The sequence below is a fragment of the Misgurnus anguillicaudatus genome, chromosome 12 (assembly GCF_027580225.2).
Source record: "Misgurnus anguillicaudatus chromosome 12, ASM2758022v2, whole genome shotgun sequence".
NCBI lineage: Eukaryota > Metazoa > Chordata > Actinopteri > Cypriniformes > Cobitidae > Misgurnus > Misgurnus anguillicaudatus.
Genome location: NC_073348.2, coordinates 39,417,565 through 39,561,743, shown reverse-complemented (window position 1 = coordinate 39,561,743; position 144,179 = coordinate 39,417,565). Strand labels below are relative to the sequence as shown.

Below are 144,179 nucleotides of genomic sequence, written 5' to 3'. Positions count from 1 at the left end.
TTTCACAACAAAGTTCAACCAGTGATTACAGAAGTAAGGCCAAGTGTTAAACTAAACCAATTACTCTAGTAAAAGACATTCTGAGATCGCCAGTCCGTGGCTGTTTTCAGAGCGCCGGCCGTTTCCGTATGCCAGTTTTGTACAGACGAGCATGTCTGCGGTTATATTAGCCTGATGTGAAATTAGTATACATTATGTGTCATATCCCCCATTGCCTCTGTAAATTGGATTCTGTTGAATGGTGGCACACGGCCGCACTGTTGCCTCCCTTCCCTCTCATTTCATCGACTCTTTGCAGCCATTTGCCCGGGATGAAAGTGATATGCGGCAAATTTGTGTATAATATATTATAATGACACGGCTAGAGGTGCTCCCATGACTTCCAACGGCGCCCCCTGGAAATAAGCTAATACGAAATTCTGCTTGTCTGTGTAAAATAAAAGAACTTAAAGATTGTGCCCGCAGAAAGACAGAATTGACTTACTGTGTACTCCGAACACAAAGAAAGGTCACAGAGATTATCAAGGGTGACGAAACACGCGTGCTGAAACGTGCAATGGTGTGCGCAAAAACGTTCGGTTGCGGTTCTCTGACCAGGATGAATCTGACATGATGCTACTATCGCTTGTTGCTCACAAACGTACTGAATGCAGACACAAATGCGCACACATGACATTTCAAGACGTTTTTAGAGTATTCATTTAATTAATTAAACTAACATGCTCAACTAGATTCTCATTAAACTGTTGCTCCACCACGACAGTAGTCAAGTGCAAGTTTTTGAGAATGACGTTTGCCGTCTCTGTTTAAACTACGAAAATGTCAAATCTGTGTAAACTACGTGATTCTGTTATAAATGACATCATGCACATGTTTCAATTCACTTATGTGTGTGTACTGTATACCCAAAACAACAATGGCGGCCTTCAAGAAAAGTTTTTTTATTGTTGCGGGGGAAAATCTTTGATCTTGCGGCACATTTTCTTAAAAAATGCGATGTAATATGCAAGATATTTATGCAATCTTATGCAATAAAATGTTATGCAATAAAATAGCGTGAACTTGCAAAAACTGCGGTCGTGTAATTACGTGACTTTGTAACGTTCCCATGGCAACATTGGGCATTGTGTGCATTTACTTCACACTTGGCGCTTGTGTGAAGTAAATGCAACATTTTTCAACTTTTTTCTAAATTTGCGGACTTTGGCTGATTATGCATTGAATCATGCAATCGCATAATCACGTTTTCTGGAGGGACGGATTAATGCTTCTCCAGTAAAATGTACAACATTTTGCCCATTTATATCAGTGTCACTTGTAATAATACCTTTATTTCATTGTGCGTCTAAACAAAACTGCTCACTGTTTTTGATTGTTTGTATTTATTGCTTAGTAGACAAATGCATACAGTATGTGCGCAGATGTGTAGTGTTTCTTTACAAAGTAACATCGCCATCTACTGAATCTGTCATAAATATGACGTCATGCGCATGTGCTAATTCACTTACAGTACAGGCCAAAAGTTTGGACACACTTGACTAAAATGTTAACTATGATCTTAAAAATCATTTAAGCATTTAAGGTGTGGTTAAATGCTTCAAATTACTTTTGTAGACAAAAATATACCTGTGCCAAACAGATACATTTTTGTTATTAGAAAACTTAAATTTGATTTTAAAATATTATTGTTAAAATAGATGACTTTGAAGAAAAAGCAGTCAATAAGACCCCAGATTAAATATTATCTCTTTCTATACTCTTTAAAATTCATCCTAAATCGAAAATTTAAGAAGCTTCTTAAAAAAATGACATGCATATGGTTCAACAACTTCTAGGCAAAGGGTGACTGCACTTCAAATAATAAAATATAACAGAGTTTTGATTTATTTTGGATGCTTTTAGTCACCAACATCATTTCCAAAGTTGCATTTGTGTTATGCTATAGTTTGGATGAGTTTATTATTATTATGTTATATGGAATAATGTATAAATAAAGAACGAGTGAGTGTGTCCAAACTTTTGGCCTGTACTGTATGTGCGAGTATAACCAAAACAAAATGGCGGCCTACAGGAGTCTATTAACCAGTCCTTGTGAGAAAATGCGAAGTTTTTTGTGATTTTTGCAGGCAAAAATCCTTGATCTTGCGCCACGTTTTCTTAAAAAATGCAACATTTTTCTACTTTTTTCTAAGATATATTTTATGACTTTTTGCTACGAAAATGCAGGGATTATGAAATGGGAAAATCTGCAATTTATGCTGTGAAAGTCCAGTCCCCGCATTAATTTGCGAACTTTGGCTGGTTATGCATTTTAAATCATGCGATCGCATAATCAAATTTTTCTGGAGGGTCTGATTAACGCTTCTCTAGTAAAATTTACAACATTTTGCCAATTTATATCAGTGTCACTTGTAATAATACATTTATTTCATTGTGCGTCTAAACAAAACTGCTCACTGTTTTTGTGTTCTTGATTGTTTGTATTTATTGCTTTGTAGACAAATGCGTATGTGTGCAGATGTGTAGTGTTTCTTTACAAAGTGACATCGCCATCTACTGGCCTAGTATGCATAATACTATTAAGGTTTTGCAGATCCGTGTAAACTCTGATCTTTTTGACATCTTTTTGTCATTTGTGTGTCAAATTTTTCAAAAATGCCAAGGAAAAACTCTGTTTTTACTACATCATTGTCGTGTAAACGTAGCTTTAATTTTTGGCTGTACTCGTTCTCTAAAGCTTCAAGTGACATGATTTAATCTCACCTCTGATCAATCACGCTTTTGCTTTTGTACCGATAACCATCTCAGCCAATGAGAGTGACGGATTACCTCTCCAATCTTTTTTTAACTGGCACTTGATCTTGGTCACATGGGTAACTGCATCTCTTCTGGCTGTAGACTGCTTAAGTATTCTGAATCAGAGCTGGACCTTTCATCATGCGCACGTGCACTGACGTTTCACTATCGGGATGTGGTGTGCATGCATGCGGTCTGTTTCACCATGCATATTTATTGAGAAAAAACGCACTTTATCAGCATTTGTGCCTTGGTTTCCATGGCAACAGTATAATGGATTCGCTCTAATTCAATCCCAGAAGCGATACCGATGCACACACGAGGAAGAAACCCCCCGGTGCCTGCATTCTTTTGAAGTTGGGGGTCGCGAGTCAAACGCTGTGATAACGGAAAACATGAGGGGCGCAAAAATATTCACAGTAAGTCATCATCACGGCCCTTTGCCGTTCACTGTTCCACGCCTTCTCATCTCAGTCCCGCCCCCCTCCTCCCCAAACGCTCGAGCTGACATTCACAACACAGGACCCCATTGGATTTCACTCCCGCTTTTAGATGTGCGCTTTATTGCTGTGTTCTCCTTGAAATAGAAAGGGAATTATAGCCAGGGTCAGAAGCGTTTCAGGGTAATAAAGTGCTGCCAAACTAAGAGAGTGATTCCAAAGTGACGCTCCCATGAATTCCAGGTATGTGAAGCACTTCAGTAAATGAAAAGGCTGCATGACACAATACACAATCGTGGGTTGACGATGAGAGCCTCTTCGGTCCGTCTCCTTGGTGACCCTGAGTGGAGATCTCAATGAGGTCTGGTGTCTGAAACCCAGAGATGTCCAATTTTCTGACCGTGCCTGTGCAGATGGAAAGAACACAGCGGTTTCCCAACAATTTTCTTTGAAATGATTGTAATCATTTTGGTTAATAGTAAACGGAAGGCGAAATGATGAGAGAATTGGACCAGTTTACACAAATATGCTGACTAATGTTTCATGACTCATAAATCATTTCACATTAACATATTATTATTTTGTATTATATCAAAATCTACTAATACAAAAGCTGTATCTGTTAACAGAGTTAATGCACAATGAACTAACATGAACAATTGCATTGGCATTAACTAACATTAACAAGAACCATATTGTTAGTTCATGTTAGATAATGCATTTACTAATGTTAACAAACACAACCTTATTGTAAAATGTCACTGTTCTTTCTTTAAAATAACTAAACGAGACTCTTAAAAATGCATCTTCAAATAAAATGTCTCCATGCAATGCCTAGCCCAGCCTGTGGCCTCATTGGTGATTCTCGCGAAGTTAGACTTATGAGGTGTCATGAAACATTTTGATAAAAAAAGTAAATGCTATCAAAATAAGAAGCATGCAGTTACAAATATCTCTTCATGTACTATTTTGCACATGATTTCAAATGACATCATACAAACCAATTTTGTTGTTTTTCCACATTTAAGAGGAAAATGTTCATTACCGCAACCTGTCCATGATTTGGGTTCTTTGACATGGAAATATTTATAATTAAAAAATCTAAAAAATTAAAGCTTCAGTGCATGTTATACTATAAACATTTACAGTAAAGAAACATGTGGTATTTGGTGATCATTGTTAAATGTAGTGACAATAATAAGGAATATAAATGTGTCCAAGACCAATTTTCTCATCCTCCGCAACAATTTTCAATCATTGTTTAAGCCCTCAAGGAACTAACATTTTCAAAAAAAAAATAGTTGGAAGGGACATAATTGACACTCAAGATGGCTACCAGGTAAGCAGTTCTTATTTTTTAGTTCTCATTACCGAAACATGAGTTTGTAAATGCATATATTTAATGTAATATCATGTTGCGGTAATGATCATTTTTGAAAATGATAATCTAAAAAATGTAAATAATTTTATAGGAAATATTTTTTAAACCCTCTAAAAATAATGGTTATAGTAAGTTCTGACCTTTGTGCCAAAAAAATTGGCTTCAATGGCTTTTTAAAAAATCTGATGAAACCTTCTAAATCTGGATTTCGTGAGAATCACCCTCATTTATAAAATGCTACGTACTAGGAACCATCTTACATCTTACGATCATGTATCAAAAATGCGTATGTGTGATTCATAAAATGAATGTATGCACTAAAACTGCGCATACCCCTGTCTTCAAGATATACAAATGATCTAAAAATCGCAAATGATCTTAAACTTGTGCGCAGCTTTAAACAACGCCTAATTAATGTCATAAACATATTAAAGAGCGCTTATCAATATTTAAACCTTTTTCTAGCAGCAAGAATGGCTTACATTTCAAAAACCTGCAGCAATCGGATAAGCAAAAGTGCGTACGTTTGCTCCGACCCTGACGTGGCGCATAAGCACTTTTCCACGTCAAAGACAGTTTTTATAAATATGGACTTTGCCGTGGATTTTTGTCTATGCACACTTAACGATCAAATCTGTGCATACGCAAGCTTTATAAATGAGGCCCCTGATCTCACGAAAATTTGTACGTATTTTAAGAGTTGGCTAATTCGTATGAATTCGTACGAAGTGAATCGTACAAAAACATACGATTATTATAAAAAACAATAACAAAACCCCACCCCTTATCACAACGTGACGGGCAAAAGCAAATCGTACAAAAATGTATGAATGTGGTCGTATAAATGATTGCGAATAGCCAAATATGTACGAATTGCCGCTGCACAGCCAGCTAGAATGCTGAGATACTTCAGATCACGAATACATTATAGATATCGAATGCTTGGGTTTTTACCTTCATGCTTTTCAACACAAGATTCAGTCTTTGACCCCTTCATCTAGAAATCTGTCACTTCAGTCGATCCGATCCCCCGTGCACCTGCTGTGATCCGCCTGCATCTCACCCTTCACCCAAAGAAACATCAGTCTCACCTCAGACCACAGCATCACAGTCTCCATTTCTCTCGTTCCATCTTCAGCTCGTCTTCGCACCCCCACAGATTGCTTCCTCTCTTCACCTGACGGTTTGACATGAGAAAGCCTGAGATCTTCTGTTCACCTGCAGGCCAAAGAAATCCTGCCGCAACCTTTCAGCATCACCATCTGCCGTGTGTCTTTCATACTATAGTGTTGTGTTAGCAAACACCTTCAGATGCCGTGGAGGAACGTAATGACAAACAGGGTCAAAGGAGACGCCAGTTAGTGCTGCCTGTGAAGTCCTCTTGGGAAATTTGTCTTTAGGAGCTCAGCTGTAATTATGATGGGATTTTGGTTGGGTGATTTCTTTTTTATCTTTATTGGCAAATACAGTGAGCTTTTGAGCTCTTTCGAAACAAAATTAGGAGCGAATTGCACATTTGTGACCCTGGACCACAAAACCAGTCATAAGTCGCACGGGTATATTTGTAGCAAAAGCCAACAACAATACATTGTATGGGTCAAAATTATAGATTTTTCTTGTGTGCCAAAAATTATTAGGATATTAAGTAAAGATCATGTTCCATCAAGATATTTTGTAAATGTCCTACCAAAAATATATCAAAAAAATTATTTATTAGTAATATGTGTTGCTAAGGACTTCAATTATATTGCCAATTCCTCAATATTTGTATTTCCAAATTGTTAGTTCTCAGCCAAATATTGTCATATCTTAACAATATCCCAACCATACATCAATGAAAAGCTTATTTAAACATTTACCCTAAGAGGCGTGTACACCAAAGCATTTAAACGCGGTTAAAAACGCCAGGCGGATGCCGACTGTTGGTGCCTGCCAGTTTTTTTTCAGCTGAGCGCTTTGGTTTCTATGATACTTCTGCTTTGTTTATCAGTCGCTGAATAATGCACCAGTTGGTTGCTGTGATATTTGTCCCGCCCCTCCTCCACCGTGAATGGACGGCCGAGTGAGAAGTGATATTGACGATCTGGATAGGGTGGCCATTCGTGCCAAACATGTTTTCGGGTTCGTTCTCCGGAAGTCGCGTTGCTTGACCGCATACGTCATCGAGGTTCTCACATTTCAGTTAAAATACATTAGAAAATTAAGATTTATTTCTTTTAAAACATACAATCATTGTAGTTTCATTCTTACCTTGAAATGTAACGGTTCCTTTTCTGAAATGAAACCCGAAATATTAAACCTTGATGACGTATGCGGTCGAGCAACGCGACTTCCGGAGAACGAACCCGAAAACATGTTCGGGAGTGTCCGGCGGAACTGGCACGAATGGCCACCCTAGATCGGGAGTGCGTTTCCCAAATCCATAGTTGCTAATTTCCCATTACCAACCAACTAAGTTGCTAGCAGGTTAGCAACTATGGTTTTGGGAAATGGACCCCTGAGCGTTTCACCCAAAGTTGAAAATTTTTCCACTCTCAGTAGGTATGCAGCGCTGAAAAACCACAGAGCGCAAAACCCGCCAGCTTTTCGAAAAGTGCGGTGCTTTCATTTGAAACAATAAAAAATACAACCTTGGTATGGTCACATTTGGTTTCCAAAATGATTTTTTCACTATGTTTGAATACAGATTTCTTACTGATTATGAAACAATATATAGCTTTTTTTTTATAATTATTTGTACACGAGTTTATCAGTGCAGGTCACAAAAACATGAGTAATTTTTCCCCAATATTTTACTTTATATTTATGACAATATTATCATTTCACACAGGTGTCACCGCAGACATATCTAGATAAACACACATTTTTTAAATCAGTAGGCGTCAGATTATTTTGTTTACATTTAGTCAATTCAATTCAATTCAATTCAATTCAATTAAATTCAATTGAAGTTATTTACCACACTGCAAAAAATGATTTTCAAGAAAAAAAATCTTAGTATTTTTGTCTTGTTTTCAGTACAAATATAAAAAAATCTTAAATTAAGATGCATTTTCTTGATGAGCAAAATTAAGTCTAGTTTTTAGACAAAATGTATCAAATTTGTGGATCAAACAAGCAAAAACATCTGCCAATGGGGTTAGCAAAACATCTTGAAATTTTTTCTTAAACACTAAATTCAAGAGAAATTCAAGGAAAATTTGCTTGCCCCATTGGCAGATTTTTTTTGCTTGTTTTGTGCACAAAATCGCTTGGGTTTGATATTTTTGGTCTAAAATGTTGAGATATTTTTACTGAAAATAAGACAACAATACTAAGAAAAAATTTCTTGAAAATCATTTTTTGCAGTGCAGATGCTTTATCCAAAGTGACATATACAGTAAATTCAACGTATACATCGCATCATCAGTATTTGTGTTCCCAGGGAATCAAACCCATGATTTTAGGGACACAAACGCAATGCTCTAACACTTGAGCTACTAAACGTTACTGTTTAACATAAAGGTGACATAGAATGATTGAACGGAGTATTTATCCTTGTTCTGTGATGTGACATGTAGACAAAAAAAAATTCGTTTGGGTCTGTAATGCCTTAGAAGCTTCCTAAAAACCTCTCTCAGATAGCTCTATTAGGGTGGGGGTTTTAAACAAGTGGTTTTGCACCTATTTGGCTCCCCCTACTGGCTTAACTTGCAATCTCATTACTGATTGGCTGACTTTGCTGCCACTCAAAACATGTAGCCAATTATTTAAAAAAGTGGAAGGGCAGTTAGATGCCTGTGATGTCATAAGCATCAGTTTTTCAGATTGGGCTGTTTTCTGGCTGACATTTCTAAAAGAGGAATTTCTATGAGACTGAGATGTTTAGCATGTTTTGCATGTTTGTGAATGTCGGTAGACTACCATTATTCAACAAAGACAAGGTAAAAATGTTTTTTATTCTCTGTCCCATTTAAATTATTTGTAAAGTAATTTGATGCTTAACATATTCATTTTTAACCCTGTGTGTAAATGACACTGCATGTATTTCAATATTAATGTGCTGTCACTGAAAATTATGAGAAACATATAAACTAGATAATGCTTGACAGGAAAATGTCTCTTATCAACAGCACACAAAAACATACAAAGTAAATATATGACAAGCAATCACGATCACAAATGATTAAAATAAATCTTAGATGTTCATTGAAACATTTTCAATGATTCATCTGTGCATGATATTCAATAAACAATCATAATCTTAAATCAAAATATAAGAATGCTTCTGCCGACATCATTGAAGATGTATAGGCTACAGGATAACGTTGAGAGCTCTTTGTGTGTCGTTCTGGCTGAAGTGCATTACAAATTCACAGCACTTTAAAGTTTCCTACGAGTAATTCTGTCACGTTATTACATTTGTGCGTGTAAAATACCATCATTTTGATCTGTATGCTGCCAAAGACAAAGAGAGAGACAACAGAAAGGATCTGTAGCGTAGAACAATGGTCCATTATAGAGCGGCAGAAAATGATCACCTCTGTGTTCAGGCGATGGTGCACCTGTCACACCAGCAGCTGACGGCTCCATCAGAGCCACTGAAACCTCGACTCAGCCCGGCCTTCATCTGGATGTGTGTGTGTGTGTGTGTGTGTGTGTGTGTGAGAGAGAGAGAGAGAGAGAGAGAGAAAGAGAGAGAGAGAGCTAACATCCCTACTTATTATCTGAGATGATGTTTGGTTCATAAGAGCTCCACCCATTCTCATTCTCTACATGCCTTCACTTTAAAACTCACACGCTCATTTATTATAAACTCTAGCAGGTGTCTGCTGTGGAAATGTTGTGTTTATAAGCACAGATTGAGTCAGAAGTGTTGGGAATAGTAATTCTCTCTCAGAGGAACAGGATGAGCAAAAGATGACAGACACTCGAAATACAAAGATGTGACAAGCGATAGAGTTTGACCACATAACACAGAAAACAGACAGGAAGTGTATGTGTGGTGCGAACACATTTGTGTGTGTGTAGTTTATGAGATCTCATTTGTGAAGCTTTTAATGATAATGAATGCAGATCACAAATAGAGGACACCTGCATGTGTGCCATATAGCACCAACATGCTTGCCAATTTGCATGTAAAACAAATCATTAAATAAAACAACTCTCTAATGTTTACATTTTTGTGATTTTTTTATCCATCTGCAAGATGTTGTTTTTCGTGTTAAAACATCTCAGGGAAACGTTAGGCTGACATTCAACAGAAGAACTTTTTTATTGTTTAGTTTTGTAATATTTACATTTATGTACACTGCAAAAAATTATTTAAGAAAAAAATTCTAAGAATTTTTGTCTTGTTTTCAGTAAAAATATCTGAAAACGTAGAAAAACGACCGTAAAAACGACCCGAGAAAATTAGTCTAGTTTTTAGACCAAAATGATCAAATTTAAGTGATTTTGTGCATAGAACAAAAAATGTGGTAAGCTAATTTTTCTTGAATTTTTCTTGAATTTAGTGTTTAAGAAAAATTTTCAAGTTTTTTTTCTTACCCCAATGGTAGATTTTTTGCTTGTTTTATGCACAAAATCACTTAAATTTGATATTTTTGGTGTAAAAACTAGACTTATTTTCTTGGGTCGTTTTGCTCATCAAGATAAACATCTTAATCTAAGAATTTTTTGATATTTTTACTGAAAACAAGACAAAAATACTACGTTTTTTTTTTCTTGAAAATCATTTTTTGCAGTGTATTTGGAGGAGCTTTTATTTATAGCAACGTACATCACTATTTGCTTTATTAATATGTGTGCTCCCTGGAAATCGAACCCATAACCTTTGGAGTGCTAATGCAGTTCTTCACCAAAACGAAAACAATTAGTTCCTGCAATTTTAAGATAGCCGTCATTTTACTGTCTAGACCCAATATAGTCTTTCCTATGAGTAAGTCACTTCTAGCCAAAATAAGCTTAAATTTGTCACATGTCGTTTTTGCTTAAATAACTCGTGATATGCGAGCAAAGTCAATTACTAGATGTTTTTATTTTATTTCATTAATTTTTGAGCTATGACGTCCATTTAATTTTCACTGACAGCCCAAATTTTGCCTCGTTTCAGTCTAGACGTCTTGGTTGTGTTTGGACCAGCCTGATCTCACAAGAATTCGTACATATTTTACAAGTTGTCGAATTCGTATGAATTCATATAAAGTTAATCTTGCAAAAAACGTACGATTCTCATTAAAAAACAATAAAGAAACCAAACCCCTAGCCCTGCATCTAACCCCAATGTCACAGGGGGCAAAGCAAATCGTATAAAAACTTATGAATGTGGTCGTATGAAGTAATACGAATTTGATTTCTAGTGAGATAGCGGTGGTTTGGACGGCTGTTTGATGTCTGTTAACCGCAGAATTGCTCGCTGGGATCAGATAAGAAATTCATCTGAAGACCATTTTACAATTGTGTGCATTTAAAAGCTTAATACTCAATATCGTCATATATATTTAAGTCCCAATGTACATTATAGGTCATCACAGTCAGAATCTGCAAAAACCATCACCGTCCAGCCGCAGTTCACAAAACAGCAAGAGCTTTGAAATCTCATTTCATCTCAGCGGTTTAATGTGACCACACTGCCTGATGAGTAAAAAAAAGCACATACACACACACACCAGAAATCTCCATATTTCATTTAATTAATCTCAGGGTAACCCAAAACCTCAAGCAGATGTTCAGCTAATTTCCAGTAATTACTTCTTTCTTTATATCTGCGTAGTGTTTTCGCTAGTCTAAACATGCTTTGTTAATGAAGCTTTGTGTGAGCCGCTGCGCTGGTTATGTGTATTAAATGGACAGTTAGGTCCTAATAGTCTGCTTAACATCAGGGGTCACGTCATAAAATTACAGTGAAAAGTCGTCAAACAACACACTGACTGTGATTTTAATCAGGAAGTTTGAGCTCCTGCAGGGACGCGGATTGAACGATCGGAAAGTTCGAAATCTAAAAAATCAATTGTGCATTCAATAATATGAAAATATTAACTCGAGCACCAGATGAGATTTGGAAAATATTCAACAATTTAAAAAAATGTCTTTTTCTATGACATTGCTGTGACGAACACTTTAAGCATCGAGTGCATGGACAATATCTTGCAGTCAGCAGTTAGAAGAGATACCTGCAGAGCAAATGCAATTTTGCTCCACAAATATGAATATATTCAGTTGAATGGCACAGACAGAAGTAAACTCTACTGTATCTTTGAGTATGAACGTTTGTTATCTCTACACCGATGCAATGCAAGAATGCAACAGATCCCAAACATTCAGTGCAGGCCCTCATTTCAACATTGTTCAGATTCTCACATCAATAGAGACGTTACAAGTGTGTGCCTGTGTTTGCGTATTCCTCTGTGTTGTGTTTGTGTGCGTTTGTCAGCGTGTTGTCAACCGGGAGCCCACGCTGCATGTTGACTACAACACGCACGCACACACATACCCGTGAGCACACACACCTGCTCGACTGGCTGTCAGTGAACAGGTGGAGCATAACAGAAGGTGCTTATTGTCTCAGTGTCTCACACCTCACCACAGATACCCGAGCAGAAGCAAACCGCAAAATATTCAGCAGAGATAAAACACAAAGCAAATGCAAAGACAAGCGAAAGCTTTAGGTCCAACTGAGTTAACCGTGCAGCTCAGCCTCGTGCTGTCATTACGCAACATCCTGCATGTGTGTGTCTGTGTGTTAGATTAATCTAATGAGGGCTGACAACAATAGAAACAAAATGGCTTCCTGCAAATAAGACACAATGTGTCCATAGGAAGTACAGCTTGTGTGTGTTTCTGCTTTGTGTTATGCTTACCTGGTTGTGCGTTTTCTTTATATCTGGTGTTGTGGAGCTGAGAAACAAAAAAGACAAACCTTATCATCTGTGTATGAGTTATACAAAGGCTGTTTTTGACATAGTCCCCTATACCCCAAGTCAGCAGCAGTTAAGGGCTCATTATACTTTTGCGTAAGGCCTAGGGCCAGTGTAGGCTACGCGTCGGTTTTCATTCATACTTCTTAGTCGTTCAATATGCAATAACACATGCAGACCACTAGTAGGCAGTATCCGCGCATGTAACCCACATTAGCAGAGCAACAGCTCAAGAAGCCCAGTAAACCCACCAATGAAAAAGAAACTTGTATATGTTATTTGAGAAGACAAATTAAATATCTTTGTCGTAAGCGGAAAGTCATATGAGGAAATGTGACGCAGATTTTTTTTTACCTGAATCACAGCACTTACGCGCTGTTACATTTTGGGAGAGGTACACGCCAGGCTATGCCATAGGCTGCTACGACATAGGCTACTGCATAGGGTTTGCATCTCTGCGTAGGCTACGACATAGGCTACTACGTAGGGTTTGCATCTCTGCGTAGGCTATGCCATAGGCTACTGTGTAGGGTTTGCATCTCTGCGTAGGCTATGCCATAGGCTACTGTGTAGGGTTTGCATCTCTGCGTAGGCTATGCCATAGGCTACTGCGTAGGGTTTGCATTTCTGTATAGGCTATGACATAGGCTACTGCGTAGGGTTTGGATCTCTGCGTAGGCTATGACATAGGCTACTGCGTAGATTTTGCATCTCTGCGTAGGCTACGACATAGGCTACTGCGTAGGGTTTGCATCTCTGCGTAGGCTACGACATAGGCTACTGCGTAGGGTTTGCATTTCTGTATAGGCTATGACATAGGCTACTGCGTAGGGTTTGGATCTCTGCGTAGGCTACGACATAGGCTACTGTGTAGATTTTGCATCTCTGCGTAGGCTACGACATAGGCTACTGCGTAGGGTTTGCATCTCTGCGTAGGCTATGCCATAGGCTACTGCGTAGGGTTTGCATTTCTGTATAGGCTATGACATAGGCTACTGCGTAGGGTTTGGATCTCTGCGTAGGCTACGACATAGGCTTCTGCGTAGGGTTTGCATCTCTGCGTAGGCTACGACATAGGCTACTGCGTAGGGTTTGCATCTCTGCGTAGGCTACGACATAGGCTACTGCGTAGGTTTTGCATCTCTGCGTAGGCTATGCCATAGACTACTGCGTAGGGTTTGCATCTCTTCGTAGGCTATGCCATAGGCTACTGCGTAGGGTTTGCATCTCTGTGTAGGCTATGCCATAGGCTACTGCGTAGGGTTTGCATCTCTGCATAGGCTATGCCATAGACTACTGGGTAGGGTTTCCATCTTTGTGTAGGCTATACATCTCTGCGTAGGCTATGCCATAGGCTACTGCGTAGGGTTTGCATCTCTGCGTAGGCTATGCCATAGGCTACTGCGTAGGGTTTGCATCTCTGTGTAGGCTATGCCATAGGCTACTGCGTAGGGTTTGCATCTCTGCGTAGGCTACGACATAGGCTACTGCGTAGATTTTGCATCTCTGCGTAGGCTACGACATAGGCTACTGCGTAGGGTTTGCATCTCTGCGTAGGCTACGACATAGGCTACTGCGTAGGTTTTGCATCTCTGTGTAGGCTATGCCATAGACTACTGCATAGGGTTTGCATCTCTGCGTAGGCTATGCCATAGGCTACTGCGTAGGGTTTCCATCTCTGCGTAGGCTATGCCATAGGCTACTGCATCGGGTTTGCATCTCTGCGTAGGCTATGAGATAGGCTACTGCATAGGGTTTGCATCTCTGCGTAGGCTATGCCATAGGCTACTGCGTAGGGTTTGCATCTCTGCATAGGCTATGCCATACAATTAACTCAAAAGTATAAAGCCCGCTGAAGTTGTGAGTGTCCATCAGTTTTTTTACCCTCCTTATTGTGATGCATCATGGGATTGAGTGCACTCTTTAAGTTCCTTTAGGGACACTCGGCGGCCACTGAACGGAATATTGAAATTTTCCTCATGCCCATAAAAACCTGTTCTGTCGAGGTATTTCAGAATTTCACTGATCTAGGACATTAATTATATCTCCTTTAAATACAATAAAAAGTAATGGAGGCCCTCTGGTAAAATGCTCCCAAATTCACAATGCCTAAATGAAGTTATCAGTTTTATTAATGGGCTCGATTCTTCTTCATCTATTATGAATCTTACAAGAGATCTATTTTACTGAGTGGTCAGAACCGGCCGACGTTATCGGGGGCAATTTTGAAATTAAATCTCTCTTTTGGGCGAAAACGGGAGCGGAGGAATGATGCTTTAATCAGGAACGTCACGAGGAACCGGGGCTTGGTAGGTACCTTAATAGATGGGCTCCATTTATCACCTGAAAGCGTCTATGTAAAGAAGAGTGCCGGGGACTGACGGTATTAATTACTATTCAATTATAAAACCCTGGGCCATAAATAAAAATTAAAGAGGATATTCATGAGGCATTTATAGAAATCCACCAGGGATGTGAAAGATCTGAGAAGAATAAATCAGAGAGAGTCTCTGCGGAGATCCAGAGAGCGGCTTTACTGAAGAGAAACTACAGGTAAACATTGTAGGAGAAGAGAAGTTGAGACTTTTTTTTAGAAATTTTTGAAAGTTTAAAGGTGTGATAATGATGTATTAAGGTTAAAATATTTATTTAAGAAACATTTAAACAAAAAAGATTGGTAAAGTAAAATAAAATCTAAAACTTTTGTTTAAATGTAGCTTAAATAAATTGATTGCAACCACTTACCTTAAAAAAATTGAGTAAATTCAATGAATCATTTTTTTTTTAGTATATATTTATATAATATATACACACAAATGTACATTTGAACTACTAATCAGTTAAGCATTGCAATGACAAATTAAAGGGCTTTTTTGTATAAATCACATGTTCTCTTGTTGACATTTAAGAAACTTTTAAGAAACATTTAAGAAACTTACTGAAACTTTCTGTTTCAATACTGAAGAGTTTCTTTGAAATGACAGCTTGTATGGAAATTCATGCACATTTTTCTAAGAATGTCAAAACAGTCAATGCTAATGTCAAACATCCACCATAAGCAGTATTCATACAATCACATTAGATGGATTGAATTTTATATTTATTTTAGAAGTCCATTATTAACTCATTTGCATAATCAGATCATCATTAAGCTCAATCTCTAATATATTTTATTTCGCTGTGTTAAGATTGAATTATTTGAATATTACCAATACTGCATTAAACATGTTTATTCAAATTCTTTAATGATTTAATGGTGATGTTGCACTTGACAATAATAGATTAAACATTGATCCATATTATAACTCAACTCAAATTGTATTACAGGGACGGAATGAAAGTAGATTAATTGTCCATCATTATTTCTTCTTTCTTCAGCAGTGACATTTACAAACTTTACAAACAGACATTGATGTGCGTGACATTTTTGCTCGTCTTTATAGTTGAGACGTATGACGTCACATGCCGTCCAGAAACAGTGTCTTGAAATCTCGGTGGCTGTTGCTTTAGATGAAAGTGTGAGTCGAGGCTTTCATCTCTCGAGAAAAGGTCACAAACACCCCAGTGCGATGTATCACATGCTGATAGATGTTTTGGATATAAGAAGACCTTGTTTAAATCTCTAGGTTAACGTTCCATCTGTGGTGAGATGATCTTTGAAGGCCAGAGGAAGAGGATGAGACTCACAGGCTTCAAAAACCAGCAGGCCTTAAAGTTTCTCCATCGCCCAGGGGAAACTCTGCTTCTTTATTGGAGAGAAAAAAAGTCAAATTTGCCAGGCACACAGAAATCCTCCTCACGGGGAACTTGAGGAGACAGATTTTAGATAGCAGGGTCAATAGTTAAGTTAATGAACTTAAAGGGCACCTTAGATTCTTTCACTGCTGTGATCCTTTATTTAACAAAAACTGTCTTTCTTTAAGTCATCTTGACAGCTTATCACCCACAACCACGTCTAGACTGAATCAGCAGATGTATGCACATTTTAGAAAGAAAATCTGTGAATTTAAACAATATATATATATATATTCAGATTTTATTTCAAACAGACTTAAATATCTAGTTACATTGCAAATGCTGATGCTATACCAACACAATCACATGGTAATTTGTACACTGTAAAAAAACTTTGCAGCCTTACATTTTTTGTTGAATCAACTCAGATTTACAAGTCATGTTAACTTACTGTTATTTCTCTTGACAAGAGATGAGTTGCTACAACTTATAAAATGAAGTTGACTGTAAAAAAAGATGGACGACGCCCGTTCGCTCTCTTCCATTGGTGAAAAGTGAAGCCGTTAAAAATGCGTTTTTATAGCATAAAACAAACTTATTTTAAAAACAAACACTTGAATTTACATTAGCGCGATAAAAACTACTGTAAATGACAGAAACCAGCCTCGGAAAAAAGATAATTGAAGTGTAATTAAATTGTTTAGATTGTCTCAAGGCCCATTGAATAACATGAGGGAGGCGGGGTTTATGACCTATACTGGGACCAGTCACTGGGGGGCGATCGAGACGTTTTGGCTTTACTTTTCAGGGCTTGTGCGGCAGGCTTGGTCAAGATAAATAATAAATTGAAATTAGTTGTAAATCTGAGATTGTTTTTTTTTTCAGTGTACGTATTTTATAATATGATATTACACAGCTCATTGGAATGCTTGATTCTGATTGGCCGGTCGTGTCATTTACAGTAATTGACATTTTTGTTATTTCCAGATAACAATTGCTCAAAATTAATAACACATGGTGACCCAGATGCTGTAAATTATTTTGACAGGTACAATTACACAAAAATTAAATATAAATGTCTTTTATTAACATATGTGACATTATTTACAAATTATTAAACCAAATAGTGTGTTTGTGACATTCCCATACGAAAAGAAAAAAAATTCTCTGGCCAAAAATATGTTTAGAAAATATGCTAAATACATTTTGTAGAAAGTAAAGCTTAAGTATATTTTTAAATTTAAAAATTTATTTAGTTTTAACCTTCATATATTAATATATATTTAAAAATGTATTTCAGGGGCAACAAATACATTTCTAATTTTACAACTCATGGCAACAAATATATTTTTTTTTGGCCAAAATATAAAAGTTTATATAAAATGTATAAGTCTGTATAAAATATAAATTTATAAGTATATTTTTTGCAGTTGAAAATATATTTTATTTTAATCTTTTCAAAGAGTTTATTTGTTATATATTTACAGGTTTGTTATATATTTACAAGTTTTTCTTCCAATGCAACATGAATATAAATGCTTTAAAACATATTTATTTTTTAACTATATTTCAGAATATACGTAAAATGTTCCAAAAAAAATATGTCCTGAAATATATTTTTAAATAGGTTTACAAAAATTTATTTTTCATCAATATATTTTTTGGCCATTTTTTAAATAGATTATAAAGCAAGGAAATATATTCACGTTATTCAACATGACAGGTTTAAAAAGGTTAAAAATAAAAATATTTAAACTTCAAAAATATACTTTATAAAATTAGCTTTTTTAAGCATATATTTAAAATGCTTTGGCCAAGAATACATCTCTTGCAATAAGGATTGTAAAATTAGAAATGTATTTGCTTGCCTTTAAAATATATTTAGTTTTAACCTTCAAATTTTAAAATATATTTAGCATATATTTAAAACATAATTTTAGCCAGATAATTTTTTTTTTCATATGGGGGTTACTTAATTCATACAACCACATTTGTTAGTTTTTGTATGATTTGCTTCATACGAATTCATACCAACTCATAATATTTGTATGAATTTCTGTGGGATCAGGCTGGCTATGCATTTACATTTATGCATTTGGCAGAAGCTTTGCATTCAACCTATAAATTTAAGAAGTATTTGCATTTCCAGGGATCAAACCATTGACCTTTGCAATGCTAACATAGCGCTCTACAAACGGGGCTACAAGATGGAAATTAAGCCTTTCAGATTTTTTGTTATATCTACTGGATAGTCATTGTTTAGATAGTGGATAGTTTGTGTGTGCCATCTGAAACTAAATCGGTTAATTCACCTGACAGCAGCTTCAGTGTGCATACAGTAAATCTATAGTACCAGCATGACTGTGTGTGACAGTAAGCTTGATGCATGAATTCACAGAGTATTTCTGATGCTCTCGAGGGAAGCATGTGGATTATGGGGTCCTATCTATCAAGGACCCCCTTGCTCAGGTGTGCTTGCACAGTCTGGGCTCTCCTAAGTCGCTATATGGTTAATTTAATCTCGAGGTTTATTTGGCCATGCCATGATGAGACATTAGAAAGAGTACCTCACCAAATTATACTGACACACACAAAGATGAACTTATTAATATGTAAAATGTGTTAATGTGATTTAGGTGAAACCCTGAGGGTTTTAATGAAAGCGTATAATATCACCGGTCACTAAAAACCGCTATTAAAGAGACAAATCCATATAATATCTAGTATAAATGAATGAATCTTTATTTAAACCTTATAACCCAATATACATACAGCATATCAATTTATCTCCCGGGGGTTATATTCAAATCAGTAGTGAACAATTATGTCATTATGAGATTAAGCTAGAAAAAAACATGCTGTTTTGTTTATTTCTGCACATGGAGGATTTTACAGAGACAGCAAAACGAATAAATGAGTGTTAAACATCTGCTGTAGGCCAATGGGATTTCAGCACATGACTGCAAATCTCTGAACACAGAAATGCTTTTCTTTTGACAGTGTGGTTAATCATAAGTAAATATTATCTTCTTCAGTAGATTACACACATGTACAAGTTTGATGATATTACGCTGTGTGTGTTGTGCAGGTAAAGTCCAAACACTGCAGACCATTGATAAATGTGGTGGAGTCTGTATTCTCCAACCCAAGCATTATTTAATCGAATAGCCATCGGATTTGGGTAAGAAACAGATTACAGAGAACTGATGCTGATCTACACAGAAGTGCATGAAAGGTTAACTCATGCATAAGTGAAAAGATGTCAAATCTTGAGAATGTGAAAGTTCAGAAGGTTGCTTTCAAAGCTCTCGTATGGAAATACTTTTTCCGAAAGAGCAAACAATGGCAACTGGGTAAAATGTGAAGCTTATTGAATGGTCAGTAATGGTCCCTCATAATGGCCACTGGCATTTATGAGTGAATTTGAAGCGCTACAGTACAGTTAAAATAGTTTTTGCTAAAAGACAAGCAAGGCCAAGTCTAGGGGGGTGGTTAGGGGGCTTTGCCCCCCCCAGACATTCCCTATGCCCCCCAAAAATGTCCAGCAAGCCATAAAGTATGCAAATGTGATTGTAACCATAGTCGCAGAAAAAATTGCAAAAGAAACCTAAACAAGAAGAAAATGTGTCAAAAAGCCAGTTTGTCAAGGACATACATATAGATTTGACTTTATTTACAAGAAAATTTTAGATTAACTAAACCATTTGGTTTGCCTATATTTTACCCAATAATGGGTTGAAACAAACAGCCCAACATTTTTTTAGTGTATGAATCCTGTTTCGCTGCCCAACCAAAATTTCCACCCAAGTCCAGCAATCCTAATACCGGGCCTGTTGCTAAAAATTTTATTATCGTATCTCAAGAAAAAATTATATCTAAAACACTCTGGGCGAGGAAATTCATCATTATAATCTAGTGATGATCAAACTAACGTTTTATTTTTTACATTTATTTTTTGACCATAAATATTATATATTTACATGTACTACATACATACACAAAAAAGCTGGGATATTTTCAACCCAGCGTTGGATCAGAAAGGCATGACTCCAGCCATTGGGTTAAATTATCACAGAAATGTTTATATTTGACCTAATAATGGGCTAAAACAACCCATCATAGGTCAAATTACAACCCAACAGCATGGGTTTGTCCCTTTGCCGCCCAGCGCTGGGTTGCAAATAACCCAGCATTTTAAGGGTGTAATAGTAACATGTTATTTTAAAAGTTTAAATATTTTCTAAATTACAAAAAATGTAAGTATATGTACATTAGACATAGCAAATAAATAATAAATTGTGAATCTACACTGCAAAAAATATTTTCAAGAAAAAATGTTCTCAGTATTTTTGTCCTGTTTCCAGCAAAAATACCCAAAAATTCACAAATTAAGATGCTTTTTCTTGATGAGCAAAACGACCCAAGAAAATAAGTCTAGTTTTTAGACAAAACATATCAAATTTTAGTGATTTTGTGCATAAAACAAGCAAAAAAAATCTGCCAATTTTTTCTTGAATTTAGTGTTTGAGAAAAATTCTTAAGATTTTTTTGCTTACTCCATTGGCAGATTTTTTGGCTTGTTTTATGTACAAAATCACTTAAATTTGATATTTTTGGTCTAAAAGTTTTGCTCATCAAGAAAAAGCATCTTAATTTAAGAATTTTAAGATATTCTTACTGAAAACAAGTACTAAGAAAGTTTTTTTCTTGAAATGCATTTTTTGCAGTGTATCCATGATATTGCCATTTTGAACATAATAGCCAATACATATGAACTGTGAACCCTATGTAATAATTCAGATATATGTACTATTTAATATTATCATGATATTATCACATATTTTAGCATTATTAAACAGAAGAGAGTGTTTTAAAGTCAGACTTCGTAACTAAATCCAGAAATCATCACTAAAATAATTTTTGCTGTTGTTGTTTTGTTGCACTTAAGGGATGACATCTTCAAGGGCCTGGCTTTTGGAAAAGCTATAAAAAACAAACTTGTTTGAAAGTAAGTAAGGACACAGAAAAACATTAATTGTACAGAATTCCCACAAAGACATGTTTGAAACATTTCAATTATACAAAGCAAAAATGAAGAAACACCTGGAACATTGCTTGGCACCTGGGACACGCTAACAAATTACCACATCCGCTCAAACGGAGGTGAAATTACACAAAATAATACGATTTCTAATATGACTTTAACAACATGAATCTGATCTAAAAAATATCTTGCTTTTTTCCAACACATCATGACATACAGATGAGGGGATGTAAATGAAATATTTCAGGAATATTTTGAAAGCGGATCAGGAGGTTGTGTTGTTTATGCCAGCAGCCGTTCATTGTTTTAAGGATTTGACTTCCTGTTTCGGCTGAGAAAGGTCTCGTCCAGACGCCCGGGCCTACGGTCACTGTAGGGTGTTTGGGGTCTGGCTGTCGTGTGATAAGGATCAAAGTTGACCACTGCTCAGAACTAAACATCTGCGTTAACAACACATGTCAACAGAACACATTTACAACCAACTCTTCCTGCCGTAGAGGAAGTGAACAGCACGCTGCTGCCGTAGCGACAGATATCAGATATCCTTTTCAATTTTTAGAGGACCGCTATAGAAGAGTTTTAAGAGAAAATGACATTTGATGAATGGGTCATCAGCAACGAAAGGTTTATGAGTAAATCATTTCCTGTTTTATAGCTGATATATCATTTAGTTACAAAAGAACCCTCTCAAGATCCCTTATGACATTATTACCGGGGTCAAGGATTTACTGTAGTCAGGGGTGAAAGAAAATGTGCAGTATATATAACCAGTGATAACATATCCCACAATGCAATGTGCGTACCTTCATCTTTATACAATTTTATTCAAAAATTGAAAATAATTTGACTTATGAGCTGTCATGAAACATTTTGATTAAAAAAGGTAAATGCTATCAAAATAAGAAGCATACAGTTACAAACATCTCTTCATGTACTATGATTTCAAATGACATCATACAAACCAATTTTGTTGTTTTTTCCACATTTAAGGGGAAAATTTTCATTACTGCAACGTGTCCATGACTGGATTTGGGTTCTTTGACATGGAAATATTTATAATTAAAAAAAATCAAAAAAATTAAAAGCTTCAGTGCATGTTATACTATAAACATTTACAGTAAAGAAACATGTGCTATTTGGTGATCATTGGTAAATAATAAGGAATATAAATGTGTTCAAGAAAAATTTTCTCATCCTCCGCAACAATTTTCAAATGTTTAAGCCGTCAAGGAACTAACATTTTCAAAAAAAATGTTGTAAGGGACATAATTGACTGTGACACTCAAGATGGCTACCAGGTAAGCAGTTCTCATTTTTTCGCTTCAGATAAAAGTACAAATTTTGTTTGTCATAGTACCTAGACAACTTTTTAGTTCTCATTACCGAAACATGAATTGTAAATGCAAATATTTAATGTAATATAGTGTTGCGGTAATTATATGTTTTGATTATATCTAAAAAATGTAAATAATTCTATAAGAAATAAAACCTCTAAAAATAATGGTTATAGTAAGTTCAGACCTTAATCTTATATGTGCAAAAAAATGAATTGGTTTCAAGGGCTTTTTAAAAAAAATCTGATGCTGGACACCTTCTAAATCTGGATTTCCTGAGAATCACCAACTAGTTACTGTTTTAGATACCATTCTGTAAGGGATAACGTATAGGCAGCTGGTTGTTGTTGCAAAAATAAGCTCAAACATGTCTTGTATAACACTGAAGGGATTTTGATTTTGAATTTGAAAATATTTTTGCTCATTGAATACAGAACTTCTCTGAGGAAAACAGGTTTCTTTTCGGTTTTCACGAATAAGCAAGACACACACTATTTTGTTTAATCATTTGTAAATGTATTGTTATATTAAGAGACATATTTATATTTAATTTTTGTGTAATGTTAAACTGTACCTGTTAAAATGACGTTCGAGTTACTGCGTTATTCGTTTTAAATGGATGTTATTTCGGAAAAAAACTAACATTCCTGCGCATTCGCGACTGGCCAATCAGAATCAAGCAATCCAACGAGCCGTATAAAAATATATAAGGTATAAAAGCCTGTTGGCATATATCTTCCACACTTTGTAGTATAAAGCCAAAGCAGCAATTCGTTTGAAACCATCTCTGTTTGAAACAATATTACAGGTTGCGTTACATACTTATCTTTATATGCATGCATTAAAAAAACTGACATTTCCTGTGAAATACAATCAGACAGCTCAGATTATAAATCATTATAATAAGTTGTTAAGGCGTGGTGAATCATGGTAAAGTAAGGAGACAGTTTTTTCGTAACTAATCCTTTGCAGAATTAAATGTTTGCTTTACATCATGTACTGTGTATAATAATTATGTATATATAAATACACACACATGCATGAATATATTATAGAATTATTTACATATTTATATATAATGTATTTTCTTATATCTTAAAATTATACATGCGTGTGTATTTATATATACATAATTATTATTATACACAATACACACACACATATATAATGTAAACAAAAACTTTTATTAGTTGCGATTAATCGTTATGCAGCCCTATTTTCCAGATTGATTATTTATGTACTTGCTCAGTTTAAAGTCTGATTGCTTTTTCTCTTTCTATTCATTGGATAATTTTCGACAGGGTCGCATGCGGTGTCTTTGGTTAGTGGCATGTCATGCCAGGCCCGATAAAGTCACAAAGCTCGAATTTGTTACCATCTTCACTCAAGAACTTGGAAACCTCACCCGAAACCCGCGGCCTCCTGTTCAGCCCAGCTTTGGCAGGAACATTCACAGGCCTGAAAATGCTTCATGGGAATTATGACTATGAGCCTATTACAGTTTGTTCTTCCAAATGTACCGGGGGTCTGACGGTCTGGACCGAATACTCCATCTTGGATTGACGGTGCATCTGTGCTCTCAGAAGCCGAGTGTGAAGGGAGAACATTGGTCAGCAGGTCTTCATCCCATCTGTCCATTATGCTGATAAAGAGAGGCAAGAAAAACAAAGCAAACACAAACGAGAATCTCTATGCATAATCACAGCTTAATAAGAAAATAAATGCATGACAATAAATGCAGTTTCATGGTGCGAAGGACCTCATCAGCTCGAAGAGTTTGAATTGTACCCCAAGTCTCCCTCACTTTTCAATGCTCTTGGATGTTTACCATAAAAAAAAAAGAGTGTGTGAGAGGATCTGTTGTGTTTTATTAGTGCGGTCAACCTTATCTTTATAAACCAAATGTGAAGTCGAGTGTCAATCTTTCGCTGCAGTCAGTTCATACAGTTCCTGTTTAGACAAGGTGGGTCGAGTCTTTGTGGAGCTGACATCTGGAATTTACCAAACTGTAAATCCTAAAGCTAATCTAACACAACAGACGAAAAGTTGCTAGAAAAACAATCATGATTTAAGACTCATAACAGCTTCTCATAATGTAGATCTCTTTTACAAAAGATAGCAAGTTTCTGGTCACAAACATTGTTCAAAAATATTTAAATGAATGATTAATTCCAAATAATAATAATAAGAATAAATGTAAAATGCAAACCATGCAACATCATTGCAATAAAGAAAGCAAGAGAAATGTTGAATAAAATTGCATTATTTTTACTTAATATTTGTGTACCATGTAGGGCTGTCAAAAGATTATTCGCGATTAATTGCATTCAAAATAAAAGTTTGTTTTTGCATAATATATATAGAAATCATTTTGTATATATAAATACACACACATGCAAGTATTTAATAAACATTTACATGTATATTTATGTTTATTTATATTTTTATATATTTTATATAATATATTAAATTAAAAAATAAACATAATAACACTCTTAAATGTATACATAAATAAATAAATAAATAAATAAATAAATAAATAAATATATTTATATTTATAAAATAATTGCACACAATGCACATGCAAATATATTATGCTAGCAAACCTTTATTTTGTATGTGATTAATCGCGATTAATCGTTTGACAACTCTAGTACCATGTACTGTATGTGCTGTGTATTTTTATATTGGAGAGATCTTAGACAGTTGACACAACAAGCAGCAAATTTAATGTGTATATCCTAAATGTGACCTTGTTTGAGCAAAGTCATTTTTTGTGATTTAATGTTTTCTAAATAAAATCATCCTATTTAATATCAAGAATATGCAGTGAATAGTTTTTATAGACAGTCACAAATTTGATCAAACATTTAAAATGTGTATCGTGTCGTGCACAGAAACAACGCAATGAGTTTCTTCCTCTCAAAAAACTAATTTTAATTAAAACAAAAATGTTGAATCATTAACAAGTTTATAAAACAGTGATTTAGTTACATAAATAAATTGATATCGGTGTATCAAATCTTAAATTCAACTTCATGAGCATGTCGACACGGGTGAAGTACAATCGTTTACCTTTCATAATAAATAAAACGAAGAAAAATTATAATTCAGTTTCTAAACAAACGAAAAGTAAAAGAGCTACAGACATACCTCTATGGAAGGAAGGAAGGAAGGGGACACTCGACAACGTTTTTGCACCAAAAAATAAAATAAAAAATGAAAATAAAAAACTGCTTTTTAAAGCACAGAATACAGAAGCGTTCAGCTAAAAATTAAAGACAGCAAAGTTGTAATAACCAAAGTCGGTTGGCTTTCATTTTAATGAACAAGTTTGGTAGTTAGAACTCCAGTTTGGTTATTTTAAAGCGTTAAGACAAGGCAAGAAAGAAGGCCGTTTCGTTGAGAAAACCTACAGGAACAACAAAACGTGAAGAAAAAAACAAAAGGGATTACAAAACGTTTCAACAGTCAGACCTGCACAGCAACTTTCTGTCCTGCACAAAGTTAAGATGTCAGCAGATAGGCGTGTACATGTTATTGTGCATAAAAATGAAGCGTCGTCGTGACTCGATTATTGTGGAAAGAAACAAGAGCATCGTCAGGCCAATCACTCCGCATGTCTGCCATAACATCCATACTGTTGAGTCGAAATTTTTCGAGGCACGTCGGCCTGCGTTTCTTGCATTCCCAATTCTTAATGCTAAGGCTTGCCGCTCGGCCGGGCGTCCGTCCGAACCCGATCGTCCGGCGCAGACGCCCAGCGCGCAGATTCACTGCCCGATTCCAGCCCCGACAGCGCTGGCTATGTTCAGAATAGCACACTACTGTACTAGTCATACTATTGCTGCAGTATATACTACGTATACCGATTCTCTGTATGCATAGAATAACATATGCAAGCAGATATCCAATAATGCAAGTTTACTTTATTTCTGAAATGTTTAGCGTGGTTAATGCCTACTTGTAATTGAAGTAAGTAAGTAGTATACAGTATATACTGCGCAGTAAGCAGTACACGATTCGGAACAGAGCCCGAGGCCCGCGTTTAGTCCCTCTGATATGTTTTGTTTTAAACCAAGGTACTGCAGCTTCAAGTATTTTGCATTACATAGAATATTCTTTATAAATTAGTTAACGTATACATTTTTTCAATATTCAGACATATACTATCATATATACAGTACAATAAAATGCTCTCATTCTTTTGCGTTCATGATCATTTTCTCTTTTTTTCAGTTTTTTTTTGTTTCGTTTTCAAATAGAAATCCCTGAGAATGTATGTCGACAGTCGCCAAGTTTCCACAAGCGCAAGCACAATGGGTTTATAAGCGTGAGCGTGTGACATGCTTTCGGACGAAACAGCACTGCAAAGATGCGCGATTAGCCTGCTAAACGGAAAAAATACGAAGAAAAGTCCCGAATGGTTTGCCGTCTTCCTAACACTTCTTTTAGTACACTGTTGGTTCAGAGAGGAGTAAAGCTGAAGCCATATGAGGTACTCGTCACTTAGGATGGAGGTGTTGTTTGGTTTAAAGCCATATTTCTTCACTTTGAGGCTGTGAATGTTAAAACAGAGAGAGAGAGAGAGAGATAATCGGAGTGCTGTGTGGACCTTCGCCACTGGACAACATATACTCAGTGTGTAAACCGAAACACGTTCGTTTCGCTCTTAACGTTCCCACGCTTTCATACAAATAAAAGGGAAACACACAAACTTCCACAACATGACAACGTTCCATTTTTTTCCATTTTTTATAAGTCTATACACATAATACCGGTGTGGTTCGTATTGTTTTTGATGTCGCCGTTCTTCCGACGAGAGCGCTAGCCGAAGCGCTCTCGGACTAGCATCATGAGTTTCTTTTTGCCTTTGTAGATCTGTTTCAGGTTGTCTATGAACTGCGTGAACTGAATGTGTCCGTCGTGCGCCATGAGAAAAGTCTCTCGGGCTTTGCTGAGGAACTCGATGAACTCGCTGTAGTGCCGCGGACTGATGTGCGTTAGCCGCGAGTGCGTCGTGTTGATGTAGGCCCCGATCGTGGCGTCCAAGAGCTGTCTTAGCGGGGCCTTGTCTAATGACATCAGTTTCCCAGAATTCCTGCGGCTGTGCAGCGCCACCATGCCGGGCGTGGTCAGCGTGCAGCGTCGCAAAATGTCCGACAGCACGGTGGCGCATTTGACGCTTTTCACGACTAAGGGGATGATGGACGCCAGCTCGGTTTTACCCAGCGAGTGGCTGAGCGCGCACGCCCACAGCACGTCGTTGATGGCCGGGTGCGTGTCCTGGTTGTAGCTCAGGTTCAAGTGGGCCATGGCGAGAGTCGCCAGTTTGTAAGCGCGCATGGGGTAGCCGCGGTGCTCCATGTAACGCGCGATGGTGAAGAGCTGCGTGTAGCTCATGCCCGTGGTGGCCGCGTCCAGCACGATTTGGTAGGCCGTCTCGAAGGCGATGTGGTCCTTCTCGCAGAGCGTCAGGGCCGACAGGGCGCAGTTCTGGGGGTCCTTCATGGCGCACTGCAGGGCTAACGTCCGCGCGCTGCTGGCCAGGTTCTCCTGCTGATGGCAGTCCAGGTGAAGCCGTACGATGGTGCTGTTGGACATGACGGTGGTGGCCACGATGCTGGTGGCCTCGGTGGGCGTGAAAAGCGTGAACCAGCTTTGCATGATGCTGTCCAAGGCGTAGACCCCTGCGGACACAAGACGTTATTAGACTTCCAGAAAGTCAACAAGACATTCAAATTGTTCGTGCATGCAATACTTATACAACATTGGTGATATCTTAATGCTTCTGAGTAATGGTGCGTTCACACCAGACGCAAAAGAGGCAGCAAGCACGAGTGATTTACATGTTATCTCAATGCAAAGATGCGAATAGGCATCCTGCGGCGTGGGAAGAGTGGCAAATTGAGCGCCAATGCGTGATTCGTGCGAGTTGCATTGGCGGATGTTATGTCAATGCAAAGACGCAAATAGGCATCCTGCAGCGCGGTAAGCGCGGTGAATTGAGGCTATGTTTACATTAATGTGTTTATCCTTTAAAACGCGTTACTTTATGCCTTTCATTTACACTACACCACCATTTTCCACCCTCATAAACGGATTTGTTTGCAAACGCTGCAGATCCGGTTTTAGTTTGAGAACTCAGACGTTGCGCCGAGTGTAAATGAATGTAGACGGAGTCTTATTTAAACGAACAGCTGATGTTAACGTGACAGCGCATCATTTTCAAAGTAAAAATTATTTTTATTCAGGTAAATGGAGATTTGCAAGTTTTGCCAAAAATAGTAAACATCTACCAACTAGCTATTATAAACGCTACATCGGATTGTTTTAACGTGTATCCTTATAGATAATGTCTTTTTTATCTTATATTTGAGTATTATTGGGTTTGAATATTGTTGTAATGTTGTTTATGTTTTGTTTAAATTTAGTTAGTTTATTACGAAAGATAGACTGTAATTGGGAGAATTGTAATAGGTCAGACATTATTTTCGAGTTTAATTTTCTACTTTAAAATGAATTTCGTTTCATATAATTTGTCTCTTAATTTTAATCGATGTTTTGTTGATAAGTTTTGTGAATATAAATTAATAAATCAACGTCATATTAATATTTAATGCTCGTTTAGCCGATTGCGCTTTTTGCTTTTTCTGTGTTGCTAGCGGAGGACGTGCACGGACCTCTCACACTTTTAAAAATTAACGTCGTATTAATTTGTATTGATTAATTGCACACTGAACAGCAACAGGTAAGGGAAGATAAGTTATTTGGTGTTTACCTCTTGCTATGTTTGATTGAAGTTTGCATTTGCTGAAATTTATTTTTGCTTCAAGTTTAGTAATGCTCATTTCAATGCTTCCTTTTTAAATCATAAACACCTTTCTGTTTGGTTTATAACATCAACATTAACCTATTAATCAGATTAATATGTTGTAGGGGGGAGCTTGAACAATATAAGGCTTTCCCAAACACATTTTTTTAGGTTCAAAAATAGTGTCTGTTTTAGTTGCTTGCAAAAATCGGAGTTGAAAAATCGGAACATTGGAGGATTTTCGTGCTGCGTTAACCAATCAGGAGCTTGCTCTATCAGTGATGTGATTACAGGAAGCGAGCGGAGGCAGAAAAACAAAACAACAATGGTAGACAATTATCATCACTATACGAGACACGTTCGTACTTTTACAGGAATTAAAAGGATCTTGGAAGAAAGTGAGTGAGGAGGTCGAACAATCTGGTAAGTTTACTCTTTTTGAGCTATACAAGTCCATCCCATGACGCGAATTCAGGCGCGAACGTCTCAAAATTACTAGTATTTCACACACGACTTTCACAAGCTAATGAAGCGAGTAAACTCAAAATTTTCAAGCGCGGTTTTGCCACCTTTTACATGTCTGGTGTGAACACACAGTTACAAAGACTACTAACAGCTGAATGGCTCAAACTCACCGACTTCTGTGGCACACGTGACCAACCATCGCACCATCTCTCGTCTCCGCCAGTTCAACGTCGACAGCGTCATACGCATTACCTGTGATGCATACATACCAAAAACGTTATAAAATCCTAGACGTGGGCATAAAACACTAAATATGTGGACAGATGGTGGATACCTGAAGACCCAGCTCCAGAGAGACCTTCAGCAGTGTGATGTCTGGTAAGCTGTCCATGAGGGTTGCTATCTTAAAGGCATCCTGCGCCAATTTGAAGATATGAGAGGAGGAGTGAATGTTCTTCTGGATGGACTCTAATACTGTCTCTAACCTTCGTGCATCACCTAGAAAAGAAAAAAAATGATGCAAAATAATGTTATTACAGAGACAATATAAATAAATAACCACATGCAAGATTTCTCCTTTATTTATTTCTGAAAATTCTGAAAATTTTTTGCAATGCATTCTTCTTCGCTAGTAGGCAAATCCATAACTTTGTAAATATTTCATAAGATATAAACAGATTCACAAACGTGATGGAAATTTGATGTGACTGCCCATTATTTTAAACACAGCAAACATTCACTAGTGACCTTGGGAAAGCGCTCCAAATCCGTTTTCCCTCCCGACTACAGAGATCCATCACACACAGCATAATGAGACCGTGAGTCAGCATCTGAGATGCTGAGAAACCAAAAGTAAAAACACTGAATTCTGGGATGAGATTTCTCCTCATCAGACGAAGATCTGTTTTGAGAAATCAACCGATTTCAACCCTACACTGCGGTGTGATCAGATCTTAAAAATAGCTCTGCAAATTTGCGACTTCTCCCAGCTTGTTGTTTCTCCAAACCGAAGAGACGACTCCCGATTTGATTTTATGGCCTGGGGTTTGTTGTGCGCCCCGTGGAACCAGTTTGCTAGCGGAAATGCGGTACACAGGCTGCCATTAAGCAAACAGCGCTGTTGTCAGAGTAATTGCAGCCTGCGTTTGATTGATGGACACGCAGGAGAATGCGATGGTCTAACCTTTGGCGGCAGTGAGCATGGTCGACGCCAGCTCGCACTGCTGGGACTCGATGTGGCTGAGGGTGAACCAGCGCGGGTAGCGATTGGGGACGACTGACACTATATGGTGAGGGCGAGACATGTCGCCAGAAGGAGCTGTGGATTCCAACACTGGTAACCTGAAAGAGAAAAGAGATTGATGTATTTAGCCAAACAAAGAGCAATGTGATTAATCACAACTTTAGCAGAAATACACTACATGGGCAAAACCACTTGGACACTTTCCAATAAACACGTTTATCTATACCAGAATTAACAAATATTAAGGGTCACCTGATATGTCAGTGAAGTTTCAGATCCAAATACCCTATAGATCATTTTTTACAATATGGATCATCACCAAATCTGGGGCACCACTGACATCCACTGTAGGAAAATATAGCCAGATCTGTTTTCTTAGAAACATTTTATAACACAAAGTATTTCCATTTCTGTTCAGCAGAACAAAGAAATACAGAATTTAGAGTGAATAAATGATGACAGATTTTTAATTTTTGGGTGAACTATGCCCCCAATTTTCAACATGTAATATTAGTCTCAGATGTCCCCAAAATTTGTGTGTGAAGTTTCCGACCCAAATACACTAATACATATTTTATTACAATCTTGGACATCATTGACTTACATTGTAGAAAAAAATAAAACTGTGGAAGTCAATGGTGCCCCAGATCTGTTTTCTTAGAAACATTTTATAACACAAAGTATCTTTATTTCTGTTCAGCAAAACATAGAAATACAGGATTGAGAGTGAGTAAATGATGACAGAATTTCATTTTTGGTTGCACTATCCCTTTAATAGTCACCTAATATGGCAATTTTTCAACATGTTATATTAGTATCAGATGTCCCCAGCATGTGTCTGAAGTTTCAGATCCAAATACCCTATCGATCATTTATTACGATATAGATCAACACCCAATCTGGGGCATCATTGACTTACATCGTAGGAAAAACTATTACTGTAGAAGTCAATGGTGCCCCAGATCTGTTTAGTTAGAAACATTTTTAAAAATGTCTTATACAATTGAAGATGTAATTGAGTATATTGTCTTCAGCAGAACAAAGAATAACAGGATTGAGAGTGAGTAAATGATGACAGATTTTCATTTTTGGGTGAACTATTTCTTTTATAGTCACTTAATATGGCAATTTTCAACATGTAATATTAGTCTCAGATGTCCCCAGAATGTGTATGTGAAGTTTCCAACCCACATACCCTAATACATGATTTATTACAATATAGATCATCACCCAATCTGGGGCACCACTGACTTCCATTGTAGGAAAAAATAATACTGTGGAAGTCAATGGTGCCCCAGATCTGTTTTCTTAGAAACATTTTATAAGGCAAAGTATCTTAATTTCTGTTCAGCAGAACAAAGAAATATAGGATTGAGGGAGTAAATGATGACAGAATAAAATTTTTGGGTGAACTATCCCTTTAAAAGTCACCTAATTTTCCAATTTATCAACATGTAATATTAGTCTCAGATGTCCACAGAATGTGTCTGAAGTTTTAGATCCAAATACCCTATAATAATTTATTACAATATGGATCATCACCCAATCTGGGGCACCATTGACTTCCATTGTAGGAAAAAAATACTGTGAAAGTCAGCGGTGCCCCAGATCTGTTTTTTTTAGAAACATTTTCATTTTTATCATCTTCAATTGTATTTGTGTTCAGCAGAACAATGAAATACAGGAGTGAGAGTGAGTAAATTATGACAGATTTAACTAAGCCTTTAATAGTCACCTAATATGGCAATTTTCAACATGTAATATTAGTCTTAGATGTCCCCAGCATGTGCCTGAAGTTTCAGATTCAAATACCCTATAGTTCATTTATTACAATATGGATCATCACACAATCTGAAGCACCATTGACTTCCATCATAGGAAAATATAATACGGTGGAAGTCAAGGGTGCCCCAAATCTCTTTTCTTAGAATCATTTTATAACACAAAGTATCTTCATTTCTGTTCAGCAGAACAAAGAAATACAAGATTTAGAGTTAGTAAATGATGACAGATTTTTTATTTTATTTTAGGGTGAACTATCCCTTTAATAGTCACCTAATATGCCAATTTTCAACATGTAATATTAGTTTCAGATGTCCCCTGCATGTGATGAAATGAAAATTCTGTCATTGTTTACTCATCCTCATGTTGTTGTAGACCTGTATGCATTTCTTTTTTCTGATGAATACACAAGAAGATATTTTGAGAAATGATGGTAAACACACAGCATATAGTGTCCATTGACTTCTATAGAAGGAATAAAAAATATGATGGAATTCAACCTAATAGTCACCTAATATGGCAATTTTTCAACATGTAATATTAGTCTCAGATATCCCCAGAAGTTTCTGACCCAAATACCCTAATACATAATTTATTACAATATAGATCATCACACAATCTGGGGCACCATTGACTTCCGTTGTAGGAAAAATAATACTGTGGAAGTCAATGGTGCCCCAGATCTGTTTTGTTAGAAACATTGTTCAAAATACTTCTCAATTGTATATTCATCTTCAATTATATTTGTGTTCAGCAGAACAAGGAATAACAGGTTTGAGAGTAAGTAAATGATGACAGATTTTTCATTTTAGGGTCCCTTTAAAAGTCACCTAATATGGAAATTTTTCAACATGTAATATTAGTCTCAGATGTCCCCAAGAATATGTCTTAAGTTTTAGATCCAAATACCCTATAAATAATTTATTACAATATAGATCATCACACAATCTGGGGCACCATTGACTTCTGTTGTAGGAAAAATAATACTGTGGAAGTCAATGGTGCCCCAGATCTGTTTTGTTAGAAACATTTTATAACACAAAATATATTTATTTCTCTTCAGCAGAACAAAAATACAGGACTGAGAGTGAGTAAATCATGACAGAATTTTCATTTTTGGGTGAACTATCCTTTTAATAGTCACCTAATATGGCAATTTTTAACATGTAATATTAGTCTCCCGATGTCCCCAGCATGTGCCTGAAGTTTCAGATCTGAATATCCTATAGATCATTTATTACGATATAGAAAGATCAACACCCAATCTGGGGCCCCATTGACTTCCATTGTAGAAAAAACTAATACTGTGGAAGTCAATGGTGCCCCAGATCTGTTTTGTTAGAAACATTTTATAACACAAAAAATCTTCATAGCAAATGAAGAAATGCAGGATTGAGGGTGAATAAATGATAACAACATTTTTGGGTGAACTGTCCCTTTGAGATTTGTGCTCATGGAAATGATTGTTCATTACAATGGGACGTCCCAATACTTTTATCTGTATAGTGTGTACTTCTAGTTAAAAATATAAATGTTTACTTATAGCTAAAATAATACTGCGCAGGTTTTGTTGTAGCATCTCTTTCAGACACCATTACTTGATTTGAATAACGAATAATGGTCCTCAAAAAACAAATCCAGGTCAAAACAATTTGTTAGCATCCCACTGAATTAGGTCTCCTTTTCTAATTGAATTAAGTGAATGAGTTCTCATGTGCACATGCACGAATGCAGAAAATGTCTCAAATTTGTAAATTACCCATTACTTGTCCAAAAACTTTCTGTACTGTAGACAACACAGCTTTTTAATAATGCGCAACTAACAATACTCTATCCAATCATGTCAGAACAATATCTGAAGATCCGTTCAGACAGGATCTCATCTTTGCCTTCAGTGTGGTGTGAATATGCCGGACCATCACGTCCTGGCATGGAAGTAATTACTAACCCATCTAGGAAGGGAATTGTATTATGAGGAGATCAGCTCAGGTCTGATGCTGTGCCACGGAGAGCAGTTATTTGGAGACCACGGCTTTTTATAGAGAAAGTCAATACTGAGTCTGAATCTTCTGCCGCGGCTAAATTTAGGAGGATCTGCTTTTGATGCCACTGAGCTGCGAAACCCGCTGAAGATAATCCAATCAAAATATCATAATGCATGGTGAGGGGATTTCGTCGGTTGGTTAAAAAAAGAAAATGAATGAAACACCCGAGAAGAGATCTGTGATCGGTGTCGATAATCTGAACCAGATGCGACAATAAAACCACAAGATATAAATGGGCGTCTCTTACTGTACACGTACACGAAAAAGCCCGTGTGTGTGTGCGCGCTGACAAAGAAATTCATTAAAATATTCAAAATACATATTAAAGAGATTTGTGGGGGTGCATGAGGGGTAAAGCGTTACCTCGACAGCCCGAATTAGACTCAACGACACGTATTTATTATTCACACTTTTTCAAAAACTCATTTTCAGCGGCCATGAATTATTTAGCAGTTTTCCAAGCAAAAGGCGCCTTTTGATTAAACCGTGCCCCAGATAACCTCGCGCCCTACACATACACACAGTGGAGATTTAACTGTGCGCTCTCAGGATGAGTAAAGTCGGTAAAACCCAAACAGAAAGCTGTGGGCGAGTCGGTTACTGTAGGTGGAGGAGACGGTTTGGAAACTCACCGCATTGCTCTCAGTGCAATTTTGTACGCCAGCTCGGCATCGTGAGGTAGGAGGCATGTGAAGAGATACTTGGCGAATGTGTGCATGGGAACGCTCTCTCGGTAAATGAGCTCCCCCAAACCGCTGTACGGCCCACCTGGAAAGAGAATAAACACACACACATGAGCAAACAGTCAACAACAGTTGTGAAAACACACATGATGTACATTACAACTAAATACTGAGACATAATATGATTCATTTCCACTCAAAACACAAGACAGGTCGTAGTGTTTCATGGGTGAGAGGTGCATTGTGGGTAATCTGATCAGTTTACAGACTCCCATCATCTCCAAACCTGATAAAAACCACACGTCCACTTTCAAGTGCACAACACTCTCTTCACACAGCAGGGCGCAACACAGATAGCTAAACATATCAGCTAAACGCATCCGCTCCCTTTCAAAACATAGAAAATAGGCCCTATATAGGCAGCAGACAGTGACATATAACCTCATTAGTGAATGTTTTAGCTTTACATCATACAAACACGTTCATAACTTCAGAAACACACAAGTCTTGATGTGAACATTTACATTTATTCATTTAGCTTTCAGGGAGCATTTAACATTTGGTCTTAGCACATCAATAAGCTGTCGACACACAAATAAACAAATGTACAATTCATGCACTTTTATTGTATGAAACTATTGTAGTATAAGTATTGATTTTAAACGTTAAGTAAAAAAATCAGATTTTTTATATTATTATTGCAGTTTTTAAATATTTGCCCATATTAGTTTGGGTTAATATGTATTTTTATGTTCATAGTGCCATGCTGTTAGCTTCGCAACACACTGACGCAAATGTAAAATAATCTATCGTATGAATAAGTACTGATTTTAAGCGTCAAGTAAAAAATATGTAAAAAAAACAATTATACAATTTTTAACATTTCTTTCAATATTGAATGATAAAATAACCAAATATTTGTCCATATTAATTTGGGGAACTAAGTATTTGTGTGTAAATATGTATGTGTGTAGTGTCACGCTGTTAGCTTCGTAACACACTGACGCAAATGTAAAAGTACTTATTCATACGATAGATTGTGATTTTAAGCTTCAAGTAAAAAATCTGTAAAAATTATTATAAAATTATATAAAAAACTATAAAATTTTTAGAAAACAATTGCAGTTTTTAAATATTGGACGACAAAATAAAACAAATATTTGCCCATATTAGTTTGGTGAGCTTTGTATTTTTATGTTTGTAATATCACGCTGCAGTTCGCTTCGTAACACACTGACGCAAATGTAAAACAATCTATCGTATGAATAAGTACTGATTTTAAGCGTCAAGTAAACAGTTATATTTTTTACAGTTCTTTCAATATTAAATAATAAAATAACCAAATATTTGTCCAGATTAATTTGGGGAACTATGTATTTTTATGTGTTGCCACGTTGTTAGCTTCGTAACACACTGACGCAAATGTAAAACAAACTATCGTATGAAGAAGTACTGATTTTATGCGTCAAGTAAAAAATATGTAAAAAAAAAACGATTATACAATTTTTAAAATTTCTTTCAATATTGAATGATAAAATAACCAAATATTTGTCCATATTAATTTGGGGAACTAAGTATTTGTGTGTAAATATGTATGTGTGTAGTGTCACGCTGTTAGCTTCGTAACACACTGACGCAAATGTAAAACAATCTATCGTATGAATAAGTACTGATTTTAAGCGTCAAGTAAACAGTTTGTAAAAAAAAGTATATTTTTTTACATTTCTTTCAATATTAAATAATAAAATAACCAAATATTTGCCCATATTAATTTGGGGATCTATATATTTTTATGTGTGTAGTGCCACGTTGTTAGCTTCGAAACACACTGACGCAAATGTAAACTTACTTTTTCATACGATAGATTGTGATTTTAAGCGTCAAGTAAAAAATCTGTAAAAAAATGTAAATATTGAACGAAAAAATAAACAAAATGTTTGCCCATATTAGTTTAGTGAGCAATGTATTTGTATGTTTATAGTACCACGCTGCAGCTCGCTTTGTAACACACTGACGCAAATGTAAAACAATCCATTATAGCATAAATAAGTACAGATTTTAAGCGTCAAGTAAAAATATCTGTAAAAAAATAAATGCTATTATTAATTTTTTTTAAATTTCTTTCAATATTGAACGATAAAATAAACCAAATATTTGCCCATATTAATTTAGGGAGCTATGTATTTTTATGTATGTAGTACCACGCTGTTGGCTTCGTAACACACTGACGCAAATGTAAAAGTAGATTGTGATTTAAAGCGTCAAGCAAAAAAATCTGTCAAAAAATAAATGAAATAATTATTTTTTTAATTTATTTCAATATTGAACGATAAAATAAACCAAATATTTGCCCATATTAATTAAGGGAGCTATGTATTTTTATGTGTGTAGTGCCACACTGTTGGCTTCGTAACACACTGACGCAAATGTAAAAGTAGATTGTGATTTAAAGCGTCAAGCAAAAAAAATCTGTAAAAAAATAAATGAAATTATTATTTTTTAAATTTATTTCAATATTAAACGATAAAATAAACCAAATATTTGCCCATATTAATTTAGGGAGCTATGTATTTTTATGTTTGTAGTACCACGCTGCAGTTCGCTTCGTAACACACTGACGCAAATGTAAAACAATCTATTATAGCATAAATAAGTACTGATTTTAAGCATCAAGTAAAGAAAATCTGAATTTTTATACAATTATTGCAGTTTTTAAATATTGGACGAAAAATAAACCTATATTTGCCCATATTAATTTAGGGAGCTATGTATTTTTATGTTTGTAGTACCATGCTGCAGTTCGCTTCGTAACACACTGATGCAAATGTGAAACAATCCATTATAGCATAAATAAGTACAGATTTTAAGCGTCAAATAAAAAAAATCCAATTATTATTATTTTTTTAATTTCTTTCAATATTGACTGATAAAATAACCAAATATTTGCCCAAATTAGTTTGGTGAGCTCGGTTTTTTTTATGTTTATAGTACCGCGCTGTTAGCTTCGCAACACACTGACGCAAACATAAGTGAAACCTCTCGCTCTATTTGTGTAGCACTATCTATATACAACTTTCCAAAACAGTCGGGTTCTATTTTAGTTACATTCCTGTATTAGACAGCTTCCTATATAGTTAGGAAACAGCATTTAATATTTACATTAAGCACTTCACAGACAATTTTAAGAGACATTACAAAAATAAATAAAACAACAAAGCAATTTATCTTAAGGAGGCAAAAAGTAAGTGCTATACAAAGTTACATGCACACATGCACAACAGCTGGCCATGTTAACTCTATTACAGCTCACGCTGGATGTCTCTGTGTTAAAAAAGCTGTCGCTGTGTTGATGGATCCTCACATTTGGCCCAAACTCCCCCAAACCCTGCAGCCAATAGCATGCGTGCCTTTCTGTTTCACGCCTGTTGGCAAACACCGAGCGGAAGGATCCACACAGCAGGGTCGGTTTATCAGTTCTCTTCAATCTTACAAAAACAACAGCATTCATAGCCGGCCCCGTTTGCAAACAGTTTCGGTTTTCCCTCAACACCAACAAACAGCTTCGTCCACCACTGTGATGTTTAACACATTCTGAACTAGGGCCGTCGTGACGCCGGATAATTAACGGATGAAAGAAAACCTGCAAGGGCAATATTATCGCAATATATATCGGAATGGTAAATAATAATACTAATCGGTCAAATGTATCTTTTGTAAATTTTACTCCGCCATTGCGGCTCTTAAGGACAAACTGAATTATTTACGATATTGCTGTATATAGCGGTTTTCGTTGACACGGTTATTGGCGGTACCGTATATTGTCACAACCTTATTCTGAACACAGCTGAGCAAAACGTAAACTAGCAAACAACAAACAAACTGTGTTTACATCTCCTTAAGAACATTCCAAGAACAAGAAATTCAATTTTTAGTATTTATTTATCTTGAACACTGCTGTTTGCTTAAAAAAAGATTTGTTTTTAAACATGCTTTAGAAACTCAGCTAGACATTTCGCTGACGCAGGAAGACCCAAACGCACCCATTACAGAATCATTAACTAAACCCAAACTATTTCCTCAGGCTACTGCACCTCTTAGCCTCAAGTTAATGAAAAACCAAAGCCGCTAAACCACGAAATTGTTGTCCTACCCAGTCTGTAAATCTATGAAAGCACCCAGACTTACCCTCTAACAGGAAGACGGCTTGTTTACGGAAGATCTTGACCAGGGTATCGTCCAAGTCCACTTCCTGAAGCTTGGCGATCAGGTGCTCCTCGTTGCGACACACCTTCTCCTGGGCGTACAGTCCGTCGGGCATGATCCTCTGCTGACCCAAACCCATCAGGGCCGTCTCCACCGCCAGGGCCAGATACGACTCGCCCTCTTCCAGGAATCGGCGTGTGGACGGAAACAAGTGCAGTTCGCTGTGTCTGCTGGAGCTCATTGGACCGGCTGAGAAGAAGAGTCAAGAAACTAAAGTCACAATCAGGAGAAAGCGACATTGGACCACTATAGCAAGACCCAACGGGTTTTCGACAGGTCTTGCTTTATAATGAGCCAACTCTGCCTGGTCTAATGAAGCCAAAGCATGCTCAATTAAACCTGTGACTGACTGAGGTAATGCACTGTACCATAAACTGGAAAATTATTTGCTTCATGTATATCTATGAGATGTCTGAAACACTGAACAGACCCTCAATGCTGGATATGAGGTAGCAGCTATTAAAAAAAGAGAAAGAGACAGACAGAAAGTGAGACAGGCTGAGCATCTGATCTTAAAACTACATGATGGGCGAATTTTCAATAAAAATTTTCCCAAACCCAATTCAGCATTAAATAGTTTATAAGTTGTTGATCTCAGCACATTTTCATATTTTTATTTTGACACTTTCAACTAGGCCTGTAACGATTAATTTCTCGTTTTCTCAATAAATTAATTAATTTGAATGAATTATGGTGAAATCCCGGCACATCCCAAAGACATGGGGCGCTCGCGTGCAGAATCTCACATTGTGCCACAGAAGTAGTAGCATTACAAACGCTATTCCAGAAAATGTCTAGAAAATATTCATATCGCCGTTCTTCAAATTGTTTCAGGTATTTTCATGATAATAAAGAATATTTTGAATGATTTTGTTTAACAAATGTTGCTTTTTTAGATGCACGTTATAAACGACTCTGACTCGTAATGATTTTAGATTGATAGGGACTTCTTACTGACCAAACGCCATAGTACACGCACAAGCTGCGCATGAAACACAAAATCGCAGCCTTGCGATTCAGAATCGATTTTTAGACGGGTCTTTTTAATGGGACACGCGATTTATCGTATCAATTCACGTAATATCCATCTGCGCATTTTTGCCAAACACACATTTTCGTTTCTGCCTATATGCCGTGTTGGGGAAAGTTACTTTTAAAAGTAATGCATTACAATATTAAGTTACTCCCCAAAAACCTAACAAATTGCGTTACTTTAAAGTTACGTTTAAGTTACGTCTAAGTAACTTTTAAGTAACTTTTTCTTACTTGGCTAAGGCTTGATCTCTTTCAGGCCTTGCAGGTGTTTATTATTACTCGGAAGTTCTGCATTCAGAAATTGCATATTTCAATCACATAAATGTCAAGCTGACATCTCCGTTTCCAACTCAAACTGTTCTCGCTCAGGTGTGTGTAATTTAGTACATTATTTTTTTTAAATTGAATTCGTTATACTGAAAAGTAACTCGCATCACTTTTAAAAAAAAGTAACTTAAATATTAAGTTTTACATTTATGAAGTAATGCGTTACTTTACTCATTACTTCAGAAAAGTAATATTTTTACCTAATGCACGTTACTAGTAATGCATTACCCCCAACACTGTCTGTTGCCACGTCAGATTGCAATGGAACAACAAAATGGTGCAAAAAAAGACAGATGCAAATAATTACCGTACTTTCCGGACTAAAAGCCAAACCAGAGTATAAGCCGCATCATTCAAAAATGCGTCATTAAGACGAAATAACATATATAAAAGTCACAGTGGACTATACGTCAAGTTTATTTAGAAAATTATTTCACAAAATCCAAGCCGAAGAACAGACATTTAATCTGGAAAGGCAAGTTTTTCAATTAAACAGCGGACAGAACACCAGGCTGAATAGATGTCTGTACGTAAAAGTAATATTATCGGTTATTTAAACAATAAACCATAGCATACAGAACTTACCTGGAAGGTTAAATAGGCTAAATTAACCGAACACGCAAACTAGCGTAAAGTTCGCATACTCGTCATTTCACATCACTGAATCCATTGAATTACATAAATACGGAAGCAGCATATGGCGGACTCTCGCGGCTGTAGACGGTAATGTTGTCTCTTGCCTCATAAATGTCAAAATTAATTCATACTGACTTACAAGGCGCACCTGATTATAAGACGCAGCACCAGCCAAGTTATGAAAAAAAATACAGTAATGTTTACTCCAGACGCATGCAATGTTTACTCTTGATTTTTTTACTTTCTAATGAATCAATTCCGACGTAAAAAGTCAAATCTAATGCAGATAAAAGTTGTGCATACTTAAACACTGAGGCCCGGTTTCACACATATAACACATCTAAGCTATATTTTTATAAACGTGCGGTACATTCTCCACGCTCAGAATGTCCCAGACAACAATACTTTACCAATTCATAAAAGATTAATTACTTTCTGGCCAATTGAAATTTCAGTATGGAGGTAAGGGTTAAAATCGTGATTTTCAGTAAGTTTACACTGCACTGTAAATGTTTATTAGTATAGTTTGTTGTTTGCTTAATGCATCTGATGGAGCGTTTGGACCCAGAAGTTGACGTCAGACTTAACAAGCGAATGGGACTGATATATTTTATCAATTGTAAGAAAATTCAAACATGCATTTTATTCTGGAACCAGGCTTAAAGGTGCCAGAGAATGCATTGTAATAATCTGTGAACCGATAGAAGGTTTGTGGCTTTATTAAGTGCAAAAATGTCCATTTACAACCGTAAGATTTACTTTTAGAATTAAATTATCTATTATTACCTTATTTGAAAGAGTAATTAATAATAATGTTGAACTCTGTTCTGATTGGCTGTTTCTCAGAGCAGCTCCTTCAGTAGCTCTGTGTGTGTGTAAACAGATCTTATGTTTGAGTCTATATCAGATTTTGAGGAATAATCAATTGTTTGGAGATTGTTAATGGACGTTTCTGAGTGTTTTTTCAGTATGGACCTGCAAAACGTAACTGTAACGTCAATAATAACATCAAAACTTCAGCCTAAACGCTAGCATATAGCATTAACTAGCATATAGCACTAATTCAGCAGTCATACATTAGTTTTAAGCATTGTAACAACATTGTACTTAATTTAATGTCACAGTTGGTGTTATGTTGAGATTGGTCTGTTTTCCAGCCGTCTTTTGCATGCATGAGATTTACATAAGGAGGAGGAAACAATCGTGTTTGAGGCTCTTTTTATTCATCTATGCCTATGTAAATACAGTTTTCCTTTAAGCCTTGTCTGTAAATGTGAATGTAGTATTATAAGAGCTGAGTCGATGACCCGTCAGGCTTCTTAAACTGAGATTTAAGCATGCAAACATGGGCCGCAGTTTGCCAGCAAAATTACATATGCTTTGCATAAGAGCCTACAGACATGCTAAAATGAAAACCGGTTTTCTAAAAAGACTTTTCAGCAAATCCCTCACTTCTAATAAAACACAACACATTTATGCATTAAGCAGACACTTTTATCCAAAACAACTTGCAGTGAACTGAAGAAAAGATCAATTTTTATCAATATGCGCGTTTCTTGGGATTTGAACCCACCATGTTTGCGCTGCTAACACAATGCTCTATTAATTGATGCAACGCATGCAAAAATCAGTAAAATTACAGTAAATCCACAGCGTTTTTGGTTACACCTCAATGCCACCAATAGCAATGAAAAGCAACCATGTTTTAATAAATCCTCTTTTTAATTTTTAACATCAAAACCAAGAGCAAAGAGGTTAAAGTCTAAGGTTTTACACTTATTTTTCTTCCCCATGTCTTCCCAAATTGTCCTATTTATCCTCACCTAATAAACCCCACGTCTAGTATAAAGTGAAGGACGTAAGTGAAGGTGTAATTTAAGCAGAGGTGATTTAAACTGGACAAACGCTTTTACTCCATACCAGAAAACACAAATAGGACAGGTTTGGCATTGGGTTTGACATGCACTAACATATTGGAGACGTATACAGGCCACAGAAACAATCAAGCAATAACCAGAATATTGAAAATCTATCAAACGAACCCACATGAACCCTACACAATACTGTGGCAAAGGGATTTCGCACATATATACTTCTTATATAACCGGGTGTGCTTGCCCGTCTCCTTTCCTGTGCCAATCAGAACGGGGCCGAGCCCAAAGGCAACAATACTGTATAATTGCAGCAGCGTGTTCTCTGATTGTGATACAGTCATCTCTCCAATCAAAGCTCATGAATAAGAGATGGGAACAGAGAAACATTAAAATTAAAAGTGCATTAAAAATGCAGCAGGGAAAAGTGAAGTTACGACTTTTAGGTTGAGATAAAAAGCCGCTCACTTTTAAGCTCACCATCTTTTTAATCTAAAGCAGCAGCAGCAGCATACGTGAGCTTCATTCCAGAGAGGATCGAGCACGTGCTGTCTAAAAAACACGCTTTAAACCTTTAATTTGCTGGAGAATGAATGTGGCACTGAGATGTTGAATTCGACAGTGATGTTGCACCTCATAAATAACCCACATCGTGCAGCGCTGCATCTCATGCGTTCGTACCTGAGAAATCCAGGAACCCTCCGTGTGATGCATCTTCATCTCCACGACCGGTTTCCATCAATGTGCTGAACAGAGTCCCGATGGGATCCAGCGGGTGACCCACCCATCCTTCTAGATTCGTGATGGACGTCACACCTTTATGAAGCAGGTCTGGAAAGTGAAAGAGACCTGAGCATACTGAGCACAACATACACTTTAGCTTTTCTAAACCTTGAAGATCTGCCTAGCTAAGCAACAGTCATAGACTCCCTAGTAGGCAGTAATTTAAGATTAATGTGTGCAATCCCAAAATGCATTGGGAAAATGTGTAGTGATGTTGATTCGAAATTTGCACCAGCAGTGACGGTACGCATGTTGCATCGAGTCATCGCAGTTTTTCATAAAAAGCCCCAGATCAGGACGTACAGCCGCCTCATTTGAATATTATGAATTATGCGTGGGCACTATCACCACATGCAGTCATTTGCATATAAATGCAATTGACCTGCGCCCTACTGGGCATGAGTGGACATTTAGCTTGAGTGAAGAGCGGAGCTGCATAAAACCGTTCCCCGGCCATTAGACACTGAATATGATACACAATATTCAAAGGATAATTGGTTGAACTGTTGTTTAATGTTTTTTGGCCTTTTTGCCACTTGTATTAATAAGAATGGAGAGAAGGGAAATGATGGAGGGAAACAGAATCTGGAAGGCACGTCTGCTGCGTAATACGATTCGGAAGTCGCTCATTTTCAACGAGAGTCGATGAACTCTGTCAACATGAGAACGAGACGCTGTTGCTGATGCAAGTCGAGTGTGTCAGTAGGTGGGTTTCCATCACACTGATTTTATGCACATATCGAAGAATCACATTAGAAACGAGTGATGTAAACAACAAATTTCGAATAAAATTCCCTTAATTCGCAGAAACGTTTTTACATTCGCTCAGGTGTTTCTTACGGAGCCCCTAAGGGGACATGGAGAAAAAATTTAATAAAAAGTTTAGTTTCGCGTGCGCACGTGAAACTATTGCGTGTGCACGTGATACTAAGCTTTAAAAAAAATTCTGCACATGAAAGTTTCACGTGAGCACATGAAACTAAACTTTAGATTTTTTTACTCCAATGTCACCTTTAGGGGCTCTGTAGTTTTTTGACTTATGCGATAAAGAGTAAATGCGAATAACGGAAAATGGAAACGTATTTACCCAATAAATTTTAACATAGCGAACATTAAACACATGTGTTTGATCGTGTAGCTGTATCAGTTGATGTTGTCTTTCCCATATATGGGGATCGACGTCATCGCATTGCCCTTGCTGCTAGTACCTGCATCAAAAACTCTGCATTCCTTCTTCTGTGCACAGCATTCAGTTTGTCAATTACAAGCTGCACTGCTAGTAAGTTTATAACTTGCCCAGTCGTAACTAAATGCAGCCATGTCTCTATTTTCTAAGCATGCTTGTTTTATTTACTGTTGGTTACTAGTTTACCAATACCACTTGGAAACGCACCTAATAACTGTTTTTTGCAAATTGTGAAAATATTGGCTTCACGTTTAGATAGTGATGAATCAAAATATTCACAATTTTATGAAATTTGTCTCTGCTCATATACAGGCACAGAACAACACTTCAGAGTGGAGAATTGTGCCAGAAATGGTCATCGTTCTAAGTAATTTTAATTCATGCTTTAATGGTCGCTCATCTTGTTCTTAATATGATGCATTACGCACTGCTGTGGTTAATAAACAAACACTTTCCTCTACAGAATGCTCATTTATAAACTGCTCTGCTGACCAAACAGAATGATGTTATATTTTATCAGTAAAACGACTGATTTGTGATCAGATATTAACCCTTGACCTGGAATGACATCAGTTAATTGGTTTAATTCCATTCAAATTCAGTTCAGATTTATTTGTATAGCCCTTTTCCCAATGCATATAATTTCAAAGGTGCAAAAGCATGCATGCACTTAGAGGGTTTTGCAGCGAAAGGTGGTCATATTTGTTAGATATACCATTTAAATGACTAAAGTGACATTTGTAAAAATAAGGCATTTTAATTACTGACTAATAACCTTTTCATTTCAGGAATATTCCACTTCATAAAAATCCTGATAATATAGACTGTTTCATCAGAAGCACATGCGGTGACGCAATAAGCGTCTGGTCCGAACTTTACTTCCGGTTTCTGTTTGTTTAATGGTCTGACTAGTTGCTGAAACTGAACTCTTAAACAAAAACCTCGTCGAAAATAACAAATGTTTGGATTCCTATGTAATCTACGTGTTGTTTATTTTACTTGTTATATGAATAAACTACTTTAAAAGGAATTTGTTGTTATTTATTCTTCGCAGAGTTCACCGGAAGTTACGTGCTGACCACGAAAGCCGCTTGTTTATGTTGTCACTGCTGAAACCCTCTATACTCACCAAGATGTTTATGTCTTTCTTTGTTTAGTAGAGAAGAAATTAAGTTTTTTTTTTTTTTTGAAGGAAAACATTACAGGATTTTTTCCATATAGTGGACTTTTGTGAACCTTAACAGTTATGGTTTCAATGCAGCTTCAAAGGGCTTTAAATGATCCCAACCGAGGCATAAGGGTCTTACCTAGCCGTGGCAATAGCCGTGTGATGCGCCAGCACGACCTTACGTATTACGTAATTACGTTGAGAGGTCACGCATTACATATGTGAAACGCACACTTGCGGACCATTTTAAACAATATACTGAAACAAAGACGTTAATTCATATAATTTAACATACAACAATGTCTGAACGCTCCTCTTTCTACACACTTGTAAACACTGGATCGTTAGTTCGCATACGTCATCCGTGACATTTCGACGTGATTACGTAATACGTAAGGTCACGCTGGTGCATCACAAGACTAGCGCAAGACGAGAAGATGTGGTTGAAAAATATTTTTTAAAATGATGATCGTTTCGCTAGATTAGACCCTTATGCCTCGATGGGGATCGTTTAGAGTCCTTTGTATTGTATTGAAACTGTAAACTGTTGAGGTCCAATAAAGTCCACTATATGGAGACAAATCCTGGAATTCCTAAAAAAAAAATTCTTCTCGATTGAACAAAGAAAGACATAAACAACGTGCATGGCATGGGGGTGCGTAAACTATCAGATTTTTTATAGAGTGAAGTAATCCTTTAATAAAAACGCTCATGTTAAAGAAAAAATGCGAGATGCACATGTCTATCTGAACTCTTCATATGCTTCATTTTATCATTTTGTAATCATTAATGAAGTATTATGACTATAGCGTACGCTTAGAGATTGGTGTTAGATATACATTATGGGTCGCTAAAAACCCAGTAATGTAATAATGATTGGTGTAGGGCATTTAAAAGGTAAAAGCTAAAGTGCGGCCAAATAGTACAGTGTTGTACTCGAGTGATAAAATCATTTGTGCATACAACCCGTTTGAACCTTCATATAATCTTTAAAAATGTTCGTAACTAAACAGTCAAGACTAAAACTAAGGTTCTTGTTTTACCTTTCTTGTGGTTTCGAAAGAGTTCCAGCTGTTTCTGCTGTTGCCTCCGTAGGGTGTTGACGATGGCGATGGCCAATCGCAGCGCCTCCCGCGGGTAACCGTGAGATCTCAGTGCATCCACCCTGGCGCAGGCCGTAGGTACGTGTTCTGTCACACAAACCCCAAAAAACCCTTGAATGAGCACAATAGTAACATTCACCCACATGCAAACTTGCATCTGGCCGAGCGGCACAAAAATGAAAAATTCCTTTCATTTTGTTAGAAACTCTTGTTCTCGTTCCATATAAAGCATCTATTCATACTTTTCACTTTAACTTGCTTTTCTGTTAAAGCCGTAGACCGCACAAAGAGGCGAGTCAAGCAAACGTCATTTTCCGCTCACCGTGCCACAGGGGCCAGCCGCGAGAGTCAAAGAGCGAATTTTCAGTGTTGTCATGGTAACAGTAGTTGGTGTAGAGGTCGTCGTTGATAATGTGCTGCAAGTGGCTGTCTTGCCAGTGGAGATCGCATGCCTCGATGGCTCGCGTGAAAACCGTCCGGTGGGGCCTGGCGCCCGAATCTGAGGGGGGAGAGAAGAGGAAATTGCTCTGTCATTCTCAATGCCAGCTTTGAGAGCGAGGCCCCCGAGGGCCCGTCAGTCTGGGGCGAAGCCGAAAAACCTTCGCAAATAAGTTGCAGATTAGTCCAGCGAGCTCAGCTGTCAGTCACGGATGTTGCAGATATGAGCGTGTCTGTTGCGAGATGGCTTGGGTGTGGAGGACTGAGCGATGTATAGCTAGAAAGAATATATCTGTGAAATCCAAGTCTCATAATCTAATAGAGATGAGGAGCATTTCAATCTTACTCAGTTAATATTCAAGATTATATTTTGCGCTTTACATTGCTGGGTTTTCACAGGCAGGGTCATCTTTTTTAAAATGTATTTACACATCTGTGCCAAGACTTTACGATCAATATATTGACCAAAAACCCATTGATGATAAGTTTACATTTATTTATTTAGTAGACGCTTCTATTCAAAGTAACTTACAAATGAGAGAGCATTTAACATTTTGTCAATTCAAGGTCGATTTAAAAGATATGATGCAAAATATACAATGCAGGAAAAACTAAGTAAACTAAATAAACTAAAGTCAATAAAAAAAATGTAGAATATACACTGCAAAAAATGTTTTCAAGAAAAAAATTCTTAGTATTTTTGTCTTGCTTTCAGTAAAAATATCTAAAAATTCTTAGATTAAGATGCTTTATCTTAATGAGCAAAAAGACCCAAGAAAATAAGTCTAGTTTTTAGACCAAAAATATCAAATTGTGCATAAAACAAGCAAAAAAAAATCTGCCAATCTGGTAAGCAAATTTTTCTTGAATTTTCCTTGAATTTAGTGTTTAAGAAAAATTGTAAAGATTTTTTTGCTTACCCCAATGGCAGATTTTTTGCTTGTTTTATGCACAAAATCACTTGAATTTGATATTGTTGGTCTGAAAACTGGACTTGTTTTCTTGGGTCATTTTGCTCATCAAGAAAATAAGATTTTTTTCTTAAAAATAATTTTTTGTAGTGTAGCAAAACAAAATGATAATGCAGAGCCCTAATGCAAACCAGAGAAAAGCTTTAACATTTAGGCTCATACACTGTTAAAATCTATACTTTGTAATGTTTCTTTGAATAAATGCATAAATGTAAATATGGGAAATCAATCCTATCACTACCCGAACACGTCTAACATCCAACAAATCTGCACCTTTCTGTCTACAGCCTATTACACCGATGCCTAAGGAAGAAAGTCATTTCTGAGCAATTACCCATCCAGAGCATGAATATTTATAACGAAATCAAAAATTTCTTCGGCCCTTTTCGCCCGACACAAAAAGCCTGACAAATCAAAAAGTTTCAATAGAGCCATTTCACCCGCTTCCTAACCCCACAGCCATTGCCCACAGTTATGATTTGCAGCAAGGACAAAAGCTGGTGAGGAAGTACTAAACCATTGTTATTATGGGCATTCCATTAGTCACACAAAGCCTAATAAAAGGGGCGCCGGGCGGCACGCTTGATTAAAAGACCCGTTTTCCACCCTCCCCGCCACGCGTGCACACGCTTACCTTGGTTCCCGTGCGCACCCTGAGGCAAGGCATTGGTTAAATTGGGCAGCTCGTTGCCGTGGTTACCATCCTCCAAGGGGCACACGTCCACACTGTTCCACTTCTTCAGCTGTCGGAGCCAAGCGGCCTTCTGTTCGGGCTTACAGTGGGGGTTTAGCACGATGCACATCCACAAGGCACCTGGGAGAGAAAGAGAGAGAGACGGCGTCAACACAAAGACGGGATTGGAGATAGACGGCGACGATGGAGAAATGCTTGGTTATATCATCATCATCTTCACACACAGACTAAGGAATATATTTGGGCATAAGCATAGCACTTGGGGACAAGTTCATTTTTTTATTTGATATTACAGTTTTTCCATTAAGTATAAATAATAAACGATAATGTATCTAGCTATGAAAATAATGATGATGTTCGCAGGGGCATCACTGTTAAAATCACTCGTAATCCATACTTTAAAATATTACATTGAGCGCATAACCATCTGGGCTAACACAAAAAAAAATTCGGCAGATGATAAACGTTCGGAGAGATAAATATTCAAAATATCAAAGAAAACCATACAGAGCAGTCGGACAATATGCTAAAACTATTGCACATTAGCAACTACAATTACATTTATACATTTGGTGTAAATTGAATGTGCATTATGCAAGGTATGTGTTTATTTTGCAGGGATGCTCCGATCAATGACGATCTCCACTAAAAATACGTGGCCGATCACTATTCTGAATCGGACAGCCGATCTTATTACAGCTATTTCATGTATTACGGCTTTGATCAGTAAGTCCTTATCGATCTAAAATCACTGTTAGTTTGAGTCGTTTATAACATGGATTTGAAAAAGCAACACTCGTCAAACATAATTATTAAATATATTCTTTATTATCATGAAAATACCTGAAAAGGTTTGAAGAACAGCAATATAAATATATCCGTAAGACATTTCCTGGAGCTGCGTGTCATCATAGCTGCGTGTGTATTGTTCTTCGTCTACAGCGCATTTTGAGTTTCTGCACGAGAGCGCCCCCTGGCTTTTGGATGTAGTGGCATTTCGCTGTAATTCATTGAGAAGCATAGCAAGCATTATCGGCCGATCGATCGGAGCATCCCTAGTTTTTTGTATGTGTAATACTACGTACACACCAAACGCGTAGCATCGCGTTGCTCGCTCTAGATTACTCGCGGGATTTAACTTAGTGTCAGGCGAATTTTTCGCTTGAGTTGAATATTTTAAAGCGAATGTTTTCGCGGCAAACGCGCCGGCCATTTCGAGTAATTCGCATTGCGCACCGACACGTCTAATCGCGTGTTTGCATTGACTCTTTATGTGATCTACTCGCGCAAATCGTTAAACTCGTGTTTGGTGTGTATCCCCCATAAGTGTTTCTTTCGGATCAAACACATACAGGAACAACAACATAGCAATGGTCTTGCAACCATCAACAATATCTCAGCATTGTGGCTGTGACGTAAAAAAGCTCAGGATGCATTTATTTTTATGCAAACAAATAACATTTACTTACATTTCGAAAGGTATAGCAAAGCCAGCAATATGACATTAATATTTAAAGGGCCTCCAAACTATCTATTGAGGTTAAAATCCTTGTCAACAAGGTTACAGAGATACAAAAAGGTTAGTAAACGTTTAAACAGCGGCTTCATTTCGTTTGACAAATAAAACGTATACATAGGTCAGCTGACTGCTCGACTCAACCCATTTACTGTTAACGCAGACAAATGAGTAATGTACCTTTACGACTAGGTCACTTCACAGGACTTCAGTTTAACTTATGTCATTTATGCTCTACTTTAAATTTGTAGTACTGTCTTACTAAGGTCTACAATTTCTACAAATCAACGTTATATTTTTGCTTATTAAAGTTGACGAGAAATGCACAAAACTGAAAGCAGTTAGTTTGATTGGGTAAACATGTTGTATAATGAGAAAAATCATATATGCTTAAAACGTGATATTGCATAGTGATGAATAAATGTTTTTCCAAAAGCTAGAGTCCAGGGTCCATCAACGCATAAATGTAATACAACAATAGTATCCCCAATACACAATGACCCCAATCCCCGATTTGAAAAAAAGAAACTCAGTTATCTGATATCCATCCAGAGACGAAAGCCAATTTGAAGCCAAAGAACCACAAAGTTAAGCAGAACGCTCTCATATACGGCTCTGGATCGATACTCATTCGGCCCTCACCGGGTAAAGTTGCTGGGCATTGCCGGCAACCCACGAGGTTCATTTCGCCTCTAATTCATCCCATTGGCTGCATTAGGCAGTGATGTATGAAGGCTGACGCGAGCACCGCGCCATACAGATTGTGTATGATGGTTTAATCACTCCCAGAGTGCTCCACAATGACACGCCGAGACTACCTGCGAGAGCCAGCTGAAAGGAGGAGCGGGCGAGGTGGAGGAGGGGCAAAGGAGCAGGAAAGAAACGAGACGGGAAGAGAAATGAAGAGAGGGAGAGAAACAAATGGATGATGGCAGGAGAGGAATTAGATAGCCACGGAGAAAAAGATGGGAATACAAAGGAGAGCGAGATGGAGAGAAAAGCGAAGGAGGAGAAATGGGATGCAAGAGGAGAGGATGTGAGGAAATGATCTGGAAAAATGAGGGAGGCTTCTGGAGGGGGTGGGGACGCGAGTTTCGCCTCTTTGTTTGGACTGTTGGAGGACAACATGAAATACGTGCACGCTGAAATATGCATGCTTAACAAAAATTCAATCAACCAAATTCTCGCTAGTATATTTAGTAAATACCTAGTTGGGAACAATTAGGTCGATAATCTTTCTTAAATTAAAATTGGAATTGATCCGTAATTTCTTACAATTCCAAGACGAAAGTCGACGAAAAAGAGGCGAGAAACCGACGCTGCTAACGCGCTACATGCTAATCAAGACGTTGCTTGCTATCTACCTTTCCATTGTCTTGAATTTGCTGGCACTGCGGCTTTGTGTTTGGCTAACGTAAAGGATTAGCGCTCGCTAGTGTAATCACGTCAGCTGAGAGAAATCGTGGCCTAATTTTCAAGTCTCCTCCGTCATACGTAACCTAGATGAAAAGGAGTCGCTTTCACCACGCATGCCCCTGTGCCCGGATTAATTAAAACAATATTGAGCGCTGTCGAATGCATTCATGTGCCCGCAGACAGGAACACACTGCATCCCTCCCCCACATTCGATTCGACCGTGGCTTTCATGGACCTAATTTGAGCTTTCACTCCAAATCTCATCCTCCCTGCCAGGTCCTGTGGTTCTACACAAAAAAGCTAGTGGCCAAAAACGTTGGTGCCAAATGTGCATCAAACAAATAAAAAAGCTTTTTTACTGAGGCCATGCATCATTTCATGCCATGCAAACATGCATTTTTTACAGTGGTATAGCAAGTCCTCTGCGGGATGTGTATGTTTGGAAATCATTATTTTTGTAATTCAGTTTCGAGCCCCTGGTGGTGCACACGCAATTATACACTTTACCTTTGCGGTCAAAAATCATAATTGGCCCCATTTACCGAATACACATTTCTGGTGTTATTGTGCATAATTCATCAATCACGTTATCCCAAAGTAAAACATTAGTTCTCATAAAAGTTGCTCCACCCACTTTTCACAATCCAATTAATTCCCGTGGCACAAAATCCCAAAATTTAAAAGAAACAATTATTTTATTCAGAAAACGCGCTTGAAATGCATTAAAATTAATTAGCATTATCCGTTTCATAGCTAGATACTGGTGGTCAATCTCACAATCTGAACAATATATCGACCTATAAAGAAAAACCACAGCAAACCAATCCAAACAGCCATCAAGACCTGCCTGATGCAAACAGGCCTTTGTTCCCCCAACAAAAGCGACCGTCTCCCAGCGGAGGAGGCAGAAGACGGATGGAGCGAGGAATGTTGGGAGGGGTGGGAATATAAATCTGGGCTGTAATCTCTCTCGCACACTCGCTGGCAGACGTCTCCTCATCCTCAGTGCCTACCTGACCGCCGGTGTCAGATTAAGTGTCCGGGATTTAATGAAACGGTCTTCGTATTATCGTGCCTGTCAGGGAGGAAGAGGAGGGGGCAGCCTTCATAACGAAGGCCTCTCCAATTACGGTGGGGCTTAGAGGGTCTGACAGCCATAATGATTCATCTGAGGGATAGAAAAAGAGAGAGAGAACAGATCTGTCCCTCTCTTTAATGAACCAGGACCCCTCTGTGAGCTCTTCAGGGGGTTATAAGGGCTCTCAAAATGGCTGCTGGAGTTGAGGAGCGGATCAAACACTTGAAAGATACTCGGAGTTTAGTTTGACACACTTTGTAGCATCTAGATATCTAGAAGCGGGATGGTATCAAAATCATCTGAAATAAACTGCAGCAGACTTTATGCTGACACATTTTGGGTATCTACTGTATGTACCTTGATGTTAATTGAAAGAACATTAGATTTTTAGTATCTTAGGTGTCATTTGCAACATTGCTAGTGTCTTGGACTCGCGGGTTGCTATACTTTCTATATGTAACACAGATACTCTCATCTCCTTCTGTATAGGGGATGCACCGAATGTTCAGCAATGAAATCTATTTATCTGACACTTTAAAATGCTTTCACACTGCCGACATGTTTACAGCATTTATAACGATTGCTATTTGATTGCATCATCAAAAACGTTATTGTTCTTTAAAATGTATTTTGTCTTTTTATTTATTTGACTGAACACTGAAAATGTTTATATTTTTTGCCATTTTAACCCAAAAGTTTTGGTTGCAAAACATTTGGTGCATGCCTACCTTTGGATTTTCTCCTTACTCTGCCAAACTCACTACACACACACATACACGTCCGCTAACCTGTTAAGCAAGCCAGGAAATTCCTAGTAGTCTCACTTAGGGATGCATAACGATTAATCGCGATTAATCTATAGCAGAATAAAAGTTTTTGTTTTGTGTGTATATGTGTGTGAACTGTGTATAATAACTTTGTATAGATAAATGCACACACATGCATGTATATGTAAGAAATGTTAACAAGTGTATATACACATTTGTATATTTATGTATAATGTATATTAAATATAAATACTTAATATATAAATATATATTTGTTCTTAAAATTATAAATGCATGTGTGCATATTTACATATGCATAATTATTACACACAGTTCACACACATATGATGTAAACAAAAACTTTTATTCTGCTATAGATTAATCGCGATTAATCGTTATGCAAAAGTATCACAAGGAGCTTCAAAAAAGTAAAATGTTGTTTAAGGAATTTTAAAACACATTCAATGGAAGGTCTCATACTCCTCTTCCTCTCTGACACTGTTTCACACAAATATATAATGTAAACAAAAACTTTTATTCTGCTATAGACTAATCGTGATTAATCGTTATGCAAAAGTATCACAAGAAGCTTAAAAAATAGTTACATTTTGTTTAAATTCTTTCTTTTATGAATTTCAAACACATGGAAGGTCTCGTACTCATCTTCCTCTCCAATACGGTTTCACACAAATATATGATGTAAACGAAAACTTTTATTCTGCTATAGATTAATCGTGATTAATCGTTATGCAAAAGTATCACAAGAAGCTTAAAAAAAGTTACATTTTGTTTAAATTCTTTCTTTTATGAATTTCAAACACATTCAATGGGAGGTTTTGTACTCATCTTCCTCTCTGATACTGTTTCACACAAATATATGATGTAAACAAAAACTTTTATTCTGCTATAGATTAATCGTGATTAATCGTTATGCAAAAGTATCACAAGGAACTTCAAAAAAAGTACAATTTTGTTTAAATACTTTCTTTTATGAATTTCAAACACATTCAATGGGGGGGTTTTGTACTCATCTTCCTCTCTGATATGGTTTCACACAAATATATGATGTAAACAAAAACTTCTATTCTGCTATAGACTAATCGTGATTAATCGTTATGCAAAAGTATCACAGGGAACTTAAAAAAAAGTAAAATTTATTTTAAATACTTTCTTTTACTAATCTCAAACACATTCAATGGAAGGTCTCGTACTCATCTTCCTCTCTGATACTGTGACTGGCACCCTGGGACCTGGAGTGCTGCGTTTGTGCCCACTGCTATTGGGTGCCAAAGCAAAATTGATGAAACATCACAGGATTTGAAAATTGGCAGGCCGGTGCGACAACACGGGCCAATCACAATTAAAATGATTACCGGTCCTTCCAATTCTCACCGCTCTCATTCCAATAGTGCTGACAGCAAGAGATTGAATTGGAGGATTAAAAAAAAAAACAGGATATATTTTCTACATATACCGCTCTGGGTGGATTGTATGGCAGTAAAACAACATTTACTGTCTGGCTCTGTGCTTTTTGATCTAGTTACAGTAATTGAAGCAATAGAAGCAGAACGCAGCACTCCGTCGGTTTCCAGCGCTACGGTTCTTGTGTGCTTACCGCACTATATTTTAGATGGAACGCCCAGGAGGGTTTTAAGTGGGAAAAGAATATGCAATATTGATCAACAGCAAAAGCTACGAATATGCAATCTGGCAACGGCAGCATCCTCTAAATGGACGTCCTTAGAGACGCAGGTGGAGCTCGGCACTGTTCTGAGTACAGTGAAGATGATCTCAAACCAGCGTGCACTGAGGGCAACAACACAACTACGGTGTCCCACTAAACCACACTGTATACACACAATTGCAATGCTTTCTCACAGAGACGCCTATATTCAGGGTTCCCACACCTTGGCAAACTTCAAATTCAGGGTGCCTTTCAAAGACTTTCCAGGTCCAATACCCTCAAATTCAGTGACTAAATGTGGGGACACATTTCAAGTAAGAACAAGGTTACATTGTGTTACCTTTTAAGATACATTGTTGCAGTTCACTTTCGAGGGAACTCGTGCTGCGTCACTGTGGTGATACTTTGGGGACGCCTCCAGGGGTAAGTGCATCTGAATGTGTATATCAAATTCAACCAATGGTGCGGCTTAACAACAAAGTCAGGGTGACGCAGGAGCCAGGAAGTATATCACTATCTGAAAAATTGCCAAATACGGCGTTACAGGGACGCAGGAAGTATGGCAAGGGAGACGCACCGTCTCGTTCCCTTCTCAGGGAACAACAGTTACATACGTAACCCGAGACGTTTCCATGTAACAAACACAACTATGCAAAAAAGCATTTTGGTATGAATCAACATTCGCATACAGAAGATATAAGCATTTAAAGTGAACAGGTTATACCCAAGTATTTGAGGCACACGTCAACTCGGGAGACACAATCTCCAATGCTGGATAAATTTAAATGTTACGAAAGATGTGACTGATACAATTTTGTCTTACGATCTTTCTGATGATCACCAGGCAGTAAGTAAAAGAGAGATGAAGGGTTACTCTTACCTAACTCATCCCAAAGCTGCCGGTATTTGTCCGTCATTGTGGTTCCCTGTTGTCGCCACAGTGCCAGGCGCGGGTCGGCCATGAATTGCTCTGTGATGAGCGTTAACATGCGAGCACCATTAGAGTCCCGCATCTTTAGCATCTCCCGTACCTACAACACAAACACGTAAACAAACACAGGAAGATATACATGATTTCTGTCAAGCATGATTTGTGACTTCTGCAGATCTGTTTTAGGGATGCACCGAATGTAAGGCATCTTTAAAATGCCTCCACATAGCTGACATGCGTGCACACCTCCCACTCAATGCTGGTTGCTATTTGATTGCATCACTAAAAACGTTATTGTTCGGTTTATTCAGTATCAATTTATTTGGCAGACACCAGAAATGTTTGTTTCGGTTGCCGAAATTCGGTGCATCCCTACTCTTGTTTATTTCATTGTTTCAAAGTATTAACGCTGTGAGATGCCAAAGAGAGAATCAGGTTTGACCGGCTCACCTTTGAGAACAGAAGATTGAGCTGTTTGCCCGAGCCGTGGTATCCCCCCTGAGACAGGAAGAGTTTGACCTGTTCCTGGACCTGCTCTTCATCCAGATGCCAGCAGTTCTCATCGTCCACACTGGCCCCTGCTGTGGGGTCCGGGGCCCCTAATTCACATCAGGCAACAACGCAAGAATAACTCGATTAAACAATTGATTACAAAGCAGTTACGAGAAAACAAGACACGATTACAGATGAAAGCAGTTGATAATAGAAACCAAATTGTATGCCTAAAATTCAACACAACTACTACAACCTACACAGAGCTGTAATTCAAAGCAGACGGCATGTTTGTGATTCAGACATGAGTCGGTTCAATTTGCTTCACAACCGAGGAAACTCCTAGCCCTAAACAACGGCTGATGTTTTAAGCGTAGTCCACAATGCAGAGGGTCTATAGTAAAGATTTATTAGACGCCACATCAAACCGACTTCCTGCATTCCAGCCGTGACCTCACACGAGCCCGGCTGATGAAAGCACTTCCCTTTTCCTCCATTCTGAAATGTGCTGTTTGCTGACGTTTTTTTCCTATAATTGGCACATCCGCTTTAGATTTCCTCTTCCCGACAAAAGAGAAATATAATATGGCCATTGTGCCTCACGTCGACAAGAGAGACCGATCCAGCCTTTCTCGCTTTTTAGATTTATGTCATCAGGCTCTGGGACCATAATACTCGATAACACCAATAACTTTGGGGCGCTACGCAGCTCAGGACGTCTGCAAATGCTATGGAAATCTGCATGGGACTTATAAAAGCGGATGCAAGGCAAAGACTTTAAAGGGACCACATGGAAAACAGCAGCTTTTGAAATAAGATTATAATTTGCAATGTTGACATACACTACCATGCTGAAAATACTCACTCTTAATTTATATTTTTCACACAAATCTTTCTACAGGTATTATGAATCCAAAATAAATTGAACCCATGTTATATTTGAGCATTTTCAGTTTAGGTCACACTTTGGGTGGAATTTGTAAGATGGTGCTTGTGTCATTCAATCAAACTGCTTCTTGCGTTTTCAACAATATTAATGGTGTTTACACCTTTTGTTCTAATAATTAATTACTTGCAGGGTTTCCTGCAGCACTTTGCAGTTCGGGCGGCCCGCCTAAGCTGGGAAACCCTACCGCTTTAACTAAGTCATCCAAAAAATACAAAATAATAATAATTGCTGCACAAAAGGCCGTCAAGTGCATCTCGGAGAATAGCGCGAATAAACCTACCACCTTAACTAAAACATTTTCTGCGGGAAACCCTGGATTGATATTATAACATTTATATTACATCATAAAATATGTAACCCTGGACCACAAAACCAGTCATAAGGGTCTTTTTTAATTAATATTTATACATCATTTGAATGATTTATGGTTTGATAGACAATATTTGGCAGAGGTCAACTATTTGAAAATCTGGAATCTGAGGATGCAAAAAATGTAAAATATTGTCCAAAAAAAGTCCTTAGCAACAGATATTACTAATATTAATTCAATTTCTCATATACTTACTAGGGCTGTCAAAAGATTAATCGCAATTAATCACATACAAAATAAAAGTTTGTGTTTGCATAATATATTTGTGTGTATTGTGTGAAATGATTATGCATATATAAATACACACATACATATATACATAAATATACTATATTAAATGTATACTTTAATTTAAATATAATATAAAATATATGCATGCGTGTGCAATTTTATATACAAAATATTTACACACCGTGCACACACACACATATTATGCAAAAACTAACTTTTATTTTGTATGCGATTAATCTTTTGACAGCCCTAATATTTACGGTAGGAACATGATCTTTACTAATATCCTTAATATGAATTTTGGTAAAAAATGATAATGTTGACCCAGACAATGTATTGTTGGCTATTGCTACAAATATATGTGCTACTTTTGGCGCGTTTTGTTGTCCACAGTCATATTAGTTGACATAACTTCTAAAAACTATTTTAAGTTGTTTAACTTAATTTTAAGCTAAAGTACCATAAAAAAGATGTTGATTTGACAAAAATGCTGTATATTTTTACAATGCATGCATTCAGATCAAATAGTTTTGAATATCACAAAATAAAAACATTTCTGTCAAGTCATCCTGAACTTTTGAATGGCTGTGTACTCAAACTAAACAAACACAATACAACCTACACCAAAAAAACATTGAGATTTGTCTTAAACCATTTGATATGAGCTTTGCAACGCATTCATCAGATGCAGGTTCTCACCGTGCACTTGGTTGATCTCTGAGTTTTGGGACAGGATCTCATCTGCGAGTTTCTGGGCCGTGGGGAGGACTTCTGTGTGATGGACGGTGATAAGATACTGCACAAACTTTTGCAACTGGTCCCTGTTCATTTGGAAAAGAGTCTCTGAGATGGGGAGGTGAAGTTTGACCTGCTCGGGTCTCCGTACGCGGTACAGCGACAGCGCCACCACGTGGGCGCAGTAGAAGATGTCCTTATTTCCACATCCGCACGTTACGGACGTGATCTTGCAGCGGTCGAAGCTAATGGCTACGCTGCACACCATCTCCGGTTCCGACGACGTGGCCGGTTCTGTTACTGTACCGCTGAGATGAAAACCTGCGGGATGGAGAAAGACGGAGTTAAAACTCATTTTCTCAAACTGATCAGTTTGACAGTTTTCCTGATAAAAGCTGTAAGAGGAATCTGACTAGGAACGTTGGTGAATTCAATCTGCATGTCTGTCAAACTATCCAATGCATTACTGCAAGACATCCTCAAACTTCAAATATCTCTTTATAATACACCATTAAATTTTGAAAAGGGACAGAGTAAGTAAAGGTTTCAGTGTACTGCTGGTGAACAGATGTCTGTGTGTGTGAAGGGAGATTTGACAGAGGGCGGGCAATGTGGGCGGAGCCGTTCGGTGACTGGCGTGTGCCACTACAAAGGCCAGAGTGAATAAAGCAGCTGCTCATTTAAATATTATTTATAGCACCCTTGTTGTTCATCTAAAAAAGGCGGAGCATCAAACATTTACTATGAAGTGAAGCGGACACTAATGAGTCTCTCCCAACGCCCAGAAAGTTCCCATCTTCTGCGTTTCCAAAACTTCCCACTCCCGGTGGTTTCTGAACAGAAATAAATGACAATGTAATGTCTGCAGAAATACTGCTAGGAGTGTATTCACTAGGGGCAAAACATCGATATGGATTTCGATATGAGGTAACTTTATTTTGGGCCGTGATTTCACCAAGTAAGATGTGATCCTTAATCAACATTTTTGTTGATCCTGGATCAACGTTTTAATCAAAGATACCACAACTTACACTTAACACAAACACTAACCATTTTTTAAACCCTCAAATTAGTGTTAAATAATAGTTTGAGGGGTATTTTTTAAAAGCCCCTAACCCAATCCTAAACCTAAATCTAACACACCCCCTAATCATAATCCTGCAATCTTATTGGTTAATGAAAATGTTGATCCAGGATCACATCCTACTTGGTGAAATCACGTTCACCTTTCGCTGTCGACACTCTCCGCGTTTGTATTCCTTGACGAAACGTCGATCTACGCATTTCCGCCAAAAGTGCGCATTTTCATTTATTTCCGTGTGTTAGTGTCAGCAAGTTTAATTAGGGCTGCAATTATTAATCAGGTGTCCCATTAAAAATGCCTCTAAAATAGATTCAGAATCAATTCTGTGTTTTATGCACAGCTTGTACGCGTACTACGGCTATCGTTGCAGCCCTAAAGTTAATGCAATGCAGCAAAAAAGCAGTTTTAGCAACGAAAACACAGCGAAAGAGGCAGAAGACGTTGTGACTGCTATGTAGTGCTGCCTCCTGATTAGTCGCGACTAATCATTTGCAAAATAAAAGTTTTTGTTTACATAATATATGTGTGTACATTGTATAATAATTATGTATAAACACACACACACACGTACATAATTATGAAACATTTGCATGTGTATAAACATGTTTATATTTATATATAATTTATTATATATATATTTTTTTTTTCTTAAAATTATACATGTATGTGTGTACTTGTATATACATAATTATTGTACACAGTACACACACACATATTATGTAAACAAAAACTTTTATTCTGCAAACGATTAGTCGCGACTAATCGTGAGGCAGCACTACTGCTATGGGACGCAAATCGTGGGTTCGGAAATATTTTTTATTTGGAAAACCGATTGGACAAGCAGAAAACCTTTGTCAGCATCAGCTGAAACACTAAAGACTTTGACTGTTGCCATCATAAGCTTGAATTTGTGTGACTTTTTCCCCTCATTATTAATTTTTCTTTATTTAAAAAAAGTTTATTTTCTAGTTGTGCTGCTGTTGTAAATATCCTAATCGGGACCGAGATTGTGCCTTTTTTTGGAGAGATTAATTAAAAATTCATGTAATAGATATTTTTGGTTGCATTTGTGAGTTATTAATTTTTTTTACTTAACTAGACACGTATTATTAAAGTATCAATAAATGAATCGAATAGTAATTGCACCAAAGAATATTTGATGTATCGGCAAATATTGCACCGTTGGCGGTAGTTGACCAATACTGTATCGTATCGCCATGAACTGTCCGATTTACACCCTAGTGTTCACAGCGATGTCAAAAGTACAGCTACTTTTAGTTGAGACAAAAAAATTGCCAATAAGTAATAGAGTTTGAACAATGACAGTCAAAGACAAATGATATCATTAAGATTTACAAAGGTCATAACAGAGATTAATGCAGGTGATTATAATCTAATAAATGCATTCATCAATGTCCTATCTCTTGAGTTGGCCTTTTTCTTCACTTGTGTCTTAATCTAGTCATCCGTTTCTTATTTTATTTATTTATTTGCGTCTTCCAGTGCATTACAAGATATACATTTTTTTTTATTGTGTGTTCCTTGGATCGAACCCATAACCTTTTGCACTGCTTATGCTTCACCACTGAGCTACAGTAACACAAAACCTTTGCTAAACGTTAAAAAAAAACTTTTTATTAGCACATATCCTGTTAGCATGAGAACAGCCCATTATTAACACCCAAGCAGAAGCAGCAAAAAAGTTTCACATCCGTTTTGAATCTGCTGACCTAGTAAAGCCCACCTATATAGTCTCTTTCCACAACATTAAATATACTTCATTACTTGAGAAAAGCTTTTGCTTGTAGTATGCCGAGAAACGTTGCACAGAGCTATTGCACAACAGGGAGTACACAAGTGTAAAACAGACACCAGAATCACATTGCTCGGGTACACAAAGGGTTGCGCACAAGATGCAGCTGACAGCTTTTAAACGTTCACGCCCATTACGGTTACGCATGATATCGGTTTACCTTCTGTTTGTGGAGGTCATGTCGAGGATTTGAGACAGATGACAAATGCAGAGCTGTGGTTTGTTGTTCAAAACACTCCCTGTGTGTTGTGTTGGGCCATACCGCATCGCAGGCGCTCAACTTGGTAAGTCTAATCCTATATAAACATGTCTTAACTTCTATCTCTTAACACAAACCACTCTTAGTTCATCAAAAAACAGTGCTTTTGTTACAGGAGGTAAACAGACAGAGCAATATTTGGGATATAACGCTGCAAATCAAGTAATTATGTCGGTGGTCTCAGGGTGGTCACTTACCCCGTTCTATTCAATCACCAGACAAAAACACACTAACTCCAAACGACATGCACAGTAGTGAGCATCATCATCGAAATTATTTTTCTTAAACGCTCCCTGCGGAAGGGGGAAGTAATAATGAAGCCAAGCGCAGATTTGGAAGCCAATATAAACAAACATCGAGAGACCTTGCTATTCATCACGGCCCAAATGAATAAACAACAGCACGTGGGTGCTGATGTCTCATGAAAACATGTCAATGTCACATTTTAGCTCAAAACCTAAATAAAATACATTTTGCATAAAGGCAATGAACACAATAATGTAATGCAATGACTACTGCACACAATTAAACGATTTTAAATACTAAATGTGTTCTCAAACACTTCAATCATTTGTTTAAAGGGAAAGTTAAAATTATGCAACATTTTACTCACTTTCAAGCCATCCTAGGTGTATATGACTTTCCTTATTCAGCCCAACATAGATAGAGTTACATTAAATAATATCCCGTCTCTTTCCAACCTTATGGCATTGGATAGTGCCCCAATTTTTAAAGCTCCACAAAGCTAAAAAGAGCTCATTTTCATTTTTGGGATGATACGCTAACATCGTATCTGCAAGACAGATGTGAGTTTTAAAATTGGTCTTCAGTAAGATACAGTAAGGATTTAGATCAGAGATCAATTTAGTATGCACTCAAAAAATAAATGCTTGGTTATTTTCAGCCCAGCATTGGGTCAAAAAGGGACTAGCCCAGCCATTGGGTTAAATCAACCCAGAAAATGTTTATATTTGATCCAATAATGGGTTAAAACAACCCAGCATCAGTCTAATTACAACCCAAGTGGTTGGGCTCGTCCCTTTTTGACCCAACGCTGGGTTAAAAATATACCCAGCATTTTTTGAAGTATAGTGGCTTTCAAATTCTGGGCTGCAGGTCTGATCAGGAAAAAATAACTATAATCTTTACAGCCAATCGCATATGAACACAATAATGTAATGCAATAACAATAATGACTATTGCGCACAATTAAACGATTTTAAATACTAAATGTGTTCTCAAACACTTCAATCATTTGTTTAAAGGGAAAGTAAAAATTATGCAACATTTTACTCACTTTCAAGCCATCCTAGGTGTATACGACTTTCCTTATTCAGCCCAACACCGTTAAAGTTACATTAAATAATATCCTGTCTCTTTCCAACATTATAATGGCATTGGATAGTGCCACAATTTTTAAAGCTCCACAAAGCTGAAAAGAGCTCATTTTCATATTTGGGATGATACGCTAACATGTATCTGCAAGACAGATGTGAGTTTTAAATTTGGTCTTCAGTAAGATACGGTAAGGATTTAGATCAGAGATGTTCAATTTAGTATGCACTCAAAAAAAAAAAAAAAGTTGGGTATATTTTCAGCCCAGTATTGGGTCAAAATAGGACTAGCCCAGCCATTGGGTTAAATCAACCCAGAAAATGTTTATATTTGATCCAATAATGGGTTAAAACAACACAGCATCAGTCTAATTACAACCCAAGTGGTTGGGCTTATCCCTTTTTGACCCAACGCTGGGTTAAAAATATACCCAGCATTTTTTGAAGTATAGTGGCTTTCAAATTCTGGGCTGCAGGTCTGATCAGGAAAAAATAACTATAATCTTTACAGCCAATCGCATATAAACACAATAATGTAATGCAATAACAATAATGACTATTGCGCACTGATCTGAGTTTTAAATTTGGTCTTCAATCAGACAGGTTAAGGATTTAGATCAGAGATGTTCAATTTAGTATGCACTCAAAAGAAAAAAAATGTTGGGTTATTTTCAGCCCAGCATTGGGTCAAAAAGGGACTAGCCCAGCCGTTGGGTTAAATCAACCCAGAAAATGTTTATATTTGACCAAATAATCAGTTAAAACAACACAGAATTGGTTCAATTACAACCCGAGTGGTTGGGCTCGTCCCTTTATGACCCAGCGCTGGGTTGAAAACATACCCAGCATTTTTTAGAGTTTATTGGCTTTCAAATTCTGGGCTGCTGGGTTATTTTCAGCCCAGCATTGGGTCAAAAAGGTACAAGCCTAGCCGTTTGGTTAAATCAACCCAGAAAATGTTTATATTTGGCCCAATAATGGGTTAAAACAACCCAGCATTGGTCCAATTACAACCCAAGGGGTTGGGCTCGTCCCTTTTTGACCCAACTCTGGGTTGAAAATATACCCAGCATTTTTTTTTTAAGTGTACTGGCTTACAAATTCTGGGCTGCAGGTCTGATCAGGAAAAAATAACTATGGCTGTAAAGATTAATCGCATACGAGGCAATAATGTAATGCAATAACAATAATGACTATTGCGCACAATTAAACGATTTAAAATACTGAAAAGAGCTCATTTTCGTTTTTGCGATGAACTATTTCTGTAATTAATAAAAAAAATTGTTACAGTAATGATTGTGATTTTATTCAGGGATTTCAAAATGTGCTTAATTGACATGAAAATAAGGGGCCGCATTACAAAATATCTAAGGAATCTAAAAATAGGCTTCATTTTCTTTGAGCAAACTGTAACTTTTAAATGCTCATGTTTATATACAAGCTAGGCGCTCTGACAGTTTCTCTCACAGACAGACAATGAAGACACACACACACACACACAAAATGTTTTTTGCCACAGAGGCTTTCGTGGAGACAGGGGAACTCTTTAACAAGCGTCTAGCGTCAGGAGAGGATGTCGTACGGGGAGAGCGCAAATTCTCCCGAGCTTTCATATCGCGCGAGGAGCCGCGTTTCCAGGACAGACCGTCACAAGGAAGCCATCTGTTAGCCTGGGTTAAAGGGTGCGCTTCATTTCCTGCTGTTCTGTGACAGACTGCTAAATAATTAGCTTCACCTTCACGCCGCTAACAGCTCCACCACACTTTTTATGCAGGACTAACTAACCACATGAAGCTTGTCGCCTCCTGTAGATGCCCGAAACTCAAATAATGAAGCGGAGAGAAAATCTGAATTACACGGAGCGCAAAACCAGTCCTGTAGGATGCAAAACATTCTTAAAACATAAAATCAATACACACTTTACCTTTTTGGTTGTAATGTGACCCAGAAATTTTCTAGGTGCTACGCACACGGCACAATGACATTTATTGGGGTTTTATGACAAATAATTACACAGCACATCGTATATCACGGTTTTATAAGCTCGGGCTGACAGAAGTGTCACATGTCAGCTGATGGGTCTTTGAGTTATGTCAGAGACCCTCCTGCAGGGGGATTTACTGCCCGGGCGGCTGGTGTTAAAGGGAGCGTTATTGGAATAGCTGGGGCAACAAGACAATTAGTATGACTTTAATTAAGACATTTTCTCGGTGGTCAGTTTTATTAAAGCACTTAGATAAAACCCAAAGGATATTACACACTTCAGACAGCACAGGAGAGCGATCTACAGCTTATATGCAACTTGGGAGGGCAGCAAATTACAAGATGCTAGATACGTTTACACGTTACTGCAAAAAGACAACTACATAAGCTGATCCGAGATTTGGTCTTTATGCAGATAGGATTTAGATCACAAGTGTTCAATTTAGTATACACTCAAAAAAAGTTTTTTCAGTAGGGTTGCAAACGATTAATCGCGACTAATCATTTGTAGAATAAAAGTTTTAGTTTACTTGATATATGTATGTGTACTGTGTAGAATAATTATGTATATATAAATACACACATGCATGTATAATTAAGGGAAAAATATGTATATATTAAGTATTTATAATTATATCTAATATAAATTATTTATTGATCTAAAAATGTATATACAATGTAAATTTTTCTTTAAAATATACATGTATGTGTGTGTATTTATATATACGCATGATAATAATAATAATAATAATAATAATAATAATAATAATATTACTATTATTACTATTATTATTATTATTATTATTATTATTATTATTACTATTAATAACAATTATTATTATTATTATTATTATTTTTACTATTTCTATTATTATTATTATTATCATTATTATTACTATTATTACCGTTATTATTATTATTATTATTATACACAGTACACACACACACGATGTAAACTAAAACTTTTATTTTGCAATAGATTAGATTAGTCGCGATTAATCGTTTTGCAGCACTAGTTTTCAGCCCAGCATTCGGTCAAAAAGGGACGAACCAAGACATTGGGTTAAATTAACCCAGAAAATGTTTATATTTGACCCAATTTGACGGTTGACAATATACCAAGCATTTTTAAAGTGTAGTGGCTTTCAAATTCTGGGCTGCCGTTCTGATCAGGAAAAATAACTTAATATTAATGAATATCACAAACGAGCATATTGCAATGGTTTGCAATAACCAAATAATTGTTTTACTTCAAAAAGCAATGTACAGTCAAAGGTTTGTGACGAATACAATAAAACATAAATAAAAATTCATTTTTGTGGCATACATTTTAGTTTTTAAATATAACATATATAATTTGAATTGACTGTAAAAGCTAAAGGCACTGATGCAGCACATATCATATATTGCATTGTTTTGCAAATTATTGAACATCGCATTTTGCTTCAATATGGTGCAGACCAAAACTATTGTGCAACACTTTCAAAATGTTTACGCAAATAATTCATGTGAGTTTTTGGGCCCTGAAGCAAAACCAGCTGTGAACCACAAAAAAATCAAGACATGCATTTATGCCACTAGCGAGGTGAAGCTGATATCGGCCGTGGTGTGGAAAAGGCATCGGCGGATTAAACCCAGCTGAGAGAACCTGACGGCACAGAGTTGAGATTGATAACTCCTTGTTTCCTTGCCGACAGCGGGACTAGTCACTCTGATACGCCCTGACAAAATAAATGAAGAAGAATGCCGGCTGAGGCTTTTTTCGCTCGTGAAACGCGCTGCAGAAATGTGCTCAGACAGCCCCACGTTCCCAAAGATGGACAAGTCTTATTGCACAGCGTCTATCACCGGAGAGCCGCATACGATACAAGCCTTCCCGTAACCTTTCCGGCCCGAAAACGACCTTTTCCGAGCATTTCCATTTTAAAACGTCCAATTAGCTCTGACCTACACATCCAAAAGACGGATCTGCGGCATCGGGCATCGATAAATGCAATACAGGTTGGGTTCAGATCAACACTGCAGTGTGTGGCTGACACAAATGTGTACATTGGGGGGAAAACAGACCTTTAATCAGCTTTATTTACAATTTCTAAAAAAAAAATACAAACATACTACGAGTAGGTTTTAATTTTTAAAGCAAAGTATCTTTAGGACAAAGACGTGCTTACAATGAGACACTGAGGGAAAAGCCTACAGCTGAATCACATTGTCGATTCTCACAAGGCAACCCACAATGCATTGCTTGATGTTGCTAGCACAAGCAAACAACTGTTTTCCATTATGCTGAAAGATATCGGATGGAGGGAGTGTTTGCTTTGGGGAACGACGGTAGAGAAACGCGGCGCTTAATGATGCAGAACGTGTTTTGGTGTTTACTTACTCCGGCCAGTACACAGATAAAACACAATCTCGCCTGGTTCCTCACAACCCTGGCAAGAACGAACCAAATTTAATACAGTGTGCGTTTTTAGCTCACTGGCTCCACGGTTTAACCCTCCAGCCGTGCGAAAGCCACCTGGTTTCCAAGGATCTCTGGTGTGACGAGAAAAAAACCCAGAAGTATTTGAAGGCTAATGCGAATTTACTCCTCCAGCTAGATAACTAGAAAGAATTCAACCCCGTTCAACCCACCGTGATTTGAAAACATGGGCGTTTCAGGACCTCATGTGCAAGTTATTAAACGCTGACATTTCGCCCCCATCACGCCCTTTAGGGCGGTCACTGGAGAGCTCCCAAAGAGGCCGGTACGTCTCAAAAGTAGCCAATTTTAGCCTGAGCCCAACACTGAGCTGTTGTCCCAGAAACCACTTCACCGTGCTGAAACCCTCGTTTCACTTGAGCCGGTTCAACATAAACCAGTTTGTTTTTTTTCTTCAGACCACCCAAACACAAGAAAACGGATCAAACGCATTTTAAAAGCAGTTCCAGTCAGCTAAAACGGTCGACGGCGTGATTACTACCACGTCCCTCAGCGCTCGCCACTTCAACCAAAAATATTCAATGCTGAATATAAATCAACACAAAGGCAAAAAACAGTAGCCATATATAGTTACAAAAAATTGTGAGGGTGTTAAAATCGAGGTCAGGGGTGGAAGTAGTTTCCCTGCTTACAAATTAAATAATTGATCTCATGAGACATTTGAAAGAAACATTAATGAATGTTTAACCGTTGCATCACATTCGCAGTAATAAATGTGTTTGTGGAATACTTCTGCAAATTCAATTTTCCCATCGCCAAATGCTTACCCAAATTAAATTTGGAAATTCCCAGAGAATTGCGCGTAATAGACATCTAAAGCAGACATCAAAACATGCCAACGTTAATGCTATAAAGAGTCATATCTCCAAGAAAAGCCACATACATACAATTTTACATTTCATTTCCAATGAATCACTCCGTTTCAATAAATCAAAATAAAAGACCCAGCAGTCAGACATTAACAAAGACCCACCGAGAGCTTCATCTTGGTATCAGATCCATTATATTGTCTGTATGAAAAGGACAAGCTCGGTGAGATAAACAAAAAAAGCATCCCTCGATCGGCAGGCTGTAATTTCATCTGTCCGTACTAAAGGCCACTGAAAATGGACACGACAATACAGACAAGCATCATTTATGCTAAGGTCAGAGGTTACACGAACACTATGAACTGTGTGTCATTTGTCTTGTTTACATAACTTTTAATTCATCTTAAATACGAAAAGATGTGTTTTTGTAGAAAACTTGACATGCAACTCGATTATTTTTCTCTTCCTGATGGAAGCAAAAAGTGTGTACACGACTATGCGTGCGTCCGCCATCGTGTAAAAGTCTTGGTGTGTGGTCTCATCAGTAAACAGCTTGCTGCTGGTCTGAATAGAGACCAGGCTCTTTACCAGGGGCCTGGAAAAGCACAGCTGCAGCCCAGCGGTGTTTTCACAACAATCAGCCTTCGCCACGCAATACGGGGCCCAGCGACCAACCGGGCCCCCGCCTCCTCCTCCTCCAGGGGCCGATCTGTTTGCTCAGTGGATCGCTTTCCTAAAACACATGAGAGAGAACCAGATCTGCTCTAGAAACGCTAGACCCCTCCTACTGAAGCAGACTCGCAGATGCACAAAGAAAAGAAAAAACAGACTTACACCTGTTTCCCGGGGTGGTCTTTAAGACCTTACGCTTCGGCCTTGATTCACATTACAGGATGAAATGGAAAACCAGCTTCTCAGAAACAACCCTAAGCTACGGCCGAACCTCTTATTACGATAAACACTTTGAAACAAAGCTTATATTTAAAAGGCAAAACCCCCAAAATAACAAAAATAATTGTATCCTCAACAAACATAAGGTTCACCAAGCAAAAAAGTTTACCAAGTCGTCCACTGCTTAAGCCCGAAACTTAATAGGAGTCAACAGGGTGGAAATATGGCTGTTCAACCGATGAGAAAGCAGATGTGTTTGATGTGTTTCTGCATGGGTTTACCACATCATCCCTCGCCAGCGCGGGAGCAGAGGTGTGGGCTCCGGGGAGGGGTGCGCTGGACCCTCCCTGCACATTAGGGCCTCAGTGGGGAGGGTGAAATGGCATTTATAAATAGGAAGCAGCCACGTACACGAGACCAAGTTCCCTACGCCACATAATATCAGAGATCGCCATATGTGTATGGGACTGGGAACAAGATATATATAACATGGTAAATACTTTGCTAAGCTCACTGTATAGAAGGCCAAATATCTCTCTATCTATATCTATCTCTCTATATATCTCAATGGGGCGGTTTCCCGGAAACCTTAAACATGCATTTTAGTCTGGGACTAGCATAAGCCCTTTCCAGGAAACCACCCTTATAACTCCATACGTCTATAGCTCGATACAAGTCTATAGCTCCACGAGCGAAGCGCCTATATCTCCACGAGCGAAGCGCCTATATCTCCACGAGCGAAGCGCCTATATCTCCACGAGCGAAGCGCCTATATCTCCACGAGCGAAGCGCCTATATCTCCACGAGCTAAGCGCCTATATCTCCACGAGCTAAGCGCCTATATCTCCACGAGCTAAGCGCCTATATCTCCACGAGCTAAGCGCCTCTATCTCCACGAGCTAAGCGCCTCTATCTCCACGAGCTAAGCGCCTCTATCTCCACGAGCTAAGCGCCTCTATCTCCACGAGCTAAGCGCCTCTATCTCCACGAGCTAAGCGCCTCTATCTCCACGAGCTAAGCGCCTCTATCTCCACGAGCTAAGCGCCTATATCTCCACGAGCTAAGCGCCTCTATCTCCACGAGCTAAGCGCCTCTATCTCCACGAGCTAAGCGCCTCTATCTCCACGAGCTAAGCGCCTCTATCTCCACGAGCTAAGCGCCTCTATCTCCACGAGCTAAGCGCCTATATCTCCACGAGCTAAGCGCCTATATCTCCACGAGCTAAGCGCCTATATCTCCACGAGCTAAGCGCCTATATCTCCACGAGCTAAGCGCCTATATCTCCACGAGCTAAGCGCCTCTATCTCCACGAGCTAAGCGCCTCTATCTCCACGAGCTAAGCGCCTCTATCTCCACGAGCTAAGCGCCTCTATCTCCACGAGCTAAGCGCCTCTATCTCCACGAGCTAAGCGCCTCTATCTCCACGAGCTAAGCGCCTCTATCTCCACGAGCTAAGCGCCTCTATCTCCACGAGCTAAGCGCCTATATCTCCACGAGCTAAGCGCCTATATCTCCACGAGCTAAGCGCCTATATCTCCACGAGCTAAGCGCCTATATCTCCACGAGCTAAGCGCCTATATCTCCACGAGCTAAGCGCCTATATCTCCACGAGCTAAGCGCCTATATCTCCACGAGCTAAGCGCCTATATCTCCACGAGCGAAGCGCCTATATCTCCACGAGCGAAGCGCCTATATCTCCACGAGCGAAGCGCCTATATCTCCACGAGCGAAGCGCCTATATCTCCACGAGCGAAGCGCCTATATCTCCACGAGCGAAGCGCCTATATCTCCACGAGCGAAGCGCCTATATCTCCACGAGCGAAGCGCCTATATCTCCACGAGCGAAGCGCCTATATCTCCACGAGCGAAGCGCCTATATCTCCACGAGCGAAGCGCCTATATCTCCACGAGCGAAGCGCCTATATCTCCATAAGTAGATATGTAACAAAACATTTACATACTATAAACAAATTGATAACCCATGCTTAAAAAATACCAGGAACATGCACTAGTTAATTAAGTGAAGTTTGATATTAACTTAACTGGGTTTTGTAACCATTATTCATATACAGAGATGTCCACACTTGAGCAAGCTTTTCACTTCCCCTTGAGACACTTGCTTGGTTAGCATGCCTGGAATTTACACCCAGACTAACTGACTGGAAAACTTGACTAATAACGCACACGAAGAAGAGAGTCACGCACAGATGACAGAGAGAGCGAGTGAGTGAGAGAGAGAGCGAGTGTGTGAGCAGAGGAGGCAGAGAGAAAAGCTGGAGTGTGCAAGCTCCGCCCACCTCCTAGAGAGCTCCGCCCTCTTGCTCCACAGTCAGCTGATGCTGCGTCTCATGTGTTTCACTTCACTTGCACCCGCTCACCCTCTCTGACACGCACACACCCTTAACGTTTTTATTTAAAGCTACCTATAAATACTACACAGTAATCTAAACCTCCACGACGTTTAAAACATTTACATAAATAACAAAAACGTCACCACAAAGAGAGGTTTTGTCATATATAACAGACCTCCAGAGCTATACTACAAATGTATGGCTTAGTAAACCCACACTCACAGAAACGTGCCAGACACACCCCTGTGTGGCCCAACCCTAAACCGTGTCTGTCCCCGAGCTGAACTGCTGACATCACGGCAATATGAGAGAGCGCGTGGGGAGGGTGGGGTGTGTGTGAGAGAGAGAGAGGGGGAGAGAGAGAGAGCGAGCGAGCGAGCAAGAGAGAGAACGAGCGAGCGAGAGAGAGAGAGAATTCCTAAACAGTAGACAAACCCACTGGTGGGAAGCTTAGAAAGCCCTCAGCTGTGGCAAGAAAAAGCGAAGGCTTGGCCGCACGCCAGACCTCTGAGCTCAGCATTTTGTAATGCACTTCCTTTTCGCTTAACAGCTTGCATAATAGTGCCGGCCGCCAACCTTTAACTCTTTGTTTCCTGGCCGCTATTTAATGCATGTGTGGGATGGGGCAAAACAATGACGGTTACAAAACAAACAATACAAGCAAATCACTTTCCCAGAATTACCAACCTCCTGGTTCTGAAAACAAGTACCTCTTGGAACTCATTGGGCTGATGTGGTGAGACTGCATAACCTAAAACTCTCCAGACAAGTTCTCGCATCCCTCGGCATGCACTTGACAGCTGTTTTTCTATTCAAAGTGGCATACATTGCATTACAAAGTAAAGCATTTTATCAGCATGTCTGTTTCTTGGAAATCGAACCCATGACCTTTACATCGCTAAAGCACGGTTTCACCATTTAAGCTACATATGTATGAAAATGTCCTTCAAAACCTTGACAGGGGAATGAATCCATCAGACAAAGACTTATGTTTATAAGTCTGATCCTCAACAACATTTCTGCACTAAAGTCAAAGCTCTTTTTCCCTACCATCCTCAACCACCGCCCCAGTCAGGCCTGTTTACACTGACGCTCGACAGAAATGTGCCCAGACAACACACTTCAGCTATCTCATCATGGTGAGCTACAGCCCAAACGTACCTCTTCAAAAACTCTAATCCGCTTCCCTTTGTGCAAAACAAGAAGCTCAAGCCGGACTTTCGGTTCACCTGTAAGACGGCAGCATCTAATAAATGTTTATCCTCCTTTCATTGGTGCGCTAATACACCACCAGCCAGCCAGAGTCTATAATATCTCCAGTCCTGGGGGACAGACTGCATGCGTCTAAAAAAAGCAGAGCAAATAGCATGTTTGAAAAGGTGAAACTTCACTGCATCGCCCACAAAAAAAGATTTAAATGTCACCCCTGAGGAGGAAGGTCCCTTTGACTACAAATTCAACGTGGCAGCCGTACGTCCCTGACCGTGGACAGACACCGCTGAGGGAGAGATCTCTGTATGTCCTCTCATTTACTGCAGAGGATGGCATGATTGAAGAAGATGCAGCTGTAATACACAAATATTACCTTTCCTAACTCTTGCAGCTATTGTAAGCCCATTTGTATCACCTAAAACCTTTTATGGGCACCAACAACTGATAGTCCCCCTTATGTCAAATCTAGAACCTAAAGAGAAGTCTGTCAATTCAAATTTAAAATCATTTTTGTGCAAGTTGTTGCATGCATACGGATGAGAATATACTGTATGCAAAAATGTTTTTTTTCTCTGATCATGTTTTATGAATGAAGCAATTCCTACTTGAATACATTTAGATATTGTTAGCAGCAATAAAAAAAAAAATATCAGTTGACCACGATCACCAATTGCAAAATTGGTACTTAAAATTATTGTCGGATTAAATTAGTCGTTTCCTCCTTCTTATGTTAATCTCATGCATGCAAAAGACAGCCGGAAAACAGATCTCAGCATAACACCAACTGTGACGTTTCAGTCAAGAAGTACACCCCAACAATAAATTACAATGTTGTTACAGTGCTAAAAACGCTATAACGCTATATGCTCATTAATACTATATGCTAGTTAGCGTTATATGCTAGTTAATGCTATATGCTTACATTTAGGCTGAAGTTCTACTATTGACGTTACAGATTCGTTTTGCAGGTCCATACTGAAAAAACACAAACTTACCACTCAGAAACGTCCATTAACAATCTCCAAACAATTGATTATTCCTCAAATTCTGTATCTTCGCCTGTTAAATGCTCAAACATAAGATCTGTTTACACACACACAGAGCTACTGAACTGAGCTGCTCTGAGAAACAGCCAATCAGAGCAGAGCTCAACATTATAATTCATGACCCTTCCAAATAAGGTAATAATAGACCATTTAATACTAAAAGCAAACCCTAGGGTTGTAAATGGACATGTAAAACCGTCTCTGTATAATTTTTGCACTTAATAAAGCCACGGACGTTCCATGTAGATATCAGAGAAAATTTTAACATATTTCAATCCATTCTTTAAAACCTTTAAAGTAAAACGCATCATTCAATGGTTCTACGAAAACAAAATGGCGCCTCTACTTCAGCAAACCAAAACATTGGCATTGAGAAGAAGCTGTAAAAGAGCCAAGGAAGCATAAGGCGTTTCCTCCCCATTCACACCAGCAATGACGGCCACGACACTGAAGAGACGGTTGACATGACTGTCTGGAGGGGTCATTCTCAACTTGCTGTGACTAGACCGGTCTTTAACTGCAGGCCCAGGAGACAATAGCATCCCACCTTCTTTCAAGGGCATCCCACCCCTCACACAAGACCCCTGGCTCCCCTCCAAGCCCTGCATTGTCCGAGTCTGAATGTGCAGGGTTAGGTGTGCAGTGTAAGGTAGCAGTAAGCCCTGCTCACAATAGAGAACACAATCTCTCCTTTAGACATAGCAGCCGGCCCCTGAAGGGTCCGAACCGTGAGGGGGTGGGGTCCGGTTTGGTACGTAATTGTCAAGAAGAGTGAGGGGCTCTCGAACTAAAGCCTCGACAACAAAGCCCCTCTCTACAGCCCTTTAACCGTGCACAGGAACCACAAAAGGGTCCCACAGCCTTCCAGGCCAAATCTGCAAAGACCTCTGAGCAAACAACAACAATGAGAGTTGGAGGAGTTGGAGACGATGACGACAGTTGGGGGAGGAACCTCGATTCAAGCGAGCAAAGCATCCACAAATTAGGTCAATGAGGATTTCCCCAAACTAGGTCAAATGAAACCCATTGCAAGCAATTTCCAACTGCTCTGATGGGGGAAATAAAGATGGGTGGGTGAGACATATTTGGAGAAAAATTCATTCGCTTGCTTGCTGTGTTTATGTAGTGGGAAATCTTTGCACTTCTCAGATTTAAGGAGTTTCTGCAAACAAATCAACCAAATTAGCAAAAGGGCTTAGAACAGCCAAAACGCGTCTTGTTTCCAGGGACCATATAGTGACATTTGGAGCCCAATTGTGACCATCACGGGTTCCTCAGACCCTGCCAAAACACATTCTTTAAAGAGCAGCTTCAGTATTGGAGAGCTCCATCTGTCCATGAGAATAATAATGCTTTTATGGCTTTCAGCAATCGAAGCTCCTAGATAGAGGTAAATAAGGATTCAACGATGTATTGAAATACAAAACAGTTTTTCCTTTGCGTTTCAGAAATATTTCACATATACATGACAATGCTGTCAAAAAGATCAACATTTAATTATGCATATCCGCGGAGATGATTTAATCCCCTGGATTAAGGTTTGTTTATACTTGCTCTTTGCTCCGCCACGCGAACCTCCACGCATCTCAACAAACAGACGAGACGTTTATAGTTGATGTGCTCGCTGTTGCACTATTTTTTTGAAAAAACAAGGGGCGACTCGAGCCATCACGTCCACAACCAACATTAAGAAGAAGATAGAAGTCATTCGCTGGAACAACCCTGGTACTTGTAACACCACAGCTTGATATATAAATATGAATAAAACATCTCTTAAATATGTCTTTATTAAACATACAATACAGAAATCTCGAGGTTTGTATGTAATTCCTCATCCAGTGGTACATTCAATGCAAATATAAGCATGCATACTTTACTTTAAAAGTGTCAGATAAATAGTATATGTAGTGTTTCCATGGATTGATCAAAGAAACACGTCACGGTCTTGCATGCTCGGACAAAATTGCCTTGACATCTGTAATTTTCGGATGCGGCACTGCATGCGCGGTTACAAAAATTGCCATGCACACCTCTAAGCGAAATTAGGTCTCACACACCCAATGTGCACGATCAGCAACTACGGTTGACGTCATTTTTGTTAAACGCACCAATGTAATCACAGGGAAGTGTCGAGTATAAACAATAAGTTACATATGCCAGGTCAACAGATGGCGATGTTACTTCGTAAAGAAACACTACAAGCCTGCGCACATACGCATTCATCTGCAGAGCGATTAAGACAAACAATCAATCAAGACTGCAAAAGCATCGATATGTTTTGTTTAGATAAACGATTACTACAAATGATCTATAAAGCGCCACAATTTGTAAACTTTGGTGTAGAAATGCTAATAAATCAAAGCAAAAACACAGTAGTCCTGCATAACAATGAATCGCGACTAATTGTTTGCAGATTTAAAGTTTTTGTTTACATAATATATGTATATATAAAAATAAAAATGTATATACACATATAAATATTTGTTAAATATATACACACATGTGTGTGTATTTATATATACACATAATTATTATACACAGTACAAACACATATCAAGTAAACAAAAACTTTTATTCTGTGATTAATCTTTACGCAGCCCTAAAACACAGTCCTGTAGGCTGCCATTGTTGTTTTGGTTATACTTTCACATGCTAACAGCCAAATCGCATAAAACGTTCACGTTCACGCAGTGGTCTAAAGACACCTCAGATCATGCATTCTTTACTTGGCCAAACAAAATAATTTTAACTCGGAAATTAACCAATTTCAAAATAGGATGATTATGGTAACTACAAAGTTACTCAACAGCCAAAATGCAATAATACCGGTTTCCAATTTTCCTAATTTACAAGAAAACAGACCGATTATTTATGTTGTTAAACAACTACTAAAACTAGTGTGGCCAATACCGAAGCTTACACAAATACAATGTACGAGAACAGAAACGTGTGGAATTACTCAGCCTGAATCACATGCAAGTCGACAGATTAGTGTGTAAACTTGTAAAACGATCTGAGTGGCTGCATACGGTTATCGACTATAAAAAACCCGCTGGCATTCTGTTGGCACGTCTCTACCAGCTGAACAGCATTACTGACTAACAACTACCCTTTAACTGCCAGTAAATCCAGCCATGACACATACCACTCAACTATCAATGGACTACAAAGAGGAGACAATATCAGCAACGAACAGACTGGAGATATTTCAGCATTTAGTTTCACAGAGATTAGATCACAACTGTGATTATTGCATAGTGAATTATTTTAAAAACCACAAATATTTGATGACAACATCCTTGTTCCCGTAACACTAGTTGTAAAGCATGGCTTAATTTTGCAAATATGCTGTTTATGTGGCTGATGACCACAAATTAAACACAAACTTGTATGATAAAGAATGCAACATTCGCATGCTTCTTACAATCAAAAACGCATTCCCAACAATATAAATGTTCTTGTTTTTTAATAGCTTTTATTATTATAAATCTACTAACATGACTGAAAGCAATCACTCAGTATGCACCAGAGAGACGATTTCAATTTCAATTCTACCGTCCCTGCTCGTATTCGTGGTACAATATCTGCGTTTTGTGTAACCAACACTTAGGCCTAATTGGAGAGAAAGTTACACTCGCACAAAATGTTTAATGTCATCATTCGCTTGGGTTTCTGAATAATAGATTATAGCATGTGCCCGTTAGCCTGCTGGCTTTTATGAACAGCTGAGCGAAATGGATTTCAACCTTTTATAAAGATGACTTGTTTACAATAGTGCTCACTAAAGCATGCATCATTATTACTATTTATTATTATGCAGGTTTTTCAAATTGCCTTACAGAATGACATCATTTAGCATTGCTGGTTGATAAAAAGAGCTGCACAGATTTCGGCGCTATGAATGTATGGATAAAAAATGCTCTGTATACGTTTAATATACAAGAAAAAAAGACATCTAGGTACTAGGGTTGCACAATATAGACGCTTTCAGCAGTAACAATATAAACACGCAGCTTTCGTGGTCATCACGTAAGTACCGGTAAACTCTGCGAACAATAAATAATAACAAAGTCCTTTTAAAGTCCTTTATTTAAATAAAAAGCAAAATAAACAACGCATAGATTAAAGGTGCAGTGTGTAATTTTTATAAGGATCTCTTGACAGAAATGCAAAATAATATACAAAACTATATTATCAGTGGTGTATAAAGACCTTTTTATAATGAACCGTTATGTGTTTATTGCCTTAAAGTGAGATGTTTTATCTACATACACCGAGGGCCCCCTTACATGGAAGTCACCATTTTGTGCAGCCATGTTTCTACAGAAGCCCTTAACAGACAAACTTTTTTTACTAAGTTGTCTCCATCGATGACATGTTTGTCTGGTGACGGCTACTGTACCTTCTCTATGGGTTTCAAAAGCAAGAGGTGAGCAGTGGACTGAGCCGTTGGTTGCAATTCACAACCTCACCACTAAATGCCACTAAAATTTACACACTGCACCTTTAAATAGGAACCCAAAACATTTGTTATTTTCAACAAGGTATTTGTATAAGAGTTCAGTTTCAGCAACTAGTCAGACCAATAAACAAACAGAAACCAGAAGTACAGTTTGGACCAGACGCTTATCGCGTCACCACACGTGCGCCCGATGAAACGGTCTATACAAAATTATTTAAATAATTGAAATATGGCAGATGCCCATATATGGCAATATACATATTGCAATTGTTTGCAAAAACGTATAAAATGCTCTGTATTTGTTTACAAGACAAAAATTACATCTAGGGACAAGGGCTGCACAATATCTATCAAAACAATCGAAATATCGCAGATGACCACACATATGCCAATATGCATATCACAATAGTTCGTAGTTCGCAATAACGTATTAATTTTTAATACTCCGAAGTTTGTGTATAGTCAAAGTTTTAGGAAAGAGACTGGCACACGAATGCACCCTGACATGTGAAAAATGATCAACAATTAGAAACAATGTAATTTTCATTTATATTATTGATTTCACAAATGTAAAGCATCATTGTATTGCATATTGTTTATTGCATCATTTAACAAGTTATCACACATCACATTTTTCTTCTATATCATGCAGCCCTCCTAGAAACCAGAATATCAAACGAAGATTTGATTTTATAACTTTGGTTAGTAAGCAAACAGCTTCTGCAATCCCATATTCGTCAGAAGCAAAGAATTAGTTCCCTTTAAATGCCGCTGACTCCGCATGTATGCGAGCTTTCAAAGGATCTGTATTACGATACGAAACCTTCATCTCACCGACACTCCCTCATCCCAAAAACCTCAAAAAAACAGGGCTGCTCTCAAAACAAAGTTCCACTAATTAGTTGCACATTGAAGGAGTCTGAGAGCAAATGCCCAGTCTGATATTGGTTTTAGCCTTATGAAAATTCCCCTTTGTCCTGTGCATTTCCAACAGCAACCCCTAGAGCAGTAAAAGCACCGGCCATTCATCAGAAAAGACAGCTGGCTGGTTCACAGTCACGCCGCTTGGACACGCAGATCAGGCGAAATCCAAACACGCATAGCGCTGTCAGCCTTTTCGGTTACCTCACCTTTAACTCCCAGAATTCCTGTGTGCATAGGGGAGCGGCACCACAATGGGGCTAGAGAGCGAACCGTCCTCCTACATAGCAACACGCATTAGGTCTGTGTTTTCAGTTGAGACCTGTGATGGCTCAAATGGAGTGAAACCTGGCGGATGGAGGGCCACGTGAGGGCGAGATGGAAGAAGATATGTCAGCAAACCATGGGCTCTCACAACATCCAGTTAAAAGAAACGATTTTGCTTTAGGAAAGATTTAACAATATCCCTGTATAAACGCAGACCTGCAAATTATTTTCGTGTCACTACCCACCCATGGAAAACCAATGCCATGGTCATTGCAGCTAGCCTGCAAATTTGAGAAAGGGGCGAGAGGCACAAACAGAACCGTACACCGCTATCAGGAGAACAGGACCGCACGGATGAAAGATCCGCAGATGTACCGCAGGGTTTATCAACGTTACAACCGGTCAACTTACAGTTAAAAGGCAAATCTCATCGGACGCGGTCATACGAAACCCGGGCACACACACTCGGCCGTGTCAACAAACAACCCGTTCGGCTCCAAGTTCTCACCAGGAGCAGGACAAAGCCTCCAAAGAACCCACGAGAAACAGACACTCGACTGAATTTCAAAAGGCTCTTTTTGCTCTTCGTTTGTTTCTCAAGGACACAAGCTTGGAGAGCGAATTGACAAGCTGCGCTTGAGTTTTTGGATCAGCAGAGATGGAGGAGGACAACATTAAAAAGAAAAGAGAGAAATAGAGAGAGAGAAGGACAGCGATTGGGGTTACAGTGATGAAGGGGATTTCATTGAATATAAAAGCAAAACTCTTTTGTCTTATCTGTAACATGAATACATATTGTACGGTCGGTTGCATTTTTCAAAAAGACACATTAATAAATACAAGCAAAAGCACCTTATATAAAAAAAAAGTGATCTCCAATGAGCCTCTATTAACCGATGATGGAGGTTTGGTTGTTCGTTTACATGAAAACTGCACTTTCGGGTCCTGAAAATGTCAGTGCAAGTCTGCCTCTGTGTACTAAACTATGAAAACGTGAATCTGTGATAACGATGAGACATGTTAACATGTAGGCAATTGCAAGAATAACCTAAACAACAAATGGTGGCCTACAGAACCGTCTGTATTGCTCAAGATACCAAGTTCAACGGTATTCAACGCCTCATTGTCTGCCTAAACTAAACTTCTTGATGCTTTTGCAGTCTTATGGGGCATTCACACAAAACGAGAGTTCAATGATTTGCGCAAGTAGATCACATAAAAAGTCAATGCAAAGACGCAATTAGACGCGTCCTCGCGCAAGGGGATGCGAATGACACGAATTGGGCGGCGCGATTGCAGCGAAAACACAAGCTCTTCGCCTCAAACGTGCCTACGCACAAGTTGAAAATATTCAACTGAAGCGAAAAATTTGCATGACACAAAGTTAAATCCCGAGAGTAATCTAGAGCAAGCAACGTGATGCTGCGTGTTTGCTGTGTACATAGCATTAATTGTTTGTATTTATTGCTCTGCAGAAGAATGCGTATGCTTGCAGAAAGTAACAGCGCCATCTGCTGGCCTGGCACACTTAATATAGTATTTTAGTTTATTAAAATGCTGATCTTTTTGACAAATGTGTACGTTCAAATTTTAATAAACTTCGCCTTGTAAATAGCTAATTTTATCATATGATTTTATGAAGCATCGCATAAGAAACAAGTGATATTCAAATAAAAATCCCTTACGATTTTACACTCGCTTGAGGTGGTTTTTGACTAATGCGAAAAAGAGTTAACGCAAAATAATGAAAGAAACACATTTGCTGAATAAATTCTGACATAGCGAACATTAAACCCACATGATAAATCCTCTAGCTGTATCAGCTGTCATTGTCTTTTCCATATATGGGGCTCGACGTCATCGCAATGCTCTTGCTGCTAGTCCCTTCATCAAAAACTCTGCATTTCTTTTTCTGTCCACAGCATTCAATTTGGCAATTACAAGCTGCACTGCTAGTAAATTAACAACTTGCCAAATCGTAACTAAACACAGTGTCAATTTTCTAAGCATGCATTTTTTTTATTTACTGTTGGTTACTAATACCACCTTCATTCCCTCGAACAGCTTGATGGAAACCTTAATTTTCTTTTTTTGCGAATTTTGAAAATATTTGCTTCACGTTTTGATGGAAACTTAGCTAATGTAGCCTTATTTTGCCAGCCAGATTTTACTGATGTCAAAGAGGTAACAGCGTGGGGAATATCAGAAAAATTATCACATGTTAGTGATCAGGTAAGGGTGCATTGGTAATCAAATACCAAAAACCTTACCTGAAAATAGTAATAAAGATATATTTAAAAGAAATAAAAAACTCCCTTTGGTCTTCATGGAGACCAGATACACTGAATACATATACAGATGGTTCACTTCCAGCCATCCCCGTGTTTGGAGGCTCACTAAAGGCTACAGATGAAGGCGTGGTCACGACCCTCACGTTCCCCCGCTGAGGTACGGGGCGCAGCCTCCCACAGGCCTCTCGGGTTCTGGTTTTGTCAGCTGTTCTTAAAACCAGCTGCAAGGATAAGCTCAATAACCCAGCAGAGGCCTAAAGCACATCTGACATTTTGGTTTACTCTGACTCCAATTTCACCATGTTTTATTATTTCTAAGGTTTCTCCTTGTGCGAAACCAACCCGACCTCACTTAAGACATTTTTACATATGTTTGTAGAAAATGTGAATATGCCTCGTCTATTCTAAACTGGCTACTATGTTCTGTTAGGTTAACAAACAAAAACAGCCCAGATCAGGCCAGAGTACTATAGGTCCCAAAATAAAAAAAAGAGCATAAACATTAAAAAAAACTGGTATTATTCAATACAGGGCTGCATAACGATTAATCGAAACTAATCGTAACACATATGTGATATTTTATTCTACAAGTGATTAGTTGCGATTAATCGTTTTAAATAATAATAATAATAATAATAAAGAGCCAAAGCCTTTATGATTAAATATACAAACACACAACTCCAAGTCCTCAACCAAAGCCTTCATGGTGTTGATGTTTCACATTAACAAAGCAATTCACTTAACTGGTAAATCAATGGCAGGCGGGGGTGTGCTTGCCGTAACCAGCTCAACAAAAATGCTTACAATACTGATGGAGAAGAAGAAAAGCAAATCTTCCTGTGTGAATTATATTACATACAAAAGACGTCAAAAGGATACAGAGCAAGAGATGAGAGGCGTTGGATCATTATTAGCTTCGATTACCTCACGTCTGAATACAGCCTCGCTTTCCCAGCCCCCTTCTCATTGATATTTCCAGAAGAGCAGGGTCAACACTGCGGTACTCTAAGCTTTTTCAATGCAAAAAGGCTTCTGCCCTCGACCCTGCTGATCACAGATCAGTGAAACAGGCACTTCTGCAACTCATCAATCGACCGGCAGAGCGTGAATATTCATTAGCCGGTCTGCATGCATGAACTTTGCATCTTGCATCCATGATAGAGGAAGTGAAACATCAAAACTCGGTTTAAAACAGGAAGAGGTTGTGTGCGTGTCAGGAAAAGGCTTGCAACCTTCCTCTTGAAATCCTCTAAAACAGCATTTCCCAACCCGGTTCCTGGAGGCCTGAAACATGACACATCTAAAATGTTTCACTTATCTATGACACCCATTTGAAGAACACCAAGTTTAAAAAAAAGTGTTGGACATGGTTGAAAAACAAAATAGCTCTGAATCGTCATATATAAAATTGGCAACGATGGTTGCTTATTAATCGACTATTACTAATTTTAAAATATGGATACATAAATAGACAGACAGACAGACACACAGATAGATAGACAGACATGTTAATAAATCTAGCTGTTAGTAGCGTCCAGCTGAAGATTAAACCTGTCAACAGCCTGTCACTTTAAATTATAATCAAACTGCCCCGCACCATTTGAGAACTGCCCGTCCTACTGCACCTGCAGACACTGGGGGCAGCACACAAACAGAGCACTTTTAATAGGCGTCATCCGTACGACCCTCGACCTCTAAACTATAACAGGTGCACAGACTGCAAAAATAGGCTGAAAACAAACAAACCATCGGCTAATGTCACAGTCCGTCACCATGACAGGTTTGGGGGTGCTAACTAAGGACTATCACAACCAGGCTGATTTTCAACAAGACTAAGTCATTAGTTGCATTTCCATTAGTTATTAAATTGCCCAAAAATCAACATTTTGCAAATTGTACTAACGACCAATGAAAACACATCATTTTCGCAAAAACTCCCATATATCGCAAAAACGTTTTTATGCTCGCATAAAATGTGTATTTCGCATTTTCAGGTCACCTGATGCTTTATTATTATTTAAAGATGACGAAGTACATACTAAAACCTCCCAAAAACACCCATACGTTGCTGCTCCTAAGTATAAGGATCTTTCCTTGGTATAAATGTTTGGATAATACTTTTATGTCTCCTTCGGTTAAGAAGGTTACCTAGTGCGGTGGATGTGAAATTATTAAACCTACCAGCATCAGTTGACGTTATATTGGAATGAGTTATCGAGAGAAGAAAAAATTAGTAATGCACCGGCCGCCGATATTTATCGGACGATTTTTGAAACCATCAGCATATCGGCAATAGCACGAGAAAGGCCGATACCGATTGTTTATTAATTAACCGCATAAAGGCAATGAGTTGCATGTCTGTTGTTCAATTAAAAAGATTTAATGTTTTGATGTGCTTAATTTGCGCATCTCTTATTATGTTGGTCAGTTGAATGTTAATTAGATCCAATCCATGTTGAGTAAAAATAATTTGATGCAGAAATAAACTAGCTAATAGACCAACTGTATAGTAAATCGGTATCGGTCCAAAAAAATCCTATCGGTGCATCCCTAGAAAAAATGCAATTCAGTCACATATCATTGATTAATGGAAACGCCATTATTTTGCATTAGCCCTTTGTCGACATTTAGAAAATAACGCTAAAGTTTTGTGCAAATCAACAATGGAAATGTAGCTAGTAATGCAAAGACCTGTCATCACCGAGCTCATAAACAGCATTCTTTGAAACAAATAATAGACGTTTTCACAGCAGTAAAAGTCGTTCACACCAAGAACAATAACTATAAAGTTAACTATATTAGCATCCCCACCAATGGATGACCATGTTCTGTTATTCTAGGCTCCTACAATGCAGTCGCTAGAAAATAATCACTCAATTCATTAGCGTTCAAGTCGTTGTTGCAAACTACACTTTTCTCTTCAATTTACAGTTATAATTCTCTGTGTAAATGGGCCTTAAGATCTTCAAATAGCACCACACAACAGAGCTCGTTCGGCTCATAGACAAAGCAAGAAGCTAATTAACAACATCTAAGCCTTTTTGCATGGGTGGAAAAGATACCAGCGCTGCACATATGCTGCCACTTGGGCTGATCATACCGAGCCAGTTGTCATGTTTTTGTAGAGGTTAATAGCCAATGCCTGGGCTTGGATCGAGGCTTGGTGCATTCCTGTCTGAAGGGGAAAGTGAAAGGTGGACTCGTTCCATTTGGAAAAGCCTCCTCACATTGCGGGAATGAGACCAACATACAGCTGGAGTCATTGGGTAGGGTGGCATGGCGACAGGCCGTCACGCCAAGCCCTCATTGTGCCCGCTGGAACGCAGCTAAGGAGATCGTTATTGTGAATGCCAGGCTCGGGAATTGCTCATTTTTGAAGCTAACGAGCACGTAACATCAATCTGCGCTCTCTGCGTCGTCAACCGACAAGAAACAACAGAGACAAAGCCTGGCCTACGTCTACAGCACAAAGAGGGATTTCTGGTGCCAAGCTCCGTCCTTCCACACCTCCCCCAGATAGCCAGCTAGAAAGCCAAACAGCCATGTGCGCGTCAGACCTAATTTCCAGTTTGTGATCAGCGCTGGAGGCTCATGTGGCCACTTACCAGAAGAACGCTGGTGAAACCAAAAGCCAACACGAGATTATATCTCAAACCAGAGAACCATATCTGCATTGACCAAATACTGTCAGAACCAAATCAATTGGGTTTCATGTTCAGACAGCCTTGTGTGTCATTCACAACGCAACACAAACAGATCCATTATTTTCAGTGTGCTACAGAAACAGCTGAAGCCTGCTGAGATCCCTCAGGGTTTCATACTAAACTATCTCTCGGCTTCTGACTAGTGACGTCATGCACATCTACAAGGCAATAGATACTACACACATACATTTTTGTGCATTTTTGCTGGGTTTACCTTATGTCCGAATTAGGGATGCATAACGATTAATCGCGATTAATCTATAGCGCAATAAAAGTTTTTGTTTACATCATATATGTGTGTGAACTGTGCATAATAACAACTTTGTATAGGTAAATGCACACACCCATGTATATAGTTAAGAAACATTTACATGTGTATATACATTTGTATATTTATGTATAACTTATATTGCTATAGATTAATCACGATTAATCGTTATGCATCCGAATTATTCAAACTAATTTTGCCAAATAGCAAAAACAACAAATCATGGAAAATGTCTTGCTTACATGGCTTTAAAATAGTAATAATATAGGCCTAATAAAAGTTATACTGATCAAACACTTCATCATCGTCAAATCTGTCAAAAATGGCTGAATAGTTAACAGTTCACCTTTATGCAGATTTCTGTCTGATATGTCATCATTACTGTAATTATATCCACTGTGACCCGTATTGTTCAACATAAAAAGCAGGTAAATGTAAATTACTGTCTTGATTATTTTGCTGTCATTAACAATAGAGCAATACATGAATCCTCTTTGGAGTCATGAATGTTGCTATAGTAACGAATGATTTCTTCATTAAGTTTTAGCTTAATTATGATTTCTGGACGTAAATAGCTCAGAGTACAGTAAAAGTCATCATTTCATAATTACGAAAATTCCAGAAAATAAATTAAAATGTTTGAGAGACCAAAGGTCATTCTTAAATAAATTAAATGAAATAGTTGCCATTTATACTCGCATGCATCACTCTTTTAAATGCTTAAAACTATTTAGCAAAATAGATTACATGCACGTGAGCGAATCGGCAGTATTTCCTTCACAGACGTGAGGCACTGACACAACGTCCATTTAATGCTTTAACCTTGTCAGAGGCAAGCATGCCAAAATTTTGGTAATGCAAATGCCTGCCAGCAGCCAAATGTGTGTGTGTTTGTAGACAGTCAGAGCGGCACAGCTGTGCTCAGCTGAAAAACTTTTTAAAGCGTGTCAAAGTCACACTCGACTCACTGTAAAGGACCGACGCGCCAGCGCTGCCGTCTGTCACACGACCGCAGACCAATTTTCCTTAACATTAAAAATATGACTTCTGTTTCTGAAAGAAACGCTTAGAAAAGATTTTTCTTCGTGCTGTGCATTCAATGCTTTTATCCTGTTGCCATCCAGAAAAACTCGTTTAGAAGACGTGAGGCACTGCAAACCACGTTCAAACAGTTCAACTGACTCACCAGCTGCTTTTATAGAGGTACTGTGAGCGTGAGCTGAGTCAAAAGACAACAAATGACTTGTCCTCTTATCTTATGGTGCGACGAGAACAATGTTCACTTAGTCAACTTAAAGCACCTTTCATTAGAAACAAAAGGCAAATCATTCTGGTTAGACAAGACGCAACAAATGAAACAAGAGACTGCAACGTCTTTTGCACAACACCATCACGGAGGTGTGTCAAATTGCACAAAACTGGAACAAATATATACAAAAATGATAATACACTCACCTAAAGGATTATTAGGAACACCTGTTCAATTTCTCATTAATGCAATGGTGTAATGGTGTGGGGGATGTTTTCTTGGGACACTTTAGCCCCCTTAGTGCCAATTGGGCATTGTTTAAATGCTACGGCCTACCTGAGCATTGTTTCTGACCATGTCCATCCCTTTATGACTACCATGTACTCATCCTCTAAAGGCTACTTTTAGCAGGATAATGCACCATGTAACAAAACTCAAATCATTTCAAATTGGTTTCTTGAACATGACAATGAGTTCACTGTACTAAAATGGCCCCCACAGTCACCAGATCTCAACCTAATAGAGCATCTTTTGGATGTGGTGAAATGGGAGCTTTGTGCCCTGGATGTGCATCCCACAAATCTCCATCAACTGCAAGATTCTATCCAATTAACATTTCTAAAAAATGCTTTCAGCACCTTGTTGAATCAATGCCATGTACAATTAAGGCAGTTCTGATGGCGAAAGGGGGTCAAACACAGTATTAGTATGGTGTTCCTAATAATCCTTTAGTTGAGTGTATAGTTACATTAATGAACATGACAAACCCAAGACATGCCAGAACCTAACCTGTACATGCAAGAATGCATTCCTTCTTTATGCTTTGCGGCAGACATGCAAAAATATTTGTTTATAATCATCATATCTGATGACCATGAATAATGGAGGGGATAAATTGTGTCCCCACAAGGGATAAAAAATAATTAATCAGAGGCAAGGATATAAAGAAGGGTGATATCCCCCCCCATCTTCAACAGCAAATCGCACCCTTCCACCACCTTTTTCTTCAAAAATAATTTACAAACTGCTAACCCTATGGTTCGGCACAGGCGATTTGTTTCACCACCCCATGTGTCGGATTCCCACCTTGTGCTCATGAAACGGCATTTTCTCATACCCTGCGGATAGAATTATGATCATTATTACAGTTCACAACGTGCCTCTTTCCCACCGTTCCAAGCCATTGTCAATATCCACACTAAATTAATAGCTGCCGCCCATTCTCGCAGTGCTAAATGTGTCATTTATGGCATATTCTGCCTTCGAATGGCGTTCCGCGGATGAAGACGGGGCCGTCCATTCATCTTGCTTATGCTACCATAAATCTTGATCGGTTTTGGGCTTTGCCAGCGAATTGACACACACTCCTGCCTCCTGAGCTCGCTCGCTTCCAGTAAATAAAAATGATAAAGGCCTGTCAATAGTTTGCATACTCCAGCTCGGCAAACAAATCACGCCGCCACAGTGCACCATTGGCTCAATTTCACCGCCTGGCAGCCTCATTTCAAAATCTGATGAGAAAATGTACCACCGATCCACCGCACATACAAACACACAGGAAAAATAAAACAAGCGTTCGTGCTAAAGACTAGAATGTAAAATCAACATAACATCACAGATTTACTTAAAGGTGCAGTGTGTAATTTTTAGAAGGATCTCTTGACATAAATGCTAAATATTATACAAAACTATATGATCAGGGCACCGTTATGTGTTTATTACCTTAGAATGAGATGTTTTTATCTACATACACCGAGGGTCCCCTTACATGGAAGTTGCCATTTTGTGCTGCCATGCTTCTACGGAATCCCTTAACGGACATACTTTTTTTACTTAGTTGTCTCCAACGATGACATGTTTGTCCTGTGGCGGCTTCCGTAGCTTCTCTATGTGTTTCAAAAGCGAGGGGGGAGCAGTGGACTGAACCGTTGGTTGCAATGTGCAACCTCACCACTAGATGCCGCAAAAATGTACACACTGTACCTTTAATCATACTATTTATAATCATTTTTATTTTATCCCCTTTAAAGGGATAGTTTACCAAAAAATTAAAATTCTGTCATCATTTACGTCAAATGTAAATTTGTATAAAACTATATTTACTTTTTTTGTTAGCTGAATACAAATGAAGACATTTCGAAAAACATATCTGGGGCACCATTCACTTCCATATTATCATTATTAAAATGCAAGCATTAAGAATCAGAAAAGATACTCAGCCCTAGACCACAATCATCACAATTTCACAATAGTAATTACAGTTATTTCCCAAGTAACATTATAAAAACTAGGTTGAGAGAGCGGAACGGAAGCAGGCATTGCCAATAGGAGGAGGGTTTGATGACATCACCTATAAAAAAGCTGAGTTTTTCTTTTAAAATAACGTTCACGTATGAATCATTCACAAAAAAAAAAAACAGAGCCATGTAAAAAGAATCTAAGCAGGGCGAGATTATATTGCAAGGTGACTGAATAGGGATTGGGTTGGGAAATTCATGCCGTCACGCGCTTCTACTCCCAACGTACCGCCTGCAGCTTTTGCCAAGCACTTACAGCAAAGAGGCCACGCTCATCTCAGCCCTGTGTTGTGCTATTCCCCTTTAACCTGTTCCACTTCAGGAACTTCTGGTTCTCACTGGCTTCTGATGGGTGAGACGTTGGCCCACGAGGGCCTGTGCGAGCATGTGCGGCCCCTGAAGGTGCCTGCGTTTGTTTTGTTTACCTAAAAACGCTCGCGCAGGGCCGGCCCTGGGAAGGTTAAACTCTCTGTTCTTCATAGCTCATTAGAGCCGTTCGCAGACGGAAGGCAGGGGCGGAGGAAGAGGGCTGCTGTGTGTGTAAGTCTATCCAGCACATGGGTCCCAGAAGGGGGAGCTGAAGCAGGAAGTGGTGGATAAGTGGTGACCTGGGTTCGCTTTTGAAACCGATCGCCAGGAACACAGCTGCTAGCTCTGCTGCATGGTCAGGTTAACCACGCTCTCAGACAAAGAGAGAAAAAAAAAACAAGAGAACAGGGAAATAACAGCACCTCCCCTCCACCCCTGCAATAGAACCAGAGCATCGTCTGTAGCATATTTACATCAGCGGTATTTAAAGGGCTAATGCACCAAAAATAAGCTGCATATATGAAAAGTAATGTAATTATTTACTAGGGGTGTAAAAATACATGGATATGGATCGATGCATTGATTAAATTTCTAACAATCTGATGCGTCGATACGGGGTACCTTTATTTTGGCACTCTTAAGCCCGATTTATAGTCGTGTGTAAGCTCTATGCCGTAGGTTATCCGTAGCCTGTGCGTAGCTCTGCGTAGCCTGACGTGCACCTCGCAAAATTTTTAACGACGCGTCAGATCTACGCGGACCGCAAGTGATGTGATTGGTCCACCAGAACCCCTCCCGTCAGGTAAAAAAACTGCGTCATAGGTATTTCCGTTTGCAACGGTGATAACAAAGATAAGCCAAGTTGAGGAGTGATTTAACTCAAACTGCAACCAAAGTCGCTGTTTATTTACTTCCATCGTTGCTGGTCTTCTCAAATCATACACAAGTTGCTGTTTCTTCTTCGTTTGTGGGTTAAATTGCCAAGCTTCTTCTTCTTTGACGGTCGCGCTGCTACTGTCTGCGCGTGTGTTTGCACATCAATGCGAACGACGACGCAAAAGTATAAATGAAAACCGATGCGGAACCTACGGCGTAGGACTATAACGAGCCCTTTAGCGTCGCCATTCCTTAACGTAACGTCCAGGAACACATTTCAGCGCGCATTTTTATTTATTTTCATGTGTTAGTGTCAGCAAGTGAATGCAATGCAGCAACAAAGTAGTTTTAGCAGCAAAAACACAGGGAAATATGTTGTGACTGATATCGGACGCAAATCGTGGGTTTGAAAATAATAATGGTTTGGACAAAAAAAAGTCAGCACCAGCTGAAACCCTAAAGACTTTTTTCTGTTGCCTTCATAACCTTAATTTTAACCTTAGTTTGTTATAATGTCCCAATTGGGACAGAGATTGTGCATTTCTTAAAAAGTTTAATGAAACGTTGATGTTATATATTTTACTTACATTTGTGATTTATTAAAAATGTAACTGCTTTACTAGACATGTAAAATTTAATTGAATTGTAATTGCATCGAAGAACGAAGAATGTATCGGCAAATAACGTATCACTGGCGAAGATAACCGATACTGTATTGTATCGCAATTAACATAATAATAATAATAATAATAATAATAATAATAATAATAGCTTAGACTTATATAGCGCCTTTCATAGTACCCAAGGTCGCTTAACAAATTGGGAGGGATTAACAGTCAGATTTACACCCCAGGGTTTCACTCTCACGTTGAGAAAGAGACTGAAAATCATTAAGAAACAAAGGGAACCTTTAGACAAGATTTGCCTCGTCAGTGACACCTATACATTTGTTTATCCATTTTAGAGCCTGGGTGGAGAAAGGTTTAACAACTTAAATGTTGGTGTGTTTCTCACACAAATCTGTTGTAATAGTTACAGGGGCTATTCATGGTGTGGTAACAATTTACGGTTAAAATGTAAAGATTAGTCAATACATTAGCTCACATGAATTATCGATGAACAATACTTTTACAACATTTATTCAGCTTAGTTCATGTTCATTTCAGCATTTACTAATACATTTTTAAAAATCAAAAGCTGTTAATGGGGCAGTTTCCCAGACAGGGCTTATCCTAGTCCCAGACTAAAACGCAGGGGCGGTCTCAATTTAAAACAGCCTGCACTGACAATTTTATTGTATATCAGCACCATTGTTTTGTGTCACATTGTTTTCTGATGCACACCAGTAATGTTTTTTAATAGGTATGTTTGTAGAAACTACTTAAACGTAGGGCTGCATAACGATTAATCGCAACTAATCGTTTGCAGAATAAAAGTTTTTGTTTGCATTACTAATATATATTAGGGATGTCCCGATCCGATATGCTGGATCGGTATCGGGTCCGATCCGGGCTTTTTGGCTGGATCGGACATCGGATCGAGGACCGAGAACATGACCGATCCAACTCCGATATGTGCGTTAGCGTGGTTTTTACTGACAAGCTATTAAAAGGACAACGTATTATAAAAGCACCATAAACGTTTATGCACTATATTTAAAGTTTTTAAATACACGCAATAGCTTCATGTGAAGGGACAAACGCACATTTAAAGATCTTTAAGTTTACAGAAACACTGTACTGTAACTTACTCGCAAACTGAGATAATAATCCACTGGTAAAGCGGACGGATGAAACGCGTCATTCAAACACGCAAACACAAGATAACTGCAGGCTTTTTAAAGACCTGATTTTATAAAGTCTCAGTAAGCCGCCGAATGGATGCAATTCACTTTGTCTTGAGCACACGACGCAACTATTCTCTTTGTGTTTTAACAGTTATAAACTTTCCATTGCGGTGCGAGGATTCCCATGAAAGGTTGCTTCAAGGGCATCATTTCTGCACCCAGAAAGCCCATAAGCAACCAGAAAGCCCAGTATATGACTTAGGCGCATCAATTCTGCACCCGAAATGTGCATAAAAAGTCCGGTAAAGCGCATAATTCCCAAAATAACCATCTGCACACTAAAGCTTTTTTACTATGACAGTTTTATGCAATTAAGAAAAATTATTTAGCATACTTAATTGATCAAACGTCTATTATATGTTCACCTAAACACTGTAATGATTAATATTTACTAATGTTTCCTGTAACTTGTAAATCATTTTAAATAATTGATTTTAACATTTAAAATTATGCTAGATGTAGCAAAAAGCACTACACATTTAATTACAACAGTATCGGGCAGATATCGGTATCGGCTGATATACGGAATTCTGGTATCGGAATCGGATCGGAAATGAAAAAGTGGGATCGGGACATCCCTAATATATATATATATATATATATATATATATATATATATATATATATATATTCACGTGTGTAAATGAAATTTACATTTTATATAATTTATATCTTTATATAGTTAAAAAATATCTTAAAATTATACATTTATGTGTGTATTTATATATACACAAATAATTATTATACACAGTACACCCACATAAATGACATAAAAAATATAAAAAACACTTAAAAAGAAATTTTTATTCTGCTAACGATTAGTTGCGATTAATCGTTACGCAGCCCCTACTTAATGTCCTAATATAACTAAGGCCTAGTCCTGGATTAATCTTAGGGGTACACCGATATATCAGCCAATAATGCTTGCTATGCTTCTCAATGAATCACGGTGAAATGTCGCTACATCCAAAAGCCAAAGTCGCATAATCTCATTTTGATATTTAGAGCATCAAAGTGGTCATGAACATAAAAATGTCAAAAATGTGTCATGTGTGTTTATTGCTGTAAATACGAAGCTTTTAAGATACAATACTCAAACATTTACTTTTAAAAAAAACACTGAAATTATTATTAAATTTATTATTTTGCGCAAAAAAAAAACAGACATTGGCTTGCCAAAACAGATTTTGATCGTCTCGATTCACTTCAGGCACAGACACACCTGATGATTCTTTTATGATTAGTTTCATTATATCATTATTAGAAAGTAAAAACAGATAGTATTAAAATCACATGAGCGACAACCAGGTCAGTGCATGATACGGCATGAAAATTGCGACTCTTGCAGGTTCTTATTTCTGTGCCGATATCTCACCATATTTTCAGGAACAGCTTATTTGTTTTGCAGCTAAACTTCTGACAAGATAACCATCTTATTTTAAATACATTATAAAGTGCCACATGACTGTTAGGTGACTTAAAGGTCCATCTTGGCTATGATAGTTGATGGGTTTTGCATTTTACAATGCTTACGGCCTTTGAAGAACTCGAAGCACACCAGAAGCAGGGCAAGCGTATGTAAAGCCTCTTTGTCCTCTTCAAAGAGACACAAAGACATTAGCGAAGTACACCGCACCAATCAACCAACGAGAGCCAATCTAAAGCTCTTTATGAGCAATAGTTAGCTATTAATGTGAACTTAAAGGTCTCATTCATCACCGCACGCTTTCCAGGTCTCAGCTGCGGCCTAGATAATGAAGACTGATAGGGCCCTCGCCATCCACGAACAACGGGTCCGTGGTACGGTAAGGATACGTGATAAATATCCCGATCCCAAAACCTCATAACATATGGAGCAGGAGAGGTTATGACGGAGTTCCTGGAATATGACGGAGTTCCTGGAATCCGACGGTCTGTTTTATGGCCCGTTCCCCTGCGGGACTCTCGCGGTTTGTGCGTCAGCGCGCTTCGGGGTACCCGTCCAAAACCCAAACCACGGTAGTGTCTCACTGCAGCCTGGATTAGAGAAAGGACAGGCAATCTGGCTTTTGAGGTAATTCCCTGCCTTCGAGTCCAATACCACGAGCCCAGGAATACTGGGCCTCAACGTTCCAGCCTTTTTATAGGGCCTGGTGCCGTATGGACGTGCGGTGAGCCCTGATGTCTGCCGCGAAAGCAGGCCAGGAGAACGGGGAGGGCGTGAAGCCGTGTAATGGAAAACAAACAGATCAGAGAGCCCTCGGTCGAGGTAAGGCAAGCCAGCCTATCCCTTCCCCCACGATACGACTCCTCGCCCCCCTCTTCCTCACCCTCAGTGAAGGTTAATGGTGCTGGAGGGACACGGCGGAATACAGATCAGCATTAGATGGATGAAGAGGTGGTAGAAAACTCTCCCGCAGGTCTGGAGTCTAGAGATTATCTAAATATTAACTAACAAAAAACCCATACGGCTGCAGCCCTAAAAGCAATTAAAGACGCTCCGTCTCGATTTCTCCCATCAAACATCTCCCTATGAAACAAACCAGAGAATAAGCTAATAATATTTAGACTTCCCATGCCCCCTCGTTCAAGTGCATGTTGAAGGTTAGCGAAGGAAATTTCTTAAAGGGGAAGCGTGGTCTGTATATGGCTATGCTAGGATAGGAGACAACGTACTATAATATTATGCACTTTTTTAATGCATGTCTTATACTTACTACTCGGAGTACCCAATATAAATTCACAATAGCATGAAGAGGCTACATATTTACTATAAACATCTTTGCCAGATCATACAAATAAATACCACAAAGTCCAAATTACTTTTCAATTCCTGGTTGTACAGTCAACATGAAACATGATTATTTTCAAATCCTTTTGCTTTTTCAATCGCACATATTTCCTAGTGAAACAAGATATTCAACGAGTGGACTTTACATTTAATCTATTTTAAAATGGACTTAAATATGAAACAGAGATGCGCATCATAATCCAGTCAGGTGTTTCTGGAAAAAGTAGAAAGATTTGAATTTGACGTCAAACCTTTTGTCCATTTCGAATATCATACACCAATTGATTATGTATCATAAAATAAAACATGAATAAAGTTGATTCATGTTGACTTTAGGGCTGTCACAATGATTAAATAATCGTCTCATTGCAATTGTTTCACCTCATCATGATGATTCCAGATCACCGCAATGATTGCACATCTCTTTAAAAAACACCAGGGGGAGCTGCAGCCTCTGTATAAACGAGACAGTATCAGATTACTTTTAAATATATGTTATGTGTATTAATATTTACTGCCAGGTAAACCTTGCAAAAGATTTAATTTAAATAAATCGCAACAATGTGTGAAAATTATTTCATAAACTAAGAAAAAAAATGTATGAGAATTAAATGTCAAAGCAGTAAAACAGACAATTAATCGCCATAATCATCAAAGCCATAAAACAGGCAATTAATCGTCACAATTCTCATTCGCCAAATTTCATAACCGTGACAGCCCTAGTTGACCTTACAAAACTAACCAATCTGGAAAAAAAAATACAAAATTAGCAAAATCACAACATTGTAAAACTGCTGACCGCAATTGTTGCTTGAACCCTCTTCTTTACCGTCACCCTGATAAAATTGATTGTGTAAAACAACATCGCATTTCTATTTGCATTTAAAGTAATGCTAATAAACAGTCAATGCATGCATGGAAAACACGTCGACAGTTTCTGGCATTGCTTATTGCCATGCATTTGAATGATCACCCATTATCTTCGACTGGATGTATTGATTCAGACAATTGTGTGCGGGAGCAAATGAGGCCGAGTGAGTCCATCAGTCAGATTTAACCAAGACAGGCTTCTTTAAAAAGATATCAAGCAGAAAAGCAAATAATAACTTTATAGACAAAGAGGCTTACGAGTTGCATGACTGCCCCAAAAATCAGAGAGCGCAATAATCATTTCCAATAATTTCAAGTGAGATATTCATGGGGAAGTCAAGCATAACAAATTATATACGACAACGCCATATGCACACACGGGCTTAATTACAGCGAATCACATGTGCATCTTTAACATAAGAACAAAAGACACTGTATGTGTCCAAGAAACAAAGCAACACATGCAAAGATTACTTGCTCCATCGAGCCGGAGCTGCACATCTCTACATCTTACATTCATGCTGAATGCGCATGTGCTGCATGCACTGCACCAGTCAATTCGAAAATGCACATTATTAACTCCAGCACGATAACACGTTAACACACATTGCGGAAATCAAGCACATGAGTCATTTTTTGAAAACACTATTTAGTTGCACTCCTAAAAGTGTGCATATTGGTTTCATAGCTTTAATGTTATTGTTATAATCCTATAGATATAAACTAGCTTTTATAGCAAATTAAATGGTTAGCCAAATTTATTCTTTTTCCTGACACACATTAAAATAAGATGCAACAATACGAACTTAAATTGAAACATCAATAACCATATATAAACTGTATAAGGTGGTTTATTTTCAAGTCCCTATTCAAACCTAAAAGTCAAACCAAGAATAAAGTGAGATTTTTATTTAAAGAGGGCCTAGATCCCCAAAACGAAACTCCACCCAGAGAGAAACGCCACCCTTCCAGGGCGCTGGTCTCTGCTCAAGTATTTAGACGCTGGGAAGTGAACCACATTTCAGTCCATCACAGGTTTGGTCTGCTCTCCACACGCCACGCTGTCTCGCACACAAAGTGTGGCTGCTCAGAAATATCTGACTTTAGGCTACAAAATAATAAGTGGATAAATGAGGAAGGTTGCTATTAAATAATGATGTAAGGGCTGTCTGTCGTGGCACCATGATCCTGTAGAGAAGAACCAATCAGAAGTCAAACTCCTTCATCCGCTTCGGTTACTTCACTGCGATGTTGCTCTCAAACTCGAGTGTGTACGGATATTAGCATACTGAGGAACTCAACAATCCTCCAGAACAAGGTCAAACGCTTGACGCTGCAGAAAAATGACTGCTGACTTCCTACTGTATGCTGCAGATAATTGACCTCTCAGACTTTGTGTAGGAGTGTGTGACTGTACAAGTGGTAAAAAACAAAATGAAGCAAGGCTGGGTTGATGAAATAAAAATTCATTGGCGTCTCAAGGCATTCTGCGCTAGCGGTCGACCGCTATGATTTTTTTTATGGCTGATGCCGATATTAAGAAAGCTGTAAGGCCAATTGGCCGATATAACACAAACATTATTACAGTAACAGGGTTTCACGCAGAAAATTTGTTAGTTAAGGTGGTAGGGATGGGGACGTCAATCAAAAGGGCGGCGTATGCGTCATGATGAAAATGAAAATATTTTTATTAAAAACACTAAAATAAAGCTTAATTTTGAAGAAACTATGACAGAAAACAAACACATACTAGATTATTAATGAATAAAATGTTTTTAACAGATACCTATAACGGGAATAGCTGTGTGATGAAGTGAAACTAAAGGGTTAATAAAAACAAACTGAAGCAGATGTTGTAGAACGTCTGGCGGACGATGATAGATAGCGCGAAGATTGTAAAAACTGATTACGTGTGGCACGCGTGCACGCTCGCGGTGTGAAGCGTGTCCACGCTATTCTCTGAGATGTTTTGTCAACTGGCTACTTATCCTCCAGACAGTGACGGACCACGCCATTTCGGCCGTGTGGGGCACGTACCCGCTCGCGTTGTGAAGCGCATCCGCGCTATTCTCCGAGATGAACTTAACGGCCTTTTGCGCAGCTAAAATATATATTTTTAGATGACCTAGTTAAGGCAGTAGGGTTTCCCAGCTTAGGCGGGCCGCCCGAACTGCAAAGTGCTGCGGGAAACCCTGAGTAAATAGGCGACAAACAGAAAATTGGTGAAACTAAATAAACATTTGTTATGCATAACATTTATAAATATAACCTTTTAAAGAACTTAAACCAAAACATAATTAATGTGGATCTGACATCTCACGGTACTGTTTGAATAAGTGTGTTGAACTAGTGTAGTGTTGTGCATGACACAACATAACATCATGTTAAGAAGTGAATAATGATTGGTTATTTTACTGTCTGTAAGACTTTGGCTTTTTATTTAGCGATACTTTTGAGTGTCTTTTCAATACAAGCATCAAATTTAAGTCATAGAGAAATTTACTGGCCAATTGAAAAGATTTATCGGCCAATGGCAAAAAAAATCCAAATATCGGCCGATATATCGGCCTCTGCAATATATTGGCCTAGCACTATTCTGCACTTTCAAAATGAACTGAAGTATATTTATATAGTGTTCCTGATCAATTCTACGTACTATTGTTTATATAATAACATACACAGACCATTTGGCACTAATAGTTATCAAAGCCTAATAAATGTAATGTGATCTTTCTCTGTCAGCGTTACAATATTAAAATCATCAGAGTCATTGGATGCATGCATTACTGAAAAGCTGTATACTTTCATAGAAGAATGATGTTATCTATTAGCAGAACCCAAACACAATCACAAAAATGGACCTAAACTGGTTTAAAAATGTCAAAAGTACAATTTAGTTTGTAAGGTTTTTGTGTCCTCATGATGAAGAATAGTAAACATCTCAGTAAACACATTATTTATTGCGATTGTTGACAACAAACTAGTGGCACAAATCTATGTTTCCCATCATTCACTGGGGCAGCACACGATTACCCACCTAATCTGCTTCTTATTATCAAACCAATAAAAACTTCCGGTAACACTTTACAATAAGGTTGTATGTGTTAAAGGAGCATTTCACCCGTAGAAACATTAATCTTTATTGAAAGTGTGTCATATTTGTGGTCGAAACGTAACATACATTTCGCATTTGGTGCCTATTTGAGCGAGAAAAGGGGTGTTTGTTGTCTAACCCCTCAACAAAGATATTGGACTTCCTGCTTTCAATGATGCAAAATGATGATTTTTACATCATTGAAAGAAGGAAGCACAACACTGAAATCTGCATTTCTTCTGTCTCAGCGGCAATTGAGGAAATGATGCATGATCATTCAAAAACATGACTGGGGTTCTAAGCTTAATGCAAATGGGTGAAGTGTCCCTTTAACAATTAATAAATGCATTAGCTAACATGAACTATCAATGATCAATACTTTTACATCATCTTAGTTCCTGTTAATTTCAGCATTTTTAAAATCAAACATTGTTGCTGTTAACATAGTTAATGCACCATGAACTAACATGAATAACTATATTGACATTAACAAACATTGTCCATTGTTTGTTCATGTAAGTTCATGCATTTATTAATGGTTAACTAATACAACCTTATTGTAATGTGTTACCAAACTTCCTAATAAAGAGAAATATAATCCTGCCCAACAACATCATATCATTAAAAGCACATATGAACCTCTTTATTCCCAGAATCAACCATTTAGATAATAGAATTAAATGTGTAAACTTAACCATCAAAACACAGATTAGCATTCATCTGACAAGTGCTTAAGAATTCAAATTTCTAAATACAAAACTAAATACAATAAAGTGCCATTTAGGCCAGACGAAAATTCAACAGAATGAAACTCTGAAAATAACACGCATCACTAAACAACCCTATATCTGAAGTATTTGACATACTACAGCAAATGCTGAGTTTGGCAAATCTTATGCCCTCCACCTCAAAGCACATCAAAGAGTATTGTGGGTGGAGCTTTAACTTTCAATGCATGGTGCTAATCTGTGAGCTTACTGTCAATCTGACTTCAAAACAGCTCAGAAATGAAGCATAAAAAGCCAATAACAGGAAAACTAAACTAAAACAACAAAATCTACATGCATAAGCAACATACACAAGACAGCACTAAACAGCATTTCTGATGATAATTGAAAAGTTATCATTGATTTGGCTAACAAAATGAACCACAATCACGTATAAAGGAAAACATTTGTGTGTGTACTGTACAAAATGTTAACATTATCCTACAAACATTTGTATCTCCTCAAAAACAGCATGATTAACTACCACAGACGCCACGAGATCAATTTTACCTTACGGTCATTCAGACTTTAAATTTAATCCCATCAAACTAAGCCCATCTCACTAACGCTCCCTCCCAGTCGGCCCCAAAAGCAACAACCCCATGCAAGATTTAAGTTGTACATCTTAAATTTTGCACTTGTGTGTATGAATGACAGAAATGCGCAAGAGAGCCCAGGCCGGCTCGACATTCACAAACACACATTAGGTACGAGTCGTGTGCACCGAGCTTCGCGTGTCTGCTTTCAAACACACCCTTTGTGGGTTAATAAGATTGATGGAAATTTGTGTCTCCACTGATGTGAGATCAATAAATAAATCAGTTTATTCTGTTCCGTTATATCATTACGCCGTTTTGCCACTGACTTTCATATCTGATCAATAAACCTCTCTGGGGTTCACATGGTTTTGCCATTAAGATTCTACAATTCTAGAATTTCAAAAACCTTAAGTATTTCCGAGAACACGCCACAAAGCTTCCTGACTTGTACTATAATAATAATGGAAAATTACATCACTCGGCTGCTTTGAGATTTAACCATCAAGCGATTACACCAACAGAAAGTAGTGACATCACAATAGGCAATGGCATGCTACTTTCTTTCTCCATGTAACAATTTGTAACAAAACACCCACATCAAAGATACGCTATTAGCACGATTGTCACACGATCCCATGCTATTTGTTTTTAATTCCAATTGATCTTTAACAGCTGAACATATTGGCAAACGCCACACAACCAAAGGCAGATTCTAAACTAATCGGATCAACGTTACATGAATGATAGCTTAATAAAGTAGTAACAGATGGAAACGCATGATTTGATAATAACACAGCTAAAAGACGAGAAAGGGGGGCTGAACTTGAACCTAATGACCTTTCAGCCAAAAGCGCCGCGTCTCGGTTTGATCAATAAAATGACAACCTTCAGCAACAAGGGCTTGACGTAAACACTGACTGGATGCATGATAAGGATATTTACATTTATTTAAAAAAATAAATATTCAGCATTCTGAGTATACGGTCATGAATGATGCATGTTTGTAAACCCAACCTCCTTTCTGGTATCAGCCGAAAATGTACACACTCATCCATCCACTGAAATATCTATCAGATGCTTCAGAAGACAAGGTATGTAAATACAGAGTATCATAGCCAACAGCCTGAGAAACGGCCATATTTACTGACAAATATATCGCTTTATTGCCTCCCTTCCCCCTGTGTATGACAGAAACGAAAACAAATTCCCGTCCCGTCGTTCGTCACGCCGAGCCCTACCTATCAGGGGCTACACCGGGTCTGCTGGAAGCGACCCCCCGGCCCTGCCTGCGTGGCAAGATTGCATCTTTTATTTATCACGTTGTGGCTTTACTTTCGCCGAGCATTCCATACCGGGATGCAATCAGCCAGCGAACCCTCCCCGTGCGAGTAAGCTTGTCATTTCCCATCGCCTGAGCCCGGAATGAGGTTCACACAAAGGGAAAAGCGAATCAAAAGCAGAGAGCTCCACGTAGCCTGTTGGAAAACGGGGCAAGAGCCCTTGATCTTCCAAGACAGCCTGCCCATTTAGAGACTTCAGGAAGAGACACAGGCATGTGCATGTGTGTGCGCGCGCTAGTAGAAGCAGTAACCCATTTTGGCTGAAGGGTGAGGGCACAAAGCCCAGCTGAGGCACCTCTCTTCAAACAAACTATGGACTCTATCGGGAGGAGGAGAAGGAGGGGGAACGGTCATGCAGAAAATGATGTTTGTTGATTGCATTACAATTCTAAATGACAAAAGGCAGTAATGCGATTAATATCTTGAATTGTTTCCAAAGGGTGGAGAGCCACGAAATCAAAAGGCAAATTGCGGAGACTTTCAAAACAAAGGTGGATAAAGTTGCAACACAACAAACCACGCTACTCACGAATTGAGATGTAATTAAGATACAGTTCGAGGTGCGTGCTGACGTCACGAGGCTCATTCAATCAGCTGGAAACGTATGCATATTGTTAAGGGCCATTTAAAAAGAAATTGAGGCACTGCGCCTTTAAATCGCCATTCATGCCACCCCATCCCAAATCTTTTCCATTTAACGCGCAGTGAAAGAAAATAAAAAGCAGCTTTTGTTTCCCTTCCTCTTTAGAGGTTGACAGAAAGCTGAAAAGACACAAACGAACATGAAAATGGGAACAAAGTGCCAATTTCAATAGAGATGCCTGACGGCTATTTGATATGCGCAGCCAACTAAATACAAAACCAATAGTGTGTGTTAACGTCTAAGACAGTCACAAAAGCCTAAAACGAGACGATATTTCGTTATATTTAGTTGACACGATCTCTACATCAAGCAGTTGATCGTCTTACTACTACGCCAATGCCCCCCCACACGCTTTCACTTCAGAAAAATAAACAAGACGAGACGAGCCTCGTCGGATTTACCATTTCAGTCGTTTTTCTGAGGAAAACACGACTAGTGGTGCGCGATAACGATTTGAATCGAACTGGAAAGCAACGTTGAGGTGACAGAATAACTATAAAGTCGATTAAAACGTTGTTTAGACGTTAAATGCCTCGCGCGACACCGAGCTTCACTTCCGTGCTGTTTATCTCGAGCACAAATATGCAGCGATACAAAAGCGTTGTTTTAACGTCGTCTGAACGTTTTCCACAAGCTTAAATATCTATCGATAATCCAGATCGGTCGGTATGCGAGTGGGAAATGAAACTGCATCCCAAGCACTGAACCCTGTCGGGAGATTTAAACCCTTTGTCGTTGTATTCCTCCCTTTGTTCGCCGTAAATTCAATAGTCCCCCTTTCATTCGACTCCAGTGCCTGTTTCTAAACCATATCCCAGCGTTTGTGATCGTATTTTGACGGCTGTATCTGGAAAAAACACATTTATATATTTTCCACACTGTCGGGTTCAGTCCACGCTCACTCACCGACTTGTAATACGTTGTCCACGCAGCCGCTCTCCAACAACGCGATGCCCCGTCGGAAAGGTAACCGCGTCTCGTCGCTGCTTTCCCCGCTAGACGCGCTCTCCTCGCCGCCTGTGTTGAACGAGGAATACATGCAGATCTCCCGTTCGCTCCTCGGGAAAGACCAATACACGATCCGCCGCTGAACGGGCTCCGGGATGCGCTCGAAACGCTCCTCCACCCGTTGAAACGGCCACTTCTCCGCTACTTTCCGCGCCGCAATGTCCAGGAGCGATTCGGGGCTCTGGGTTTTGCTGGATCCCCCTTGACCAGAACCCGAACCGCCGCATACTGTTCCACCGGATCGTTGCCCCTGTCTACACGTCGTACTATACCCGGGTCGGCAGCAGAGCCGTTTAGCTGGGGGCTGCTGAACGCGCTCCGCCATGATCGCACTGCTTTAACGGCAAGGGCGGAAGTCGCCGTAGTATATAAACGGGATAAGGAAGGGAAAATGTTGCGACGAGCATCGATTGTTCGCCGTGTAAGGACAGCCCGGCCTTATTTGGTCAAAGAGGCGGAGCTCCCGAGTGTTGTCAAGTCTTTTGATCTCGTCTTTTGTGCAGACAAATTAAGAAAGGGGCGTGGCCTGCGTGTCTGTAGCCGTGCTAAAAAAGGAAATGAAGGCGGAAATCTCTCGCGTCGGCGAATCCTTTCTGGAGTCATGATGAGTGTCAAAAGTTCACGACGTGAGCTGGAAAACTCTCGTGTTTTATTTGGTGTCTAAATAAACACAGAAATGACTGCGATTATAGAAAATACACGAAAGCAGGAATGCAAAAGAAGGGGCGGGGCATTGCACGAGCTGTCACAGGCTGACAATATTCAACATGCCATTTCCAAATAAAACATAAAACATTCCAGAGATGTGATTTATTTTGTTAATGCAATATAAATATTATGTTATAAACAAATATCCTATTTCCAAGACTTATCTTTTCATTGATTTGTGAGTTTATATATGATATTTTCAAAGAATTCTGATATCACATTATGTTCAAATACCAGATTTGAAGATTTGAAGTTAGATGCTGTTTTTAGATAATTTTTGTGCATATATGAATGAAAAATTGCTATTGTATATGCCAGCAATGCAAATTATATCTTTACAAAATAAAAATGATATCTATATTAGAGATGGGCATAGATTAATCTCTCATACAAAATAAAATTACTTTTTTGCATAACATATGAGTTTGTGCTGTGTGTAATTATTATGTATATATAAATACACACACATTCATGTATGTATTTAAGAAACATTTACATGTGTATATATATTTATTTATATTTTTATATATTCTAAATTATATATAAATAAAAAAAACAATATTTAAATAAAACATTTTTTAAATGTATATATACCACGGGTCTGTTGAATGCTGCATTCTGATTGGCTGAGAAATGTTCTATGGGTGTTGATTATTTTTCTGTAAACCGCACACCTAACTTTTCAAATGTCTTAAAAATAGGCACCAGAGCAATGTTTGTGGTAACCGTGGTATAAGCGGAATAATTGACTCCGGTCCTTTGAATTATTTGAAAATAATGCACACCTGCGGTGTAACGGCACTCCGCTTCGCGTCGTGCCGCATTACCACCTTGGTGTGCATTATTTTCTTATAATTCAATGGCCCGTCGTCAATTATTCCTTACATATATATGTATGTGTGTGTGTGTGTTTAAATTAAGAGTTTCGTTGCAAAACGAGATAACCACCGTTTTTTTAATTGTTCAGAAATCTCGTTTTTTGGTTGTGCATTCCAATTAATTTCAATGCAACTGCAGTTGGTTTGTTTTGATTTAAACCTTCATAACTTAAAAAATACAGCTAAGTATCAACATAAAACCAAATAATAACATGATAACATAATAATAAACATGTTCAAGAATGTTAAAAAATGGATTTATCTCGTTTTGCAACAAAACTCTTCAAATATAAATAATATTTACACACATCACAAACTCATATATTATGCAAAAAAATTACTTTTATTTTGTATGTGATTAATCTAGAATAATCTATGCCCGGCCCTAATCTATACCCTAAAAATATATCACGTAAAATGATACTTAATATATTATCATTTTGCATAACACCATCTGATGATGATGCTGAATAGCAAAAGCAAGTAGAGCGCATCTTTGTTTCAATAGCAAATATGTCAACACATGAAAAAAAACAGCTCACACTAGCTGTACTCATCTTTAAATCACACATCAGCAAATAAAACTGCACCACATTCATTCACTTATAGGCTTTTTTCACTTTACCTGTTTTTGTTTAGATGTGAACCTCTTGTATGTGATATTTAAGATCTAGTCAAGGATCTACTCTCTTGAAATTAAAGAATGATAAATTCAACACAGCAATTTCTTGGTTGGTTTACTTTGTTTATAAAGCATCTGCTCATAATGCTGAATAAGTAGTTAAATAAGATCTATTAACCTTAAATGTGCAATCTGAAGGAGAAATGTTTACTCCTAGTCTTAAAATATATCATACATCTGGACAAAAAGTGTCCTCCACATCCTTTCCTAAACCCTATAGGGCCTATACTTTACACAAGTAATGCAACAGAGACAAATCTGTTTTTGTGAAGATAAAAAATACAATTAGTAGAAAAACACAGAAATCCACGTCATCTCCAGTGGTCAAGCTTTGATATCTCTTCAAATGACAGATCACAGTAGATGACTGTATTAAGACTACAAAAGGGGAATTTACTATAAAGAGGCACTAATTTAATTTCATGTAAGAGTCTCACCGCTGATATTAAAAAGTGTGGCTTCAGGGTGAATGTAATTGATTGAGAAATGTGATGTAACTAATTGGCGGGATGTTATAAAATCCAGCAGATCAATGCAATGTATTTCAGATTAGTGTCCTTACAATTTCATCTTCCCTTATCTGTCATTTGACAGTTTTTTAATGGTCACATGCTGTGTGACATGCGACTGCTGTGACAATTCTTTCACTGTGATTGTATTAAAGTCATATGCATGCTTTAGTTAAATACTGCCAAAGATTAAGCAACTAGATGTTTTATGAAAATGTACAGGCTATATGAATAAAAATGTTTTCTTATCATATGGTATCACCTACAATCCAATCAGTATTGTATATCCATATGAAATCAGCAATGTTTGCTATCACACTGTTTTGTCAAAAGCAATGTGACGTTCAGTTTACACTTGAAAAGTTTGGTTTACTCCGAGTTAAACCTCTTATTCATGCATATGGAATTCAATCCTGGATAACTGCCCTACTAATTAGTATAACTGATCAAAGGATCCATACAGACTTGGCCAAAACAAATCTGTTTGATCTGACAACATTTTGGCTTCATGTTAATGACAGCTGGTAAAACAGCGAGTCAGGGGGTTTGGACCGCTCCATGTCCTCTTCTCTGATCTTTCCCATGTTTTTCATTACACTGACATACAGCACACATTTATCATAGCGGGGCTTTTTTGTTGATATTAAACTAACATTTTTGTTTCACTTTAGTGTTTAGATGCCAGATGATCATTTCTGCTTCATTTTCATATAAATAATGAAATCTATGTGCAATCTGAATGGTGTATCTGTCTGTCTGTCTATCACTCTGACAGTAAAAGACATAATTTATTTTTTTCACCTGACAAAAACTTGATAAATAAATCTGACAGGATTTGACACATCATCCTTGAAGGGATTTATTTTGATTATTTCACCTTTCTGCTTAGCAAATAAATAAACAAGAAAAATATTTACGATTATTATATAACAAGACACAGAATAAGGAGTTCACAGTGTTAGCACTCATTATGCAAATATTTCAATTGCAAAATGCTGCAATCGACCAATCAGAATTCCGCTGTAAAGTTATGGAGAATGCCTAAATGTGACCCTGGACCACAAAACCAGTCATAAGGGTCATTTTTATTATATATTAATCTGAGATGTATAGATTACCTTTTTCGGGTATTATGTATAAATTTTTCTCATGAATGAAAGTTTATTGTAAGGACCGAAATAAAACATATTTCACTTCATTTCATTATACATCATCTGAAAGTTGGATAGATTATCTTTTATGTATGGTTTGTTAGGATCTAACAATATTTGGCAGAGATACAACTATTTGAAAATCTGAAATCTGAGGGTGCCAAAAATCTAAATATTATATACATTTTTTTTTTTATATTTTCGGTAGGAAATTTACAAAATATCTTCATGGAACATGATCTTTACTTAAAGAGCATCTATTATGTTTCTAAAAAACAACGTTATTTGTGTATTTGGTGCAAAACAATGTGTTTATGGTTCAAAAAACACAATATTTTTCACATACCGTACATTATTGTTGCTCCTTTATGCCCTGCCTCCCTGAAACACGTTGATTTTGTACAAAGCTCATTGTTCTGAAAAGTGCAGTGTTCTCCGATTGGCCAGCTAACCAAAACGCTGCGATTGGCTTGAATGTTTCTGACGTGAGCCAGAAATGTGATGCTCCTTACCATGTTTGAAAGATTAGCTCACAATGCAATACCGACAATAGTAAATATCATTTTTACTACCTCATCAATACGAGCCGAAACTGATGATACAAAAAATGCAGATGACCAAGCTGATTGATCAAGGTAAAGATACTAAAACATAAAACCATGTCTGCATATGTGATCGTAGAAACGACAAACAACAACACTTCAAAAAAAAAGATTTTTAAGAAAAAAAATATTAGTATTTTTGTCTTGTTTTCAGTAAAAATATAAAAAAATTCTTAAATTAAGATGCTTTTTCTGGATGAGCAAAACGACCCAAGAAAATAATTGATTTAAGAAATCTTGAACATTTTTCTTAAATACTAAATTCAAGAAAAATTCAAGAAAAATCAGCTTACCCCATTGGCAGATTTTTTTTTGCTTGTTTTATGCACAAAATCACTTAAATTTGATATTTTTTGTCTAAAAACTAGACTTATTTTATTGGGTTGTTTTGTTCATCAAGAAAAAGCATCTTAATTTAAAGGTGCAGTGTGTAATTTTTAGAAGGATCTCTTGACAGAAATGCAAAATAATATACAAAACTACATTGTCAGGGGTGTATAAAGACCTTTCATAATGAACCATTATGTTTTTATTACCTTAGAATGAGATGTTTTTATCTACATACAACGAGGGTCCTCTTACATGGAAGTCACCATTTTTGCCGCCATGGTTCTACAGAAGCCCTTAACGGCCAAACTTTTTTACTTAGTTGTCTCCAACGATGACATGTTTTTCTGGTGGCGGCTAACATAGCTTCTCTATGCGTTTCAAAAGTGAGGGGTGAGCAGTGGACTGAGCCGTTGGTTGCAATTCGCAAACTCACCACTAGATGCTGCTAAAATTTACAGACTGCATCTTTAAGAACTTTTTGATATTTTTACACACAAAAATACTAAAAAAAATGCTTGACTTTTTTTTTTGCAGTGAAGCGCTACTCTGCATTGCATGAAACATGCGTTTGAGTCATGGTTTAGTCCGTAGTAAATTCATTAAATATGAAAAAAGAGACAACTTACTGGCTACTGAGTCAGAAGCGGGAGGAGTTATGATAATGACCGTCGTGTCCACGTCAACCGGCCCAACTGTTGCCTACAAGTGTGTTTGTTGTAGTCCAAGAAAAGAGATTTAAGTTAGAGACAATAACTCGCGTCATTGTTTACTTTGGGATTTGTACCTTTTGCATATTCTTAACATGAACTAAAACACACTTACACACCAAAGGAAAAGTAAAATTGTAAATCGGATAATAGTGGCTCTTTAATACTCTGAAAATGATCTAATTTTATGCCAAAAATCATTACCCACAATGTATTGTTGGCTATTGCTACAAATATACTCGTGCGACTGGTTTTGTCATCCAGGGTCACAAAAGAAAGTCTTTTAAAGAAAAACATCCTAATTTTATTCCTTAACAAGACAAAGCTACTGAGGATTGTGGGTAGTGAGTAAGGTTTTGTATTGTTCTCAGATACCTGTGCGAATCTCATTAACATCCAGTAACTCCCTCCCGGTGCCAAGCAAACGGACCAGTGCTCTCATATCACAATGCACTCACATCATGCTGGGTAGAAAATGTATGAGCCTCATTTTGAATATCTTTATTATTGGTTCATCTTTGCCCTGCAGACAGGAAAATGGTGCTGCAATAATGACAGAAGCTATTCTCACTGCATGTGTGCCACTGTGAGGGGGCAAGAGAGGGCATTTATTTATACTCTCTCACACACACACACACACACACACACACACAATGATTTCATTCATTTGTCTTTGCTTTTGCAATAATACGAGATCATTTTTCCTTAATATTTAAAAAATGCACATAACACTTTGAATTTACATATTTCTTTCATCCTTTAAAGAGGTAGCATGCTGTTGTTTTGTTATACAAGGATGCACATCACTGAATGCTTGCATTTGCATCATGACAAATGAAAAAACAAGTTGCGGCAGGTTGGACGCCAATGGATGCCATCGCTCATGTGACACACGAGAACCAATCACATTCGTGTTTATCCAGCTCAAGCTATCATCCAATCTGGGGTAATGCACCATATTTGAATGGATGACTTACATTTTCCTTACTCATCTATCGTATGGCACTTGAAATATAGCTCCACATTTACAGGCTTTGACCCTGACAGTCCCCATTTACTTTCATTGTACAAAAAGAGCAAAGCACAGCCAATCAAATGTAATATTAAGTCTTAAAAGCGGCAATAATTTCTGCAGTTTTTACATGGACACTCCACCGTAAACAGCACAATGTACATTTTAAATTCATAACGCTCGCCGCAGCCTCTTTCCTTTCTGCACGGAAAGCTATTTCTATCTGCCGCCATTGTGCTAATTGTTACACGAGGATGAATAGTTCCTTTTATCGCATTCTTTCCGTTCTTAAACTGCCTTTTTACACGACGTGCTCAATCCATGCACATGTACCGAAAAAAAAATCTATTTAGCCCAAGTCATTTCTTTGGCTTGCTGGAGAGACAGTCACGGCGAGAGATAACTAACGACACTTCTAGCACCTAGGGATTCTTTTATGCCAGCCTCATTTGCATTCTGATTAGTATGCATGAAATTTCTCACTGAACTTTAATACCCTAACTGCTGCATAATACACTTTAATGAGCATAAAAGTGAGCTTGACAATTAAAACTCACATTAATCACTAAACGCTACACTCAAGTAAGCGAGGGAGGGTGTCGATGGGGGTGTCAGGAAGTGCTCTGATGGGCGGGCGACGTAGGGATGAAGAAAACGAGAGAGTCGGGGGGGATATGGAGGCATGTGAGGGCAACGAAGAGCTTGAGATACCTGCATCTATACAGGAGGTGAGACAAAGTTGTGCTTTAGTTTAGTAAGGCTTTAAAGAAAAATAATGCATACAAAAAAATGAAGTTTATGAAATGCAACTTGAAGAATTTTTTTTTTGATTTTATGCAACCAAAACATTTTGAAAAACCTTAAATGAAACGGCAGTGTAAATAAAGCATTTATTTATATATCAAAAAGTAATCTAACATTATTGCAATTGTGCATTTGATAGAAGCTTTTATGCAAAAATAACTTGCTGGGCATTTCAACGCAATTTGTACGCATTTTACAATGTGGCTATAATCTGTACGATTTCGTACAAACGAATTTGTACGTTTTTGTACGATTTGTTCTCGCCAGTGATGTTGGGTTAATGGGCGGGGTTTAAGCTGGGGTTGCATTATAGTTTTTTTCGAATAAGTATTAGGGCTGTCAAAAGATTAATCGCGATGAATCGAATACAAAATAAAAGTTTGTTTTTGAATAATATATGTGTTTGCACTGTGTGTAATTATCTTGAATACATAAAAACACACATGCATGTATATACTTAAAAAACATTTATATGTATAGACTGTTTCATTGGACGCACGTGCCCTGACGCGATACACGTCTGGGTCCGGTTTCGTTTTTTTTTTTTATCGTCTGATTAGTTGCTAAACTGATATCTTGAACAAATGCCTCGTCGAAAATAACAAATATTTTGGTTTCCTAGGTAATCTATGTGTTGTTTTTTGTATGCTATATAAATAAACAACGTTTAAAGAACTTTGTTGTTATTTATTCTTAGCCGAGTTTACAGGAAGTTACGTGTGGACCACGACAGCCGCTTGTTTATGTTGTTACTGCTGAAACCATATATATATATATTATATTATATTATATTATATATAAATTAAAAAATATATAACACAAACAAAACTTTTCTTAAATTTATACTTGTATGTGTGCATTTACATATACATAATAATTACACACAATAAACACACAAATATATAACACCAACACAAACTTTTATTTTGTCTGCGATTAATCGCGATTAATCTTTTGACAACTCTAATTAATTATACATTTTTGTATGATTTCCGTGTTATAGTCACAGAATATTTAGCTCATTTATCCGTGTCATTCTCACGGATCTCAGCATTTTTCCGTGTCCGTACCATGGACTTTCTTTTCCGTGTCAGTTTTTCCTATTTTCTTACCATTTTTCGCATGGGTTTTGGGTTAGAACGACTTTCTGTAACATAAAATGACATCCAAACCCAACTCTAACCCTAACGTCAGGCAACAATTGTTTAAAAATACGGAAAAAATAGTATAAATCAATAGCTAAAGTGACATCCTTACCCAAACCCCAAATCTAACCCCAAACCCACACGAAAATGGTTTAAAAATGAAAAATGACATGGAAAGGAAAGTCCATGGTTCTGACACGGAAAAATGCAGAGATAAGTGACAATGACACGGATTAATGAGCAAAATATTCGGAACTTTGTGAGATCATTTTGCATAAAAACATATGAATTCCCATAAGATCAGGCTGGGCATTCAGTCTACATTTCTTTTATCAGTATAGGATCGAGCCCATGACCTTTGCGGTGCAAACACAATGCCATACCTACTGAGCACAAGAACAACATTTTTATACACCCAGGATCCATTACAACATTTGTGAACTACAATTGTCAAATTTCCACACCTCTTATTTGCAGCTTTTCCATACTGTATGAAATACTTGAATTTCAAATTCCACTTTAGTCAAGTGTGCCCATTCGCACATTTGTGCGCTGCCATAATGTGCAATGCATTCAAGCATGCTTTTACACACGTGTGCACACACGCATGCAGACATACACGAAACCCAGCCCCCCGCTAGTAAATGAAGACTCGAACCATTGGGCAATACGGGCATCTATAGGAACACTCAGCTTGATACAGATGGGCTGTGTCACACCCTCTCGTCCTTCTGTTGAAGTCAACCCTACCCTCTCATGCAAACATCATCCTATAGATCTATGCATATAGTCTACCTCACGTACACCTCCTTTGTAGTGACAGGTTTTTTGTGTGTGCACGCAAGGCCCTGTTTATTTGTGCATGGACTGCGATGTTTAAAACATAACCTCCATGCACAATTTATGATGATACGCCACGGCTCTGACAGCGCGCGGCTTATTAGAGCGCCGGAGCCCGAGGCCCTGCTCTTAGGATACTCAGCTGTAATGGACAAATCTGCTCCACAGATTTATGTATGTAAATGCAGGATGGGGGAGCTGCCTCCCGCCGCAACGGCTCATGCAAATACGCAGCGAGGAGGAGTGAAGAGGACAAAGGAGGAGCAAATATTCCTAGAAATGCCTGGACGATCCTGCGTGGGCTGCTTTAATTAAAATAGGAGCTTCGCTGCGAATGGGACAAAGCTCGATTTTGAGTGTTGCGTTTGTTTGATGTGATTCGCAGTAATGACGTTTCTGGCATACAAGATGAATCTCATTAATAGCATCATATAAGAACATACTGAGCTCACAAGTCTGATTGCTTACAAAAATAATAACACACCTGTCCAGTAGTCACAAGATGACAGATCTACACCACAATGAGTGCAGGACAAATGCACAATATACACTTTCAGAAAAATTTACAAAAGAGTGTAATACCTAGCAAGCAATTTGGCATTTTAAAGATGTCTAGGTTAAAACAAGGCAAAATCTGGAAAGAATCTGAGAAATTTAGTAGATGTCTAACCCAAGCTCAAAAATAAATAAAACCAAACAATTTGTAATCACTGATGACTTTGCCTACATAATGGACATCTCACATGTTATTTTGGCCGCTAAACCAACATGTAACCAAATTCAAGGTTTTTTTGCTACAAGTTGGTTACTCATAGCCGGAATATACTGGGTATATAGTTAACCTTGACAGTGAAATGACAGCTATTGCTTGCTGGATATTAATACATACATTTTTTCAAGAAAAAAATTCTTAGTATTTTGACTTGTTTTCAGTAAAAATATCTAAAAATTCTTAAATTAAGATGCTTCTTCTTGATGAGCAAAACGACCAAAGAAAATAAATCTAGTTTTTAGACCAAAAATGTCAAATTTAAGTGATTTTGTGCATAAAACAAGCCAAAAAATCTGTCAATGGGGTAAGCAAATTTTTCTTGAATTTAGTGTTTAAGAAAAATGTTCAAGATTTTTTGCATCCTAATTTAAGAATTTAAACATATTTTTACTGAAAACAAGACAAAAATACTAAGAATTTGTTTCTTAAAAAATCAGTGTATCTTTGCAGTGTATCTCTTTCCTTTCCTTTTTAATGGTGACAAATTGTGTAACTTTGTAGGAGTTTTTCAAAGTGTGATCAATAGTTATTGTTTTAGCAAACACCACTATTGAAAGTTATCATGCTTTTGCAATAAAAATAACAGTAAAAAATATATCAAATATAATGTATTACTGGTATTCAATCCTCTGTAAGTGTTCAATCTGTGCCTATTTTCAAATTAAATGATGGTGATCATTCAAAGAAAAAGCAGACAAAGCTAAAAGATTTTGGCATTGAAATTCATTTTGATATTATAATCCACTTAGCCTAAACTCTCTGCAGTACATCAAAGAAAACCCTTAAAAGCCTTTTGTTTGAATGTCTGTTTGATTTGTTGTACAAAAACAGGACCTGATTGTAAGCACGCAGACACTCAATTGTCCAAAGCTAAGCTGTAAAAAATGTTTGCTGCCTCATATTTTTAAGTTGAACCAAATCTGCACTTTAAAGGGATAGTTCACCCAAAAACAAATATAGTGTAATTAATGATGAGACTAAAGTCATGTGACTGCAGTGACGCGGCTGACGTGTTATCTGGTGCCCCCCAGCTGTTTTTTTTTTTGTTCACCCGGGCTTTGTTTACAGTCTGAGGGAGATTCACACTGTAAGTTTGAAAAAAAAACTTTGCAAACATGTCTGAGGATAACATGTCATCCGCGTCACTGCAGTCACGTGACTTTAGTCTGGCGCATGCATGCGCTTCAGGTTCACAGCACATGCGCGGAAGAGAAGACAATGCTGAATATAGTTGTAATTTTTGTTTTTCTTTTGTACCAAAATGTATTTTTGATGCTTCAACACATTCTAACTGACCCACTGATGTCACATGGATTACTTTGATGATGTTTTATTACCTTTCTGGACATGGACAGTATACCGTACGTTGATTTTCAATGAAGGGTCAACAAGCTCTCGGACTAAATCTAAAACATCTTAAACTGTGTTCTGAAGATGAACGGAGGTCTTATGAGTTTGGAACGACATGAGGGTTTTTTGGGTGAACTGTCCCTTTAACTTACTATTTTAAATGTTGACTAGTGATAAGATGTTATTACTTAGTTCGATAAGTTAAAGGGGTCATAGAGTTTTCCATGTTTAAGTGCTATAATTGCGTCCCCAGTGCTTATATCAACCTAGATAATGTGCAAAAGATCAACCCAATAACTTGGTAAACCATTCTCTGCAAGCATGTGAAAAATTAGGTTGTTCAGATTTTGCTGGTTTTGTGATTATTACAATAATACCACCACTTAATCTGCACTATCCAACGACAACACTGCCATTTAGTTTAGAGAGAAAGAGAGAAAAAAATTATTGACATCACAATTGATTTTCAATTTCAACAAACCACCATCATTGCGATCAGTGTTTGCATTTCTTTAGCTCATTTGCATTTTAAAGGACACGCCCAAAAATGGCTAATTTTTGCTCACACCTATAAAGTGGCCATTTTAACATGTTATAATAAACTATCTGTGGGGTATTTTGAGCTAAAACTTTACATATGTACTCTGGGGACACCAAAGATTTATTTTACATCTTTAAAAAAAATTCATAATATGACCCCTTTAATCTCAAAACATGATTTATTGATCACATCAATTTCTACAATATAGATCTCGATACAGCTCCAGGCTCCGCCCCCAGGCTCGATTCAACAGCAAGGCTGCATCACTCAGGGTGTGTCGACGTGCGCATTTATTATTTTATCTATTCATTCAATGCACCGCTAAAACAAAAGCACTGTTTCCAGGCTCCATTACTCTATAGGTGCAGAATTGTCTGCCTCTGTGGGTTCCTCTCCCTCGTGATTTTGTGGATTGGTTCAGGAGCTGAGGGTGACAGGGTGTGGAAAGTGCGAATCTGTGCCAGGTTTGTGGGAGGTTGGGTGTGAACAAGCTGTCAGAATAACCATATTCATTATATTTTCCATAAAAGGAGCCTCCCCCACCCGGTTTCACCATTAGCTATTCTTTCAAATCCTCTAAAGGGTGCCCTACGAATTCATACAGAAAACCCGAACTACCTGATATATCTAGACTTTAAGCCCAGTATGTGTCATATCATGTGAGACAAGTATTGTGTTAAAGCTTATGTTTGTGTATGAACACCATATCTCAAATTGTACAGCTTGCTGAAGAGAGACCTCAGCAACCCCATAGCAACACCCTATGACACGTTTTGCATGGGAAATCTTTAAATTGTATCACTATCAAATATCTAAATGGCAGATCTTGTATGCTAATAGACAGCTTTATGAAAGTGTGCTCGTGCGTTTGAGCTTTAATAAGACTCGGACGATTGATACAAACACCTGCACTCTCCCACCAATTTTCTTTGTGATAAGTGATGCAGCAATGGTTGTCATGGTTACGACCAGCCTATCTTTAGCCAGATAATATTTTAAAACGTTGACTTACACCATGCTGGATGACTGCATAGCAACTTCTACAAAAGTGCAGAAGAAATAAATATCTGCAGACAGTAACATAATGTTCAATCCTTTTGTATTTAACATTGAGTTAAGTTAAATACATAAAAAAATTCATATTAGTTATACTTGTGCGTGCTAAAATTATTTAAAGTATAAGGAGTAAAATCATATACATTTACACTGAGCTATAAAGGCAAGAATATCATACTGGATTTGAGGTGAGTTTTTTTATTTGGGCTCGTAAGCAACCACGCAAGACATGGTTTTGCAAAGGCAAGCATCAAAACAAATCTTTGTTTGATGTTTCAAAAGCAAATGTGGTCAGCAGGTCCTATAAACTCTTTCCCCGCCATTGAAGAGTTATCTCGTCAATTAAGAGAAAACATTTCCCTGCCAATGACGCTTTCCTAATGAGTTTTTATGGTAATCTGTAATTCCACTATCTAGATGGCGCTCTTACCCAATTTATAAAAAACGGAAGCAAAAACTAATTTAATTCATTTTAAACTCGGTGTATGTTTTGATAATCACTCTAAATCTAATTTCTAAGAAAAAAATCATTTACAAAAATGCTATATTTCAGCTTTTTGCTTAAAATTTTGTATTTTTAAAGAAACCTACCCATATTTAAGAGGTTATAAAAAGAGAACAAATGAAGATAGGATGAAACGTTTTTCCTATTTTGCTTGTTTGTTTGAAAGCAGAGGGTTTGTTCTTTCATTTGATTTATTTGCATGTTTATATATTTTTCCTGGAAGGTATTTTGTGAAACTTTGTGAAAATCACAAAAAATGCTGGTGGGCAACTTTAAAAAAAAGGCTGATAGGAAATGAGTTAAAGGTGCAGTGTGTAATTTTTAGAAGGATCTCTTGACAGAAATGCAAATTAATATACAAAACTATATTATCAGGGTTATATAAAGATCTTTCATAATAAACCGTTATGTGTTTATTACCTTAGAATGAGACATTTTTATCTACAAACACCGAGGGTCTCCTTACATGGAAGTCGGCATTTTGTGCCGGCATGTTTTTACGGAAGCTCTTTACGGACAAACTTTTTTACTAAGTTGTCTTTGGCGATGACATGTTTGTCCGGTGGTGGCTACCGTAGCTGCTCTATGTGTTTCAAAAGCAAGAGGTGAGCAGTGGACTGAGCCATTGGTTGCAATTCGCAACTTTGGATGCAATTCCCAACCTCGTCACTAGATGCCGCTAAAATTTACCCACTGCACCTTTAACTCTATGTCTACACATGACTATAGGGATGCACCGATATATATCGGCCATTTGGCAAATGCTTTCATCCAAAGCAACTTACAGTGGAAGTGCAACCAAGATACACTGATAACAGTATGTGCCTTTTTGGGGTTCGAACCCTGACCTTTTGCACTGCTGAGCTTTACAAGAAAAAAAGAAAAAAATCATTTACAAAAATGCTATATTTCAGCTTTTTGCTTAAAATTTTGTATTTTTAAAGAAACCTACCCATATTTAAGAGGTTATAAAAAGAGAACAAATGAAGATAGGATGAAACTTTTTTCCCGGTTTTGTTTGTTTGTTTGAAAGCAAAGGGTTTGTTCTTTCATTTGATATAGTTGTTTATAGATTTTTCCTGGAAGGCACTTTGTGAAACTTTTGTGAAAATCATAAAAAAATGCTGGCGGGCAACTTTAAAAAAAAAGGCTGATAGGAAATGAGTTAAAGGTGCAGTGTGTAATTTTTAGAAGGATCTCTTGACAGAAATGCAAAATAATATACAAAACTATATTATCAGGGTTATATAATGATCTTTCATAATAAACCGTTATGTGTTTATTACCTTAGAATGAGACATTTTTATCTACAGACACCGAGGGTCTCCTTACATGGAAGTCGGCATTTTGTGCCGGCATGTTTTTACAGAAGCTCTTTACGGACAAACTTTTTTACTAAGTTGTCTTTGGAGATGACATGTTTGTCCGGTGGAGGCTACCGTAGCTGCTCTATGTGTTTCAAAAGCAAGAGGTGAGCAGTGGACTGAGCCATTGGTTGCAATTCGCAACCTCGTCACCAGATGCCGCTAAAATTTACACACTGCACCTTTAACTCTATGTCTACACATGACTATAGGGATGCACAGATATATATCGGCCATTTGACAAATGCTTTAATCCAAAGCAACTTACAGTGGAAGTGCAAACCAAGATGCACTGATAACAGTAGCTATGTGCCTTTTTGGTGTTCGAACCCTGACCTTTTGCACTGCTGAGCTTTACAGTTACATAATAGAAAAACGGAGAGTAAAAAAATAGTTGGTAACCAATTAAAAGAGACTTTTAAAGACTGATTATAGCCCTAAAAGCATCTTTGTTATTGTGGAAAACACAATGCGCTCTCCTACTCCTCCAGATATCCAGTTCAAGAGAAAAAATCACAGGACAGCAATAAAATAATGCATGTTTTTAAATATAAATGTGTAACACTTTGTGATTATGTTTTTAATAATTGAAGTCTTTATTGAAGGTAATTCAGCTATGCTGCGTTTCTTATCAACGTGCCGGATAATAATTGAAAGGATTGTGAACATATAAATATTTTACATCCGTCTTCTCGATTCTGCAGTGCAAACAGATATTTGCACCCAAAAAGTGCTGTATTAATTTTTCAGTTATTAAATAATTAAGATGAGGCTGTTTGGGGCGGTGTAACTCAGAGATTTTTATCTCTGTTTAGTCCTCAGTAACACAAACTTCGGATTCATCAGATTTTAAGAGTTGGTTTCCTCGCTAGAGGATCTGATCTATCTTACGGCTTTAATCTTCATGCATTCGACCCAAAAGTGCACATAACAAACACAAATCTGAATTTTGATTATTTGCATTGACAACACTGCTACTGTTTGTTTAGTAATCTCATGAATTATTAAAGGAACAGGACATGCATACAAAAATAAAAATGGTAAACATATTAGCAACTTGTGTTTATTTGTTTGAACCACACTGAAAATTAAATGATACCTGCATCTGAAATCGCGTCCTGTAACAGTACATACTGAATTAGATGAAGTATCAATAAAACTGTGTGTTTTTATAGTATGTGTGGGTGCAGTATACATTTCAAACATACTGCATCTGCCATGTTTTTATTGTCATGTGACCTGTATGTCCTTTGACCTATGACATAATCACAACAACCACAACCATAATTTGCGTATGCATTGTTTACGAAGTACAATTAAACCATGAGGAATTTCCATTGAATGCACACTTAAAAATCTGTAGAAGGTACTTTTTGCCTTATTTTTCGAATAGACATTTTCGATTCAGACATATTCATGCTGCGTTCACACCAGCCGCGGTAGAGCGTCAAGCGCGAGTGATTTCAATGTTAAGTCAATGTGAAGACGTGCGTCTGGAGGTCTCGCGCCGCGAATGAGACGTTTAGCGCAGCGCGGTAGACGCGATTCCGCCTCGAGTTGAAAAATTTGAACTTTGGCAGAAAAACCCGCCGTGTTAACCAATCAGGAGCTTGCTCTAGTAGTGACGTGATTACAGGAAGCGAGCGGAGTCTCAGCGGAGTCGCAGAAGCCCCTCCCATGACACGAATTTCCGCGTGAATGTCTCGATGACTAGAATTTCACACGCGGCTTTCACGCAAATGAAGTGAACCTGAAATATTAAACTTCGATGACGTATGCGGTCGACCAATGCGACTTTCAGAGGACACACCTGAAATCCTAGCAAGGATGTGTCCTGGGAAAATGGCAATTATGGTCACCCTATGCATGCATGTGTTTAACACCAGCGTTGTGCATCAGCCATAGACATAAATATGCACAGATGCTTCATTTGACCGCTCCATACATGCGAGCCGGTAATGAGCATCTATTCATGTAGATATGTCTATGGCTGATGCATGATGGCTGTGTTTAACGCATGCATAGTTTCCAGGCATATTAATCTGGATAGACTAATATATTTTAAGATCAAACACATTATTAAATAGTGATCTGGTCCTCTACAGGCATTTGTTAAGACCCAGGTGAATGGCCCTCGAAACATGAGCTTTGTGTTAAGAAAAGCATTTAGCAGCATGCGGTCACTACTAGTCTTGACTAAAGAATTGGACCTGAGTCCTCTTATGTTTCTTCTCTTTCTCTCTCTCTCTCTGTGTCTGTCTGTCAGCCCCCCCCCCCCAGGCGTCCACATTGATGGCCTTTATGAAAATATCATAAATTCAATCAGGGCCTGCAAATTTCATGAGCTGTCCATCTTCTTTCTGAATTTCTTAACGGGGTGTCAAAACAATCTGGCGCGTGACGTCTGACAGTCCGCACGGCGAGGAGAGAGAAATGTCTGGAAATCTCACTCACCCCCACCACCACCACCCTGCCCTCCCACCTACCACAAAAATCTGAATTTCATATCATGGAAATATTGAGATACAGGCAGATGATATGGTGATGTGTGTAACCTTGTTTTGTCTATGCAGAGCCGGAGACCTTGCTGGAGTTCTCCTTTGTGACACAAAGGCCTTAATCTTTTTTTATAGGTACACGTGCCTTTAAAACGTCAATTTAATGTTGATTTGTGATACATTTAAGGCTCATTATTGACACAAGCCGCCTACAAAAGATATATCTTGATCTCAACCTTAAAAGGGACATATCATGAAAATCTGACTTTTTCTATAAGTGCTATAAATCGGTCACCAGTGCTTTTATCAACCTAAAAAATAAACAGTAACTTTAGTTTTGGTAAACCATTCTCTGCAAGCATGTGAAAAAATAGGAAATTTGGCTCCCCTTGTGATGTCAGGAGGGGATAATACTGCCCCTTAATCTGCACTATTAAGAGAGATCTTCTCTTAATATTTTAAAGTCCAGGCTAAAGACATTTTTATTTTCAAAAAGCGTATGGCTGGTGGGATATTTGTACTATTTTGTAATTTCTCTGTTTGTTTGTTGTGAGTTTTTTGTTTTCAATGACCTAATGGAAAGCACATTGGTCGACGGAAGTTGTAATTAATTGTGCTATATAAATAAATTGTTATTGTCTTAATATGCACCATCCAACCACCGCACTGCCATTTAGTGCAGAGATCATCTCGTTTGCATTTAAAACGACACACCCAAAAACTGCATATTTTTGCTCACACCATCTAACATGTTATAATAAATTATTTATATGATATTTTGAGCTAAAACTTTACATATGTACTCTGGGGACACTAACGATTTATTTGAAATCTTAAAAAAAGTCTTGATTGCAATTTTAATTGGTGACTGGCAGAAAATACACACTGCACATCATAATGTTAAAACTATTCCTGGTGTATTTTTATTAGGGCTGTTAAAAGATTAATTGCGATTAATCACGATTAATCACATACAAAATAAAAGTTTGTTTTTGAATAATAATTATTGTGTAATTATATAAATACACACACATGCATGTTTGTATTTAAGAAACATTTATAAATATATAAATATATATATTTGATCTTTTCAATCTATCCAGATTAATATGCCTGGAAACTATGCATGCGTTAAACACCGTCGGCATGCATCAGCCATAGACATATCTATATGGATAGATGCCCATCTGCGCACATGTATGGAGCGGTCAAATGAAGCATCTGTGTATATCTATGTCTATGGCTGACGCACAATGCTGGTGTTTAACACATGCATGCAGAGAGTGACCATAATTGCCATTTTTTCCGGACACGTCCTGGCCAGGATTTCAAGTTTCACATTGGTCGACCGCGTACGTCATCAATTTCAGGATCTATTTCAGAAAATCAACCGTTTCATTTCAAGGTAAAAATAAAACTATGATTGTATGTCTTAAGGAAAAAAATCTTAATTTTATAATGTTTTTAACTGAAATGTGAGTACCTCGATGATGTTTGCGGTCGACAAATGTGACTTCCGGAGGACACACCCGCAATCCTATCAAGGACGTGACCGGGGAAAATGGTCACCCTTAGTATACTTGAATTTATACTATTTGAAAAACTAAGCAAATAGTACCTACTACAGATTTCTAAGTATGCATTCAATGAACACAGTCACTGATCGATTCGTACAGGAAACACGATTTGTACTGTGCATGTGTGAAATGATGTCACTTCCTGTCATCATCGAGCCATCCTGTGAAATGTATTTATTTATTTATATTTTTATATATTTTATATTATATATATAAATATAATATAAATGAATACATTTGTGTATTTATATATACATTACACACAATACACTAACTTTTATTTGTATTCGATTAATCGCGATTAATCTTTTTTATATTGTACTACTATGGTAAATTTTGTTAGGTCTGCACTATTTCTGTGTGTGTTCTCTCTCTCTCTCTCTCTCTCTCTCTCTCTCTCTCTCTCTCTCTCTCTCTCTCTCTCTCTTTTAAAGATCTGTAAGATTTGGGATGAAATGCCTCGGGGAGAGGAGAGTTATAAGGCTTCTCTACGGCCAAATACTTCTTCTGCTCAGCCAAATGAACCCATTAATTTTTTAGATTAATGCAAATACCCACAAAAATGAAGAATAATTGCCTAAAATCAAAATTCAATTAATGTTTAACACAGACGAATCGTTTCTCTACAATACAGGAGGGAAATATTGTAATCTCCGAGGATCATCTGAATAAAAAACCCACACTGATAGAACAACATTTCACCGGGGACACAAAACTTTGTTAAAGTACTACATACAATCTGAGATACTGAATGAATGACAAGTATTGTTCACGTCTGATAACAAAGAAAGTAAAAAAGAGCACATTAACGATTCTTATCTGGCTTTAATGAAATCTGTTTTGAACAACATGAGAGTAAATTAAAACAGAATTTTCATTTTCGAGCGAACAAATACTTCACACATTCACACATGGGACACACTATATAGTCTCCACAACATACACATTTACCCCAAAATAATGTCATCGTTTTTCATCCAAACACTTAAAATGTCACGTAACATCTGTCGTGAAATATTTCAGAGGATCTCTAATTGTACGCGATTGTTGGGGGAAGCATGAACAATGACCACGATGGCAAATTAAAATGACTCCACATCTCCCAAATGCAGGAATACATAAACCAATAAACAAACTATTGATTTAACGTTCATTATATTTCCGTGTTTCTTATAATGATAGCTTTTTTGGCTCCAAAACAAATGCCGAATTTCCTCAATTTCACCCAAGAGACGAGTAGCGGTCGAGAAACCGGCAAGCTGGAGTCCATTTCATTGCAATATTTCCTTTCAGATTTTGGATTGGAGAACAATGCATTGACACTAAGCCATCTGTTGTTGTGTTAAAAACAAACCGGTGGTCCTTTTCCCTAATGTCTGTCATATTGGGTGAGGAAAGGGGAGGGATGTGACAACCATTATCATCCATGTTACGCTGTCTAAAAAGTGATGAAACACAACAACGTATGAACACATTAAAAATGTTAACAATGTTAGCGACACAAAGCAGGTGTATTAGGTGTATTAGGAGTAGTTCCTGGCCTGTTGCTATGGAGTTGCTAGGTGGTTACACTGAAGTCCTATGCATATGGCCTTGGTTTCTATCGATGTAAATCTATGAGATTTGTCTATTTGCTATGGAAATTGCTTTAAAAAGTAATAGCACGCCTCTGCTTTAAAAGTCAAACACACTGAAAAAAAGGATTCTGACACTAATTAAACTGAACATAATAAAACGTTATTGCAAATTTAATCCATTACAATATCTGGTTTTGATCAAAACTATTTTGTAGTTTCTAGGCATATCACATGTGTTTTAAATCAATTAATGTGAACATGACTCGTTTAAGTTTGCACTACATGAATTATTTGTTTTGTATTAAAGCAATAATGCTAAAACTTGGCAAGAATTTCCAGTTCACATAAAACTAAATAATACGAGTAAATAACGTTTATGCATGTAAAGAGTACAAATATAATGCAAAGGGGGAACTTATTAATGTTTAGTATGTTGTTGTATTAGTATTTGAAAGAGTTTCTGGGTTTTTAAATGGTTACCATTGTGATATGATTATGATGAGAACAGTCTCATTGACATCTATCAGTTATTTAGTGTTGTTTTGATCAGAAAGCATTACACTGGAAATGTAAATGCCTTAATTTGAAAATATTTACATTGGGAATGTTTCTGTTTTAACTGAGTGTTAGTTATGGTTAGCTTGCTAATGTGTGCTGTCGCTGTAATATAATAACTTTATATTTCGAAAATAGAACTAACATGATTAGATAATGGTAGCATCGCTGAATTTACCTCATTTTTACTCAGATCAACCTAACTGTGCTAATGTAACTAAAAACAAATGAGTATGTTCAACTAAATGCATATATTTAAATTAAAGGGGACATTTCACAACATTTTTTTAAGATGTCCCCAGAGTAGGCTACATATGTGAAGTTTTAGCTCAAAATACCATATAGATAATTTATGATAGCATGTCAAAATTGCCACTTTGTAGGTGTGAGCAAAAATGTTTTTTGGTGTGTCCTTTAAAATGCAAATGAGCTGATCACTTCACTAAATGACAGTGTCGTGGTTAAATAGTGCAGATTAAGGGGTGGTACTATCCCCTTCTGACGTCACAAGAGGAGCCGAATTTCAATGAGCTATTTTATCACATGCTTGCAGAGATTGGTTTACCAAAACTAAGTTGCTGGGTCCTTTTTCATATTTTCTAGATTGATTGAAGCTCTGGGGACCCAATTATAGCACTTAAACATGAAAAAGTCAGATTTCATGATATGTCCCCTTTAAGATAATTTAATTGCGTGCAACCACTTACATTAAAAAATGAAGCAAAATATATCTATCTATCTATCTATCTATCTATCTATCTATCTATCTATCTATCTATCTATCTATCTATCTATCTATCTATCTATCTATCTATCTATCTATCTATCTATCTATCGATGAGTATGAGGGTAAACAGCGCCTCCAGCGGCAGAGAGAGAAACTGCAGCCAGGTAAAAACAAAATCTATCTATCTATCTGTCTGTCTGTCTGTCTGTCTGTCTGTCTGTCTGTCTGTCTATCTATCTATCTATCTATCTATATATCTATAAACGAGTATGAGGGTAAACAGCGCCTCCAGCGGCAGAGAGAGAAACTGCAGCCAAGTAAAAACCAAATCTATCTATCTATCTATCTATCTATCTATCTATCTATCTATCTATCTATCTATCTATCTATCTATCTATCTATCTATCTATCTATCTATCTATCTATCGATGAGTATTAGGGTAAACAGCGCCTCCAGCGGCAGAGAGAGAAACTGCAGCCAGGTAAAAACAAAATCTATCTATCTATCTATCTATCTGTCTGTCTGTCTGTCTGTCTGTCTGTCTGTCTGTCTGTCTATCTATCTATCTATCTATCTATCTATCTATATATCTATAAACGAGTATGAGGGTAAACAGCGCCTCCAGCGGCAGAGAGAGAAACTGCAGCCAAGTAAAAACCAAATCTATCTATCTATCTATCTATCTATCTATCTATCTATCTATCTATCTATCTATCTATCTATCTATCTATCTATCTATCTATCTATCTATCTATCTATCTATCTATCTATCTATCTATCTTGCTTTATTTCGTTCTTTCTTTCTTTCTTCCTCAGTGTCGTTGGTCAGAATGGAAATCTGTGGGTTACAGTGAGGTGACTGCATTCTGGCTGCTATCACCCTGTGGCCTCCTGATCTCCATCCCATCCAAAACAGATTCAGTCATTTAGAGGAAATCAAATCTCTGAGATAATGTCCTTGAACCTCTTGCGTCAAACATCACCGCAGTCAACATCTCCTAAAGGGGACATGTCACAAGACTTTTTTAAGATATCAAATAAATCTTTTGTGTCCCCAGAGTACGTATGTGAAGTTTTAGCTCAAAATACCATATAGATAATTTATTATAACATGTTAAAATTGACACTTCGTAGGTTTTTTTGTGTGTGTCCTGGTTAATGCAGATGAGCTTACATAATAGCACTAAATAGCAGTGCCTGCCGTGGTTGGATAGTGCAGATTAAGGTGCAGCATTATCCCCTTCTGACATCACAAGGGGAGCCAAATTCCAATGACTTATTTTTTCACGTGCTGAGTTGATATTTTTCACATTTTCTAGGTTGATAGAAGCACTGGGCCACTTAAAAAGTCAGATTTTCATATGTCTTCTTTAAAGGATGGTTGTGTTAACCAAAGCATTATACTGTTATATAGTACATACTAATGTCTTAGCAAAATTTGTATGCATTGAACATCTGTAGGCTAAAAAAATCCAGTATCTAACAGAACATAAACTGCTAATATCAGTTAAGTCGTTAAACACGCAATTTTATTGAAAATTAAAGCCTATGATAGCCTAATAATTGATCAAATAAATTTGACATAATCATACCATGACAATATAGCGTTTGAAAAAAATATTTTTGCTGTATTATTTCTATGTGGTGTACATAATTTGTAGTAAGCTGCTGGGGTGTAGTTTGAACCCTTTCAAATGTGGCACGAGCCCTGCGTTTGCTTTGAACTTTTCCTGATCAAAGTCCGGTTAAAGTAGATAAAAGTCTGAAAATTGGCATTTCTGTATATGAACGTTATCAAATACATAACATGGTGTGTCATGGCACCGGGCTCACTAAATAAAAACCTAAAGTAAAGGTTTTGGGTAGCTGTTTACCTCACGTTCGATCCGATGTCAATGTTCTGCAGTTCTGTAACTCACCACGCGGGGGCGCCATTGACTTCTGTATTCAGTAATGCAGCTTACAGTAATAATGGACCGAGTTCCGCCTAAATTAATCCGAATAAATGAATAAAACAGCCACCAGCCCAGTAATAATAAACATATCCAGAAGATTACAGGACATAGTGTTTATTCCTAAATACTTGAATGGGATCGATAATAAACTGCTGTGGTCACACTTAATATACATATTATAACACCCTCACCTGTGTAAATAAATTGTAGTATTTATTTTGGTTTTCTTTTCCTCTGACTGTCCATTGACTTCTGCTGTTTTATATCAATGTGAACGATACACAATATATTACACATTAAAGTGTTTTATCTGGTGTGTAATAACATAAGTAGACCGAAACAACAAATACAAAGACAGGACAGATCATTTACTGTTTAAGGCCCATATTATGTTAAGGGCCATTCCACTGAATCGGTCCTCAAAACATTATTTGTATAAAAATCCAAGAAAACTAACTATAAAATACATTTTATTGTTAAGCAAAGTGTCCCTATTTAAATTTTATTTAAATATAAAACATAAAATTATTCAGATATCTTTATTTTTTTGCATTTTTTTGTGTGGGTCCATATCTCATCTTTGCTTTAAATATTTTTTTACCATTGGAAAAAGTCAGAATATTTTAGATAAATGCACATTTTATTCATGTCCCCAGGATTTCACTCCCAACACATTCCCCCATCTGAAAATCTAGAAATATCCCACAAGTCACATTTTTAAGAGGAAGTGACATCATCTGGATCTTCTGAAGGCCATGTGAAGATCAAAAATTACTTTTCTCTTTTTCTTTTCTTTATATTTTGTGATATTGATGCTGTGAATGTCAATCTTAATGTTCAGTCCTGTTACCTATATTATTTCTTTGATGTTATTGGTTTATTTTAAAATAAAAAAAAATGGTAAATCACTAGAATTTGCTCAGTGTCTTCATGCTATTTAATGCAGCTATCTCATGCATTTGCAAAATCTATGCTAAAAATCGTCATGTTACCAAAATGCCCATCCTCCATTAAGAAATGATTTTTAAAAAAATATAACTAGTTACCTGAGATGATATTTATTTTGAAAAGTAAAATATGTGTGTTATTAGATTTAGTTTTAAAAAAGACAAAAAATGAACTTTAATTTTGATGAGTTACAACATGCAAATGGCACCGATTTGATGTAATGGCCCTTAAATATAAAACGTTAGTGTTGTCTATGCAGTGAACACTATACATTGAAATTCTGAGGAATCTTCAGACACAGGTGAACATGACGTGATGCCCTGCAGTGAACTACATAGATATTCAGTTTAAATCCATTTGAATTTGCTTTATATAAATGTTAACATAACTTCTGTGTACAAAAATGTATCACAGTGTAAGAAATAAGAATAAGAAAACAATGCAAGACTAACAAACAAACCAAAACAAGCAGCTGTGGTTGTTTAAGTGCCGAAATAGAGATGTCACACAGAAACATCTGGTATACTCCTCAGGGAAGATCAGTGGACTCCAGAGATTGTGCAATGTCCCATCACATCACATCTCAGAGTAAAACCTGCACAGGGACTCAAATCACATTCACAACTCAATATCATCCAGCACTAGCATTTTATTCATGGAGGGTCGTGAAAGAAAAAGTAAATATATTTTCATTCTTGTAAACATCTGCACACCCAGACAAACTGAAACATACATTTTAAATAAACAGTATAACATCTGGTCAATGCACAATAATTCCTATATTTCCTAATTATTTCAGTTTATTGACTTCACTGTTATTTTAAAATGTAGAAAACATTAAAAATAAACATCCAAACATTTCACTGGTAGTGTTTGTTTATTGTCCGGATGAATTAATTATCTGCACATCTGTTGTGAACAGCAGAGGTCACTGTGTCTCATAATGTAAAAAAATGACTTTCTTACTTAATATTTCTGTCTTGTTTTCAGTACAAATATCTAAAAATTCTTAAATCAAGATGTTTTCTCTTGATGAGCAAAATTACCTAAGAAACTAAGTCTAGTTTTTAGACAAAAATATCAAATCTAAGTGGATTTGTGCCCAAAACAAGCAAAAAAAATCTGCCAATAGGATAAGCAAAAAAAATCTTGAACATTTTTCTTAAACACTAAATTCAAAAAAAATAAAAAAAAACATTGGCAGATTGTTTTGCTTGTTTTATGCACAAAATCACTTAAATTTGATATCTTTGGTCAACAAACTAGACTTTCATTTTTTGCATTGTGCAGTGCAATATTTGTTTCTTATTTATCTTATATTGGCAGATTTTGTTGCTTGTTTTAAGCACAAATTTACTTAGATTTTATATTTTTTGTCTACAAACTAGACCTTCTTTCCCAGGTTATTCTGCTCATCAAGAAAACACATCCTAATTTAAGTTCATAGATATTTCTTCTTTTGCAGTGCAAGCAACAGCCATCTTTCACTGTCTAGGTTAACTATAACCCTGATATAATCAGGCTATGAGTAACCCACTTCTAGTCAAAATAAAACTTAAATTTGGTCACATGTCGTATTTGGCAAACTCATTTGTATGATGTCTGATATTTCAAGTAAGCAAAGTCAACAGCGATTACAAGGTGTTTGGTTTTATTTATTTCATTTATTTTTATTTTTGTGTCTTTCAAATTTTGACTAACAGCCTCAATTTTCCTTTGTTTTAGTCTAGACATCTAGGCTGTGTTCGGACGCCTATTAAATGTTTTTAAAACATTTTTAAAGTTGCTTGCTGGGTAACTTGTCACACAAACTAATATCCATTGTGAATTTTAGTGCAAATTTTGGACCTTGAATGTTACACTTCAGATTAAAAATCATAAAAACTGTTCAATAATTTCTCTGTCCCGACATCCTTGGGTGACTGCAATGCAAAAAATGACTTTAGTATTTTTGTCTTGTTTTAAGCACAAATATCTGAAAATGCTCAAGTTAAGTTGTATTTTCTTGATGAGCAAAATGACCTAAAAAAAATAAATCTAGTTTTTAGACCAAAAACATCACATTTGTGGATAAAACAAGCAAAAAAATCTGCCAATGGGGCAAGCCAAAAAAATCTTGAACTATTTTCTTAAACACCATTGGCAGATTTTTTGCTTGTTTCATCACTTAAATTTGATATTTTTTGCCTTAAAACTAGACTTATTTTCTTAGGTCACTTTGCTCATCAAGAAAAAACATCCCGACCTAAGAATTGATCAGATATTTGTAATTGATATTTGTAAAATAATTTTTACACTGCAAAAAATTATTTTCAAGAAAAAAAATTCTTAGTCTAGTTTTTAGACCAAAAATATCAAATTTAAGTTATTTTGTGCATAAAACAAGCTAAAAAAATCTGCCAATGGGGTGAGCAAATTTTTTTTCTTGATTTTTTTTAATTGACAGATTTTTTTGCTTGTTTTATGCACAAAATCACTTAAATTTGTTATTTTTGGTCTAAAAACTAGACTAAGAATTTTTAGATATTTTTACTGAAAACAAGACAAAAATACTACAATTTTTTCCTTGAAAATCATTTTTTGGAGTGATACTAAGTAAGAAAGTAATTTTTTGCAGTGTGCAGTCCGTATTCACAGACGCAGGGATGTAAAATCCAGAAAACGATTCATCGGATGACATATTACACCTCTGATATCCTGATACAGGACAACCTGAGACACAATTCACTGATGAATTCTGGGATAGCGCGCTAATCCGACCGTAATTAAACTCTATGCGATCCATGCGGTTCAGATTGTGTGTGATGATCCGGTGGGTGCTGTGTGACCTTAATACAATCATTCTGAACACAGTCAGATCTCTCCGGACCGCACGGCAGGGTTAATGGGACATGATCCTGCTGTTGCCATGGCTGCAAGACACCTTGGTGATGCGGATCTTGGCTGTTTATAAAGATTGGACGTTCAGGGACATCGGGAGGACGATGATGTTGACAGTTCTGGGATGAACCTGAAATCGCAATGTCAGTGAATTGAGAGGAAGAGGGACTATTATGGGATGGGCCATATAAAGTTTGTGCTTTAGTTGTTAGAAGAGAACAAAAGGAGTGATTGAATGAATGCTGGAAAGATGTTTGACCAGGAGATCCATACAGAAATGTTTGTGTGAGCTTTCGTGAAGCTGAGAATGAGCTTTGGCATCTTGTCATCTGGTTGCTAGGCAACGCGTAGTCCTCATGCTGTCCATTGGTGTTACCGCCAGAATTGATCTGGTTCATGCTGTTTGATTCTCTCAACAGAGCCTCTTCTACATACGAGAAAACATCATTAGCCAAAATCGGATCCTCTCCTCTCGCGTCCAGTAGCTCCAGAAGCGCTCGCTCCATTTCCTTCAGCCCCTCCTGGTCTCCGCTACCCTGAGACTGTGGCGTCGTGGTCAGATCCTGTCGGATGCCATCGGCCAGGACGTCCCTACTCCAGGGAACGCTAAGCAGGGCGTGACTGTCCATAAAAATCCGATCTACAGAAAACGGTGAGGCCGGCTCCACAGGCTGCTCATAAACGGATTGATCCTGACTAAGTAGCGATCCCAGGAGGGAATCTGGATGTACGGTATCGCTCTTTAGTGAGGTTTGGGATGGATCAGGTCCTGGTGTCATCATGGAAGGGAAGGTTTCATACAGGACGGCCTCGCCGGTCGCAAAGCTGAACGGTAGTTGCAACTGCCTTTGACAAAGATGTTCCTCACCTTCTTCATTTCTGAAATATAACAACAAAAATTGTGTTATGAAAACATTAATGGTGCATTCACACCAGACGCGAATAAAACGCTAAGCGCGAATGATTAGCATGTTAAGTCAATGCTAAGATGCGATAGACGTCCTCGGTGCGATTTGGGCGTATGATGCGCAAAATCTGAACTTTGGCGGATATTCGCGCTGCATTAACCAATCAGGAGCTTGCTCTAGTAGTGACGTGATTATGACGTAGTGAGCCAAGGCAGAAATACAAAACAACAACGGAGGACAAAATGACCGTTGCTGTATGTGGACACCTGGAGCTATACGATACATCTTTGTACTTTTATAGAAACAGGAATAAAAAGGATCATGCTTGGAAAAGGAGGTCGGAATATCTGGTAAGTTGAGCAATTTGAGCTATATATATATACACAAGTATATAAATATTAAGACTACAAGCTAGCTTAAGGTGGCGAAGTGAGCGTATTCATGTCTGAATTTAACGTACGAATGACGCAAATTTCACGCGGAAATGAAGCGAGAAAAATTTTCAAGCATCCAACTACGAGCGAATAGTGCGATTTATTTGCTTCATTCGTGTCTGGTGTGAACGCTCAGTAAGATCAAATTGGATGAGTTGCAAGCGTGTGAACTAACTCACGTTAAAGGCTTCTGACGGCAGATGATGAAATCGGGTTTTCCTGCTTTGAACACCATTCTGGCGTTGGACTGGACCCAAATCCAAACCTGTTTCTTACTCAAAAGCCTAAAGATGGTGAATCCACTTTCTCCTGTTTTCATCACTGCACAACAGAAACAAAATCTTAGACTTCATTGAAACACCCAAAAACAAACACCAGTGTGCTATGTGTATCATACTGTACAATATACAATGCAAACACCGTGCTAGTTTTTAAAACAGCTTGTGAACACAATTTCAAAAGTAGCCTGCAAAATGGCATTGCCTGATCTGATTGTGTTTGCATGTTTAACTCTTTCCCCGCCATTGACAAGATATCTCGTCATTTAGGAGAAAACATTTGCATCAAAAAGTGTTACTGATGAGGTTTTAACGTTATCTGTAATAACCCGATTATCCACTAGATGGCACACTTCCCTAATTTATAAGAAAAACTGAAGCAAAAAATTATTTATTAATTTTACACTGTGTTTATGTTTTCTGAATCAAATCTCTAACAAAATTATTATAGCTTTTTTTGTTAAAAAAAAATTTATTTTTAAAGAAAAATAACTATATTTAAGAGGTTATAAGCAGAGAAAAAAATACAGATAGGATGAAATGGTTTTTCCCATTTTGTTTGTTTGTTTATTGTTTGTGTAAAAGCAGAGGGTCTGTTCTTTTATTTGATATATTTGTATGTTCATATATTTTTACAAGAAAAATTTCCTGGAAGTTTTTTTTTTGTGGAAACTTTTGTGAAAATCACAAAAAATGCGGGCGGGCAACTTTTCGGAAAAAAAAAGGCTGGCAGCGTAATAGTTAATTAAAATGTCTAAAGTCATTTCAGAGACTCAACAATATTGGAAATATGCATATTGCAATAATTTGCATTTATAATTAATTTAAAATAATAATTTGAATACTTCAAAGTTATTTGTAGTAAAATCTTGACATTTATGCAGATAGCAGAGAGACTGCCGAGACAAAGAAATTGATGCTGTTTGTTCCAAAAAAAACATTTAAAATGCATGTTGGTTATGCAATTTTCATTGTTTAAATATGTTTTATTAAATAGATTTTACAAACTTTAAGCATTATCGTATCACATATTGTGAATCGCATAACTTTTCTTAATATTTTCTTGATATCGTACAGCCCTAGTTACTTTTTTGAGGAGTAACTTAATATTGTAATGCATTACAATATTAAGTTACTCCTCAAAAAAGTAACTAAATGAGTTACTAATTTACTTTTCATGGAAAGTAATACATGCATTACTTTTAAGTTACTTTTGTGTTACTTTTTCTTACTTGGCTGAGGCTTGATCTCTTTCAGTTTTATAACTGAGAAGTACTTATATTATATTTTCCATCGCAAAAATGTCGAGCTCTGGCCTGCCATCTCTGTTTTCTGACTCAAACTGTTCCTCAAACGTGACTTCATTCAGTTTAATTCAGTACATTATTTTTTTTTATAATTAATTAAACTGAAAAGTAACTTGTTACTTTAGAAAAGTAATATTATTACGTAATGCACGTAACTTGTAATGCATACAACACTGCCTAGATGTGCTGCAGTTATATTTGGCGAAAAAAAATTGCGTGTAACCCCCCTTGACTTCTCAACGCTACATAAACAACACTGATTCAGTATGTGTTACATCATTGTGTAGATAAGATGTCGTCTTACTCCGTAAATGTTTGTCTGCACAGTACATCATATCAGCAGCGTGAATGAACTGATATCCAGATCCTCTCATGCACAACTCTTGTTCAGTGTAACCCAAGACCATCTTTCCTCTGTAACACACAGTTAACAGTCAAACAGGTTTTCACAATGATTCAGTTTCAGTTCACATCCTCACCTGGTGTCCATGCTCACAGGAGTAAAATCCAGCCTGTGTTTGGTTTGAAAGAACAGAGTCTTGGGTCTGATTTGTAAGATGGCAGGTGGGTGAACAGGGGTGGCGATTGCAAACAGGGCGAGCTGAGAGACCCCCGAAGCGTCGCCCTCGGCCGTCCGGTCTCGTCTGTGAATGTATTTTAACCGTCCCTGAAAATTAAGCACCTGGATACACAGGAGGATAACAGTGAAACTAACAATTAATTTTGTTAAATAGATAGACAGCAAAAAATGATTTTCAAGAAAAAAAAAGTCTTAGTATTTAGACCAAAAATATCAAACCCAAGTGATTTTGTGGACAAAAAAAAAAAACTTGAAGAAAATTTTTCTTAAACACTAAATTCAAGAAAAGTTCAAGAAAAATTTGCTTACCCCATTGGCAGATTTTTTTGCTTGTTTTATGCAAAAAATCACTTAAGTGTGATATTTGTGGCCTAAAAACTAAACTTATTTTCTTGGCCATTTTGCTCATCAAGAAAAAGCATCCCAATTAAAGACCCTCTTGATATTTTTACTAAAAACAAGACATTTTTTTTCTTGAAAATCTTTTTTTGCAATGTAGACCTTTTCTTTCATGTGAGAGCTGCTGATTGGCTGTCACAATGAATCAGTAAAAGATTTAGATTGGAAAGTGATGACCCGCGAGCAATAACTGTAATCTGAAGATTAAAGATATGTTTGAATGTGATATAATGACATCTGGTTTTGATTTTATTGTCCTCACCATGAAGCCGGATGTGTTATCCAGCAGACAGCGCAGACGACAGCAGAAGTTTCTCTCCAGAAATGAGGAATTTTCTGGAGGAATGAAGCTCTCCGGAGCGCTCACAGATCGACCGCCTCTTTGCTCTGCTATTAAAACAATAAAGGCAAGTATGAGAGTTTATGCAACTGGCCACTGATGTCTTCTTTTGTTAGTTGAAACACCCTGATCATTAAAGTTTAAGGTTAAACACCATCAACAGTATTTGAAGCATGATGTCTCTGGGGATTATTATTATTATTGCACCTGCATTCAAAGTGAACATAGCTAAAAAAAAAGGTTTAAAAGAAGATATGTCAAGCCTTCTTTTTATTACAGTATATTTACTTTTCACCACTAGAGGTCGCTAAACAACAACAACAACAACAGCGTAGCTTGATGATGCTGTTAAAGGGCACAGAATGATGGGAGTTGCAATCTTCACCTATTTGATATGAATCGATCTGACCGAACTCACAAATCATGTTCATGGATAATAAAATAAAAGTTTTATAATCATTACATTATAACATAAGCCCACAGTGTGGCTTGATAGAAGCTACAACATATAGACACTTCAAGTACTAGGCATCAAAAGTGTTAAAAGCATGTGTAATAATGCAAGTGCACATGTGAACAAAATATATATCACTGTGCTAGTGATTTTTGGATATTTTAAAGGGGACATATCATGAAAACCTGACTTCATGTTTAAGTGCTATAATTGGGTCCCCAGCGCTTCTATCAACTTAGAAAACATGAAAAAGACCAACCCAGTAACTTAGTTTTGGTAAACCATTCTCTGCAAGCATGTGAAAAAATAGGTAATTGAAATCCGGCTCCCCTTGTGATGTCAGAAGGGGATCTTATTATAATAATACCGACCCTTATCCTGCACTATCCAACCACAGCACTGCCATTTAATGTAGAGCGAGAGAGAAATAATAATTGACAGCCCAATTGAGTTTCATTATCAACAAACCACCATTATGGTGATCAGTCTTTGCATTATCAGCTCATTTGCCTTTTAAAAGACACACCTAAAAATGGCACATTTTTGCTCACACCTACAAAGTGGCAATTTTAATATGTTGTAGTAAATTATCTATATGATATTTTGAGCTAAAACTTCACATATTGTACGTATTCTGGGCACACTAAACATTTATTTTACATCTTAAAAAAGATCTTGTGAAATGTCCCCTTTAACCTCCTAAGACCTGATTTTTTGTTGTTTGCACCATAATATATAATTATGTGTAACTGAAACCTGTTATACACAAATGTGGACAATTACATTACTTCACGTTCAAAAGAAAAATATTTGGTTATTATATTTATTGGATCTTCCTAACCCCAAATATCTGGAAAAAATATGAAAAAAAGACAAACCAAAGCTTGGTTCTTAAGAGATTAATGAAAAAACCTTATATATTGTCTCTCTAAATTAATTCTTCCATTATAAATGTTCATTATTTTATCTTTGAAACAGTTTTTGTGTTGGGACTTCAGCAGATAAACTTCTAGTTATTCCTATCAAAATGATTCATATATCAGGATTCAAGACAGGAGTAATACTGGATACCATTGTAATTCAATTCCTACTGTAACCACACATTTTGATTTTTCTTTGAAAACTAAGAGGCTTAAATGATTTGAAATGATTATCTGTGGTGTAGACATTATGTAAATTCTGCCGATATGGATCAACTTGAAACCAGAACATTTCTTTTCAATGTAAATACCGAATGCTACAGCGAGTCAGGTCGAAGGTCAATTATTAAATAATGAAACCTACCTTCAGTGCTAAACTTGGGATCGAGGGCGAAGTGCAGCTGGCATCTGAACGTGTCGCGATCATCGATGTGGATCAGATCAAACACGGACTGATGAATCACATCAGACTGAAATAACAAGAGTTGGTTAACTGAACCTGAGATGTATTAACACGTCGATAAAGCTTATTTTCAATATTTCAGTCACCTGATGAAAACCCAGGTAGTCTTGGATCGTGGGAGAGGCGTAGAAGATGAAGCCATCGGAGGACACGACCATGACGAAACCGTTTAAAGCCTGCAGAGAGAGACCCAGCATCACAGCCATGACAACAATATTGCCAAAATCATTTCATCATTTGCATGTTTACTTTGAACTCACGTGAAGCAGCAGATCCCCTTCAGAGAAATGAACTCCATCAATTGAAGTCACCGTCTCATTGTCATCAGCATTAGAGGAAAACTCACTTCCTGAACTCTTCCTCAGTGTCGCAGTGAAACAAACAAGCATATCAACTTAAAATCTAATGACATTTTCAAGGCATTTTACTTCTTTAGTGGTATGCAATAATGGTAAAAAGTGGGTGAATAAATATGAGCTGGATGTTTGCACTATATTGATAATCAGGGTACGATTTACTGGGAGCATGGGGGGATTATCCCTCCCCCTGGTTTTTATATCCCTGTCCCCAATATATCCCCCCATGATTAATGGTCATCAAATGGCCATATAAACGGCCTAAAATGAGTTTTACTGCCAGCACTTCTGCTCCTGTGACGAAAGGCGACAGCACGTTTAGGTTATGGCATGATTTTATTAATCCACGCCCGGATTTTCCAAATGAATAAAAATAAAAAAATCGCTTTCAGATTTTTTCTCACAAATCGCACGTTGTTGTCGATATATTGACAATGCAATGTGCCACAACTTCCTAAATATTACGATAAAAAAAATGTATTATTATTTTGACACATTTCACAAACATTTCACATAAACAGGGCTCCAGACTGCCACCAAAATTTGAAAGTGTGCCACTGAATTTTACATCCAGTCGCACATGGGCGACCAGTAAATTTGACCTTTTTTTGTGATGTGACACTGAATTTAAAACAGCACATTGTACTTTCTGCATCTATCATCAAATAATTTATTAGTAATACAGTGAATTACTTAGTAGAAATGTGAATATTTGGTTAGCATGTTGATTTACGGTATGTGCCCCTAAATTTTCTGGTTGCGCCCCTAAAATTTTCAGTTGGGGGCCACTGTGCTCCTAGTGAAAAAAGTTAGTCTGGAGCTCTGCATGAAGCTTTAATTTCTCTGTCTTGTTGAAAATGTGTATATCGCAATACACATTGCGCACTGGTTTGCAATAACTGAATGGTTTTAATACTTTAAAAAGATATGCATATTCAGAGTTTTATGTGATTCTTTCATTAGCCAGAAAAAAGGTGAAACATGTATATTTTCAGTTTTTAAATATATTTGTTTATTTTTCAGATTGATTTTACAAAGGCATAGCTGTATTGCATATCATATATCGCATCATTTAGCAAGTTATTGCATTTCCCCTAAACTTTACTATACATCACTTTTAGAAATATTCAAATGATTCAGTTATTGCAAACCAGTACGTTATGCACATTTGTGATATTTCGATAATTGTAATATATCTTGCTGCCTTATTTGCAGTCAATTTAAAGGTGCCAAAGCATGCATTAAAGTAATATGTTAAATTGTTCTCTGGTATCTAAACAGAAGGTATGAAACGGATTACATGTCCATTTACAACCCTAAGATTTGCCTTATTATTACCTTATTTGAAAGAGTCATGAATAATAATGTTGCGCTCTGCTCTGATTGGCTGTTTCTCAGAGCAGCTCCTTCAGTAGCTCTGTGTGTGTGTAAACAGATTTTTGAGTCTGTATCAGATTTTCAGGAATAATCAATTGTTTGGAGATTGTTAATGGACGTTTCTGAAGGGTAAGTTTGTGCAAAACGTCACTGTAAACGTCAATAGTAGAACTTCAGCCTAAACACTAGCATATAGCATTAACTAGCATATAGCGCTAACTTAGCAGTCACAAATTTGCTTTTAGCATTGTAACAACATTGTATCTAATAGCTGAAAAGCTGAAAAGATCCAGGATATTATTTAATACAACTCTGTGTTTAGCTGATAAAGAAGAAAGTCAAATGCATCTCTTAAAGCAACACCATAGAAATCACACAGAAATCCTACCAACCCATAGCAAGATTCTGACAATAAAACAACAAAAAATGTTGAAAACAGGTTAACTGCTTCAGGAAGTCACGGTTAATGCTAAACAACAGCAGTGTCTTTATCTTTCTTTTGTTCATACAATCGACAGGAAACACAGTATGAGGATATACAGTATGAGCAGATAATATGCCATTTAACTTTCTATAAAGAAACAGGCCATTCATAAAGTCTTATTGTTTGGCTAAACAACAAAGATCAGAGTTTGTCCATAAACAAAGAGCTATCTTGAAATTGTGTTTTTAAAAGTCCTCCTTTGGAACATAAACACTAAAATACATAAATGTGAATTAAAGGTGCTCTAAGCGAATTCACTAAGGATCCAAACAGGGATGAATAAATACACCAAACACTTCCATGTTTTCCCTATTTAAAGACTGTTACATGAGTAGTTTTTTAAGCGGATAGAAAATGATAACTGTATTGCATGTGAAAAAATAGATAATTGAAAATAAAAACATCTGCACACTTAAATTACTTAAATCGTTACTGCCAAGACGTGTTAAATCGCTGCTGCAGACGTCTTGTTTCTCATTGATTACTTTATTGTCTGGCACCTTATTGATCGTGAGTGCAGTGTTACTCTTCTAAAAAAATAGATCATTGAAATTTGGCTCCCCTGGTGATGTCAGAAGGGGATAATACCGCCCCTTAATCTGCACTATTCAACCATGGCACTGCCATTTAGAGAGAGAGAGAGAGAGAGAGAGAGAGAGAGAGAGAGAGAGAGACAAAAGAAAATAATTGACGGCACAATTGAGTTTCAATTTCAACAAACCACCATGATCAGTGTTTGCATTTCTTCAGCTCATTTGCATTTAAAAGGACACACCCATAAACGGCACATTTTGCTCACACCTAGAAAGTGGCAATTTTAACATGCTATAAATCTATGATCTATATGATATTCTGAATTAAAACTTTACATGTGTACTCTTGGGACACCAAAGATTTATTTTACATCTTAAAAAAGTCTTGTGAAATGTCCCCTTTAAGAGAAACATCTGAAACAATGTTGATACCTCAATGAAACATTTTCATCTCCATATATACTGTATTAAAGGTGCAGTGTGTAAATTTAAGCGGCATCCAGTGGTGAGGTTGTGAATTACAACCAACGGCTCAGTTCACTGCTCACCCCTCGCTTTTGAAAAGCATCGAGAAGCTACGGTACCCACCACCGGAAAAGCACGTAATTGACGGAGACAACTTAGTAAAAACAGTTTGTCCATTAAGGGCTTCTGTAGAAACATGGCAGCACAAAATGGCGACGTCCACGTAAGGGGACCCTCTATTTATGTAGATAAAAACGTCTCATTCTAAGATAATAAAAACATAACTGTTCATTATAAAAAGGTCTTTATACACTCCTGATATTATAGTTTTGTATATTATTTTGCATTTCTGTCAGAGATCCTTCTAAAAATTACACACTGCACCTTTAAAACTAATTGTCATGAAGAAGTTTGTGTTGTGTTCACTGTTCATTCACACTGTGCTGCTGTGTTTGCTGTTAATTTGTGTTCTTGCATAACCTGCACCTGCTTACAACAACAAGGACTCGTTTAAAATGCATTGACCTCCGCAAGTCAGATATTCCCCTGAATATACAAGCTTGAATTCAAAGCAAGTAATGAAAACTGCATTTTAATAGCCTATGTCTAGTTTTCAACAACCTCTGTGAACCTATGTGAATGATCAGATATCTGCTGAACTGCCATCACCAACACTGAGCTCATGATCATGCCATGCAAATCACTGTTCAACCTCTCTAAAAACACAAAATAGGTTTAAAATTCATGGCGACTTGAGTACTGTGGTATTACTATGACAGATGCACATAACCCGTAGCCATTACAGGTTCATCTTTTCATACCCTTATTCCTGAGTTGATGTCATGCTATGAAACTGACCGGTGAAGTAGTTTTTAATCTTGAGGTAACCCACACTGAGTCTGAGCACTGACAGCTTGTCGAGCCGGGCTCGGATCTCCTCTGTGAAGGGCAGAAGTGTGGTCAGCTGGTCCAGTTCAGTGTTCAGACGCTCTCTGTGACGCTTTGAAGGGTTCAACCTGCTGCCATTCTCGGGTTCAGATTTGAATCCACTGCTGAAAAATCAAAAGAGTCAGCAGACAAACCTGTGGATTCATCCTCTTTATATTCTCTGCTTGGACTTTTAATAATTCTGTCATTTGGTTAGCAGTTAGCAGCACTTAGTTAACCTAGTGGTCAATGTACCATTGTTTTTATTTTGTATTAACATTTTGGCAATGGCTACCACATGAAAGGCTTATTCAGGTCAGGTAAGGCGTGTCAAAAATGTCAAAATCACATGTTACAATTTCATTTCATTAATTTAGAGAGTTAAATTAAATTAAACTAATACTTTGCCACGCATGTTTATGTGATTATAAACATTACAAGACTTGTTTTCGACGATTTCCAGCGATGCGCCGACCAGTCTAATCATGCTGTCACAATATCGCGAGATCATTTACATTTAAAAGCTGTCTCTCGCGATACTTGGTGTCAGACGTCGATCGGTCTGCGCAGCTCTGCATAAAATCGAACGCAACTAATCAGCCGAACCGAAGCGCATATGTCGTCACTTATGCCCGCCCTTTTTTCTGCTACCTGTCCAGATGAGCTCGTGAGATACTCGTTCAGTCATCGTTTACATTATATTAGATGGAATTTATAATATAACATATTTAACCAATCAATATGTGGCAGATTAAGTTGATCGCATAAACATGTCAGGTAGACAAAATTCTAAAAAATAAAAAAAACATAATAAAAGTCTCACCTTTTGTGAACTGGCCTCTTCCTCTTCTTTACAGCGTATAATCCTCCATTCGCCAGCATGGTTTCTTATTAAATGCTAGTTTCCCAACAATCAAAGAATTTGCACTCCTGAGGAAGATCTGTAGATTTATGAACGTTTTTCACCTACCCATAATGTAATTGCTCCATCTTTATAACGTGCCATTTATCGTCGTGCAACAACATCAAATAAAATCAGAAAATACAAATAAATTATTCCCAGGTCTCGGTAAGAGTTTATCCACACATCATGCAGTATCGTGAAAAAATCAATGCAATCCTGATTGAAAAGACGGCTGTCATAAATAATTGTGAGTTATTATAAAGCGTAACTCAGCTGCATGTGTCCAA

General features: G+C 37.6%; 2 protein-coding genes and 1 long non-coding RNA gene across 3 annotated transcripts in view; all 3 read right to left on the bottom strand.

The window, feature by feature from the left end:
• Positions 1-15,739: 15,739 nt before the first annotated feature.
• On the bottom strand, positions 15,740-16,515 carry LOC129446156 (uncharacterized). Its single transcript, XR_008645103.2, has 2 exons — positions 16,383-16,515; positions 15,740-16,260 (listed from the first exon to the last, which is right to left on the bottom strand). It is a non-coding gene; the product is annotated as an uncharacterized lncRNA (long non-coding RNA).
• Positions 16,516-25,540: 9,025 nt separating this feature from the next.
• On the bottom strand, positions 25,541-105,521 carry zswim6 (zinc finger, SWIM-type containing 6). The gene is made up of 14 exons (XM_055207472.2): positions 104,988-105,521; positions 60,269-60,625; positions 57,978-58,126; positions 57,477-57,627; positions 50,076-50,255; positions 48,355-48,531; positions 47,973-48,119; positions 44,474-44,623; positions 39,846-40,112; positions 35,610-35,745; positions 31,091-31,248; positions 30,242-30,405; positions 30,078-30,159; positions 25,541-28,318 (listed from the first exon to the last, which is right to left on the bottom strand). The coding sequence occupies exons 1-14, from the start codon at positions 105,412-105,414 to the stop codon at positions 27,456-27,458; spliced, it is 3,408 nt and encodes a 1,135-aa protein (XP_055063447.1). The 5' UTR covers positions 105,415-105,521; the 3' UTR covers positions 25,541-27,455.
• Positions 105,522-132,309: 26,788 nt separating this feature from the next.
• LOC129446444 (aryl hydrocarbon receptor) overlaps positions 132,310-144,179 on the bottom strand; it is a 12,067-nt gene continuing 197 nt past the window's right edge. The window contains exons 1-10 of the mRNA XM_073873748.1: positions 143,812-144,179; positions 142,887-143,113; positions 139,107-139,240; positions 138,933-139,022; positions 138,748-138,853; positions 136,932-137,059; positions 136,170-136,372; positions 135,995-136,104; positions 134,285-134,426; positions 132,310-133,642 (exon numbers count right to left, since the gene is read on the bottom strand). The exon at positions 143,812-144,179 is cut by the window's right edge and continues 197 nt beyond it. Coding sequence (XP_073729849.1) covers positions 132,649-133,642; positions 134,285-134,426; positions 135,995-136,104; positions 136,170-136,372; positions 136,932-137,059; positions 138,748-138,853; positions 138,933-139,022; positions 139,107-139,240; positions 142,887-143,113; positions 143,812-143,870 — 2,193 coding nt within the window. The 5' untranslated portion in view covers positions 143,871-144,179 and the 3' untranslated portion in view covers positions 132,310-132,648. The remainder of the gene's footprint in view (positions 133,643-134,284; positions 134,427-135,994; positions 136,105-136,169; positions 136,373-136,931; positions 137,060-138,747; positions 138,854-138,932; positions 139,023-139,106; positions 139,241-142,886; positions 143,114-143,811) is intronic.

Excerpts from the sequence above, each read along its gene's own strand:
- zswim6 (XM_055207472.2), bottom strand. The coding sequence starts at position 105,414 with ATGGCGGAGCGCGTTCAGCAGCCCCCAGCTAAACGGCTCTGCTGCCGA. Across the intron at positions 44,624-47,972 it reads CTTTCGAAACCACAAGAAAG|ACCTGCTTCATAAAGGTGTG; the intron begins GTAAAACAAGAA and ends TTCACTTTCCAG. Across the intron at positions 30,406-31,090 it reads CATGCTCACTGCCGCCAAAG|GTGATGCACGAAGGTTAGAG; the intron begins GTTAGACCATCG and ends TTTCTTTTCTAG.